Source organism: Aplidium turbinatum, chromosome 9 (genome assembly GCF_918807975.1).
Source record: "Aplidium turbinatum chromosome 9, kaAplTurb1.1, whole genome shotgun sequence".
Classification (NCBI taxonomy): Eukaryota; Metazoa; Chordata; class Ascidiacea; order Aplousobranchia; family Polyclinidae; genus Aplidium; species Aplidium turbinatum.
The window spans coordinates 19,446,308-19,589,975 of NC_137480.1; the positions used below are offsets into that span (position 1 = coordinate 19,446,308).

The 143,668-nt window shown below is 37.6% G+C and overlaps 8 protein-coding genes across 11 annotated transcripts; 5 read left to right on the top strand and 3 right to left on the bottom strand.

Moving 5' to 3' along the window:
- The first annotated feature begins 3,398 nt into the window (after positions 1–3,398).
- LOC145776761 (sialin-like) lies at positions 3,399–20,755 on the top strand. The gene is made up of 12 exons (XM_082587987.1): positions 3,399–3,431; positions 4,800–4,916; positions 8,427–8,528; positions 9,124–9,360; positions 16,377–16,551; positions 16,913–17,034; positions 17,449–17,610; positions 18,069–18,185; positions 18,567–18,690; positions 19,415–19,548; positions 20,015–20,144; positions 20,688–20,755. The coding sequence occupies exons 1-12, from the start codon at positions 3,399–3,401 to the stop codon at positions 20,753–20,755; spliced, it is 1,521 nt and encodes a 506-aa protein (XP_082444113.1).
- Positions 20,756–24,646: 3,891 nt separating this feature from the next.
- LOC145776762 (sialin-like) lies at positions 24,647–42,301 on the top strand. The gene is made up of 11 exons (XM_082587988.1): positions 24,647–24,757; positions 31,288–31,380; positions 31,848–32,084; positions 32,830–33,004; positions 34,136–34,257; positions 35,098–35,259; positions 36,008–36,124; positions 38,164–38,287; positions 39,491–39,624; positions 40,836–40,968; positions 41,170–42,301. The coding sequence occupies exons 1-11, from the start codon at positions 24,647–24,649 to the stop codon at positions 41,220–41,222; spliced, it is 1,461 nt and encodes a 486-aa protein (XP_082444114.1). The 3' UTR covers positions 41,223–42,301.
- A 4,359-nt stretch (positions 42,302–46,660) lies between these two features.
- LOC145777228 (sialin-like) lies at positions 46,661–60,764 on the top strand. 2 transcript variants are annotated; one of them, XM_082588554.1, is made up of 12 exons: positions 46,661–46,832; positions 47,025–47,147; positions 47,957–48,052; positions 48,703–48,939; positions 49,296–49,470; positions 50,410–50,531; positions 51,512–51,673; positions 55,197–55,313; positions 55,935–56,058; positions 57,070–57,203; positions 58,098–58,227; positions 58,990–60,764. In XM_082588554.1, the coding sequence occupies exons 1-12, from the start codon at positions 46,809–46,811 to the stop codon at positions 59,022–59,024; spliced, it is 1,479 nt and encodes a 492-aa protein (XP_082444680.1). In that variant the 5' UTR covers positions 46,661–46,808; the 3' UTR covers positions 59,025–60,764. The 2 variants fall into 2 exon arrangements, with proteins under 2 accessions (XP_082444680.1, XP_082444681.1); XM_082588555.1 differs by lacking the exon at positions 47,025–47,147 and adding an exon at positions 47,197–47,293 and having other exon boundaries at positions 46,795–46,832.
- Positions 60,765–61,021: 257 nt separating this feature from the next.
- Positions 61,022–64,053, bottom strand: LOC145777229 (uncharacterized). Its single transcript, XM_082588556.1, has 4 exons — positions 63,604–64,053; positions 62,951–63,158; positions 62,367–62,466; positions 61,022–61,936 (listed from the first exon to the last, which is right to left on the bottom strand). The coding sequence occupies exons 1-4, from the start codon at positions 64,037–64,039 to the stop codon at positions 61,847–61,849; spliced, it is 834 nt and encodes a 277-aa protein (XP_082444682.1). The 5' UTR covers positions 64,040–64,053; the 3' UTR covers positions 61,022–61,846.
- Positions 64,054–73,657: 9,604 nt separating this feature from the next.
- Positions 73,658–82,847, bottom strand: LOC145777116 (GDP-fucose protein O-fucosyltransferase 4-like). Of its 2 annotated transcripts, XM_082588409.1 has the most exons (9): positions 82,513–82,847; positions 81,922–82,045; positions 78,403–78,575; positions 77,591–77,775; positions 77,085–77,287; positions 76,523–76,678; positions 75,976–76,187; positions 75,639–75,769; positions 73,658–74,080 (listed from the first exon to the last, which is right to left on the bottom strand). In XM_082588409.1, the coding sequence occupies exons 1-9, from the start codon at positions 82,543–82,545 to the stop codon at positions 73,921–73,923; spliced, it is 1,377 nt and encodes a 458-aa protein (XP_082444535.1). In that variant the 5' UTR covers positions 82,546–82,847; the 3' UTR covers positions 73,658–73,920. The 2 variants fall into 2 exon arrangements, with proteins under 2 accessions (XP_082444535.1, XP_082444536.1); XM_082588410.1 differs by lacking the exon at positions 82,513–82,847 and having other exon boundaries at positions 78,372–78,575; positions 81,922–82,039.
- Positions 82,848–96,816: 13,969 nt separating this feature from the next.
- On the top strand, positions 96,817–105,010 carry LOC145777079 (ATP synthase lipid-binding protein, mitochondrial-like). The gene is made up of 4 exons (XM_082588367.1): positions 96,817–96,925; positions 100,667–100,732; positions 101,202–101,347; positions 104,741–105,010. Exons 1-4 carry the CDS (start codon positions 96,818–96,820, stop codon positions 104,853–104,855), a joined length of 435 nt encoding a protein of 144 aa, XP_082444493.1. The 5' UTR covers position 96,817; the 3' UTR covers positions 104,856–105,010.
- Positions 105,011–110,556: 5,546 nt separating this feature from the next.
- On the bottom strand, positions 110,557–113,170 carry LOC145777250 (histone deacetylase complex subunit SAP30L-like). Its single transcript, XM_082588584.1, has 2 exons — positions 112,982–113,170; positions 110,557–112,757 (listed from the first exon to the last, which is right to left on the bottom strand). Exons 1-2 carry the CDS (start codon positions 113,101–113,103, stop codon positions 112,499–112,501), a joined length of 381 nt encoding a protein of 126 aa, XP_082444710.1. The 5' UTR covers positions 113,104–113,170; the 3' UTR covers positions 110,557–112,498.
- Positions 113,171–126,461: 13,291 nt separating this feature from the next.
- Positions 126,462–137,311, top strand: LOC145777369 (uncharacterized). 2 transcript variants are annotated; one of them, XM_082588735.1, is made up of 8 exons: positions 126,462–127,318; positions 130,106–130,207; positions 130,554–130,610; positions 130,841–130,963; positions 131,276–131,395; positions 133,104–133,212; positions 135,190–135,244; positions 136,629–137,311. In XM_082588735.1, exons 1-8 carry the CDS (start codon positions 127,205–127,207, stop codon positions 136,654–136,656), a joined length of 708 nt encoding a protein of 235 aa, XP_082444861.1. In that variant the 5' UTR covers positions 126,462–127,204; the 3' UTR covers positions 136,657–137,311. The 2 variants fall into 2 exon arrangements, with proteins under 2 accessions (XP_082444861.1, XP_082444862.1); XM_082588736.1 differs by having other exon boundaries at positions 133,107–133,212.
- Positions 137,312–143,668: the final 6,357 nt, after the last annotated feature.

A 143,668-nucleotide genomic window follows, 5' to 3' on the forward strand; every position in this document is an offset into this window, starting at 1 on the left:
TCTGGAGTCTGTTCCTCGGCACCGCATTTACACGAACAGGAAGATGCCATTTTCCATTGGTACATGGTTGAGCAGAAAAGCTGGACGCCCCCACGAAGACGGTTGACGACGACGATTAAATGACCAATTCAAGGATTATTGTCAAAAATTGTTCTTTTAAAAATATGAATTGAAGCTGTTTTTCAGTAGCCAACTTCCCAAGTGTTGGCAGTTGGCTTAGCCTATCTCCAAATCCAGATTAAGAAAGTTGTTACAATACGTTAATGCTAGAAATTTTGCTGGATTTTATTTTGAGTCCTTTTTTTACAAGTCTAGTTTTGCACAACCGCTGAAGTTTATCACGAGTATCAACAGCGATTATACTTTGTCCTTAAATGAGCAAATTCACTATATTTAAACGATATGAAGTGTCTCATAGAAAACCTACAGTATGTCACACCAGTGTCCTGATAAATATTTTATTGCCGAAATTTTGCTGAAATGATTCGTGTGTTCAAAAGAATATACATCTCCGTAATTTTGATTGCTATTTAAATTCCAGATTCAGTCCTAAGCTAAAACCAGATCTGTTGAAGTTGAGAGTAATCAACGGTTGTATAAAAAATAAGAACGGTGTAATTAACCTAACCTAAACCATTTCCTTACCGGTACATAAAATTGCAATAGAAAGCATTTTTCAATAGACCTACTCTACTGTACTGTATACTGGTGTATAGTCAATGTTACAAATCTACAAAAACCAAACACATTTACTTAATTAGAGAAATAAAACATAGTAACTTTAGCGGGTTTAGCATACTTTATTTCACACAAAATATAACATAATTAAATAAAATAAACTCAAACGTTTTCGACACGTACGTGTGTCCTTATCATTTACTTAATTGTGGTTTAAAAATATTACGCGGTTTATAAAGAAAATTTGTAATTTTTTTTGCAGCATTGATGCAATCCCAAAGTAGGCCTAAGTCAAATTCATGTCCTAAAAGTAAACTTACTCCGGGTTCAGATTTAAAATCTTTGTCATACGCTATCAATCTTAGACTTGGAGAAATAGCCTCGAAAACATCATGTTTATAAGCGATAAAAATTGTCTATGAGAAACAGTAAATTTGTTAAAAGTTTAAGAATTTTCATTTTCGTCTGAACATTGGTGATACACTCTCTTCGAAAGATTCTTATATTTTGGTCCATGGGCTAGTAAACGTATTGGCCTGGAAGATAGCGATCGTAATATATTTATCTGACTATTTGTGATTAGAAAGCTTTATAGTCTTCGAGCTTACAAAAGTGAAATGTGTTCGAAATTAGTACCTGGCACACGTTTTGTAAATATGCTCACAATCAGAAGTACCCTTTCTACATATCCAGTTTAGTTGTTTTTGTCAGCCTTTCATGTTTCGAGTTTGCATATGGTTGTAACAACTCATCACATCCGCAACATACATGCAGCGTTTGATAAACCGGTAACCATATGTTTCCATGTTTCTAAATTTTGACCTCCTCAGCATGCAGTTAAGTAAGCCATGCATTTGCATAAGGTGGTTGGTTGGTTTTTGAATCTTTATCCTCGGACTGACAAAGCCTTGACAAGTTGTACCTGGTAGTTTCGAATACTTGTAGAGGCTCTTGACGCAGGACTGAAATTGGCAGAGTGAAGTTTTCCGATTGTTGAAATGTTGTTGCTGGAAAATTATTCCATTCACTAGATGCCGCTGAATGGAGAACAGTCCTGAAATGCGTTGCTCAAGCGCATACCCCGAGAGTCGAACCAGCGCCGCGTGATCTTGAGCCGGCGCGTAAACACTGAGCTAACGAAGCGGAATTGTGGTAGTTATTTAGTAACTTATTGTGGTAACTCGTTTATGACAAAGTAGGGACTTTGAGTGACCCAGTGACAAAGTAAATTGGATGACACAAGAAAAAGTTCGCTTTTAAACCACTCTCTGGTGGCTTGTAGAAGTCGAAACAAGTGTTATCCTAGTAGTAGCCTAGCACATTGCGTGTGCAGAGTTATCTTCTTCACAAGTTAAGTTCTGTTTGAACAAAAGCTCATTTTTTTCATATTTTTGACCACCTTAACAAAAAAATAGGCAACCAGTCATTACAAAGGTCTATAGAAAATAATATAAATGACAAAATGTGAAAGTTAAGACCTACCGTCGGCTACTCGACAGACGTTATATGAGTAAGCTAGAAGTAGTGCTTACGATTACAACACCATTCGACTATTTTCTGAGAGGAAATGATGGAAAATAATAATCAAGACAAAGTGTAAGCAGAAGGGTAGCCAGCACAAAATGTCGGGGTGGAGGCAAATAAGTATTTTATACATGCGTGTGAGTCCGGTAACCGAAGGTCACCGAAGGCGAAGCACCCACAGAGGTGTCTGAAGGAGACCTCCCCCAGAAAATTTTAAAACAAATACCTTAAAGTGCGCATTCTGAGAGTATTTTCAGTCTAAATCAATATTAAAGTTTTGTCAAATAATGCTGTAACAGAGTGTGAAATGTTTATTTCAATTTTTTTTGGAGGAGAGCAATTGCCCCCTTTGTATCAGCTGTTAGGTAAAACCAGGGATTGAATCCCTGGATAAAACGAATTATTTTATTTGAATGACCATTTCTAGAGTTTGTTTGTTCCATGAGTTTGGTCAATAGAAAAGATAAGTCAATTCTTACATTTGATTATTATCAGAGAAGAAAATTGTCAGCTTCCATCCAGAAAACAATGCATTATAGTTTATTTGAAGGGGTCCTTATTCTTGAATGCATCCTTTGTAGGCGATTTTGCACTGCATTAAATCACAAGGTATGGGGCAGGTCTATTCATGTTAGCTGAAGGTTCCTTCAATTATTTGAACTGTTATCACGATTATGATTGTGGTAAGACCACTGCAAGTCTCATGATAATCTGCTTTCTCAAAAGAATTAAGTTGGATTTTGCCTTATTAAAAGATTGAACTCATTGATATGATTTTTTTAGTTAGGAAACCGAACCTTTGTGCGATGTTCTTTAAAATTTCAAATGACACACAGGGGCGTTACAACGTAGCTTACGGTTTGAGAATCACTGTAATGCACAAATAAAGGACAACTGATTTTTAAATTTTGTAATTTATTAATCATGCTGCAAATTCGAAAGCTTTCACGGATCTCTTGAAATCGCACCGCTTACAACCTGTTGAGAACCACTGGCCTAGTGTATTATCATGATAGGAGTATCTTTTTCGACTAATCGTCTATTGATTTAAATTAGACAAAATTTTTACAAGTCTAAAAAATTTTAATAGGCTTCTCATAACAGGAAACTGCTAACAGTTTTTGCTTTTCTATTTTCTGTAGCTTTGTGTACTTGATGAAATACTTTTAAACAGTTGTGCAATATTTACAGTCAATATGAAAAATGCAGTCAATTATGAAGTGGTAGAGGTACGCCGTACATATACCTAGGTCTACGACTTATCTCTACCGTACCGACGTGACATAGGCTCATTTCAAATAAATCACATGTCACTGACGACAAATTTTATAAGTTTGTTATGAGAATATAAAATCTGTTAAAAGTACCTTAAATTTATCTGCAAAGATCGCTTTGTAAGCATATTGCCTGTTGTAGTTGATTGTGCCGTAGGCTAGATTTAAATTTTATGCATAAAAACTCTCGGTAACATTGTAGGCTACATTGTAAATTGCAACATGAAAGTATTGAACAGTGACTTACAAACAACAAGAAAGTCGTTTGAATTAAGCAGGTTGGTAAGAATAGCTTCTTGAAAATATATACCAAAAAACTTTTAACGTATAAGATTGGGTTGAAAATTGAAATCAGGTAAGACGGAGTTTACACTGTGACCATAAACATTACACTTAAGCGCTTGAGCACCTACTTAACACCAATCAACAAAATCCCCCACTTTTCACATTAATTTAAAATTTGCATGCGTAAATCAATGTAAAAAAAGGCTAACTAGTGAGTAAACCCTGCTGTCGTAAAATGAACATGAGAGGTGACTAACGTTCTGTAAGGGGACATCCAAAGCACAGTGGCGTAGCCAGAAAAAACTTTTGGGGGGGGCCAAATATTTCATGAATTGAAGAGAACGACAAAATGTTTGATTTAAGACATCGCCACCTGATGTGCAGTGGCGCATCCTGGTGGGTCAAGCAAGGGAAGCAATAAAGCTGGTGGGGGTTAGAGCGTGCCGAAGGCACGCGTATTCTAGGGGGGTCCGGGGGCATGCTCCCCCGGAAAATTTTTGCAAAATTACACTAAAATAATGGATTATAACGCTTTCTGGAAACACTTTCAGGGTAATATTTGTATGAAACTTATTAGCAGATAAACAGCTATTAACTTATTAAAGGTAGCTCTTATCTACACTACACACAAACGGGCAAAAACTGCGGCTAAAATTAGAGAACACAAAAAACTCAGCTACACAAAAACCCTACAGAGTAAGCGATTCTGAAATTGCTTCCACAGATTAGTTAAAAGAAGCGTAAATCGCGTAAACTTTGCGCGATTTCCGATTTGCAAAATTTATTGGTGTCTTTCTGTGTGTCTAAAACACGTCCTGGGGTGTGTTAATAGCCAGATGTCTTGGAAAACAATATAAATTTATACAAATTATATTATGTTTTCAACAAAGGGTTCAACTTCGGAATCCAAACTTTGAAAATTTGGGGGGGCCATGGCCCCGTTCGCCCCCCACTGGCTACGCCTATGCCAAAGCAGGATACTTGAAGAACAAGAAAAACTCTCTTAATATTAGAAACGATGTTTTTTATTTTCTGCAGGCACAAACACCCGGATGTTACGTCAAGGTTCGTTATGTCTTGGCCTTAATGTCGTCGTTCGGAGCATTAAATTGTTATTCGTTGAGAAACGGCATCAACGTTGCCACTGTATCAATGGTAAGCATATTCGTTTCTTTACAAAGAGTAGGCCTATTTAAATTAATATCATGATGATTGAAAAGTTGATTGGTGGAACAAAATTTGAAGATTGCAAGTAGAAGGTTGCTCAATACTCATGGTAGCTCGAAGCTGCAGGTTTTCGTTTGACTCTCTTTATGGGTAACGCCAAGAACATCACACAACTAAGGCGAAAGAGAAAATTGAAAAAAGAAAACTAATCGGGAAAAAATGATGGTTTGCGAAAGAGAGTTTTTGGCGCTAAAAGCAACTACTTTCAATTCTCTATTTTCGCAAACCATCATTTTTTCCCGATTAGTTTTCTTTTTTCAATTTCTCTTTCGCCTGAGTTGTGTGATGTTCTTGGTTTTTCCCTCTTCATGAGCTCTTGTCAGAATAATAATAATGTTATGGTTTTATTTATTGTCGCTCTAAAACAGCTAAGGTCTTTTAGCGACAGGGCTCATTTTTAATTTATATCAGGTTTACGATGTTATCACATTATTACCCGACTCATTCTCACCGCGCTATGCAGGATAGAACACAATCGGTACCGTTTTTAAAGTCTTCGGTTTGACCCGACCTGGAATCGATCTCAGATCTACCAGCACCAGAGCCGAAGGCGAAACCACTCGGCCACTGAGCTGGTTTCTCGTCAAAATAATAATGTTATGGTTTTATTTATTGTCGCTTTACAACAGCTAAGGTCTTTTAGCGACAGGGCTCATGCTTAATTTTATATCAGGTTTTACAATGTTATCACATTATTACCCGATTTATTCTCACTGCGTTATGCAAGAAAGAACACAATCGGTACCGTTTTTTTTTAAAGTCTTTGGTTTGACCCGACCTGGAATCGATCTCAGATCTACCAGCACCAGAGCCGAAGACGAAACCACCCGGCCACTGAGCTGGTTCTCGTCAGAATAAAATAAGCCTAAAAGCGGTGAAGTATTTATAGCAGAAGAAAAACGAAATATAAATTTGGCTGATCAAAATAATTCAAAATTGACGAAGAAGCTTTAAAGTGCCCCTGACAGGTGGGATCCAAGTATAGTAACTTTTTAAAGCATTTCCTAGCGCAGAATTACACTTAGCAAACTTTTTAATCCCTCGTAGCTCGACTGGTTAGGGCGTAATCTAATCAAACGACTGCTCCGCAGCGCCACCACAGGCGAAACTCCATATTTCACTGCTCTGGGACGACTTTGGTGGTATTACGTCATCCTAAGTGGACGTCGTTAGCAACGGATGAAACAAACGCTTCCTAGATGTAATTGGTGGATCACAGTTTGGTCGGAGTTGGTACAAGCGGTTGCTTTTTTCGAAGATTTATTGTTTTTTGCAGTTTAATAAAACTGTACTGGATACGTTCCTACAAAACCTAAAATATACTTTAAGTGAAAAATGAAGAAATCGTACGAATCATCATTCATATTTAATTCATCATCACTATTCAAAAATAAATAAAAGTTCTCTCTCTCTCTCTCATAATGTGCCTTCAGTTGGCCATTGAATTTCTGTGTAACGGCCATCTGGATCTGGAAAATTGTTTCGGATTCGCCAAACAATGCATGAAGGCATCACAATCCGATTGTTGCTTCCGAGAGCATCACCTTGTAGTATACACTCCAACACATGCCTGTAGGCATTTTTACTTTAGCGGTATTAACAAAATCATCTTCAGTGAAGTGAACATATACGACTAGTTTTGTACGGCCCATCCCACTTTCGAACACTTGAAGAAAACTTTGATCATTTTCTTCTCAGCACCTTGTTTTGTGGGAAAGTGGAAAAAGAAAGCACTGACAATCTTTGTCACTGACAATGTCACATAAACAGCAATTTGTAGGCATTGCCTCAACCATAAATCAAAGGTGCTGTTTGTGAAATACTGTTGTTACACTGCAAATGGCTATAGCCAGATTAGGACAAATAAAAAAGTATGAAAATTGTAGCCCTATGAAACTGCAATTTCAATTGAATTGAGATGCTGTTTGATAACAGTAAACTTAACCTATTTGATCGAAACCTGATAGTAATAATAAGTTCACTTTTTCATTTCGGTAATTCTTATTTTGCGCATGCTTTAGAATAAGATCAACAGAGCCCCACACATTCACGTTTTGCAGTAGCCGTACCATACTTTACCAAGTCATCACAGAGAAAGAATGTATCCTTCCCGCTTACTGTGACGTCACAGCGGTGTTGCCGTTTTTATTTTCGCAATTGAATGAGTGCCAGATTCGCCGATGTCAACGAAAGTTTGCAAGCGTGTAACTTAGTAGCCTGTTGATATTTTTTACGATTTGCTGGTCAGAAAAGTTTGTTAGTGTCATCTTTTTGGTATCTTAGGTAAATTTAGCGAATTTATTTTCCTGTCAGAGGCACTTTAAGGCATAGGATAAACGAATTCTTTTTTGGCGGCATTAGATTATACTGGGAGCTTTTATGAAGATTGCTTCCAGTGCTGCGAGGTGGAACGAGGAACGGCTTTTAGAATTGAAAACATTTCTAGTCTAAAGTTCAAAGCACATTCTTTGTTACCCAGCATGCGTCAGGCTACCCTATTGCAGAGTCAATGGATATGTTTTTGTCATTTACAGTTTTGCAAGCTCGATTTGGTTGATGTCTTGTTGTATTATTTCCTTCTTTAAATATTTTCAGGACATGTTGTTTGTTGTAGTTCAGTTCAGTTTTTTGTTATTTCTGACCATCACAACAAATTGGGCAAGGTTGTAGAACTACACCTGCTGGATAACAAAGAATGTGCTTTGCACTTTATACTAGAGATTTTTTCCATTCTTACCAAAGGTCGTTCTTCGTTCCATCTTGCAGCACTGGAAGCAATCTTTATAAAAACTCTCAACCCAACCTTATGGCGCCAAAAAGAATTCGTTTATGCCTTAAAACTTTTTCGTTAATTTTGAATATTCTGATCAGCCAAATTTGCATTTCGTTTTTTTTCTACTATACATACTTCACCACTTCCAGGCTTATTTTATTCTGATGATAGGCTCCTGAAGAGAGTCAAACGAAAACCTGCAGCTTCGAGCTACCTTCCACTCGCAATTATAATGATCAGGCCCGGATTTATGGGGGGGGGCAGAGGGTGCAGGTGCCCCGGGCCCCCGACTTTTGAAGGGCTCCCCTACGTGGTTAATGCCCCTGTAGACGTAGAGGCGGTTTTTTGCGCCATAAGCGCGAAAAATTTTTTTGCACGGGGGCCCTCCGATCTAAAAGTGCCCCGGGCCCCCATCAGCTAAATCCGGCCCTGACAATGATCAGATTTTTTTATATCAAACAAGCAATCGGTAGTTTGGCACATTGCTCCATTAAAAGTAACGTCACTCAAAAACGAGCACTGAGACTAGCATTTAATTTCTATTAATTATTATCGAATTGCCTATTGGCTATTGTCCTTTCAATGTTTCAGCTTTCGAACCAGAAACACAACCTATAGGATTTTCTACTGAGCATTTAAGTCAATTAGGATGTTTTGCATCGCAGACAACCAGTGATACGAAAGATAATTTTAGTCTGAGAAACTGTACAGAACCTAACATCACTTGCTACAGTGGAAATGAAAGAAACATGTCTTCTGCAGACAGAGTAAGAATGTTGCATAACATAGCGTATATCTTTGCTTGTACATGTTGCTTATCTCATTAGTGCTTTGTGGCTAATCTAATTGAAACAATTTTAAGAATTTTGAAGGTTCTTGCAAGTTAAATGCAAACATTTACAAAAATATTGTATCTTATGTAAGATAATAGAAAATTTTACGCCCTTGTATAGCAGCGCTTCCCAATTCGTTTTTCACCCTTCTACCCATGAAATTGATGAAGGTAATCTCGCAACCCTTTTTTAAACTGGAGTGGTTCTGGGAAAAAAACCATAAAATACGTATGATAACAACGCAGAAAAGCAGCTCACCGGCCTTAATATGGCTAACGAATAGGTAAAAAGACAGCCTTCATCAACACAATTACACAAAATGCAAAAGCGAATAAATAAAGCACACGTTCTTAGCATTCGGCCATGCAGCCAGCAGATTATTTTTTGATATTTTATGATCAGATTTCGCTCATTATCTTCAGTATCTTCACTCTCTCAGCTACAACCATATATTGGACTATCTTATTCAAAATACAGCAATTACTAAAGAGCAGGAGAAAGTTTTTCATCAAATTTTCTTGCTCCTCAGATAGCCGGAGATTTTGATTGGACAATCCAACAGCAAACCTTATTGCTGGGATGTTATTATTACGGTTATTGTCTAACCAACATACCCGGTGGTTGGCTGGCAAAGCGGTTTGGAATTAGATTTCTTGTCGGGATAACTGGTTTGATTTCATCTGTTTTGACTATGATGATGCCTTTAGCTGCAAAGGCAAGCTTTGGATTAGTCGTAGGATTGAGAATCGTTATTGGATTTATCCAAGTAAGCTTTATATAAGAAATGTAATGAATTAATTAAGCTAAGCTTGTGATTAAGCTAAACTTGTGATAGTTTAGCTTAATTTGCACCAGTAGAACATCTCATATTATTTGAATTAGTTACATGTTGGCAAGTAAAACTTGTAGCGATTTGAAATGTTTGCATTTTTGCATTCTGGGAAATCGTAGGCAGGCCTACATTTAGGCTAAGATATTTTTTATTGAAGTTTTCGGTGATGACAACAGATGTAAACAATGAAAATGCACCGTAGTGAAATTCAATCGCTAAAAATATTATAAGTCTCTATCATGAATTCAGTAGATCCTTTGGATAATAGGTTTTAAGTTTCATGAAGTTATGAAAAACCTAACATGGAACTAATATTAAACTAGAAAGAGTTTAAGTGTTTTTCGTCCAATTCACACGTGTCAGGAAAAAATAACCAAATGCATATGGTAGGTGTTGACAAATGATTGATAACTGTATGAATTTGCTCTTGCTGATTTTTTGTCCGACGTAGGCCTATAATTGGTCTTTTTTTCCAATCGAAGGAATACAGTTGTTCCAGACGGTTGTTCGCCTTGGCAAACGTCATGTAGAAACCGTTCGGGTCTACTGAATATTACGTCATGGAAATTCCTAAAACATGAGCCAAAATTGCACCATCGTCCGTAAGACCTGTGTCAAACCGGTTTAAACCTGTTTCAGTTTGAAACCTGTTTGGACATGAAATGTTGCGTCGCGCTACTGCTGGCGTGCCTTTGAGTTATCACAAATTTTTCTGATTCATTCTCGAAGTTGTTTGTTGGAAGTCGGTCGCACATTTAACTGGTTTATTTGGTGCTTGCTAGCTGGACAAATTCTCCGTCTTTTATCCAAGTAATCTGTATCGTAGTGACAGTTTTTAGAGGTGTAAGGCGTTGCATCTCGATTTCGATAGCCGCGGGCTAATTTTACAGGAATACACTTATTGAATAGACGTTTCAAGAAGTGTTTCTTTTTCGGTCACTACATGCAGACAAACGGATCCGGGAACTTTATGTTACAATTTTCCCACGAAGAGATTATGGTTTACCGCTGTGACCATAAAAAATAAAAGACGATTTTTGTCAGTTGGTAGGTCAAGAAGAAATTAAAGCAAAAAATAAAATAAAAGACGAGTTCTTGTCAGTTGGTAGGTCAAGAAGAAATTAAAGCAAGAAAAATAAACGACGATTTTTGTTAGCTGGTAGGCCAAAAGCACTTGAAGGCATAAAAATAAACGACGTGTTTGTTGTCAGCTAGTGCAGAAGAACTAATTAGAAGTACAAGAAATAATAAAAGAAGATTTGTTGGTTGGTAGTCTACACTCTTACAGAAGCAAAGAAAAGTAAAGACATTTCTTCTCAGTTTGGTACTGAAGAAAAATAACTTTGGCATTCATTGGCAAGAAAGAAGATTAAAGACAATCCATCTGTGCTTGTAGATTCAAGTGGAAGAATCCAAGCAAGTTTTGTGGACTTTAGGACTTCATACTCGTACAGCTACGGTATCGTGCATTTAAATTCTTTTTTGTATTTTTACGGTCTTTGCAGTTAAGTTTTTTATAACTACTGTAGCCTAATAATTTTGTGTGTTTGTGTAACTTAATTTTTTTAATTGTTAATTTAGCCCCAACATTTAATATGTCTACACTCGGTGGCGACAGGGACTCGGCCGCCGTCGACTCGACTGAGTTTAAGCCTGATGATGTTCTTTGCGGTCGGGCAGGCCATTCTGGGGAGGGACCCAGTAACGATGAGGCTAAGTCAGTTCGAGAGGCCCGGCATCTTAGAAGGGATATTTTGACTGAAATTGGGGAACTTTCTGTAGCCCTAGGTTCTTTGAGTGATAAGCAGGAACTGTTAATTTTTAGATCTAAGTTATCTACTTTAGAAGAGGAATTACGGCATTTCCATGCTCTTCTGACTAAAATCTTTAACTCTGCAATCTTGGCAGAACTTCGTGATAGGGTAGATCCCGAATTTAACTCGTTAAAAAATAACTTTGAACAAAAAGAAAGTGAGTTCTCAGATATGTTGGATGCTGACATACATCCTGAGGATAGCGCCTCAAATGTAAGCACTAGGATGTCTAGGACTTCGTCTCGGATAGTGGCACAAATTAACCTGCAGCTAAGACGAGAGGAGCTCCAGATACAAGCTGAGGCCGAAGCGAGAGCTGCTGAGGCTGCCGCGAGAGCTGAGGCCATTCGAGCTGAGGCTGCCGCGAGAGCTGAGGCCGAAGCGAGAGCTGCTGAGGCTGCCGCGAGAGCTGAGGCCATTCGAGCTGAGGCTGCCGCGAGAGCTGAGGTCGAAGCGAGAGCAGCTGAGGCCGCCGCGAGAGCCGAAGCGAGAGCTGCTGAGTTCGCACTCAAAGACGCTCAGTTGAGGGCTGAACAACGTAAAGAGGTAGTTTTAGCTGAATATCGATCAGAGGTGGGCTCTCGGCGTAGCTCTAAGAAGGGCTCTTCTAGGCATTCCAGAAATAAACATCAATCGCAGTTTAATTTACATAACCTTTTCCAAACGCCCGTTCAACCTGTGAGTGGACCAGGGCAATCCACACGTTTTCCAGCTGCTTCAGGAGGTCTCGGGGCCGCGGCTAAGGGTCTTCCGAATGCTGTAGAGCCAAGGTCTGCGAATTACAACCGAACTCCTCCCCCAGAGCGTACAGGTCACGGGGCCGCCATTAGTAGTAATGCTTTGCCCCCTTCAAAGTTTTCTGCGCCGCTAGGTTTTGATCGCCCAGCTACACGTAATTTGGGTGGTTGTGAGAGGCGTATCGCGTCTCCTGATTTTAACGTGTGTGAGGATCGTGATCGGGCTGTGCATGTGACTGAGCCCACTCAGCCCCTTAAGGGATATAGCTTGTCTTCTTCCGCTAAATCGAGTTCTCAACAGCAGGATTGCTTTTTTGAATACCAAAATAGTAGGACGTTTTTCGATAAGGCGGCCTTGATTGGTTACGATGGTAATAATATGCCATTTATCTTCTTTAAAAATCGTGTTACGGCCTTAATGGCAGCTTCGCCCTTTAAGGGGACTCGTTTGACTTTGTTACAAGCAGCTTGTGTTAGGACAGCTGCGCAAACGATTGCTAATTTGATTTCTGACACCCCTGGCTTGTCAGAGGAAGACAGGATAGAAATGTCGTTAGCTCGCTTGTCCCAGCGTTTTGGGGTTCGTGGAGGTCTCTTCGCAGAACCGGAAATTAGAAAGTATCGCTATGGTAGCAAATTGACTTCGACCTCTTCCAGTGATCTGAAAGAGTTTAAAGATGAATTATCGCAGTGTTTGCTTTACGCGCAAGCTTATGGTCAGCGTGACAAATTGGAAGGACGTTTTGTTTTGGATTTGGCTAAGCGACTCCCGTTTGACGCTAAGCAGCGTTATCTTGACTTTTTAGGTGATCAGTATGGTGGCACTGATGAGCCTACTTTTCAGAGTTTGTTTGAATTTGTAGTACGGGAGGAAACGCGTAAGTCGACTGATTTTAGCATTATGCTAATGGGCGATTCTGGTGAGTCGCAGCAATTTAAAAAGTTTGGCAAAGGAAAATTGCCTTCATGTCCGGTTAGGCAGACGTCCGTAAAACCCCATGATGATGTGATGTCAGGGAGTTCGCAGTACTCGACTGTTGTTGGCGCACCGCGCGGTGGTGAAGCCAGACGTAAAAACCTACCGGCATGCATTTGTTGTTCGTCACGTGGTCAAGTTGAATATCATTTTTTGTCTAATTGTAAAGAATTTTTGCGCTTGACACCTAAAGATCGGAGAGATGTCATTGTGAAAGCTGGCAAATGCTTGAATTGTTTGCGCCAGCATATGGTTAGGGATTGCGTTCATGCAAATAACTGTCGTAAGTGTGGGCCTAACAACGATAGGAAACACTATTTTCTTCTGCATGATTTTTATGTGACGTCACGTGATTCTCTGGATTCTGTTGGGAAAGATGATGCTCGTGCCAGAGTTCCTGTGCGTAATGTTAAGATTGGAAATGTTAAAGCAGCTTTTAACCGCGTTACTGCTGCTCGTGTTTTGAATCCAATGACTGGCAAATCGAAGTTGGTGTATTGTCAGCATGATCCTGGTTCGCAGTTGACGTTTGTTTCGAGTGATTTGGTGTGTGAACTTGATCTTAAACCGTACGATAAAGCGTCGTTTAAAATGGATACCCTGGCTGGTCAGAAAGCTACTTGTGCTGACCTTGTTAAACTCAACATCCAGTCGTTAGAGACAGATGAACTGTTTTGTGATATAACTTCGGTGGTTAACCCAGCTTGGGCTGACGATGTTAAAACTTTACCCCATAAGCAGGATTTAAGTGGTTTTCGTCATTTTCATGACGTGAATATGTTTCATTTGAATGATTGTAGTACTGTAGATGTACTGATTGGCAACAATAACGCTTATTTGATGTGGGCCAAAAAAGAGCGTGTTGGTGAAAATCGTAGTAAACCACATGCTTTGCTCACTCCTCTCGGTTGGTTGGCTTGTGGTGGTAAGTCACCCTTAGATGAAAGCGTTGCTAAAGTGTGCAGAGTGCAGACGTCTTCAGAGTCGGATGTCATCTCTGGCTTTCAGCGTAAAATTGAGTCTCGTGATATGGAAATAGCAGACCTGAATAAAGTCATTCAGGATTTGACGTTGCAAAATGAAACCTGTGAATTGTCTCGCAATGATAATTTGGCTAGAGAACCTGTCGAACCGAATATTGAGTTGAAAGACGGTCGATTTGAGATACCTGTTCCGTTGAAGGAAGATATTGAACTACCTAACAATTTTGTGTTGGCGTCAGATAGAGCTGCTGCTTTAAGAAAGAAAGCTTTAAAACAACCTGAACTTCGTGATTTCCTTACTGACACCATGAAAGATCTTAAATCTAATGGTTATATTGAGCGTGCTGGTGAAGCAGGAAATGTGAAGGGTTCTGAGTGGTATTTACCATACTTTGTGACGTCACAATTAAAAAAGCGCATTGTTTACGATGGCAAGTCTGAATTTCGAGGAACTTGTGTTAATGATGTAATGTTTTCGGGTCCTGACTTGTTAAACCCTCTGGTAGATGTCTTGGCTAGATTTCGGCTTGGTAGATTTGGTCTCATGGCTGATGTGACTAAATGCTTCTTTCAAATGAAGTTACCCCAGTTGATAAAATCAGCTGAATTTCACAACGCCCTGAGACAGAGAGAGATAAACTGGGAATTTATACCTCCGTATGCTCCGGCGCAAGGTGGCGCCTGGGAGGCAATGGTTAAACAATTTAAAATTGCATTTTTTCACATTTTGGACTCTTCAATTCGTAAGCCCAAATTTATTGAACTGCTTACGTACACAGGCAGTGCCGTTCGGATCGTGAACGAACGCCCTTTGGTACCTTTGAGTGACGACCCTAGGGATTTTACTGTCATCACCCCTGCCTCACTTTTGACCCCATACTTAGACCCATACTGTGCTGTTGGGCAACCACATGATCGTGACCAATTAAGAAGGGATTATCGGTTCAATTTGTCACTTTCTCAGCAGTTTTGGAGTAAATGGATCGATTTTTACTTGCCAGGTCTTCAGGGCCGGAAAAAATGGCTAAAAATGGCCGAGAATTTGGAGCCTGGTCAACTTGTAGTGGTAGGTTCTCTCCAGGACATTGGTAAACGTGGGAAGTATCAACTTGGGAGGGTGCATGAGGTAGTTCCACAAATTAGGAAAGGGAAGCCTGTGGTTCGTAGAGCTAAAGTTGCCGTCTGCAACTATGATGAGAGTACGGGGAAAGTGAAAGTAGACTATGTGTTGAGGGATATTTCGTGCCTCGCCCCCGTAAAGAACACCTAAGTGTTAGGGTTTGAGCCTGGTTTTGTCTGCGGTGGCCGACACTTGTCTGAGCCCAGAACAGTCGGTTATTATCGCAATCATTGTAGATAGCGTCATTTTTTGCGTGTACCTACTACCTATGGTACCAATTTCATGTATCGTCGTGTTTATTCTTATTGCTGTTCATTCTTTGCATGCCCTTTGTATTTGCGTATTAACTTAAACGTGAGTGATTCAAACAATTTGTGTATCATGTGTTTTTATTCATTGGCTCACAATTGTCGTCAATTCTTTTTAGTTATGCCATGTCAGACTGTCATAACTAGGGGCCGCTATGTTCCAGACGGTTGTTCGCCTTGGCAAACGTCATGTAGAAACCGTTCGGGTCTACTGAATATTACGTCATGGAAATTCCTAAAACATGAGCCAAAATTGCACCATCGTCCGTAAGACCTGTGTCAAACCGGTTTAAACCTGTTTCAGTTTGAAACCTGTTTGGACATGAAATGTTGCGTCGCGCTACTGCTGGCGTGCCTTTGAGTTATCACAAATTTTTCTGATTCATTCTCGAAGTTGTTTGTTGGAAGTCGGTCGCACATTTAACTGGTTTATTTGGTGCTTGCTAGCTGGACAAATTCTCCGTCTTTTATCCAAGTAATCTGTATCGTAGTGACAGTTTTTAGAGGTGTAAGGCGTTGCATCTCGATTTCGATAGCCGCGGGCTAATTTTACAGGAATACACTTATTGAATAGACGTTTCAAGAAGTGTTTCTTTTTCGGTCACTACATGCAGACAAACGGATCCGGGAACTTTATGTTACAATTTTCCCACGAAGAGATTATGGTTTACCGCTGTGACCAACAGTGTTGCACGGAAAGGTATGAAATGGGTCTGTTTTCGATTCACTTATGGGTAGCTTGGACAACGTTGTTTAACCTACCTAATTTCCTTCTAAACATCTTCCAGTAATATTCAGTAATTTGTGTTGGCCTATCAAAGAAAACAAACGGATCCTTTTTTCAACCTATCAAAGAAATCAACTTTATTAACTGTTAATCGGAGTCGTTCTTTTTCACTTAGCCTATTTGGATTTCATTGCAATTTTCTCAAGTTCGCAGACCACCAAATTTAATTACTATCTAACAAAAGTTTGACATCGTTATTATCACGTTGTCAAACTTCATTTAAAGGGAGTTACATTTCCATCCTTTATGACTGGATGGGGAATATGGGCTCCACCGTTGGAAAGGAGTCGTCTTGTTGCTTCTACACTTTCAGGGGTTTTGACAGGAACTTTTCTTGTCTATCCTTTTGTTGGAATTGTAATTGATTGTCTAGGTTGGGAAGCTTCGTTTTATGTCACAGGCAAGGCGATGTTTTAGTAACAATGTGATCAGCCTCAATTGTTTTCACATATGTCGTTTTTACAATGTTACAATGACTATAGCCTATTATTCATGATACATTTCATGAGGTTGAAGTTTTGAAAAAACGACTATATTTTAAGGTAAAATTAATGACAGCGGAGTAATAATTGACAACATTTTAAAGAAGTTTTGTGTCAATGTTCTGCAGTAAATGAACTTACTCATGCTCGCGTGGTTCAGCGTTGTGATTCATTGATCACTAATAAGATACATTCTCTGTTAAAGTCAAAATTAATAATATACTTTAAAATCACTTAACAAAAGTGAGTATATAATCAATTAATTTAATTCTTTTCTAGGAGCAATTGGTGTGATCTTTTCCATCGTGTTTTTGTTGATCATACACGACTCTCCTGCTGTTCATCCACGCATATCACCACAAGAGAAAGATTACATTGAAATGAGCATCTACGGACAAAAGGTTGGTTAATGACATGAAAAAAGCTTTGCTTGTAAACTTTTTGGCTCTTTTTATTGTATCAGTATTTTGTTGACCTAAATTGAAACTTTTTACCAACTTCTTTACAGGGACGTAGCCAAAAGGGGGGGGGGGAACTGGGAGAGCAATCTCTCTCTCAAAATCGTATGTTCCCTCTCTCCCAAAAACATGTTTCCAATGCTAATACAAAGTTTTAATGATACTGAATTGTATTACTTGTTGAATGACGTTTCATAAATGTTAAGCTGCATTTAGTAGCAACCTTTTTTGTAACAAACCCTTTATTTCAAATATTAAAATATTTGCCTCGCCAACAGTTGTTTTTACCCCTTTGAAAATTTCTTTCTAGTTTCGTCACTGCTTCATTACGTAGTAAACTTTATTCTTGTTTTACAGATGCCAAAAGATAGAAGCCCAGTACCTTGGTTATCGATTGTGAAGTCTCTTCCAGTCTGGGCAACTGTTGCTTCTCATAAAGCCGAAAATTGGGCTACGATATCAATCATTACACTGATTCCAACTTACATCGCAAGTGTGCATAAGTTTGATATCAAATCGGTAGGTGACGACAAAAACACATTAAACTATGTTTGGTTAGACGTTGCTAGCTTTGTCTTTACAGTTTTTGCTATTACATTGCTTAGCATAGTAGTTTATGTTTGCCATGCAGATTGCAGATACAGAAAGAAAATATGATCACTTCATTCTGCTAGCATATCCAGGGCCGTTGAGAGGACATTGTGGGCCCAGTTCCAATGAGATCCTCGGACCACAAATCAGGACACCTTCAAGAAAGACACACTATATCTATAGAATACTCTGTGTTTTTTCAAGTTTTCAGGCCCCTTGAAAGAGTCTAGGCCCCTAAAATCATTCCTGGCCTGGGTCCAAAATACTTTCTGGGCCCCTGTCAACGCTCCTGGTTATATCACATAGCAACATGTGCTGACGATAAATAATTTACAAGCATATGCTGAAATAAGTAAAACGCATTAAATTAGACCTTTTTGTTTCAGACCGCAGTTCTATCAGCTCTACCGTTTATTCTTAGATTTGGTATGATGATCCTAGGCAGTGTCGTAACCGATTACGTCGTCAAGAAACGCTGGGTTCGCTTGATTGCAATGCGAAAGGTGACAAATTCAAACCATAGTACACATGGAAACTCCTTATTCAAACTATAAAATTGTTATGTTGTATGCTTATGTTAAGTAGCATTTGATCTATGTAGTCAAGTTCATCTTTTTTACTCATTGTTTTTCCTTCAGCAAGGTGATTTAAGGCATATTGTCTTGCTTCGAATTCAACGTAGGCCTATACTGTATATCTTTTGCTGATTAGCATTAACCTTCTGTGCCATGCATTGAGATTACCATTTCCATGAAGTTTAATGGCAGGGCTTCTTGGAAAAATTCTACATGTTTTTTAAACTTTTGTTTTAAGTTTGTACAGATTGGTTTGTACATTAAGTTTGTACAGATTACAGGTTGGTTTTTAACCTAATTTTGTTTCAGATAATGTCGTCGGTACCACTTACAGTGGCAGGTCTGGCGATGGTTTTGATGGCTTTTGTTGGAAACCAACGATGGATGGCTGTTGGACTGCTGTGCGTTTCCACAGGAATCTTAGGCTGCACAAGTAGGCTATAACAACTTTATGACAACACATAAGTTTATGTTCATTGGTTGCCTATCAGCTAAAATTTGCAAAAGCGCTTTCAAATCTAAAGGTTAAGAGTTGCTTATAAATTTGGTAGTTGGTTTGAATCTTTATTCTCGGACTGAAAAAGCCTCTGATAGGTTATTCCCCTGGAAGTTTCGCATACTTGTATAGGCTTGGAACCACTGACAGTCCCGGTTACCGTGATTGGCAGAGTGACGTTTTCGCTTGTTGTTGAAGTATTGCCGCAAAATCGAGAACAGTCCTGAAATGCGTTTCTCAGGCGCAAACCCCGAGAGCCGAAACAGTGCCGCTTAATCTTGAGGCTTCTTTGCGTATAAAGTATGGCGCTTAACGGTTAAATCTACAATTGAAACTTAATCTTAGCAGTTTTGCATAGGTTGCTTATGGTAGATGTGAACCCCTGACACAGGCCCAGGTCACCGAGACTAACAGATTGAAATTTTCGCGTCTTGTTGTCTGTGAATTATTCCATTTATTTGGTGCCGCTGAATGGAAAGCACTTTTTAAAATGCGTTGCTCCAGCGCACGCTCAAAGAGTCAAACCAGCGCTGCCTGTTTTTGAGGCATCTTTGCGCACGAAGTCGAGCGCTTAACCAACTGATCCAACCAACTGACAAAACATTGTTATTAAACTAAATGATAATAATGTATAGGCTAACCTGCTTTTACTGCTTTACAGCATCTGGCCACATTCCTTCTTTTGTTGATTTGGCACCGAGGTACAGTGGAATTATATATGCTCTTTCAAACACTATTGGATCTATTATTGGATTTGCTGCTCCCCAAGTGGCTGGGGCGCTCATTACAGACAAGGTAAGTAGTTTTCAATTGACTGGCAAAAGCACTGGTTGAGAGCGCTGTGGCATGAGTTAGTGGTGCGATACTGATGAGTCCAGCCTCATGGGCGAAACAAATGTCTGTAACTCTCAATTCTTGCTATACTCGACTGCCGAGAAACACGTAGGCCTATAGATTAACTATTCGTTACATATGTGTAATTGTGTATGTAGGTTATTATTTTGCAATTGTAGGCCTACTGATTTGGAATGAAGCGATAAAGGCTATTGCAAAGAAAAGTGGTTTAAATTTCATAAATTGTTTTTAATACTTGAGTTTTGCAATGTTTGAAGTTTATTTTTTGCCGGCTCTATCCTCAAAGCTTTATAGTACCCAACTCACAATCTTAACTCAACCAAATAATCAACCTAAAAATAAACAAAAGAAATTACCTACATACTGATTTTTCTCACCAGCATGCTTAATTTTTTATATTTTATAGAATTTGGCCTCCAGCTGGCAAAATGTGTTCTTGCTCACTGCAGGAATTTGCTTATTTGGTGCCATTGTGTATTGTGCCTTTGCCTCCGACCAAGTTCAACCGTGGGCAAAATACGACGACGTCAATTCTAGTAAGTGGAGTAGCTTAGCAATGTTATGAACTTTAGTAAGCTGTAGATAAATAAAGATTTGATAGAAAGTTTGCCTTGTTCTTTCGCAAACTAACAAAGACAGTAAACATTATCGAATTCCGCATAGCCAACTCATTTCTTGACATGCACGTAAAATGTGCATGTGAGTAGCCTACTTGTTACTGAATTTTTTATTTATTTAAGTTATGTGTCTAAAAATAAATAAATAAGCGACATCCGGTAATTGGTTTGTATGCTTCTGTCAGACCCTCAGCCCCAGAGGCTCACACGACGACGACGACGATAGTAATGTTTCTGGCATTTTGTACCTTGAAATGCGTTTATTTGAGCTCACAGTGTGAGAATGTGATAACATTACCAACGATGCTTGCTTTCATTTCTCTTCAGCAATGTGGGAACCATCACTATGCAGGATCGGCTACATTTGCACAACTAACAGTTAGGCTACTCGATGCTGCAAATATGAGATTTTTAAATTTAATTAATATCACACATAGGCCTCCATTTTTCATGACTTTTTAGAAACGGAAAAAGAAACAGAGAAGTCATTGGTTGAACAAGCGAAGCAGCAGAAAAGTCAAAGATTGTAAATCGTTGAACCAACTCTTACCAGGCGTTGTTTGCTTCAGTTATCACATGAATGAAAATGTAAATGATCATCAACGCTAAAGCAATTGGTAAAGGTTTAAATAAAGTAAACAGAAAAGCGAGGAATCCAGTCTTTGTATTTCTCGTCTAGCGTGCCTTTAAATAGTTTACTAGAAACAAAGTCTGTGTAGCCAGGCTACCGCGCTTTCAGTGGGCGCCGAACTGACGTCTTTCGAAGTCGAACCGCGTACGAGCGCTCGCGCCCAATAGCGGATTTTAGAAAAAAAAAGTTGGAAAAAGCACCAAACTTTCGTAGAGTCAAAAGTTTGCAATAGAAGATATGGAATTGAGTTGTGTAGAATAAAAATAAAATAAACGGAGTTGTGGGGACATACAGTTGACCATTTCAACAAACGTCACTTATGTTGGATGTTTTTGGGTGTTTTTTTGGCTTGCTTGCTTGAGGCGCACATCTTGTAGTTTACCGCAATCAAAAAATCAAATCGATAGGTTTCGTTTGGTCTAGCCTTCGGAACACAATTCCTTAGTCTTGTGAAATTTTCAAGCTAGTGCAGAAAAGCCAAAAGCTGATGCTAAAACAGGTCATTTAGGCCTACCATATTTTTATAGCCCAAAAAGAGGACCCGTTTCAATATCAAGTAAAATGCAAGTAAATTTTTTTGTTTGGAATATCTTTTACATCTTTTAGATAATTTTAAGCTTATGCAGCAAAAGTTACAGCAAAAAACAAGATATATTTATATGCCAGATTTGGCCTATGAATCTTTTGCAGCCCCCTTATATGGCCTGATTTGTTAGCCTACATTCTGCAACACGTTTCCAGATATTTCGAACTTTTGGGGTACCGTCTGAGTGAAATTTTTAAAAATCATATTTTAACATCTTTTGCTTTCTTTCGCAAGTGACACAATGAGTTTCAACATCACAAGGATTGGAAAAACGAAGACAATTTAACCTACCTTATAAGATTTCAGTCAGACTGGTAACAGGACTTGCTTGCAAGAACTTTTTAACAGTCTGCTTGAACGTTTTTTAATATAGTTTTTCTCATTTTTGACTGCTTCCTCAAGGCAACAAAAAGCTTTCATATTATTAGGAGTCAACAAAAAGTGAAAATATCTGATTTTTAGAAAATTTAAGTCAGACAGCAACGATCGCAAAAATTTACAAAATGTGACAAATCAGGCACCACCTCCAGGTAGCAATGCCTTAACTTTTTCAGTGAGAAAGGATCAGCTTTAACTAAATTACAAAATTGTTGGCACGAAATATGATTGAAATTATATGCTATTCAATCGTTATCCGATAACATTCTGAAAACGGACTGAGATAACTAAAAGGCTGTTTTTTTCCATGCACCATTGAAGCTGAAACGAGAATCGTACATAAAATGCGTTCTATTTGCATCAGAAAGTATCTATGCCACAATTTCTTTTTGTTTGTTTGTTTTTCGTATATATATTTTTTTTATTCTGCATTGCGGGAAAGCGGACTTGAGCGCTATGCATCGGTGTACGCCTTCCGACGTACACCTGACCCACGCTGCATTTTCTGTTTTTAAATCATATTTTTTAATGTATTTCTTCCTGATTTAGCGTACGTGGCTCACTCATTTATTTGATTTCTCAATTTTCTTATTTCATCACAAATTTCCTCATAAAATTCCTAATTCAAAGTCATAAATTTCCGATAGCCGCGAAACAATGGTGTTTGATATGTTACAATAGACGTCTATGACTGTTTACAACGCATCAACAAGATAGGCTACGCCAGTTTTTTGAATTATGTATTAATCAGGATATTACATTTGTACAGCAAATTGTTTTCGAAAGCACATACAAGCCATCGCCGAAAATTCGCACAACAATAAACTCCTGTTGAAAATATAAGCAAGAAAACTCAAAATGCCAAAAAAGGGGACATTTGAGCATTTCTGAGTGTCCTTTGAGGAATATTCATTTTTCTTGCAAAAAGAGGACAAATCCTCTAAAAAGAAGACATATCCTAGCCGGTAGCCCTAAGGTTATTTCAATCTACATTGTGAAGTAAAAGCGATTGTATATGTGTCAATCCTAAATCAAATACAGACTTACCGAAGGTAGAACACCAACTATAGTCTTGTATCGATTGGTTATCAAACAAAAGTGCACAATATCGCAAGGCAGGAGCGCTAACTGCTAACCCAGCTGTTGCTGTCTACCAAAGGCGAAACAAAGCATACTTCCTTTTTCTTAACTATCAGGCTTGATTCCAAGTATTGACTGCCTCCATTTGTTGTTTTTGTCGTTGCTAGTGTATTATTTTTTATCTTTGTCTGCCTGGATCACCTTTTCTTCAATCTTGCATGATACGTTAACGTGTAGCCCTAATCATTGTAGACCATTTTGGCATAGCGGTATACCCATGGGAAAATTTTCACATCAGTAAACAGTCGTCTACATTGAACAATTACCTCAGCAGCAGGCCAGGTAAAATATCAGCTCTTTTTAGTGTATACATACGTAGTGCATTCAGGAGTGCAGAAAGATTTTAAAACGTTTTTTTTTTTTCTTTAGGAAAACCTGACAGGCTTAGCTGCAAGTGAGAGAACCGTGCTGTCATCTCGCAGAACTTGTCAAAATATGTTGACATTAGCTTGCTGAAAAAGTTAAGCAGAATTTGTTTTTGGTCAATTTAGGGGTCATTATAATGTTGGATGCAAATATGTGAAATAACAAATCAATTAAATGTATAAAACTTCATAGTGTCCATTATTATCGGATTTTTAAGTGTAGCCTAGTCTAGTCTGCATGTTAATTGATGATTTTTCAAAACTAGAACCTCTCATCCCAGCTGTGCACTCTCATGTGTGATGCAGATTAGCTGGTAGGCCAATCAACCTAACTGCTCGTTTTCGATGTGAACCGGTTTGACAAGTGACAAGCCTATAGCCTACTTAAAAGGTGTTTACAAGAATAGAGAAAAACTAAGTTGTTTAAAACAATTTCGTGAATATAGGATAGACGTATAATTACACGTTGGTGCATTATTGATTAGATACTGAACATTTTTTGACTGATATTTGAAAATCGTTCATCAATAATATGAAATGTACAAAAGAACATGTGGTTGAGGTAGGCTACCCATAAATTTAAAGCATAGTAGGCTATTTTTAAAGTTACTTTACTGTTGTAGTCTACACCAGTGGTTCTCAAACTGTGCGTATAGTGACACCCATGTAGGCCTATGTGATTTGGAATTTTAAAGGGCGTCGTACAGTGATTCGTTTTCCAACTTAAAAAGATAAACAAGAGAGATAAACATTTTTATATAGGCTAGGCTACGTATATTCAACGTCATTTTTTTAAGACAGCATTTTTTGACCTACCCATAATTTCTCGCCTAAGTATTCAAATACATTCAACTGTTATTGCCGTAACAAACTGGTCAATGCAGATGACAAATACTAAATAATTTGCAAATGTGTAAATGGTTAATGACTTAATGGACAGGAAGTAGGCTAGCCTATGCATTTTCCACAACCTATTCTTTATCACTGCACACTAAACAATTTGTAAGTTGTATCTAACAATTCTGATTACAAATGCCTTGTTGCTTTAACAACCGGTATAGGGAAAATCTGTAAAAGCAGTTTCTTTGCAGGAAAATACACCTGGATGCTATTTGAAGACTCGATACGTTTTGGCTTTTATGACAGCCTTGGGTACTTTGAACATATATTCTTTGAGAAATGGCATCAATGTTGCCATTGTGGCAATGGTAATGTATGGGTTTATATCAAGCATTATTATTAAACTACATACATAGGTCAGGTGTCACTTGAGGTTGGTTATTAATTGAGTTCTTATATAACCTAAATCAGTGGTGTTCAAATGGCGGATCTCGATCCGGTTCCGGATCTTTTCAACTTTTTGTGTGCACCATCCAATTTCAACGGAAAAGATCGGATACCAGTGGATGACAGTGAAGCATTTTGGCTTGGTGTGCGTCAGCATCCTGCATTCAAAGACTGGTCGATTTATGCCCTCACATGTTTATTGCCATGTTCATCAGTTCAGTTATAGAGCTAATCTCTCATCCACGGTCTGTTGATGGCACTTGGAAAACCAAACTTTCCACTGATTATGCATTTGCCCGGTGTCTAAAATGCAGTTTGAACTGTGTAATCTTAAAGGAGATGAGATTTGTATCGCAGATTCAAATGTGTTTTGGTTATCACTTGTAACCTTGGAAAGGTACGGTCCAGTTATAACAAGGCTGGCTAGAAGGGTCCTTACTTGCTTCGCTTCTACGTAGGTACCTTTGTGAGTCGTTGTTTTCATCAATGAATTTTGTAAAACAAACAAGCATAGAACGAGACTTACAAATGCTCAACTTCATGAGCTTTTGAGGATATCAGTAAGTGACAGAAAGCCCGGTATCGATGCAATTGTGAGATCTAAACCAACTCATCATTTTTCTCACTGAAACAATCTTGCGGCTGTAGGGTAGCACACTTCACTTTTGATTTTTACAAATTTGTTAATATGTTGTAGGGTACATTTACATAAATAAAGCACCATAAAATTTAAAGCATGTCCAATATGTTTACTATTCGTATTTAGTGGATCATCATGTTGTCAGGTTTGGCTGTGGTGGATCATGGCAGAAATCATTTGAACACCCCTGACCTAAATGAATCCATAAGTGGTTTGTGACAGAATAAAATAGATAATGTAGGCCTAGACATTGGCTATTTCTTCAAAAAAATTGAAGTCTATCAATTGTTGGAATCGTTATTTCTGGACTGAAAAATCATTTTTTGAAACTTAATCTTGGCACAGGCAGTATAGGATACGTGTAGAAATTAAAAAAAAACTGACTTAGGCTTGGCCATTGAGATTGCCAGAGTGAACATTTCTTAATCACTTGTGTTTCCACCAAAGTTTTGTGGTAAACTACTAGCTTAGTAGGCCTACATGCAGGGCCTCTGAGAGAAATTTTCACTAGGAGTACGAAAAGTCATTCCGGGCCCCCTCTCACTCCGGGCCCCCCTCTCACTCCGGGCCCCCTTTGTCTTTGGCAAAAAGTGTGATGTTTGCTTAGGCGTATTGCACACCACACAACATTTTATTGCAGAATTGGACATCTGTGCGCAATAATGGTATCAGGCTGCAATGAAACTATTATTTTGTTTGTGCATATCATGTGATCTGACCCTCGCCAATTTCTGTATCCTGCATTGAATTCGTGTGTCAGTTGTTGATGGTGCTGTAGGATACTGCTGTTGAGAGGTGTCGTTTATGCGGCTTATTGTAGGCTACATCTTTAATGTAAAATTTTTAAATTCATTTTTTTATTTCTCTTAGATGTAGCTTATAATTATTCCTGAAGAGGACACTATGTGATGTCGAAAACGTTGGGTTTAGTAGTTTTTTCATATTTTTTTTGTGTGTGTTCAATGTTAAATCCGTTAACGTTACTGAGTGTTATATGTATCTGATACAAGCCAAGCTCTCTTTCAAGGCTCAAACATAACATCTTGTTAACCCTTTGCTTTTCAACGTTATTTTGGAAGTTAACTGCTCAAGGGGGGGCCGTTTTTGGATCAAATTCAATCAGCTGTTACGTGTTATCCGCTGGTGCTATTTCAACAGAAGTTGCACTGGTGTGAAAACAAATCATTTGTCTATAAGTTTGAAAAGTCATTATTTTAAAATTTTATATGTTAAACTTGATATTTCAATTTTTGCAAAGGTACCCAAAAACGACAATTTTGATTTATCTTGCCGCTATTTAATTACCATGCTAATCCGATTTCATGCAAAGTTCTGAATAACAAAGAGCTCAATCGACTGCACGAAGTGTGTGTGCGGTGTGCCGAATCATCGCGTTGGTAAAGATTTGCGAGCAAATCTTATTGTAAGCTACTCACTGATTCTAAAATAGTTACAATCAGAATAATATTGTTACACGAATTTGCAAAAAAACAAAACTGCGTTTGTTGTCTTACATTTTTGTCCTAAACTAATGCATTCCGAAACTCATGGCTATCTTCTAGTTTTATGGAACCAAATTTCTCATAAGTAACACCTTAGCCTGCTTGAATAGCTGTTTACATCTTCGTTTGTGTATTTTAGGTCTACAATTGAGTTTGTAGTATGAATATTTTTAGTAGAGAGAAGACAATTGAACAAGTTGTTGAAATTATCTGAAATTTCTAAGTTCAAATTAGGTGCTTTTGAAATTGTGGATTTGTGTCAAGTCGCATCACAAATATCATGCAGGCTCCATCATAAGTCATTTCGCTTACGGGTGTTTATAAACATGACTCATAAATTACATCCACAAAAAATACAGCATTTACATCAACAAAGCTAAGTTCGAAGCCCACTTTTATTGAAGATTGCGTCAATCAATTTGAAAATACATTTTTAGTCCGCCAGCGTCGAAACAATGCAACGGCGAATTGAGGAACATGCGTAAACAAAGGAAATGTGAAATAACCCACAGTCAGCAAATCTACATAAATTTAACGTTTACAAATGTTGAATCAATGTAAATAGACTGGATTGCTGACTGGGTCCTTATTGTTTGAAGCACAAAAAATACGCGTAAAGGCGACAACATCAGCAAGGCAGTGATTATGTTTCTGGCCAAAAAAAAATTAACGTTTGGCTTCAAAGATAAAAATGATTATAACGAAGCTTCAAAGTTTGTCGTAAAACATTTTGCAGAGATACAATAAACATAATCACTTTGTGCCAGATTGTGAGAAGACTTCCTAGATTCTTTCCAACCATTTGCATGATTGCAAATTATTTTCTATAACTTTATATTGCCAAATAATGGCTTCTTTGTTGAAACAACGTGGCTACAATTCTATAAAAAATTCTGAGGCCTACTACATTGAAGTAATGAAAAAAATTTTTGTGATTTTGCTGATGACGTTTTACAATATCCGAGAAGTAAAAAATAATAATGATGAATTATTTTACAAAACCGTGGTTTGCAAGCGCTTCACAAAAAATTGTTGGGGGAAAATTTACTATTAGACGTAAAACGTTTGTAAAAGAAAATTGTCGGTTTACGTATTTATAATGTTTATTGCGCTGTTATCGAATTATAAACTGCCTGTGTTGTCTACCTTTGTGGTTGCCGGCCAGCTTAGAGCAGCATGCAAACTAAGCGTTTATGGTATTTGCATCGTGTTATGATTCTCGAAAATTTCCCACAAGGTCTTTATTTTTATCGTGATATTTTCTGCCTCTTTTGTCCTAAACTTGAAGTTATTGTGCAGCACAATCCACATCGGCTTTTAGACTCATTCTTCATTGAAAATCTTTTGTGTGGTGCATCATTTCAAGTAGTGTCTTCCCCTAAACTGTTACACAAATCGTCCAGAACCAGGTTGATTATTATGTATCTTACACCCGTTGAGAGCCTGTTATTGTATGTGTAGAATTATTACTGTAGATGTCTGACTAAATTCATGCCAAAGTCGAGCAAATTCTGCTTTCGGGATCCTTGCCGTTATTTACGGTATTTTTTGTTGATAAGTTTAGGCAGCATTTTTCCAAGATAAATGAAGACATCGGTATTGTTCGTCACTTAGATTTAGTTTTCTCAGCATTGTTTATTCATTCTTTGATTCACTAGTTTGTCCCACTTTTGGTATAATCGGATCGTTTATAAATGGCGGGTCTTCACAATAGCCGGCCTCTTATACATTGGGGCAACGTATTCAGATGTTGAATCAATGAAGAAGAAAGCTGATTTGTTGTTTGTCTTATGTGACGCCTAACTTTATGCCTCGTCAACATTACAAAATATTTTGTAATGTACATTATGTACATTGTACATTTTGTTTGTACATTACAAAATATTTTGTAATGTAGATGAGGCATTATCATCTTGATTTTGCGCTCTTTGGAACAAAACACAGTGCACTGTGAAACAAAAATACAGGACATAACAACAAGTAGGCGACATAAAGCAGGGAAGGGACGCCATCGAGTTAGCTGCTATACGTGTAAATGGAGCCTATCTCACAATTTTGAGTGTATCTCACAATTACTGTTTGCAAAAACGCTATTTCTCCGGCTTCTCCAAAAAGCATTTGCAGTAATACATTTCCTCAATTGCAAGTTTTGTCAATGAGAGCATTTCCATAGAACGTTTATTTCGAAACCAGGTTTTCGTGTCTTTACCCAAGAGAAGATTTCTTATTGTAACGTTTTTTATTCGTCAATGAATATTATCTGCTTGAAACAACTGTTTTGAATAGTTTGTGGCCTCCATAGCCTACTATTTTGATCGTGGATTGCTATTCTTCTTTGTAGAGCTGATAACGCAAAAAACGTTTGCTATTATTGTTTCTAATTAACAGCTTTGTGATCACTGGCTTTTCTTTGTAGCATAAGAAATAACGCGCTTTGTATTATTGAGGTCAAACCAAACAAAGGAAAGCAAGAGGATGCTTCTCTCTGCTCGCGCATATCGATGCACGAAGCAATTATGAGCTTATGGCTTGTTATCGCAATGTAATCCATTTCACGCTTTGCTGGAAGTTAGCTAGAAATAGCAAAAATTCACTAAAATCTTGAATTTACAAGAAAACTACACAACTTTTAGCATCAAATTTAATATCATCAGATCCGCCTGGCAATTTTAGGAAAAGTCAAGAAAAACCAAGTGCATGGCGTTACTGTGCTTCAAATAATTAAAGGAAATTTGAGGGGGGGGCCAAATCTGGCCTCCCTTTGAGGAGCAAAGTGTTAAAGTATAATCAAGTTAATCATCTGACCAATCCTAACCTTTTTTCATTAACTTTTGCATTCACCACATGCCCAGCACAAGCAGAGGTGAACGAGAGAAGTCACTTTTTTTGACTCCGCCTCCGGTCCTGCTCCGAAAGTATTCTCCGGCTCCTGCTCTAACTCCGAAATTCATTTTGAAGTGAAATAAGCGTGAAACTACCTTTGTCAAATAGATTTTAAAAAACAAAAACACCCGGGCTTTTTGCATGGGGTTTTCTCAAACCTGCTTTTGCTACACTATGCCCCTCCCCCCCCAGGACAGGAGAATAACCAACTTTTATGATTTAATTTAGGGCGCTTTCAACAGAACCTTTTTGCACGTAAAGCAATAAATTACCACTTTGGGCCCCTAATTTGCTCGCAAAGCACTCGACTACCTTTCTGGGCCCTTTTGCTAGATTACGGGCCCCTCAAGACTAAAGAATAACAACTTTTATGCTTGAAATCAATCGTTTAGGATGGTTTTAACCAAACATTTTTGCGCGTAAACTATAAAACCACAATTTCGGGCCCCCCAACAAATACAGGCCTGGGCTCTCAAGGGTACGCCGTACCCTCCGTACCCCCCTCTCATAGGCCCTGCCTACATGTTCAATAATAGTAGAAGACAATAAGTGATGACAGAAAGGTTGTAGCCTGTTATTATTTTATGACTTTCTAGAAGTATGACAGCAAATCATTATTTTTCCAAATTCAGAAATTATGTATTGCAAGTATTTAAAAATTTAATCAATTTTTGTGTTTCGAAATAGCCAATATTTTAGAAAGCGACTGTAGCCAGGTCTTTAACAGCAGTAGGCTATTAAGTTACTGTGGAGTTGCAGTTTCTGCGGATAAACGACCTGCGACTTTTGTGGATGCGTGTCAAGTTGCTGAACAACTCGGTTATCCACAAATTACTTCGAATCTTTGCTACGCTTCCAGTTACAACTGCCTCCAATGAGCGATGTTTCAGTTTACTAAAGTACCGTAGCCTACCTGAAAAATTATTACCGCACGACCATGACCAAGTCACATTTGGATGATCTTGCTCAGATGTATTTAAACAAGGATATTGTACTCACTATGATGCAGTCATTGATACATTTGCCAAGCGCAGCCATCGCATTAAAGTGAATTGTCATTGCGAATTGCCGAGAATGTTAAAAAGGTATTCGAGGTCGGAAGGACTAACTTATTGTTTATGTTCTGATGTGTTTGATTCTTTTGTTGGTTCATTGATTGCAACAGTTACTTACTTCTGTGGATTCGCTCTTAATTTTGGACCCCCCTATCTGACGGTATTCTGACGGTTTCAGCAAATCTCCTCCCCCCATTCTGACGCATCATATGACGTTTTGGTATACCCCCCCTTAATTAAAGGGGCAAACAAGTATAATTTTAACCCGAGTAGAAAAAATTTGAACCAATTAACAGCTATTTTCACCAAATTTGAGCTTTTGTGTACTACCGTTGAGACTACCCCGTGTGTAGGCTACTATCCCCAGACCACCATTGGCCTCCAGCCGCCGTCAGCCGCTACGCGGTTGACTGACACATTGTGACACAATGTCTTGCCCCCCCCCTAACAAACTTTCTAAATACGCCACTGATTAAGTAATTGCAGTTTCAAAACAAGTTTGATGAATGTTTGTACTAGTCTAATGAAACTAAAATTTTGCAATGTATCAACTTTGGACTTGCACAATCATTTTTACCCATTTCATGCTATTTAGGCAAGTGGTCAACCTAATCTTAGTACAAGTACTTTCCATGTGGAATGCCTTTCTTGCAGCAACCATACCACAGAAAGTAGCATCGCGTTAAATGTGAGTAGCGTTCGATAGAATTGCCAGAATTGGTGTTTAGAAATCAAAACAAAACCCTAACCTTGATTCCTACAAAATTCATGATAGCCTACATCCAAACAGTCAGTTAAGCTAAGTTACATGTGAGCGTTTTTCATGTAATTCTAAATTGTATGTATTGAAGTGTGGCACGTTGAACAAAATTTACCATAATAAGAGAAACCATAATCAATTTAACAACAAACGCAACTTCTTAATGAGAGGAATAGCCTAGCCTCCCAATTTTAGTAAAAATATGAAATATTTGAGTGCCGTTAATATTTAGTAGTTTGATATTTAGACTTTTATCTGATTTAATGTCCAGTCTATAGCGATAGGCTGTCGTCTATTGTTTAAAAACAGCGAAGAAAAATGTGAAAACCCATAGATATTTTATGAAGTTAACGTACATCAAAACAGCCTATTCATGTTCATATAATTTTTTGCAGCAAACAAAGAAATTGAATTGGAGCCTCAACCAGCAAACGTTGCTTTTGGGCTGTTATTACTACGGGTATTGTATCACGAATTTGCCAGGTGCCTGGTTGACAAAGCGATTGGGTATCAGACTGGTTGTTGGCCTGACTAGTCTTCTATCTGCTATTCTCACAATGTTGATGCCGGTTGCTATTGTAACCAATTTCTATTTGGCAGTGGGATTACGTGTTGTTGTGGGGTTTTTACAAGTAATTATTTTACTATTTTAGGCTACATCTTCCACCACTCAGTGACTTAGCCCAATAATTTATTAAAAAAAACTATTGTTTCAAAAACCAATAATATAGTCTACGAAGAAAAGTTGTATGCAAAGAATATGAAATGTATGAGTGTTAAATAACTTATCTTTTTCAGATTAGTAGGCTATGCGAGCCTGGGCTTTTTGTAGCCAATTTCCTGGAACGATTGATTGCAAATCAAACCAGAAAAATCCTTCTTTGTTGCTTTGATGCAATGTTTGCACATGTTAAATTAACGTAACAAGGAAGCATTTTACTGCGCGGGACAATAAAACAACTTTTTAATTCACAGTGTAGATTTTAAGCATCGATTATGCTGCCAGAGGCGAAACTCAATCAATTGCACAACTTTTTAATATTTGGTATGAGGAAATGCGACATATGCGTTCATTTATCACCTATTTTGCTGGCAAAGCATGAAAATTATTCTGAATCGTCAGGGTTATTCAGAATTTTGTTGTAAGGCCTCCACTTCTCGTTGTTGTTCACATCATCAACAGCAAAATTTCACCTCCTCATGCTGGTTTTCACTGTTTTGTTTCGCGTTTTTTTAAGTCGTTTTCTTTTTGCTTTCTCAATCACAACTTCTTTTTGTGCTTTTCCTACAACACAATTTTAAAATGCTATATTGTAGTTTAAAGAATAGTAACTACAAACATTACAAACTAAATCAACTTAAATCAGAATATTTTAGGGAGTAACATTTCCAGCTGCTATGACTGGATGGGGATTGTGGGCCCCTCCACTCGAAAGAAGCCGTCTTGTTTCGGCCACATTGTCTGGAGTGGCCACTGGAATATTTATTGTCTACCCTTTTGTTGGAATAATAATTTATCGCTTTGGATGGGAAGCTTCGTTTTATGTCACAGGTCTGCAAACCTACAACCTCTTTGAATACGAGTAAAAACTTTAAAGTTTAGTTCGAAAAAGTACAGAGCATTAGCCCTAAAAGCAAAAACCAAGTTTGTCCAAACCGCTGCTCTCCGGCAGCATGATGCCCAAACTTTGAAACTTTTGTGCGGCCCTGTTCCGTATTTATCAGCGCAGAGAATTGGCTTATATTGAAAATGAAAATAATCTTCTTCAATGTCGTCATTTAAAACCTTTAAATGAACACAACTAATTTGAACGTTTAAGTAATACGATTGACAAGTCAAAAATTGAATTTGGTTGACTTGGTTAAAAAATATAAATAACGAATTACATCGCGCAACAGAAAAATTGCCTGCTGACACAAAATAACTTCTGTCATTACTTCAAAAAAAAGTGTCACGTTGAGGTTCTTATTAAAGAAAATAAGTAAATAAACGGCGGTTGGTTAATTTAACTAACTTTTCATGTTGTGATTTTGGTTTTTATTAAATGCGCCATACTTGCGCCCTTCTTAAATCAGAAACCTTAAGTTTGGCCTTGCAACGCATTTGAGTTGGTTATGGCTACGATAGGCTAGACCAGGACCTCTCAAACTATGGTTTGCGACCCCAAACCGGGTAGCAAATCACAATTTAAGGATCGCCAAACAACTTAAAAATGGGAAGTTTGTATTGGAAACTATACCCATCCAAGGGGTAGCACAAAAATATTTTCTGAAATGGGGCTGCACAATGATAACTCAGTTGGTTAGCGCGTGACTTCTGGAACGAAGAAATTTAAAGATGAAGCGGCGCTGCTTCGACTCTCAGGGTGTGCACTTGAGCAACGCACGTTAAGGACTGCTCTCCATTCAGTGGCATATAATGGATGGAATAATTCCCCGGCAACACGACTTCAACAATCGGAAACTTCACTCTGTCAATCTCGGAGACCGGGCCTGCGTCAGTGATTCAAAGCCTCTACAAGTATGCGAAACTGCCAGGATTAAGCTCTGCAAGAAACTCTCCCAGTCCGAGGATAAAGATTCAATTAATCAACAATACAAAAGTTTGAGAAGCCCTGGGACAGGTAGATAGATCTGGCCAGTTTAATCCATTTCCCAAAAGTGAGCCAACATTTTTGTTTAGGAGCAATTGGTGTGATTTACTCCATCGTTTTTTTGTCGATCATACACGACTCTCCAGCGGTTCACCCAAGCATATCACGACAAGAGAGAGATTACATTGAAATGAGCATTTACGGACAAAAGGTTAGTAAATTTTACACAAATACAAAATTATGTATTTCCAGAAACATTTCATGATGCTCATTTATACACGTTTCGGGAAGTTAACTGCATTGGCCGAACTTGGAAGGATCCAGTACTTTGCTAAAAACCACAAAGCTTTCAATAGTTGAAAATGATAATTCCTGTCATGGTAGCGTTGACAGATGAGTTCACAGGGGGCGCTTTTGAACCCGGGATGATTTAGGGGCCCGTAACCTTCCCAAGGGGCCCGAAAACTTGAAGAAATTACCGCGTATTCTTGGGGTATAGTACTTTTTCTCAGAAATGTTTTGATATAAGGCCCGAGAATTTCATTGGTACCGGGCCCAAGTTTCTTCCGGCCCTGCCTGTCATGGTAGAGTTTAAAGTCATTAGTCGTTCTTATAGGCACCGGGTCTTGCATTTTGCTTTGTTGCTATAACTCGACCAAACTTTTTAAGATTTGTTTCCATGACATTAAATTAGTTATTATTGCTTGAATATCGTTACATGCAGTGAGCGCAGATTACACCTCTGGAAAGATTATGAACCACTGACCCAGTTAAGATCCACAAAATTGAGCAGTTTAAAAATTTCTCGTGTAGTTGTTCTGTTATTATTATTAAATTATTTTATCTACCACGTGTTGCTGATGAAACTTCATTTTTGAATTGTGATGCTCAACTGCACATTTTGGGAATCGAATCACAGTGGTTTACTTTGCAGTTCAGGATATTGATTAATAAAATTTTTGGGACTGATTGATTTTAATTGTCTGTGGGAAAATATGTGTTGCATTTCTTCATCTTATTATAAAAAAGTATAAACAATCTTCCTTCACAGAATCCTCAACACAAGAATACTATTCCGTGGAGAAAAATTTTGACATCTCTTCCCGTTTTATCAACTGTGTCATCTCATCTCGGCGCCAATTGGGCAACAATAACTGTGGCTACGATGGCACCTACATTCATTGCAAACGTCTACGGCTTCGATATAAAGTCGGTATGTTGGTTTTTAAATCTTTATCCTTGGACTGACAATCCCTTGATGGGTGTAGGTAGAGGCTTTTGACGCAGGGCCGGTTTCTGAGATTGGCAGAGTGAAGTTTTCCGATTGTTGAAGTGTTGTTGCTGGGAAATTATTCCACTTACTAGGTGCCGCTGAATGAAGAGAAGTCCTGAAATGCGTTGCTCAAGCGCACACCTCTAGAGTCGAACCAGCGACGCGTGATCTTGAGCCGGGAGCGTAGCCACTAAGCTAACGGGGCGGACGAAGACATGCGACAAAGAATGAAATGGAGCATAGGTAAAGGTCCTATACTCAGATACTGAGCTTTGGGGAATGAGAAGATAAGGTTCTCATTATAATAAGTCTTTGGCACTGAGAAAAATAGGGTGGCCTGTTCGTTTCTCTCGGCTGCCTTTACTTCAGCAACTATGCCCACCCAATTTATTGCACCCTGGGTAGAAGTGAGCGGTATTTTTCAACAACCAGAAATGGAGCATACACTCTTCGAAAACCGTATTCAAAAAATAAATGTTAAGCTATCAACTAGAAAATGCAAAATAGACGTAATGTTTTCATTTACTGCATGCGTGCAAAGCGTAGAAAACTAGCTTATTAAAATTTGACGTCAAAGACGATAAGCGTTGGGACACGATTTGGAACCTCAAGATGCACTACAAGGCGTGTCAAAAAATGTCTTCAGTAGCTTGCATGTTATTTTACCTAAACTCGAAGCATTTTTAAGGTGGGGTTCTTGTCAGCGCTCCCTTTTCTGCTAAGTTTTATTTTCTTAATCCTTGGAAGCTTACTGACGGATTGGATAATTGGAAAACGATGGCTAAGGGTGATTGTTTTACGTAAGGTGAGTGGCAATTTTTCATTGGACGTAGTGCATCTAGTTATGAAAAAAAATTCTTTTAAATTTTTTAAAAATATTAAAAAAATTATAACAAATAAATTAACTACTAGTTAAGTTTTGTGTTGTTTAAGTTTTTTTGTTGAGCTTTTTGAGTGAAATATACGTCATAGATTAACGCAGTGGTTCTTAAACGTTCATCCACTGTTTGGGAATCGTAAAAAACGTTAAGGGGCCAGGAAAAAGTACTAAAATTCTTATATTGAAGAATAAACTTGGAAAAGTTTTTTCAGGATCACAATTTTAAAATTTTAGGGTTCCTAAAATTTAGTAATAGTCTTTAAAAGGGGTGCATTACCACAATTAAAATTGAAAACCACTATCTTAAAAGTCCCAAAGCAACCCCAATGCGTTGGGTCACTTCCAAATTCAAACCAATTATTTGGTTTATGAAACTTTACGTTTCAGATAAAGTTCTAGAATCTAGATCAGAGGTTCTTAAACTGGGGTCCGTGGACCCCCAAGGGGTACGCGGACTAGTTTTAGGGGGTCCATGAAGGCCCAATGAAAATCTTAGTGTATTATTTCAAAAATGGAATAAATTTTTCAAAAGAAATTAAGTTCAAACAACGCTGATGATTTCTAGTTTGGCGTTTCCAGATAATTGTTATTGCACTGTAGGGCTGTAGGCCAACCGTTTTTTGTTACGTACGTTTATTACGTCACTTTCCACATGGTTGTTTTTGCCGCTATCTGAACATTGCAAAATTCTATCACTTGCAGCTAAGCTAGACGTCAGCTAGGCTAGGTAAGATTGTGAAAGGTTTATGCTAACCCTTTTTTGGTAGAGCCATGGCTGCTGTGTCCCTTTTGCGACTACATATTTATGTGAGTCAGGATTTTCATCCTTGGTAACTATCAAAACAAAGAGTCGAAACCGGTTGGATGCAAAGGATGACATGCGTGTTGCCCTATCAAAGACGAAGCCACAACTTCACGTTCTTGTTGAAGACAAACAGCAGCATCCTTAACATTGAAAAATCGAAGATATCGAAAAATAATCTGCATTCGCTATTTCTTAAATTTAATAAAACATAAATTTTGTTACCTCAAAATTTGAGGTTAGGGTTAGATCAAATCAAATTTGAGGCTCAAATCAAATATAGTTATTACTCTCTAATAAACCCTTGACAGCCTGTTTCACCCTAAAAGGAGGATCATCAGAAAGTCCTTATTCAAATCGAAATAAATTTTGATACCAATTCATTTTAATTTTATTGCGTTATGTTCAATTCGTGCTGATTAAAAAAGTTTCTCGGACTAGGCCATAAAGGGGGTCCACGCAAACCATAAATCTTTTTAAGGGGTCTGCGTTAAAATAAGTTTAAGAACCCCTGATCTAGATGAAAGTAGGCTAAAATGAGACTTCCACATTTTTTAACAGTCTAGCAAGCTTTTGTTTTACTTGCAAAATTTTTAATCTAGTCAGGGCAAATATGAACAATCTGGAGTGCTAGAGTCATTTGCTCCAAAGACTCACTCAAAAAAGAACCTTTTTTGATTCTTTGAAAAATGTTGAGCTTTTTGTCGTATCCAGGCTTACCCCTGGTGGTTGAAGATTTCGATTAAGCAGACGTGAAGAGAAGGAAACCAATCTTTGTGTCCACCTTCTGGGGTGCTTAAGTGTCCTGCCAAAGTCACAGCCACATTACTTTGAGCGGTGTCGGACCAACGTCCTTGCGAGTGCCGTACTAGGGCTCTCATCATGCGGCTGTGCAGCCGACAGTCAAAGCCAAAGACCAAGCGGCAAACTATTTGTTTCTCTGAATAGTCCGGATAAATATTCTTTGACTGGGAGAAGAATAAACGTTTTGCTTAAATAGTTGAGTCAAAATAAAACAATGAAGTCTCAAATTAATACGACAAGAATTACCAAACAAAATTGAACCTTTGTTCGACTACGACCATGCCTTTCGCGTATATACATTATTGTGCATAGAGTGGAGTGGGCTATTTAATGCTGATCAACTTGGCGTTCTGTTCAGGTTATGTCTTGTATGCCTCTATTTGTCGTTGCATGCTCAATGATAATGTTAAGTTATGTCGGTCGTCCACCTTGGGTTGCTGTTTTTCTACTTTGCGCATCTATTGGAAGCCTGGGCCTTACCGGTACGTTACTTAACCACTTGTGCTTAAACTTAACATCATAGGTTAAACGAGAGATGAAGTACAATTTATACCTTACATGTGGCGAGGAGAAGGTTTGTCATGGCTCGAAGCTGCAAATTTTTTGTTTAACTCTCTCCAGGAGGTTGTCATCAGCAGTAGCGTTGGAAAGGGGTCCAGAGGGCAGGACCGGATTTAGCTGATGGGGGGCCCGGGGCACTTTTAGATCGGGGGGGCCCCCGTGCAAAAAAATTTTTTGCGCCTACGGCGCGAAAAACCATCTCTACGTCTGCAGTAGCATCAGTCCAGTACTGCACAGCATTTTGCAGAAACTTTAAAGGCCAATAGGAAAAAAATAACACAAAATCACATTTTTTTCCACATAGGGGGGCCCTTCAAAAGTCGGGGGGCCCGGGGCAACTGCCCCCTCTGCCCCCCCCTAAATCCGGGCCTGCCAGAGGGTACGTTTGGACCAGGCATAATTTCAGAAGCCAGTATAACCTTTCCAAGGGGCCCGGAAGTTGGGAGAAACCAAGTATTTCTTAGATATAGTGAGATGTTTTTAGAAGTATCTTGATTTGGGTCCCGAAGATGTCATTGGTACCGGGCCCAAATTATTCTCTCAACGGCCCTGATCGTCAGAATAAAGTCAACCTAAGTAGGGTAAGATATTTACAGATAAAAGGAAAGAAAAAAAGAAACTAAAGTTTTAGCTAATTAACTTTCTTTTTTGTCTTTCCATTGATCCATAAATACCTCACCACATTTAGGTTAACTTCATTTTGACGACAAGCTCCTGAAGAGAGTCAAATGAAATGTATTGCAGCTTCGAGCAATGAAAGACCCTCTCCTCGCCATTATTTAAGTTCAGTGCAACAAATCAACTCCGCTACTAACATGATTGAGAAAGTTTAACAGTGTAATAACTGTCTGTTAGGAGTAGTGTACTACATTTATCTATTTTTAAACGAGGCAATACTTTGAAAAAGATTTGAAAAAAACCTACTTTATCAAAAAGAACTTTTTAAACAAGCAAAATAATCGTCAATCTTGTTGCTTTAAGATTTTTCATAAAGTTTTTTTTTCTAAGTTTGAAGCTTCACTCAATTGTTATAAAGATATTTAAAATCTTGAACAAAAACGCACAAAAAATATGCAACATTGATGCCATAAAACACAAAAGCTTAACTTTTATATTGCCAACAGCATCTGGACACGTGTCATCATTTCTTGATATCGCTCCAAATTATGGCGGAATTCTTTATTCAATCTCAAACACAATGGCAGGAGCGATTGGATTTATTGCTCCACAGCTTGCTGGCGCTATGGTTACAGACGAAGTAAGATAAACTTGGTAGCCTATAGAATAAGTTTTGGGAACAAACAAGTCGCGCCTCTGAAGCAATTTTGCCTTTTTAATAAATTTTATTTTATTTTCTGTGCATTTGTAATCTGTTTTTGCAATGTTTTTTCTTCCCGCTTGACTGGTAAAAATAATCTCATAGGTCGAAAGCGATTTCTAGCTGAATATCACTGAACAGCTTTCTATCAGCAATTTGATTCGCTTCAACGAGCTACCGTCAACATCACCAAATTGCTTCATCGTTGGTTTGGAACAACGCTTCCTTGTTGGAAAAGCTTTGTAAATTTAGAAGAAAATGACCTTTAATTATGGTTACAAAATGTCTTTATGCACACCCTCTGTATGGTAATAGGCCACAACAAATACCAACATGCCAAACCTTGCCCAAGATCCAAAAAATGCAATAACTTTAATGAAATTGTTTTCGTCTGAGCGTTGCCTGAACAAAATGACATCTCATTACTAATAAAAACAAGACAGGCAAGACAACTAAGCAAATTCTCTCCCAAAACTATGTAATAATAAAAAAGTAATGAAATCGAGGTGTCTGTAGCCTACTTTGCAATAAATGATAAGATCGTGTGAATTGATTTTTTGGGAGTTATTTAGGATTTGTTAAAAGTATGGAATTTAAATTTGCACTTTACCAATTTGAAAAGTTGTGGCTAATTACCTCTTCCGTGTTGTGTGAACGTATAGGCCTACACTAATTTCAATTATACACTAAGCTGGAATTAAGTTTTTCCGAAACGAAAATAGGTCGCTTCTACACAAAAGTCTTCAAAATCCAATCTTTGACTATACTGCGTTTCATATCAAATTACATTAGGCCTACTTGTAAAAGATTTACTGGAAGAGTCAGACCAGGCTTCTTGAAGCAAAATGAAGAGAAAATGGAAAGAGAATGAATGGTTTCATTTTGCAGAAAAAATAAAAATAAAACTTTGAAACAGTGTGCTAATTTGAAAGTTGAATCACCTAAACAAAAGGTTAAAATTTCATTTCAAACAAAAAAATTGTTGGATTTAAAAGATTGGTTCATTTTTTTTCATTTAATTCAATTTAAATCCAACAATTTGATTTAAATCCAACATTTTTTTTGATTGGCTGATGGTTGGAGCGGTCATGGTTGGAGCAATTCAAGGTTCTGTTACTCTTCAGTATTATCGCTCTGTCCATTTTCCGCAGACGTTAGCAACGAGTTGGCAAGGAGTGTTCTGGTTGTCTGCCGGCATTTGCACAGTCAGTGGCTTGATATTTCTCTTCTTTGCTTCCGACCAAGTGCAACCATGGGCAAAAAGTAGCTGCTTCGTTCAACCAAGTGCGTAAAAGTTGTTTTTATAGTTTTTCATTAAATAGCATCCCCTGGCCTGTTGTAATAAGCTTTCGTCATTTTCAATGTTCTGAACTTTGCTATTTAATCACGCTATAAACATAGCGGGTTTTTATGGCGTTCATAAAGTGAATTATATTAAAAAATAAGTTATATTATCATTCAAATAAGTAAACTTCTATATTACAGAGGTAGCAATCATGTCTAATGAAGAAATGGATACACAGAAACCTGTGGCGTGATCTATTTGTTGATGTGCTATAAAGCTTCAAAAACTATTGTCGTGTACAATTGCTTTTTTCACGCGTTTAATCAGCCGGTGGTAGGGCTGCCATTTTTGCTTTGGGTTCGAAACCTGAAGTACTTTGCGTCACCAAAGTATTTGCAGCCTAATCAATTGGAAAATATGTATTCCATGTAATTTATTATTCACTTTCAGATATAGGTCTACACAGATCAGCAAAAAAGTAAATTAATTATTATTGTTATTGTGCAACAAATAATTCAATGATTCAATGCATTGGCTACCGGCAGACTACTTTATATTTATAATGGCCAGTACCGTTGATAGGGAGGTCCAGAGGATATTTGTGGACCTGGGATTATTTTAGGGGTCCGTAACCTTTCAAGGGGCCGAAAATTTAAAGTAACCATCTCGTATACTTTTGATGTACCGGTAGTGCATTTTTCTTAGAAGTGTTTTCACTTGGGAACTGAGGATCTCATTGGTACTGGGCCCAAATTATCCTCTCAACGGCTCTGAAGATGGCTGCGCAGTGTTCAAGTGCGCAGTTTTCTTTTAAAACGTTTGTGACTGTTTCAAATTCACAATTCTGTTTGCATAATCATTTATTTTTTGCAAAGTTTCTTTGCTTTTTGGCTAAACAGTAATAACGTAAGACACATATTAACAAGATAACAACTCGACAATGTCTTTCCAAAGCTACCAATCAGTTGAATGGGCTGAGCGAAAAAGTCGACCAGGGCTTAAGAACGTAAAAATATAAAGTAATCGTAACCTGAGTTCAAAATTTGCAGCATTCTACTTATCGTATTAAGATCAGACGTCATAACTTACAAGTTAATCTTGTTTGGTTGCAATAAAACAAAATTTTACTGTGAATTTAACAAGACTAAATCTTTCCAAGAAAACAATGCGAAAGAAGAAAATAACCTTGCTTTACTTCAATAATGTTTAGAACATGGTGAGTTGTTTTAAAAACTCGTAAACCTCTACAAGAGGTTAGCTTTTCGAAACAACATCACCTACACTTTTAATTATGCACATGGTCTTTCTGCAACCGCAGAACGTCGTGCGTTATGTATTGAGGTAACAACGAAACTAAAACGCTGAAAACGTTTTTTTAAACAGTACACTTCCGCCCTAGACACTTCACAAAAAATAGTTCAAACCAAAGCAAAGGAATCATAAAGTTTGATATATTTTTGTTTCTATTAATTCGTCGAATAACTGTAGGCCTCCCAAAACACATCGCATCTTTTCTAAACCGCAGATGAGTTGCGTTCAGCAGCCTATAGAAATAACTGAGTTAAACCTAATATTATTGTTAATATATTTTGTTATGGTAATTGATGTGTAAACAAAGATAATGACTACTACAACCGATATATTAATGAACGCAAATAGGTTCTAAAACCTTAATAGATTTAAAACGTGTGTGACCTTGTTAGCTAGTGCAATATGGTAGGCTAAGCTACACGACTGCAGTATATATACCAGCCAACAGCTAAGCTAAACTAAACACAAAACACTTTTTTTTAATCATGTTTATTGTTAAAATTCAGATAATATGAAACCAAGGAACTTTCAGAAATGATTAATTAAACTACCATTCAACGTTTTATAGGCAGAGAAAACTTTTTCTCAAACCGTAGAAAATTTCATTATCAGATCACCGCTTCAATGCGTGATGGAAATCTACAGATAAATCTGCATCAAGCATTGCAGAGTGCAAAAAACAGTGTTGTAGAACGCGTTTTCGAATATTAAATTCCCATCAGTGCAACTACGTTTATGAACGCAATAACAACGGTTAAATTTAAACTCAATACAATACATTACAAACATTATAAGGACATATTCTCAGTGTTCAATTGAATATTAATAAATCCAGAGACATCAGAAAATCACTTCCCGCATGCAATTCCAGACCGACATTACTCGCTTAAGGTGTTTTTTGTTAAAACAAACTTAATGTTCAAAGCAAAAAAGCCATCACAATGAACATCTACCGAAGTATATTAATTTACAGTACTTAGATAAGCACTGAAAATTAATAGACGGTATTGTTATTAATATCAATTCAATATGATTTCAGTGATTATAATACAATGTAATACAGTAGCGTATCCAATTAATTAGCGACGACCTTTTAAAGTACACGTTAATTTGAACAGAAATAAGAATTTAGCAAAAGTCTCAGTCATTTTAGAAAGATTTCACCACCGGTTACAGGACCATCTTTGCTTGTTTCCTTGACAATACCGTCTATTAATTTTCAGTGCTTATCTAAGTACTGTAAATTAATATACTTCGGTAGATGTTCATTGTGATGGCTTTTTTGCTTTGAACATTAAGTTTGTTTTAACAAAAAACACCTTAAGCGAGTAATGTCGGTCTGGAATTGCATGCGGGAAGTGATTTTCTGATGTCTCTGGATTTATTAATATTCAATTGAACACTGAGAATATGTCCTTATAATGTTTGTAATGTATTGTATTGAGTTTAAATTTAACCGTTGTTATTGCGTTCATAAACGTAGTTGCACTGATGAGAATTTAATATTCGAAAACGCGTTCTGCAACACTGTTTTTTGCACTCTGCAATGCTTGATGCAGATTTATCTGTAGATTTCCATCACGCATTGAAGCGGTGATCTGATAATGAAATTTTCTACGGTTTGAGAAAAAGTTTTCTCTGCCTATAAAACGTTGAATGGTAGTTTAATTAATTATTGTTGAAATTGTTTTCAAAGTTGAAGTCGCGGAGGCATTAAGACAATTTGTAGGATTTTGTTGGGACAAAGAAAAGATTAACTTTTATGAACTTAAAAATATTTCGACGCTGGAGGCTATTTAAAGACGATTATAAGCTTTTCAATACCAAATTTTTGTTGAAAGTGGTCATTGTTGACTATTTGAAGGTTGATAATGAAAGATTATACGTATCCGGTGTACAGCGAGTCCGCGCACTATTACAGACAAACCTGCAGCCAAAGATAATAATCACTTCGAAAAAGAGTCAAATTTCGAAGTATTTCACCATAAGGTTGGTTCATGCAGAGAAGATCTTATGTCAGAAAAAAACTCAGTCCACAGCAGATGACTGTTAGCGGTTCAAAAAAGTATTTAAAACAACTTTTGTAACGTATTTAGTCGCCACTTGTGCACAATTACAGCTAAATTTCTTAAAATACAACGGAACTACGCATCAAGCAAAACTGGTTCTTTTTTATTTAACTCAACGTGTACAGACGTTGAATCAATGTAAAAATGAGGGATTTAGCTGTCTGGGGCGATGCTACTCAAACAAAAAGAGCGTTTCGTTGTTTTAAAACCATTACAATTTATGGATTATTTCAGTTGTTTCCTCGCCTTGCAGCAGATTGCCTACAACAAAAATTTTAAAGCAAGACTTTACAAACCGCAACAAAAGATAAGTTTTATGAATATAAATGACTTTTCATTAAATTCGTAATGCTTTTGAAATAGTATTATTTTTGTTGCGTGAAATAATGGAATGGTGATAATAAGGCTTATTTTAATTTTTTCTTCATCAGTTCAAAATACTGTAAATGTCAGATGTTTCGCTAATGTTACGCATCATAACCGTTTCGCCTACTAGGCCGGTGATTCAGCTATTGTTTTATTGAATTCATCAAATGGACGTTGATTCAATGGACACAAACACGCTATTTAGGCTAATATACTAGTAACTTTTTCAATGCGGCCGAATGAATAAATAAATAGCAAAAGTTTTCTTACAATAAATGTTTGTTTTTTTTTTCATTGCAGGAGATAGTTTTGGTATTTACATTGATAACTTACTTTCTTTACTGTTGCAGCCATAGGCGTAGCCAGGGGGGGCGAAAGGGGCCATGGCCCCCCCCAAATTTTCCAAGTTTGGATTCTGAACTTGAGCCCTTTGTTGAAAATGTAATAAAATTTGTAGAAATTTGTAACGTTTTCCAAGACATCTGGCTATTAACACCTCCAAGGACTTGTTTTAGACACACAGAAAGACACCAATAAATTTTGCAAATCGTAAATCGCGCAAAATTTACGCGATTTACGTTTCTTTGTACTAATTTGTGAAAGCAATTTCAGAAAGGCTTACTCTGTTGGGTTTTTGTGTAGTTATTGAGTTTTTGTGTAGCTGAGTTTTTGGTGTTCTCTAATTGTAGCCGCAGTGTTTGCCCGTTGGTGTGTAAGAGCTACCTTTAATAAGTTAGGCTAATAGCTGTTTATCTGCTAATAAATTTCATACAAATATTACCCTAAAAGTGTTTCTAGAAAGCGCTATAATCCATTATTTGAGTGTAATTTTTCAAAAATTTTCCGGGGGAGCATGCCCCCGGACCCCCCTAGATTACGCGTGCCTTCGGCACGCTCTAACCCCCCACCACTTTCATTGCTTCCCTTGCTCAACCCACCAGGATACGCCACTGCACATCAAGTGGCGATGACTTAAATAAAACACTTTGTTGTTCTCTTCAGATCATCAAATATTTGGCCCTCCCCAAATTTGTTTCCTGGCTACGCCACTGGTTGCAGCTTTAGCGAATCACTAGGCATGTCTATTAAATTTATGGGCACAGGCTGCCAGATCAACTTAAGAAAACAGTTTTTTTTTGTCTGAGCGACGGCAAACATTTAAGTGAAAAGGTTTCAACAAAGCCATAAAACATTTTGTCAAGCAGAAAACCTCCATGAGAAGTATTTCCATCGTTCGTATGGTGTTTAGTTATCAAAGTGACACGGTCTATTTGCAGTGGTGTTTTAGAAGTTTATTATAGTAGGCCTATGTTAAAAATATTTGACGACATTATGCAATATTCAGGCTATCTAGCTTGCTTTAAATACCGGTAGTGCAAAAGAAACTGCAGGAACGAAGGCCATCGCAAAACTATTCTTAAAAAGAATGTAGCCTAGGTTAATTATTGAAAGATTAAATGGACTACTATAGCGGTACTGCAGTGAACTAGCGACCTGCCTACAAGTCAGTGATAAAACAAACCAACATCAAACTTCAGTTCCACGAACCTTTGCTTGCCTCTTCAAAAATCACATTCCGCGTCGAGTTTGGGTGCAGTGCTTTCAGAAGCAATACCCTACCAAGAGATCGACTTATTTTTGTATTCTATTTAAAATCACAAACAGGATCAAAAGAATTTATGGCTTGGTCAAATACAAGTTCCTGTCATGACATTTCAAACGGAAAAAGGAGCACTGGGTGTAGATTGCAGGTGTGCTGTTTTACGATCAAATGTTGAATGAAAAAAATAGTCAAATCTTTGGCTATGTCTTACTGTAGCTTACATAACACCGAGGCTATGCTGCAACCTGTGGGGCTAGGCTAGCAAATTTTAGATTTAACTCATTCATTTTGTGTTGTAGATTAGATTTACACAAAAGTTCAACGCTACAGCTAGAAAAATAGGGCAATGAGCTGTTTGTTACTCTGCCGTTTTGAGCTAAGGAAATCTAATTAGGAACATGTGACTGCGGCTCAAAGTACATTGTCGTACAATTAAGTTTGACTACAACTGGAGTTAAAAAGCAAATCACAAGAAATTTTGTCATTCATTATGTCATCTGCATTGTTAGCAGAGGTAGGTCGTGAGAAAGAATCAAGTTTAGCCAATAAAAAAACTAGCTAATAGTTTAAAAAGATAAATTATTGTTTGATGTGCCCGTACCGTAGGCCAAGACGCAGAGTAGGCTGGCCTACAGTATTTTATTTATGATTAAGAAAATTTTCCTGATCACGTTATGATTCAATTTACAAACTTTTAATCTGCCAGAAAGAAACGCCTGGATGTTACCTAAAAGCAAGATACGTTTTGGGCCTAATGACGGCTTTTGCAACTTTAAACGTATATTCGTTGCGAAACGGAATCAACATGGCGATTGTTGCTATGGTTGAGGTAAGGGAGTTTACTTTTGCTAATTTTAAACAAATCTTTCTTGCTTGAGGTAAGAAGAACAACACGCCTGGATGTTACCTAAAAGCAAGATACGTTTTGGTTCGTTGCGAAACGGAATCAACATGGCGATTGTTGCTATGGTTGAGGTAAGGGAGTTTACTTTTGCTAATTTTAAACAAATCTTTCTTGCTTGAGGTAAGAAGAACAACACGATGAACAAAAATTTTAATTTTTAAAAATTAACTAAAAAATTACTGGGTCTGAAAAAGTTGAAAAGATCAAAAAGGGGAAGATCGAAAAAGGATAGCTTGAAGTAGGCCTAGTATTTATTGGTCAGCATAGATCCGTAACTAATGTGAAAAGTTAATCTTTTTTTGTTTCACTGCAGTGTGCAACGGTTGAGATAAATCACAGCACCCTCACTAGGTTAGCTCAAGTAGCCTATTGCTAGACTAGCCTGCATGGGTTGGCTTCTCTTGTGACATACAAAAACAAACATTTGAAACTATCTACATTAAATGATAAAAAAAAAACTAAACGAGTCCAGCAACGTGTCAAAAGTAAGTCTCGGTTAAGGCTTAATCAGTTTTTAAGTGTAGCCTACCTCTTTTATGAATATCATTAATTTCAGCGGAAGCGTTTTCATAAATTAAAAATCTTATTTTGGCAATGTTGAACGTGTTTGAGTTTAAGAGCAAGGTTACCATAAAAAGAATGCTGTTTTAGAAAGCGCTTGGTTGTTTATTGCTAAACGTGGATTACAGTCGTCCCAACCTTATGCTTATATTCATGAGTTTGTTTTTCCCCAGGGTCCTGATAAACTCGACATTCACAATATCAGTTCGGCTTATCGATGTGAGGGGTGTTTCAATAACTATACACAAGAGGAAACTATGCTGAAAAACGTAATGGAGGTCTTTGAAGCTTGTATCGTAGCCAGTAAATGCCTTTAATTTGGGATTTACGATTACAAAAGTAACCTTGTCGTATACGAAATAATGCGTGGGCACTGGGAAGTTGAACAAAAGAAGACACAGAAAATTGCACATTATTTACAAGTCGTTCAACATTCCATTCAACTATGGCCAATTTTTTATGAAATATTTGACAATGTTTTTTCTAGTGAAGACAAATTTTCTTATTAACCAGATTTAAAGGGTAACTATTGTAAGTTAGGAAATTTGTATTCGAAACATCATGACGCCATTTAAAATATTGCATGCCTATTATTTACTTTGTTTGTAAGGAATATATGTGGAGAGAAAGTGTCACTTTACAAAAAGAATGCTTAACTTTTAGACGTTTAAAGTTTCCTACATCCGTGTTGGCTAGCTGCGGAATAAAAACTAATGCATTCTATTGGATTAAAATAATATTGCGCTCACTTGGAAAACAACTAGGCTGTATTGTTAACGAAAGTATAGTGTAATTAGCGAGCAATAAAAAAGCAGTTGTGAATGCACACTTAGCCTACAGTGCTGTTTACAGTAGATAGTGTGCTTACACTTCGCAATTAACTGCATTGTAAATGATATTTTATTGATTTTGTTTCAAGCGTACAAGTAAATTCAAATGGACGGTTGCTCAGCAAGCAACTCTCTTGGGTTCGTATTACATTGGTTACTGCATCACGAACCTACCTGGGGCATGGATGGCTAAACAATTCGGGATTCGCCGTGTCTTGGGCTTCTCAAGCCTGTTTTCATCACTTCTTACTTTGTGGATACCAAGTGCAGCAAAAACCAGCTTTGAGTTAGTCGTACTTGTACGCACTTTTGTCGGTTTCATGCAGGTAATCTTTGCCCATTTCACAAGCCATACCTTTTTGGCTAGGCAGTTTTATTTACAGGCAGCTTGTGAACGTTGGCCGTAGTCTTTTCTAGTATTTTACTTGCAAAAAATTGCTGAGTGATTGCCAGTTATCTTGAGTAGATTTGATTGGCCATAACCCATAACATTAATTTTAAATGACTGTCAATGTTCCATGAGTGCAAAATTTATATTTAGTTTCACCAAACCTGCTTTCTGTGACACTGATTATTATGGATCTTACCTAAAAAGATTTTCTTTTTACGTTAAAAATATGTTAAAAATGAAAAGTGTTATTAGCTGGTTGGATAATTACCATAAAACACTCAAGTTTTGCAGGGCGTTACGTTTCCTGTTGCTATAACCGGATGGGGAATATGGGCTCCACCTTTGGAAAGAAGTCGCCTCATAGCAGCGACGTATTCAGGCGTGTCTACAGGAGTTTTTATCGTGTATCCCTTTGCTGGATTGGTTATCAGCAGTGTTGGATGGGAGGCTTTATTTTACGCGACAGGTTAATAGGCTACCCTTTTTGTAATAATAGTTTTGTGAACATGCAAAGCGCAGTAAAGCTATAATGCTAGCTGTCAATCATCTCCCAGCAAAAACCGTCATAGTTGTTACACATGTACAAGTCAAAATATTTTTTAAAAATCGCTAGCCATGAAGCTTGTGCAGAACATTTGTTCTTCCTCCCGGCCCCGCAAACGCCACACCCGGCTATGTTAATTCGAAAGCTTACAAAGTGTTGAGAGATTGTACAGCTTTTGAAAAGAAGAAATGTTAACGCATCATCGTATCACGTAGTGTAACTTACATCAATGTAATGTACTCGCCTGCGCCTTTATACATCTGCATTGGCACTGTCTACTTTTTGAACCACTGATGAGCCACGCATATTTGCGATGGATGCAGCGCTACATAAAAAACACACATTATTGCTAGCTTATTATGACTATCACAAATACGTAGGCAAAGACTTAGAAGACCGACATCTAAAAGTGCTGTAGTTGAATCTTGTACAGTTGGCTAAAAAAAATTTTACCACGTTTTTTTAGATTAACATGAGCAAGAATACAAGCAAAATATTAACAGTTTAAATAGGCTAGTAGGCCTAGACAAAAACACTGACTTGTGGGTAGCCAACGTACTGTAGTGCATGGTTTAAATTCACTAATACTAGTACTGGGCTTTGCCGGTACCAGAAGAAGGAATATACGTAAGATATTCATGAATGTCAACAAAGGATTTTAGCAAACACAAAAGATCAATGCTTAACAGCACTGAGCAGCTATTTTTACTGCAAACTTGTTTGGGACAAGTTCACAAAACCTAGCGACTCCAATAAGCTTGTACGAAACAGTTAAATCCTGTTATGGCAACTTTGCTGATATTTATTTACTCAAACCGCGCTTAAAATTCACAATTAACCTATACACAGCTAATATCTTAGGTGCTGCTGGTTGTCTATATTCAGTGTTGTGGCTGGTACTGATCCATGATTCTCCCGCGGTCCATCCAAGAATATCAAAGCAGGAACGAGAATACATTGAAACAAGCATTTTTGGACAAAAAGTAAGACACTACAAACGCAACATTTTTTTATGCGATAATCACGATTATTTAATATCGCTTGCTTCTAACTAACAGCCATAACAAAAATGCGGTGTGCCTACAGTACCAAGCATTTCGTCTTGCACGAAAAGTATTAACCAGTTATTGCGAAACACACTCTTCGCATAGTATCAACTGCGTTTTGGTATTTTACAAGTGGATTGACCTTTTCGTCGTTCTGCACTAATGAAAAATTGTTGTTTGTTTAAATTTTGATACCCAATACATTGACTAAATGAAAATTGTTTTGGAAAAACAACCAAGCTGGATAAACAAACTAAAACGAGCTGGTCTGGAAAAATTCCATTTTGAAAGATCATCAATAAGATGGATGGGATGAACTTGGATTTATTGTAGCAGTGTTGCTTCAGTTTCTTTATGTCTGAAATGATAAACATTAAAAGACCTCGGAAAACTGTGAGACCAAACACGACTTAAAAAGTACTTTATTGTATGGAAGTAAACAAAGTGGTCTCACACCTCGTACAGAGTTAAGCCTATTAATTTTTTCTTTGAGTTGCTTTGTACATATTGTTTTTAACCTTTTCTGTTTACGCGATAATCTTATGCCACGTTATTTTGCAAGTCAACCTAAGCCATCGGATAGTTCAACCAGATGGCTCAGTTGGAAATGCCAAAAAGAATGCTAAAAGCATACCATGTAAAATACTTCAACTTTTGGCTTGTTCGGTTCAGCTACGTCCTGTGAGGACAGCCCAGCGGCATGTACTGGATTGTATATATTAATGGCAACACATTTTAAGCAAAAAATTTCACTTCGCTAATCTTGATTAGTCTCAAGCCTATGTCATTGACTCAAAACCTAGCCTAGTCAGCACATCACTAGAACAATTTACTATGGATATGACGTTTCAATATTGCCTGGGTTACTGAATCTTCATGTTCTATTCCAAATTAATTAACTGGCAAAACTTTAACAGGATCCTGAAGAAAATCATCCTATTCCTTGGTTGGCGATGATAACTTCCCTTCCAGTGTGGGCGACTGTTAGTGCTCATCTCAGCGCTAACTGGACAACGACCACGCTAACGATATTAGTTCCAACCTATATCTCAAACGTTCATGGCTTTGACATAAAATCGGTAATTATTTTGAATGGGTGCCAATTGGCTATAGATATAGTGAATTCTGGCATTCGATATGTAACATTATTTGATGTGTGTTTATTGTCATTATTTAATGTGATAGCTTACAAGGGAAGAGGCCGCAAACCGTTTTACATCCACATAATGGATCAGACGGTTTGAGCGTCCTTTATAAAATGAAACTAAAGTTTAGCTTCGTTCTAAAAGCATCCAGGATCTCTCAGTCTCAGTGTAGCCTGGAAAAAACATCGGTACACTGCAAATGCAGTGGTCGGCAATGTAAAAGAACAAACTCACTGCCTTAGAAGCTCTAACAACAATCAACACGATAATGTGTTTTATCATGTGTTGATTGGTGTCAGCCTTTTCATTCAACAACCCAGCAGGGGCTCCAGACAACTGTGGTGGGGTTATTCAATGGTATAATACAAAACACCGTATTATATCGCACGCTTCGAGACTTTTGGAAGCCGTTGAAACGATTGCGAACGTTAATCATTGTAAAGCTGACGAATTTTGCTAAGTGGACAGCTGCCTATTCCCAGCTCAGAACTTTTCAATTATTCGTGGTATTTCTGGATGTGATAAGAAAAGTAGAGTATTTATGAAATTAATTTATTTCTTTATATGATCTTTTTCTTCTAATTAATTGCACATCCTTTTTTGTAAATTTTGTATACGGTATTCAATTATATTTTTTAAGCCAAAACAATTAAGTGGATTATTATCAGTAAACAGGCTCATAAACAAATTTGAAAGAATGCGAAAATGTAACAAGAATAGTGTAGTTCAACGGTCGCAGAATAGTGTTACCAAAAGTATACGTTATCTAGCCTATGTAGTAGGGTGGCTCATTTTCCTTGATGTTCTTTAAAATTTTTGTCAGTTTGGAATAATGTTCCATTTTGCTCACTGATATTTGTAAACCAAAAATTTTTGTTGGGTTTTGATCTTTGACCCTGGTTCACCCAAGGAGAAATTCTGAATTTTTCTGAAAAATTAGTAAACTTCGCAGTGGTTTAGCAGTATCTGAAGAGAGGATTTCTCAAAATTTGACAACGTCATTTTGACATCACTTCCTCTGTTAACTTCCACGTGGAACATCTTCACCCTACTCAAAGTCTGAGAGTCACTAATAGTGCATGCTTTTAGTGTCATTTTAATTGATTTTACAGCCTTTTCGCAGTCAGTGAATCTATAACATAGACCAACAAAAAAATTTTGGCACAAAAGATGAGAGTCGTTTTAGAGTATTTCAGGGCCCCTGATTCCGAAAATGCACTTAGTTTTTTCGAATTGGGTCTAGTTTTCAAGATATTCGACAATGAAAGGTTTTGAAATCGTTTTTCAAAGGCTTTCAATTAGCAAATTACTTATTTTTAGCCCTGTTTACCATTATGATGTCATAATTGCACTTGTCTAGTTCAATTGGTTCATATTGCACGAAAGTTCAAAACGCAAGCAAAGGTTGAAATGAACTGTGTTTAACATAAGGGAGACATAAATACTCAATGAAAACAGTTGTGAATCAGTAGGCCTACATCACAAGAAAAATATCCCGAAAGTCATGTGTTTATGAATGCAGCTTTATATTGAAAAGATAGGCCTACTGAAATGGATACTTGTACAAATGAAGTTTTATTCTAAGCCTTTGCTAAGGCCAAGTTTTTGCTGCAAGAAGTTTTTTTCTGGTCTATAGGCTAAATAAATGGCATATAGGCTAATAAAATATGCCTTTGACAAGTAGGATGCTGTACAAACAACCCAGATATATTTTGCTGCATGAGGCAACGCAGAGGACCAACACATTCTGCGATAGATACAGCGCTATACAAAAACAAGCATTATTATTATCATTATTACTTTGACATGAAGCTGGGTGATCAAGATAAGTCTTGGGTTCCTCCTAAAGTATGCAAACATTGCACTCAAACCCGTTTCTTGGCTCAAGGCTAAGAAGTTCAGAGTGCCATGGCATAAAGAGAACCGTGGAATCACCATGAAAATTGATACTTCTGCACGGTGAGGATGTTCGAAGGAAGTTGGAACATCATGTTTACATGGAGTGTGCAAGACAGTCATTGCATGGATGTTGCTATTTCTGTTTTTTGTTTGCCCTCTCTAGTTTCAAGTGGTGATTTGCTTGAAACAATAGAAAAACGGGCATGACTGAGAGTAACCTCAATACCTTCAGTAATGTTTTGGAGCAAGGTCAAGTTTTTTTCTCAAAACCATTTCTACCACCTACTGTAGTAGTTAAAGATTTAGTTAACAAAAGTGGTAGCTGCAATCTTGGCTCCTCATCTCGATCAACATGGCATTCTTGACTCCAAGGCCAAGATGACGTTCTTCCGCAGCAAGGATAAAACTCTAAGCAGCTACTTTACTGAAGAACATAACTTTGTATTCTGTAATTATATAAATGGCCTTCGTACCTTGATGGGTGTTGCTCAGTAGGCCAATCATATTAAAGAGTTGCGTTTGTTCATCGATAGCTTTGTTTTGCTTATTTGTCTAATGTTAAGCAAAACAATGTATGCATTTTGTTTGTACTTAGTAGCTTACTTAGTAAGTTTGAGACTGTTGAAATCAACAAATATATTAATGCAAAACGCAAGTTATATATTCTACATCTTGTATCCTCAGGCTTACTTCATGTCGTATTTTGATTGGTACTAGGCTAGTAAACGTTAAGTAGCTGTTTGTTTGGGTTGTAATCAACGTGATTGGTTCCAAATAGCGTTTTTATACAACTCAGAAATGTGCCTGGGATTACTTCCAGTTTTGTCTATGTAGTAAACGACACGACGTTAAATCTATAGGGGCTCAAAATTGGGAAAAAAATGTTTTTGCTGTAACTCAAAAACTAAAGCCAATTCGAGAAAACTTAGTGCATTTTCAGAATCAGGGGCCTCGAAATACCTTCAAATGACTCTCACATGTCTTTATATAAAAAAAAGTTTTGTTGGCCTATGAAAATCGATAAACATCGTCAAATGATTCAAGAAACTGAAAGCAGTAGATATTTACTACGTGAAGAGTGCACAAAGAAAATCATGTCTGAAATGTGGTAGAATTCGACATTTTGAGAGTAATACATGTGTCAGTGTTCATGGAGTTGCTAATTAAACCACTTTGCTTGCTACAAGTTTGTGTTACTGCCTCTTATTGTGTCCATTAAGATGCTAGAGTGCATTAGAAGATAGCGGGTGAGCAGTTTCAGGGATAAGCGAAAATTCGATATTTTGAAAAAATTCAAACCAGGTGAACCAGGGTCAAACGTTAATATTTTTTTGTGAAATTTGGTGTAGGAGATACATTTACCAAAAGGAACAATATTCCAAACTGACGAAAAATTTAAAAGAAAAAAAAAATTTTTTCGAGATTTTGCGCCAGCCTACTATGTAGCCTATGCTGTTAAATTGGCAGTAGCAATATGCATGAATGTGCACTTCAAATTAAGAGTTTCACAATGTGAACAGTGTGACCGGGTAGACTACTTAAGCTTTTTATGTTTTAGGTTGGGTTTTACGCAGCAGCTCCTTTCATTTTGAGCTTCTTTTTTATGGTTTTTGGAAGTTTTTCGACAGATTTCATCTTGAAAAAACAATGTCTCAGTCGCATTTTCATGAGAAAGGTACCAAGGCCAGATGATCGTTTTATTGATTATTTGTTTAGTTTATTTTCTGCCATCACAATTGCTACAATTATTGCAACACCAGAAAAACGTTGGAAATATCGGAATTCTGAGAAAACGGCTTAAGTTTTCAATTTTTGTGTAATTTTCAACAATCGTCTGCCATGTCTGCAAGATAACTGAAGCATCGAAAAAAATAAAGACTAAAACCTAAGGCTATAGGCCTAAAAAATCAGTAGGCCTTGCCTCTTTGCGTTAAAATTTCTTTTAGTTTGTATCCTAAAGCTTCTATCAATGAATGATTCTTGCAAACGGTTATAGGCAAATTGTTCGTAAGCAATTGTTCGTAAAACAATTGTTCGTAAACTGTTTTTTCTAAAATGAAATCCGTAAAACAATTCTTCGTAAAGCATTTCTTCGTATACATCAAATTTTAATTGCATGCACGAAAAAATGCTTTAGGAAGAATTGTTTTACGAAGAATTAATTTTGCGAACAATTGTTTTACGAACAATTGCTTACGAACAATTGCTTACGAACAATTTGTCGGACACCCTTGCAAACGGACTCTAATTTATGAAGAAGTTGCGTGTTTTTTTCGCATTCTAATTTGTTTTTCAGTTAATGTCTTCAATGCCTCTTACAATCGTGGCGTGTTCGTTTTTGGTCTTAGCCAATGTTGACGATTTATCTTGGTGGGCTGTTGTTGGCTTGGGTTTGTGCATGGCAAGCTTGGGTCTTGCAAGTAAGTGACCTCAGAAATGCGTAAAAACGTCTTATACATTCTTTTCAAGCCGCTTACTACCGCAGACTATCGAGTTAACATAGGCTAATTTGAAATTGGAGCCCAATAACAATGTTGCAAATAAAAACATTTTGATAGAAAATTGGACCCAAAGCTTCGTTAATCGTTATGTTGATCTAATCATCTTGTGCAATAGATTGAGTTTCGCTTTTAGCAGCATGATCGTTGCTTAACCTATTTCATAATGTAGATATTAACGACCAGTTTTAGCCTGATGCTGCGAGTTTGCTGTGGTAGTAGCGAAGTGCACTATCTTTCGGAACACAGTTCCCTAGTCATGTGCTATGACGAATGGTGTTGAAGTCAGTTGTTGAATCAACAACCGTGCCGAAAGGGAAGAACTACGTCACCAAATCTATTAATCCATTGAAAAAATTTCCCAGCAATAACGCCTAACAACACAGAAACTCGACAGCAGCCTAAAGCCAAACAAAAGGAACGACTCACTGACTTCAACACTGTTTGTCATAGCACATGACTAGGGAACTGTGTTCCGAAAGCTAGTGCAATTCGCTATTACCACAGCAAACTCGCAGCATCAGGCTACAACAGGTCGTCAATGCACTGTGAAGTAATGATCTTGCGTCGCATTAAAGTTGGTAGCATAAAATAAATTTGGGTTTGCTGAAATATGATGTCTTGGTTTTCTTCGAAGCCCACTAACTGTACGATAGGCTACAGTCTACTTAAGACTGTTGTAACGCAAAAGTTGTAGGCTAACTTATTTGAAACCAATGCGGTTTGCTGTCTGAATTTGAAGTTGAAGTAGACTGCTAAAGGACTACATCGCTTCCAGTCCAGTAGCTTATGTGTTAATTAAGACTTGCTACTCTGCATATTAGCCTACAGTCATACATAGTAGGCTACCTAGGTGTGATAAACAAACTAGTAGTTTATGCCTATCTGAATCGAAATTCAAAGAGTGCTTGGACATGTGCTTACTTTTTTCAGCGTCTGGACATGTTTGTTCTTTCGTGGATATTACGCCATGCTACGGAGGAATAATTTATTCGTGTTCAAACACACTGGTCGCAGTCATGGGCTTTGTTTCCCCACAAGTAGCAGGAGCTTTCATTACTGATATAGTAAGATGGTTTATGAGACTATCTGTGCGCTCAGAAGATCTTGTTTTATTTCTAAAGTTGGATTTTCAGCAAAATAAGACTCACCTGATGCTTATTTTGAGTCAAACAACATTTTTATAGGCTACGATTCTAGATCTAAACAATTTTGAATGCAGGTCTACTGTCTGATTGATTGTTTTTGCAATGTGGAGCTATTAGCCTAGTATCATTAACCTTCGTCAGGCGGCATAGGTAGGCTACAATTGTAGCTACCCTCATATAGCCTCGCTACGTTGCATGAAAATCAGCGTCGGTAAGCTATAGGAGTTTATTGGTTCGAAGATTTCAATAGGCCTACACTACACAGACATATCCTATTGTGAATGTTGGCAGTTGCTATGTCCGCAGAGACCAGAAGCGGAAACAACGTAAAACTAGGAAAAGCTGTGTGATTTGTGTCCAACCTACTGTAATTGCGACGAATATTCACATGCAAAGACAACGTGTGTTATTTGTGAAAATGAGTAAACAAGCTTCCTAACATCGTTGAAATTGTAAATAAGGTGTTTTATATTCTTTTGTTATTACAAAAAATTATTACCGTACTTCAAAAATTATGTAGTTTTTTTCTTCCTTTAAATCCATAATGCCGCCTATTAAGGGTGTAAAACAACTTGGCCTCTTATCCAGAGAGCGTGTCTGTGTTTTTTCTTCTTCTGAAATTTGGCCTACGCGATCTAACTTAAAAGTGTAGAGCTGTCAGGAAGTTTCAGGTCAAAACATCTTCCAGCAAAAAAGTTATCACAATTTAAAAACGCAAAAGTTACATTTGTAGCCTGCGTAGGCTATGCCGCCGGACGAAGGTTAAGTCCTCCAATATTGCTGTGTAATTGCGTTAACATTTTGTTTTATTAGAAATCAGCTGACAACTGGCAAACTTTATTTTGGATATCTGCGGTGATATGCATAGTGGGTGCAGCTGTTTTCGCTGGGTTTGCTTCAGATCAAGTTCAACCTTGGGCACAACCAGATCGCGGCAAGAAACGTAGGTTTCGAGTTAGGCCTATACTGGCGCTAAGTAGCCTACTGCATGAAAATTGTAGCTACCAAACACTGGTGTTGAAACAATTTAAAGTCGATAGAGCAGCCCAATGTTGGTGTTTTCACATTGATAGCCTAGTCATTGTTTTGCTTGGTCGGCCTATAAACTATTCAGCAAGCTAAGCTCAGCTTGTTGAATTGTTTTAACTTATTGGAAGTGAAGTTGGACTAACTGTGGCTTCTGTACAAATAATTGTTTATAGCAAAAAAGTGTCTTCAAAGGTGAGCACAAAACCTAAAGGTTGTGGTAAGGAAATCTAGCATTTCCTCAAAAGGAACGAACAAGCTTAAATGTCGTCTTAAAAAAGTGGAAAAAAATGTTAAATATTGATTTCCGCAGGTAGCCTATTGTAACAAGAACATATCATTGAAATTATTTTGGAAAAATACGCGGTAGCTTGTTTCACATATATCTTTCTTTCGCAAGAAATGTTTTAAAATAATATTGTTGGAGGTTTTACATAAGTTAGTCGATCACTGCACCAAACTGCGGATATGCGTTGGTTTCAGCACATTGCACGACAGCAGTTTCAGCCCCGCTGTGTAGGCCTAGCCAGCTAGCCTACATTAGAAAATGTAGAGTGTCAAGCAAGAACAACATTTGTACACTTCCACAAATTTTTGTGGTCTGACCTGACGGGGTATTTTGCTTGGTTTTAAAAACAAGGGCGCCCTCGCTGGTGAATGACGCAACAAGTGTTTTCAGGTTTGGCGGCGCTGTTGGAAAATGAATCAGCTTGACGAAGTTGTAGCGGGAAATGAGAATACTCGGCAAGTTTGGTCGAAATGCCTTCCGGCGACGTCGCATTCCCCATTCTAGTTTATCTTGTTTGGCAATGGGTGTTGTTGTGATCTAAGGCGGCCTTCAAATATTTGGTACAGCCAAAGTCCTTGCATCTTTTGGTATTGTACTTGAGTCATTTAGGTAATTTTGTGTCACTAACTTTGAGTCATCAAGATTAACTTTCTTTTCCTTGTTGGGTGAAATACTCCATTGTTTATGGCCATGAGCAACGTGTATAAGGAAAAAAGACCATGATAAAACTAGTGACAGAACGACCTCCGGGCCGCAAAATTTTTTTCCCACGAGATTTCTGTCCCATTTACATATTTTGGTAAAAGTTTGTATTAAAACCGTGTGAATGCAACATTTTCTCGTTGGCACGGTTGGTCCAGTGGTTTCATCCTCTGCCTAGTGATCGTGAGAACGAGGGTTCGGCGCCCGTCGAAGTTAAACTTTTTTTTTCTTTAAATTAATTTTTGCGTACACAAAAGCTTTTCAAAAAAAGTAGGGTTTGGGGAAGCTTATATTTTATTATCATTGCAGAATTTCATTGGCAAATAGTTATTTCGCAATCTGAATCGACCAATCTCTCAAAACACTTTCGGAAAATCTTACTTTTAGAGTGACTAGAATCAATAAGACAGAAATCTCGTGGGAAAAAATTCGCCTCCGGGCTGGAGGTGATAGTGGCTCCGGCCCGGAAGTGTATGTGCAAGCTGTGTGGCTGTGGTCAAGTTCATGACTTTGGACATTTTTTTTTGTATCATTGTGGTAGCGTACTGCGCAATACAAGAATAGGCTGCACTGGTTGCCTGTAACGTTGGTCAACCCGTAGCGACCAAAAAAAATCAAATTGCCATAATTCTTTTTCAAAAAAGGTGTAACCCAGCATCACCGACACAAAATATTTAACAGTACAATGTGTTGCAAATTTGCAACATTGAGCTAAAGGGTCACTTAAAAGTATTGTTTTGTTTTCTTCACAAACATTCTACTATCCCAAAGTCATGTACTTCCCAGTATCTTTGTTGTGCATACGCAACATAGGGCGCTACGGGAAATGTAAAGTTGAAAAAGGAATCAAGGAAGTCATTCAAATATCTTCAATATCTTGAAGTACAATACCGTACTATATCGGGTGGAATTTTCTGGCCGAACACCCTGCCTCTGGCGAAAATGTTGCTTCCGTTGCATCACTAGATAAAACTATATTGTTGAAAAAAATCACGAAGTTATGTCATATACAAACTGTGCAATTAGTTTTTTAGTCATTGTTCCATCTACTGTATTGATCGTAGTTGTTCATTTTGTTATTATCAGAGCTGAATTTATTGCAACCCAACGCTCAGCAAAGTAGACTGAAGTTGGCCGGTGTTGTGGTTCAAATGATTGAAATTATGTTCCAGGTTATATAGATTAAATACTGTAAGTTTACTGTTTATTATCCAACAAGTGAAAATTTGAATGTAGTTGTGCTGTGGGAGCCGTGTTATTTCTTCAATTTATTTTTCATGAAGCACGTTTTGCTGATGATGCGCATGGTTACGCTTTGCTGTTTAGTGGCATTTAATCAATGTAAAGAATATCATCGCTTGTGCACATTGCCTCCTTCTCATTTTCGTCATTATTCAAACATTGTGTCATAAAAATTAGGCCGATATAGATACTGATCCTGGTGCTGCTTTATTGTCATTACAAACTGACTCTTTAAGAAAACCTTTATACGGTAACCTAGTCTATATGAACGCAAAGAGCACATCGAACAACTGTATTCATTGACACTCAGCTGTCTGTTATTTCTTCTATTTTAGTGAATTATTTATTCCATCTTTTTGAGTTGAAATAAAGCTGTAGCCTACTGCAATTTATCTTGGTTATGTATTGCAATGAAAAAGTAAGAAGTTTGGCGATAAAACTACTAATGAAACTAATTACGACTGAAGAAAGTGAAATACTAGGTCAACCACTTCCACGTAACAAAAATCTCTATACATAAACGCTGAGCTGAAATCAGTTTCAAAACTAAGTTGTAGAAGCACATCAATTGTTAGATGTCCTTTCACTACAGGGCACTACACGTTTGTAGAATTTCAGAACAAAACCAGAGAAAAAAGCATGATCATGTTGGTGTAACTCGGTGTACACAACTATGAATAAACGAAATTTTCATTGACACGGTTTGCAAGTTGAATGGATATCTAAGAAACACCTTTTAAGACACAAGAAACTTGTCTTGTCTCCTAGGTTACCAGTAGTTATATATTCCGGCACCGTCTGAATTACTATCATTAATACTTATCAAATCGACAAACTTGAAAAGATAAGCTATACAGTAGCACGCAATTAGTCATACAAATGTCTGTTTCCATATTCGATAAGTCACTGAGTAGGTCTACCTTTAAGACTTGTTCTATTTGCACAATTTTTTTTCTTCTGCAACCAGGACATTATCGTAGACCAGCCATGCATTACTGCGGCAAAAAATCTTCACTGACAAGTTAAATTAACTTGGCCTTCGAAAAAGTGCTACCGAATTTTGAAGTCAATATAACCATGAAAAAAAGGGAACAATGTACCATGAACAACCCAGAACCCTGACTGCCGTTCTTAAACATGATAAGAAATTGAAACCTTCAAGTGCAGTTATTTCAGTTTTCAGTTTCGATACATTGTATAAATTCCTTTCTCTATTGCACAGTGATACCGCAGGGTTGAAACCATACGATAGGCACTGTCTCCTTAGTGTTACCTCACATCATGCTAGTGAGTACACCACCTATTACTTTTTAAAATATCCGACTCTTCTCAGATAGCGGATCAAGATGGGAACAGACACAAGGGTTATGCTTGCTCGAAGGGGAAGGATAAGCTGAAAAAAAAAGTTTATATTTATGTTAAACACACAGAAAAAGCCACTGCGCTTAAACTGAACACTATAAATTACTAGGCGCATGCTCACAAAGGCCATCTGAAAATATTTCATATTAGCACATAAACGGATCCCTGCCTTAGCAGTCACGTTTGTAAATAAAGGACGCCCTTTTGTTTGCAATTAGATTCATCGTCACTTTGTTTCCATTGATTAAAACTGTCATTAGGGAACAATCCAACGAAAACGAAAAACGCCATACTCGAGTGATGCCCTTTTTAAATCTCCACATCTCCATGATTAACAATGTGAAAACAACTGCTGTTTCGTGTGTAAACATAAACGACCTATTGAAACATTTCTAGTTTTTCATGAGAACACTTTTGTTCTATATTTTTGTCTGTCAAAACCAATAATTGAGCCACCGTACCTTATGGATAGCATAAGCAACAACCATAGTACTTGCACCACCAGCAATAGCAGATGTTTCAATTCCCATTTTGGCAAACATGCCAACTATGTCAATGCCACTGAAAATGAAAAAAGAATGAAATTCATACAGCAATGATAAAAAGAATTCCTAAAGTGAAGTATGTCGGCTGCGGCTGCGTAGCCGAGTGGTGAGAACGTCTGCGCGACGTTCGAAAGCACGTGGGTTCGACACTGCTCCAGAGCACGCGGCTGTGTCTCGGCAAAGACACTTAATGGCAAGCCAAAATATGGGGAGCAGCTGACTCAAAGGCTATATGTCACTTCGCTGCTTCCTTCGTCTGTTGTATCGCATCTGTGATCGCAGTATGTTATCGCAATGGGCGCAAATAAAAGCATGATTATTATTAAGTAATTTTATCACATAATAGATAATATCGCAGTAAATGATGTCAAAAATGTCACAAAGTTAAGCAAAAACCAAAGAAAATAAAGTCACAAAGTTGCAAATGAGTTCAAGATTTAAGTTGTTCATAAAAAAAAATTAAATCACCCAAAATATGCAAGCAAAATTATCTACTATACCTGGAAACAAGCAAATAGCATATTCCAACAGACACCAATGAAATGGCAATGTGAAATGCAACAGCAAAACTGCCATAAACCGCAAATAATTTTTTTAACTGGGCAGTTTTTGACTTGGGAATCTCTTCATCCTCTGCTGAGGAATCAGAAGTCTTGGGTTCGTTTCCTTGCTTGGGTTGATTGTTTATGGTGCTGTACTGCCGCTTACCTGAACAAATTTAAGTAAATAAAACCGGTCAACCATTACTATATAATAATACTATGTATCACGAAGCCTATATAACAGCGATGCTTGAGGTGTGTTTATTCAAATAGAATGTTACTCTTTTTGAGTGTACAATCAATTAGACCTTTAAAAAGATTCCTGGTTCTTTAGGGCAAAGCAAACTCGTGATGTTGCTTTGATAAATAAAAACATTTATATAGCTTTCTATTCATTACTGCAACCAACAAACCCATAAGATGTACTTTTATGCTTATCATATATAATATTACAAATTAATCTTAACAGACGTTAAGGTATATTTTAACCATTCATTTACGTAAACTGCAATGTTTCACAAGTGGGCACAATGCTGATTTGTACAGCAAAAAAAAGTAACAACTTATTGTAAAATCGTAATACTGTACTGAGAAACATAACAATTATTTACCCATAAAATCAAACGAGCAAAAGTAGGAGTCTGGTTTTTCAGGAAAGCAAACATTGGTCATTGTGATTGGACGTTGTGATTGTGATCGTGCACCATTTGCAAAAAGGAAGTCGTCAGAGAAACGGTGTGAAATATCAGATAAATTTGTACTGGTGGTCCGGTCAGAATAAGGGTAAGATTTAAATAATTGAACAAAACTTGAATCAACTTCTATTGGTCCTACATCAGCAAACGTTTTCCTTTCTATTTCATCATTTTGTACCAAGCCTTGAGTACTAGTAGAATGACTGTTTGATGCAAGCATTGGACCATTTGTTTTCAAATATTGAACTGCTTTAAAAGGATGTAAATTGTGGCAAGATGTTAATCGAATAAAGTGATTACATTTTGCCAACAAAGCAGCCTTTGGTTGGAGTGATTTTACATAAAAGATCATAGCTTGCAATAGACAAATTCTATAAATGAAAAGTAACAATAATTAGCCATGTGCAAGTCATTGTAATGTGGTCCATATTCTGCAACACTCAAATGCCACATGACCTCAATGACACGAGACTTGGTCATTGCCAGGTTAACAACAATACAGTAAAAAATAAACAAGTGAATTAATAAATACTGAAATATAAATACCGTATTTCAAAGTAAATGTAAAGTTTATGAGGTAAGCTTGCACACCAACATCCGAGCCACTATTAGGAGTTAAAAGCAATGACTGAATTTTGGCAGACATTTCAACACAAGAAATAACACGTCATTCCTAAGGTCTCGAGTCATGCTGGTCTTATGGCATATTGATCACATCATTTGGATCGTTATAATGTTGTGTATGGATTAGCCTATTTATGTTACTTCAAAATTGAAAAAAATATTTCAGTATCCTCAGGTTTAAAGAATTAGTTCTCATCCAGCAAAATCATTAAAAGTTTTTGATTTTCAAATTTCGTATGCTTTTTGTATCTTGCCATTACAACACAAAAATTTTCCTTCCATTTTTCATATTTACCTCATCTAAAACATCATTTAAAAATAGTCTGCATGTTGAAGGTTGGCGGTATTTACCAAACTTGTATAATATACAACTGATTGACTTGTATTCAGATACTGCTTTAAATTGTAATCTTACCAACAAGATTACCGGAAATTACAGTTAGACATGCATTTTTTAACAAAAAAAAAGGATACACCACATGGCACTGAGAAAAATGAACTTTTAATCTAAGCACAAGATCTTCATGTTATTTCATTTTCAATGAGCCTAAATGTAACAAAAACACTGTTGTGAAGAAAGGGGCGTTCTTCCCGGCTATCAGCACAAGGCTGAGCACTCACTAGTACAGCCTTTCTTCACAATGTCCTCTGCCCTGGCGCCTGCTGGTTTTGTTGGCTCTTTCTTTGTTTCCACAAAGATAAGAGTTAAACTGACTGGTAAAGCGGTAGTCGAATAAATTTGTGGTAGAATACGGTGCGATACTGATGAGCCCAGCCTCATGGGCGAAACACGTGTCTATCGCTGTCAATTCTTGCTACAAATCGGCTGCCGAGAAACAAAAACACTGTTGTTTGTTTCTATGGGTTATCAAAGCACTTCCAAACCAATTGGAAATGAGCCTTTTTACAGAGCCATGGAGCTTTTAGATCTTTTGTAATTTTTCTTTATACCGTATTCTACTAAACTTTGCCATTTTTCAAACAGCATCATACCCTTCAATACCACATCATTTTACATTATTACATATATCTAACCTGGTTCGTTTTATTGGCTGCCATATATTCGTGTTAAGTTTAGTGGTTCAACTTTAAAAAAATAAAGTAGATTTAAAACTGATACTCTGAATGCTATCTTGGGTGTGAGTTTATGTTTATCAAGTGGGAACTGTGTACAACTTTTGCAGTGTGTGTATTGTATATAATATGTATACATAACTTGCATATTTCAAACATGCACTGCTCTTGTTTTTGGAAAATAAACCATTGCTTGATTAATCTTCTCCAAGTTCTGATACTAAATAAAGCGATAGTCTTAGTCGGCTCAAATTCCACATTATAACTTGGGTAGAGAGGTTACTTTTTTCCAACCATAAACAGAAATAGCTCAGCATTAATACGACTTTGTATTGTTGCTGAACTTTTGTCAGTTTATAATTCCACATTAATAGAACATTAACCTATTATCAATATTTTGTTCTTCTTTTCAGGCTTTATTCTCACTTCAAGTGGGGTCGCTGGTGCAGATTACAGTCCTTCACATCACTCTGTCAGCAGCATCTTTCTCATTCACTCCCACTATCAATCAATTAATCAAGTTTATTTCGGCATAGCTCCACATTTATTTTCAATGTACACATCAGGAGATATAACAAATAGCTTTTTTTTTAAATAGAAACTACACCATGAAGGCACCGAAAAAATCATGCAGTTATCTAAGTCAAGGTGCTCCCACAATATTTCCATACTATTTCCATATCTTTTGTTACACAATCTCTCCATTTTCTTTTCAGCCTTCCTCGCTTTCTTTTACGAACTTTCAATTGTCTCATTCTTCTTCCTACATAGCCTAATCTTCATAGATCTCCTTACAAAGTGACTCAACCATTTAAGGTGTGTTTCTCTCAGCTTGTCTTCTAGCTCTCCAACTTGCATAATTTGTTCTCTGATGATTTCATTTCTTACCCTGTCCTTGTTTGTCAACCTCACAATATTTTGTTAATTTTTCAAATTCATTTGATTGCAATATCAAAGCAAGTTTCCAAAAAATCAACACGAGGTCCGTAAGTGGCCTGGAAACACAATTGATCGTAGCCACATATTTTTGACTCTGATCCTGTTTACCAGTAAGACTCCAATCCATGAATTGTAGAATGCAACCAAACCAATAAATTAAAACAGTCAGGTTTAGCAATCAGCAAAATTTGAGCTTTCCTCGCCCAAAAGGCGGCTTCGTCAGCAGGGTCCCACGAATTACCCATAAGCCCCATAAGTACCCATAAGTACCCATAAGCACCATAAGTCGCGTCAAATTACCCATAAGCCCCATAAGTCGCGTTGAATTACCCATAAGCTCCATAAGTCGTGTCGAATTACCCATAAGCACCATAAGTCGCGTCGAATTACCTATAAGCCCCGTAAGTCGCGTCGAATTACCCATAAGCCCCATAAGTCGCGTCGAATTACCCATAGGCACCATAAGTAGCATTGAATTACCTAGAAGTAACGTCAAATTACCCATAAGCCTGTAGTGTAGAGTGTAGTCTATAGCCGTCTAGAAGCCTAGTAGTCGGCTGCATAGCCGAGTGGTGAGGAGCACTGGCTGGGCGTTCCAAAATATAGTTTGACACCGCTCAAGAGCAGGACACTTGAAGGCATGCCTAAAGGTGGACACGAAGATTGGCTTCCTTGCCTTCCCGTCCGCTTATGTGTAATCTGCAGGTTGCTGCAGCAGATGGAGTGTTTTGTCTGATAAAACACTTTAACATTGGACAATTTTTCCTATGAACCAGGTGACTGCAGCATAGCAATCGTTCTCGCACTCAGCTAGAGAGACCTAATTCTTGCTTTGAATTTGATAATTAAAGAAAAAAAGAATAATGGCAAGGGTGGGAATCAAATTCATGTCACCAAATTCAATAGCCCTTTGGCTAAACCACTCCGCCACGCAAGTGCTTGTGAAATCTTCGCCTAATTTGGTTTATATCGGTAATGTTTCGAGAACGTTCACAATATTATCAGTTTAGTTTGTTTTTATTTCTGACCATCACAACGAAAAAAACAATATACGACAAACTTAGCAGAGGTCTATAAAAGGTAACAGCGCCAAAACGCGGACGTTATAACATGCATGATACCAAAGCAGGACAATCAGTTTAAAATGACACGATCGCAAGTCGCAACAGCGACTTGCAGGTTAGGCCTACATATACGCTAACATGAAAGCGTAAGTAATTCCACGTTGCATATGGGTAATTCGACGCGACTTATGGGTAATTCGACGCGAGTCAAATTACCCATAAGCCCCATAAGTCGCGTCAAATTACCCATAAGCCCCATAAGTCGCGTCGAATTACCCATAAGCCCCATAAGTCGCGTCGAATTACCCATAAGCCCCATAAGTCGTGTCGAATTACCCATAAGCTCCGTAAGTCGCGTCGAATTACCCATAAGCCCCATAAGTCACATCGAATTACTTACGCCTTCATGTCAGCGTAGCCTATATGTAATCTGCAGGTTGCGACTTGCGATCATTTTAAACTGATTGTCCTGCTTTGGTATCATGCATGTTATAACGTCCGCGTTTTGTCGCTTCTACCTTTTATAGATCTCTGCTAAGTTTGTCGTATATTGTTTCTTCGTTGTGATGGTCAGAAATAAAAACAAACTAAACTGATAATATTGTGAACGTTCTCGAAACATTACCGACATAAACCAAATTAAGCGAAGATTTCACAAGCGCTTGCGTGGCGGAGTGGTTTAGCCAAAGGGCAATTGAATTTGGTGACATGGGTTTGATTCCCACCCTTGCCATTGTTCTTTTTTTTCTTTAATTATTAAGTTTAAAGCAAGAATTAAGTCTCTCTAGCTGAGTGTGAGAACGATTGCTATGCTGCAGTCACCTGGTTCATAGGAAAAATTGTCCAATGTTAAAGTGTTTTATCAGACAAAACACTCCATCTGCTGCAGCAACCTGCAGATTACACATAAGCGGACGGGAAGGCAAGGAAGCCAATCTTCGTGTCCACCTTTAGGCATGCCTTCCAGTGTCCTGCTCTTGAGCGATGTCAAACTATATTTTGGAACGCCCAGCCAGTGCTCCTCACCACTCGGCTATGCAGCCGACTACTAGGGTTCTAGACGGCTATAGACTACACTCTACACTACAGGCTTATGGGTAATTCGACGTTACTTCTAGGTAATTCGATGCTACTTATGGTGCCTAGATGGGTAATTCGACGCGACTTATGGGGCTTATGGGTAATTCGACACGACTTATGGGGCTTATGGGTAATTCGACGCGACTTATGGGGCTTATGGGTAATTCGACGTGACTTATGGGTACTTATGGGTAATTCGTGGGACCGCGTCAGCATTCTTATTTAAATAAAATCAATGGTTAAATTTTATTTAGATAATACTGACTGACCCGCCTTTGTGGCGGTAAAAGTTCCAGTTACAAATTTTATCAGTTTCCGATCCTGGCTGTTTTTATTTACTGATTTTATTAGTTTGGTTTGGTTGCATTCTGCAGTACAGTACACCCAACACCCATACGATTCGGAAAAAGTAAACAAGTTTTGTCTACCCAGAGTTGCCAGATTCTCAGTTATGAAGTTGCTAGCCAGTGGTTTGCAACCTTTTTTTAGTCATAGACCCTTTTTAGTAAACTTTCAAGCCTGCATACTCCATCATCATCATCTAAATTCTGTTTTGTCCGCACTAGTGGGGTTCACCTATTTTTTTTCTATGCAGCTATTGCCTTCACTCCTATTTGATTGCGGTAGATATTCTCCATCTCGTTCGGTTCATCGCATCGCCTTCCTTTAGTCCAACTTTGTCTGCCTCATTCTTCATCTGTCCCTTCCATGTTCTTTTTGCACGTCCCATTTCCCCTTCTCATCTACTTTCAAAGCGTTCAAAGTCAATGCTTTTCAAAGAAAACTTCCTTCTTCCCTCCTCACAATCTTACTCCGTTTGCCATGGCATGTCGGCAGCCGTGGCCGAGTGGTTAGCGCGTTGGGCTCGCAGTCGAGAGCCTGCATGTTCGACTCCAGCCACCCGCACTTGCTGTTGTTTCTCTGGGCAAGAAACTTAACGATAATTGCTTCTACCTAGTGATCGATTTCGAGTAATGGGTAGTACCAAATTTAAGTCATAAGTAGAGTCAGGGCCGGATTTAGCTGATGGGGGGGCCCGGGGCACTTTTAGATCGGGGGGCCCCCATGCAAAAATTTTTTTCAACCCTACGGCGCGAAAAACCATCTCTACGTCTACAGTAGCATCAGTCCAGTACTGCACAGCATTTTGCAGAAACTTTAAAGGCCAAAAGGAAAAAAATAACACAAAATCACATTTTAACCACATAGGGGGGCCCTTCAAAAGTCGGGGGGCCCGGGGCAACTGCCCCCTCTGCCCCCCCTAAATCCGGGCCTGAGTAGAGTAGACAACCAGAAACTGACATTGCAGTCGGCTGCAGCGTGGGTCAGGTGTATGTCGGAAGGCGTACACCGATGCATAGCGCTCAAGTCCGCTTTCCCGCAATGCAGGATAAAGATAAACAAACAAACAAGTTGTTCAATAGACTAATAGTCTCTCTCATCTCAAGCATATTCAATTTTGGAAACCTAACAACAATAAAACCGATGCAAATGATCAGAGCTCACTTTGATTTGTTTCAGAAAACGTTAAACACTTATTTCCGGAAGAGCAAAGTATTTCTATTGAGGTCAATTTTTGGATTTCATAACTCTTGACTGATAATGTGGCCAGGTGACAGAATCCGACATTCATAAAGAGTCCCTATCTCTGCATGCAGCAAATTGCATGTCAACATGGATTTTCTATTGCCCGCCCAGTTTCGAGTCCATGCCTAGATGTTTGTTTTGGTTGTCTGCCACATTTTTGGCTATTGGTGAGTCCAAATTTTGGTCTTTTATTGATTGTGGCCTAACAGTTTTAGAACTTTTGATTTTTCTATTGCTCCAATTGAACGTAGCTTCGTCAGTCAAAATGTTCTCCATTTTATGTGGTCAAGTAGCCTTTTGTTGATTGTGCTTCTCATCATGTAATATTGGAAAGATTTTGAGTTTTTTTATTGTTGTTGACGTTCAAGATAGGCTAAGCTACGTATTCTGGACTGGTAAGTAGGCTACGACTAACTTTAAAGTAACTTCTACTTCAGTTTGATTGCGAGTCTATTGGAAAGCTTTTTGCAAATACTTTTTAGCCTAAGTCGATTTGATGTTGTAGCCTACCGTACTGCAGTTTCTCCATTGTTGGTCACGGCTAGTTCGGATTCATATACAAATAGCCTACCTGACTTAGGCTATTACGTTACAAATCATTTACAATTAGGCTACCGATAAGCTAAAACGTAGTCGTCACACAGTTCAAACGAGCTTGAAAATGCAAAACATTCAAACAACATACGAAAAATATCTCCAAAATAGTAGGCTCGCTGCAGTTCTGTTGGGGACAGAAAATGTAACAAAAATTCTCATGGTAGCCTATGCTCATACATTTGCAACGCCCACGTTGTGTGTTCAAGACTAAGTAATAAACCAGCCCAACAGCATTGCACAAGTCAAGTCACTGTTGTTTATTTCTTTTACCGCTTTCTGTGAGATAATAATTGCACATTCTAAGTAGACTGCAGTTTTTACAGGCTACAACTCAAACAACTAGCAACTGATTTAAAGAAATATGTGGCAAATTCTAAATGTAGGAGGTAGGCAAAAGCAGTAGGGCAAACATAAAGTGTGCATTTTTGAACAATAAACCATTAAGCTACGGGGCCACAAACAGGGGCGGCGGATGCTCCCCCTGCCCTCAATTTTTCTGCAGATGGAGGGGCAGGGGGGGCAATGGTGCCCTTTTGAAGTCATGTAAGCTACTGCACATTTTGCAATATGGGAACGTTCAAATATTACGTAGGCTAACGCTTTTTTTCCGAATTTTTGACCCCCCCTCCCCCATGTAACGCCAACGTAACGCTTTTTTCAATCCCCCCATCCCCCATGTAACGCTTTTTCACTACGAATTTAGCACAAAAAACTACCATTTCGTACTCGAAAGCGTTACGAAACGTTTTGCTTGAACCCCCTCCCCCCCGATGTGACGCTAACGTAACGCTTTACATAAACCCCCCCCCCCTCGAAGGCGTTACGTAATATTTGAACGTTCCCTATAACAATTTCTGCTATTCGCTTTTAGCCTAATTACCTTATAATCTTTCATTTTTGCCTCAAAATAATATATACGGCACAAAATTTTGCAACACAGTAGGCTACAAGCTTTAAAACTCGTTTTTTTTTCAGCAGCCATCGTGGCCTACCGGGAGCTCCTTCTCGGCGGCCAAATCTGCGTGCTTGGAGGCCAAAATACAAATTAATGATAGCATAAGTAAATAGAATTAAACTTGCAACAATGCTAAAATGATCACTTGGCGTTGTTGAAGTCTGGGCCTGGGCGACGTCCTACAATAGAATCGTTGTACCACGCAATAACTGCTTAATCGGGATTGTAATCCGGTATTGCGGGACCATCTAAGGACACTCGCATGATTGTCTCCAATGTGGCTGATTTTAAAGAAGTTTGCCACTCCCCTAGAATTCTTTTTAGCTACGAAAAACAACGTCATCGTCAACATGAGTTGACGATGACGGCAAGGTAATAAAACAAGTATTTCAATGATGTGAAGGACATTACTAAAAGAAGCATAATTTTTGGAAAATATGATCAAAAAATGTTTTCCCCTCGGATGTCAACTAACCTAGTTCTCCTTTTTAACAACGATTCAATGTCCGACAACATCGAATCGACATAAAAGCGACAATATTGCCAGCAGATGTAAATTAGCACTTCGGATTAAGACTTTGTTAAAATAAACGTCGGGAATTACAAACAAGACTTACAGCGCTGGTGATCGCAGATGGATATATTCCATCAATAACAAATATTCTCGCACAATGCAACAGTGGCGATTATGACGCGCTGACCTAATTTTGCGTCACTCTTTGATACTACATATTTTCGACAGTTAATCCACAATCATTCTATTGCGAAATTAAATAATTGGCTAGAAGAGACCGGCGGCTAAACTTGGCCGATTGAGGAGGTATAGCTCCGATGGTTATTCAAGCACTACTTAGCGACCATGGCCACAGGCTGCTTTAAGGCTTGACAGTAGGTTACATCATTATAACATAGCATGATGCCCTTCTTTGTATACCGGACACTTGTAGGTTATCATTACTCAATACATAGTGAGCTGATAGATTAGCATTGTCGCTATATCTTATCTTAAAACTTGAAAAAAAATTGGCCTTTTAGTAAACAAAAGTGCCCTTTTTTCGTAATCTTGCCCCCCCAGTCAAAAATCGTTCCGGCGCCCCTGGCCACAAAATAGGTACGGTACACAAATAGCGACTAAAACAAGATAAAAGTTGCCAAATATTTTTGGGAGCAAGTCCCGAAACCCCATGCCAGTTTGGTTGCTTCTTCAGAACTGTGCTTTCCCACTGTCAGGTTTTTCTGCACATTTTTGCTATTTTGAAACTATCCAGAGCGCGTATTTGTAATCTGTAGGTCGCTGCAGCAGATGGGTCAATTGTTTTGACCGGTAGACAGCATAAAATAGGGCATTTTCCCTATGAATCAGCTGACTGCAGTCATTGTGACCCATCGAGCACTAAGCCAGAGAGTTGATTCTTGCTTTGAAGTTTGTTTGCTAATTACAGAAGAAAAAATGGTAATGGTAAGGTGGGAATCGAACTCACGTTATCGAAATAACTTCTTTTCTAACCCTCAAACCGCTAGGCCATGGTGACGACAGCAAAATGTTCACTTAATCTACTTTCTATGAGAACTGTTTCAGGAAGAACGCTAACAATATCATGTGCATGAGTTATATGACTGCATGCAGCTAAATTAATCTTGTCTTCTGATAGGTTAATAAACCTCATTTACTGCAGGACCTGCAGATTACAAACACGCATCCGGTGCTCCTCTCCTCAATTTTTTCTAGACCCGCTACTGCGGAGAAGGTATTAACTGTGAAATGTGAATTCTACAATAATTTACAATAGCTAAAAAAACACAGGAAATGGACTTAAATCAAAGTAGGCTTACGCAAGCCTTTTCGAAGTGGATTTGGCATCACTTTAGTGATTTTTCAACCTTATGGTCATCTGAAGAATCTTGTTATACAAAGCAATGAAGCGTCAACAAAGCGTCCTTCGTGTTTTGCATTTCTATGCCAATGTAGTTAAGAAAAAATTATACTTCTGGCATTTCTGAAAAAATCGTAGAACATCTTGAATCTCATGTTACTGAATCACACAACTAGTTCAGTGAACAGAAAAGTTATAATTGCGAGTAGAAGGTTGCACAATTGCACATAGCTCAAAGCTGCAGGCTAATCGCAATTTTGAAGTTTTGCATCACCAATCAACGCTTTATCGTTACGACAGTTACACCAACCTCATAGAAGTTGTACCAAGTCTACGTGATTAAAGCTTATACCTCACACAAGCTCTCTCTGCCTTCCATCATACACGAGGGATCAACTACGATGGGTTGACACAATTGTATGCACCGGCAACACTGCGTTTATAGTTCTGTATGTGGCAAAGATCCTTGGCCGGAGTTGTAGCGCATCTCGATATAATTCCATAAACTCTCCGGGTCTGAAACTTGATCACGGAGCATGTCAACTAAGCCTACAGCCTGGTCCAAGCTCTGCCAATAATCTTCTACCCAACGGTGAAGTCTGTAAATTTTGTGGTATTTAGTTGGGGGCCAATGCCATCAGTTACACAGATAGCAAAAACTAAAAATGTTTTGAGTCAAAATTTCAGAACTAGCCAGTGAAAATGATGATAAATTCTCTTAAAAAAACAAGATGTAGCCGACTAATCTTATGCAAGTTCTTCAGGTAAATATTGCTAAACTAGAGTTAAAATCAAACTGTTTGTATGTTAAATACGTTTTGTCACAGTAAAACGTCAAGTGCAGCCAAGAGTCAGGGCCTCTGAGAGAAATTTTCACTAGGGGTACAAAGAATTTTTCCGGGCCCCCCTATCACTCCGGCCCCCCTTTGTCTTGGGCAAAACGCGTAATGTTTGCTTAGGCGTATTACACACCATAGCCTACAACATGTTACTGCAGAATTGGACATCTGTGCGCAACAATAGTAGCATATCAGGCTACAATAAAACTATTATTTAGTGTTTTGTGTTGTGCATATCATGTGATCTGTCCCTCGCCAATTTGTGTAGCCTGACCTGCATTGAATTTGTGTGTCAGTATTGTTGTTGATGGTGCTGTTGAGAGGTGTCGCTTGTACAGCTTTAATGTAAAATTTTTAAGTCCATTTATTTGTTTCTCTTAGATGTAACCTATGATTATAATATTCCTGATAAGGACACTATGTGGTGATGAAAACGTTGGATTTAGTAGTTTTTTTCTTGTTATTTTTTGTGTGTTCAATAAAAAATGTTAAATCCGTTAACGTTACTGAGTGTTATATGTATCTGGTACAACAAGTCATGCTCTCTACCAAGGCTCAAACACAACATCTTGTTAAAACCTAATCAAATTAATCATCTGACCAATAACCTTTCATTAACTTTAACTAGCAGAGGTGAACGAAGTCACTTTTTTTTGACTGCGGCTCCGCTCCTGCTCCAACTCCTAAATTCATTTTGAAGCGAAAAAGCGTGAAACTACCTTTATCAAATAGTTTTTAAAAAGCACAAAACCCCCCAAAAACACCCGTTTTTTTTGCCCAGTTTTTTTTTCAAACCTGCTTTTGCTACACTATGCTCCCTTACTCCGAACAGGAGAATAACCAACTTTTATAAATTAATTTTGGGTGCTTTAAAAAAAAATTTTTTTGAACGTAAAGCATAAATCACCACTTTGGGCCCCTAATGTGCTTGCAATGCACTCAATTACCTTTCCGGGCCCTTTTTCTACATTACGGGCCCCCAGGGATAAATAATAACAATTTTTATGCTTGAATTTAGTCGTTTAGGATGGTTTTAACCAAACATTTTTGCGCGTAAACTATAAAATCAGAATTTCGGGCCCCCAAATAACACAGGCCTGGGCCCTCAAGGGTACGCTGTACCCTCCGTATCCCCCTCTCGTAGGCCTTGCCAAGAGTGCAACCAAATCTGTAACATGGGTTCATTGGGTTAAGTAAGCTATAAGCGTAACAAAAAAAGGTTCATTTTTACCACAATTTAATCAAACCCATAAGCAAACAAACAACACTAAGTTTCTTTTGTTTGCCCAGCTGCCTCCTTAGCGCGAGAGGAACTTACTGATCATTTGGAGGAATATCGGATATGGTTCCAACAGATGGTGAAGGAGGCGGACAGGACAAATGTTCTGGAGGAACTATTCTTGATTTTATTGTTCCACCTTCTTTCAGTGTTTGACGCATTTCGTGCATCTGTATAAAAATTAAAAGATATACAAAGTGCACCACACTACAGTAGATTATATCACTGTGTAGCAAATCCAAATAGTTTTCTAAAATGAAATATCCCGATCTTAAAAATCCCATATTCCTCAATTTGACCGATCATAAAACGTTATCCGCTAAAAAGCTTACATTGCTGCGTTGAGTACAAGCATAACCTTCTTTGGTTCACCTACCTGCTCACAAACGTAGCACTCGTAGCCGCCAATAAAATTATCTTGGTCATGACCATCGACAGACCAGCTCCGGGTCAACAATGCATTCCGAAGCAATGAATTTTGGATTGGCTTGTCGGTTTTGTATTCCAGTAACTCTAAGTACGCTGTGTCGTTGTTGTCCAAGTAGTTGAGATATTTAGCCAAGCTCGACGGAGAACTGAAATCATTCACTGACAAGAAAAATAACTTAAAACCACGGCCGACTATAGTGGGTTGTGTTAAACTTTAATTTTTCTCGGAAACACTTCGGCTCTAGAAAGCTACAGTAGTCGCCGTTGAATTTCTACTCAAATATTAGTATTGGTCCATCCAACAGATAAAAATTTCTTCTTTCAAGAAGTTGTATGACTCGATATAGTCTACGTGGGCTATAATAATCACACAGATCAAACGTATTCTTTCCGAAAAAAAAAAAAATGTTGTAGGTACTGGGCATATCATACACTAATTCACTTCCGTGCATTACATCATTGCTCAATCTGTTAGACAATAACTTATGTCCTACCCATTATGACCGAATCATTTCTCGGTGCCCAATCTCTAGCAGTCGGTGAACCAAGATAGACAGGAACAGACCCAAGATGAAAAGGCCTGGTGAATTTCTCTGTGATGTAGTCGTCGCAAATGGCGTTTTCAAAAGCAAGATGAAACTTGTATTTGGCTGATGAGAAAAGCAACCGCAGATTAAACAATAAATATAGCAAATGATTAACCTAAACTTCATCAAACAATCGAATATAAATTTTCGTTTCACTAATTTTAAGGTATAGGTCTATTTAAGATCATAGAATCGCAAAATGACATGCTGGCCTCGTAATCGTATGCAACATCCAAAGACAAATTGCTAATTAGCTGTTGCTTTGAATAACATAAAGTTGGTTGTAAAGATCTCAATTGTCACAATAGCCTAAAGTTGTAATTTTTTACCCAATGACAAACGTGGAACTAGAAATAGTTGGAAGTCAAACACCTTGTCTACTTCGTCAAACAAGTAAAACTTTTTAGGCGCGTTTTGATTTTATGATGCTGATTGGTGCTCTATCAGCTTTACCATATCAACAACTCACCCAAAATATCGTACAGTTTTTCGTCGTGCATTTTTCCTGTGTCCATCATTGAGAGGTCATCGAAGTCCTTGTTGTGCATGCAGCCCCCGTACGAGTCCACGCTGATATCTTTCATCAAGTGTGACACGTAATGATCTCTGTCGGACGGCACGTCGCAATGAGACTGCAGGTACACAGCAGCTGCAAGACCCTCTCTCCGATGCCTGTTGATGTTCGAAAATCACTCAATGTCTTTTTGAAGATAAATCAACGAAAAGTATTCAAAATGTATATTTTTTTAGCTAGAAAAGTTATTCAAAATGACATCGGTACATTCAATATATACAAATTCAAACATTTTTTATGTAATTAAACCAAAGAAATATACTGCACTGTAGCCTATATGAAAGTAAATATTAATATTTTCACCACAGCAATCGCATTTGAAGAATAATATTTAGAATTTAACAGAAATTATGCAATTCTGATAAAGTAGCTACAAATCTTAAAAGCTGAACATTTTTCACCTATTCTTTTCTTGAATAGAAACCAGCTTTCTAGATTGAAAGAACTCTGCGCTAGGAAAATGTTGTGTGGTGAGAGGAAAGTCGGATATTCGTTTAAAAGTTGCAGAGAAATTGAATGTGCTGAGCGCCTCACCGTGGCAAAGCATTTGGTTATTTTGTGGTGACTCTTCATGTAATAGTGCCCACTGTAATGCAATATCAACTAAACCTTAACAGCAATTTCTGTTGCGGTCGGGTCAGAAATAAAACATGAAACTTGAACTGCCACCAATAAATAAAACTTTGGAAATAATAAAATTTATGCAGCTACAGTAGTCTACATTATTAATTCAAAAAGTACTTTAGGCCTGGGGCAGAAAAACATAAAAATGTAAGTAACTACTCTACTACAGTAAAACATAAACACCCAAACTGCAGAAAGTAAGTTCGTCAAGTTCAGAATATATTTCGTAAAAAAACTGTTCCCGTGATGAATGCTTTAAATACAATCACTTGTGCTCCAGTACAAATTAAAACTAAATCATACAATTAATAGCAGTGAAAACAGACATAGCATAGTTTTTGGATTGTTTGCTGAATTTAGGTATATATTCAAGATTTCTGTATTTTTACTAGAATCATTTGACCTCAAATATTTTCTTCAATTTTAAAACATATGATAGCAGTTTGAAACACCCAAAGTATTTTCATTTAAGTACACCAACGCAGTTTCTCTATTTTCTTAGTTATTTTTTGTAAAATTATGCTTGGTGCAATGAATATAACCATCAAATGCGTTTACAATTCTCAATATAATATCAGCAATACAATACCAAATGATTTTTCTTCCTAGGTAAGGGAGCCTCATAAGCCCGGAAGTCTGTTCCGTATATGAGCACTGTGAGTAATCGGTCAGTAGTGTCATGAAGAATCTTACGATCTTGTGTGGTTAAGCAAGTTAAACCACTCTTTGGACATGTCACATGATATATCCCGTCTTCCTTGCCTAAAATATTTCAATTTGAGCTGTATTGTCATGTATTTCAATACATAGTTGTCTTTGATAAATGTCTTTATTTAATACTAACAGTGACGTGCGGTGAGGTTCCTAGACGGTGAGGCACTATTTTTTTCAAGTCACGTTTACAATAATTTTTCTTTAACAACAACAAAAACGATATCATACTAATCAAAAAAATAATAATTAGCAGCATAATTTCACATTTATTTAAAAATAAAATCCATGCGCCTATCCTTTTGGACAAAAACATTTGTGACTTTTTTGTAGAAATCGTCTTTATTTTGTCGCAATTTCTGAAGCCTCTTCATCTTAATGGAAATTATTGCTAGTGATGAAAGACGCTCTTGTTCAGTTCGATTTCTGTTGTATGTTTTGATCCTGTTCAACGCAGAAAATGATCTTTCCACCGACGCTGTTGTAGCGGGTATAGTGAGCACTACCTGTAGCAACTTTGTCACCTCAGGAACTGTCTGAATTAGATCGTTCTGGTATAAAAAACTGAGAAGCTGTGCAGGAGTTTTACAATTTTTTCTGACTGTTTGTGAGCTGTATAGTCCCACAAGATCAGCTTTCAGTTTTACAAAGTCGAAGAATTTTGCATAACTTTTTGACAGGCTATGCAATTTAGTGTCATCAAACGTTAGAGCCATTTCGGAAAATTTAGAACAATCTACCAAACCCAGGAAGGCCAGCTCACTAAAATTGTCAAACCTCGATTTCAGTTGAACAATGATATTGTCCAAAATATTGTAAAACATTTGTTTTCGTTTATTTTTAATCGACGCGCGGTTTTCGATATCAATGTCGGCAAATCTCAGCTCAAGTGTTGTGCAATTCTGCTCAAACCGTTCATAAAAACTTTCAAACTCTTGTCTCTGTCGTTTCACATAGCCAACTGTGTCGCGTATTTGCTCACAACAGAAAGAAATGTCCATTATTTTGTTTTGAAGCACTCTGAACAAAGCATCAATCTTATTAAAAATTCCCTCATAAGCCATAATCAAAAAGACGGTCAGCGGTTTTGAGAGCCATCGCTCGTATCCAGCTGACTTAATTACTGAATCATTGTCCCACCTCCCATCACCGTCGCCAATAATACGAAAAACTTTAAGCAGATCAGCGTGATACATGCTTACTGTTTGCAACAATCTGGAATGTGAACTCCATCTCGTAGGTGATGCCCTTGGCAGACGCCGCTTTACAACATCATCCAATAAGCGAGTGCGATTTACGAATTTACTAAAAAATGCACTTAACCCTTCCAGTGTTGAAAAAAATGTTTTGCATTCGGGCATGCATTTTGCTGAATGTAACAGCACCAGGTTCAGTTTATGTGCATAACATTGCGTAAACATAGCTTCGGGCACCTCTTCCTTTATCCGGGCTTGCACCCCGTTCAAACCTGATGACATCACAGATGCTCCGTCATAAGTCTGCGCTACCAGCTTTTCCACGCAATTAAACTTTTGCAAAGTTCCTAAGCTATATTCAGCTATTGCAGAGGCTCGTCTATCATCACTCACATCATCAAACCCCAGCAAAGCTTCCTTTATTTCATATGAGGTCTCACTGACATAGCGAAAAATGACGGAGATCTGTGCTTTTTGCGTGACATCTGTCGTCTCGTCGACTTCTACAGCAACAAACGAGGCTTCATTGATGTCCTTTCTAATATCAGTTCGTATAACTTCAGCCACTGCTTCAATAAGGTCATTCTGTATTCTATTGGATAAACCAGAAAACACTGTAGATGTCTCCAAATGTCGAGAAAGTCTTTCATCATTTTCAGCAAAAGCATACATTAATTCAACATAATTTCCACGATTAGAAGAGTTTGCGCTCTCATTGTTACCACGAAAGGCTAACTCCTGCTTAGCTAAGAAACATGTTCCATTAATAAGAACCTTCAAAATCTCTCGGTTTTCTCTAACTTGAGAATTGTGAACGCTGATCCTTAGTTTCTGCTGCTCATTTAATGCCAAATCAATTCTTGAGATTCCAAAAGTCTTTAAAGCAATTTGATTTTGAATGTGAGTTTTTGATTTCTCATGTTTGCAAAGGCTTCTCTGTAAATTTTTTAAGTCGCAAAACCCTTCTTTAGTCCAAACATTATCACTGGATGTTGAAAACAAGAGACAGGGAAAGCAGAATAGACGATTTTTTAAAGCACAGCCACACAGTCACTCCTTTTTTGAGTACCAATCTCTTTGAAAGTAGCGAGTTAATTTTTTTTGTCCAGTCGTCTGATGCAAACCTTTTAAATCTGGAACAGGTCTTCCTTTATTTATGACTTCAACTTTAGATTGGAAGTTTAGTTTTGAAAAATCTCTCAGCTTAGATACTAAGTCTTCCTCCATTTTAGTTAAAATTTGTATGAAACTATCCTTTACACTGCAAGAAGTCACATACACATAGCCTACTATGCAGGCATTCCAGCTTGACGAAAAAGGTTTCATAGCTGTGACGTCACATTTGAGGCAAGCCTCAAATCACAGCTAAATCGTTCATGATGATTTGTAGGCGACTTTGCGAAAGAAAAAGGCACGCATAATGCAGTGTATGGAAGTTTTCTGATCTGAAGTGAGGCACAGCTTGGCGCGGCCTCTCCTCGCGTATTTCAACGATTTTGACTACGTGAACGCTCGATATGAATATCGCCACAGAAACAGAAAAAATTAAAGCACAGTTTGGGTGGAGAAACGTAAAATTTGTGGGAAAAGGGGCACAACTAAAACAATTCACACAAATTAAAGCACCTAAAAACGTGCAATATTTACTACTTTTTAACAAATAATATTTATTCTGTGATAACCATTTCTTTGATATAACTTTTGCTTTGCCAGATGTTGGCAGGTGAGGCACTGCCTCACCTGACTGCACGTCCCTGAATACTAAGCAATGACAACACAAAACACTATAACCAGTTTGTTTAAATTTTCATTGGTCAGATCAATCTCATACTAAAACTCTGGCAATTACTGCGTGGCAGCCACAATTAAACTAAATTGCACTACCTGTAAGCTAAGTAGAATAAACATAGCAAAGATAAAACAAAAATTTGCTTGGTTAACTAAATATAACATGTAATCAGAACCTACACAACAAAACAGCTGCAAATAAGCATAAAATTGGTATTGCAGATTGCGAAATCCTTTGAAAACTTATATGATAAGTGAAGAATAATAAAATATCTTTATGACCTTGCATAGTAAAGTAATGCTTGAAGTTGTAACATACTGATCCCCAGCTAATCAACGCCCAAGTTAATCAACTAGTGTTTTCTACAACTCAATGTACCAAGATAATTTAACATGTCATCGAAAATACTAACCAGATTCTGTGACATGAGGGAACAGCTTCTCTTGCCACCACAAAATAATTGGTGTGTCTTCAGAAAGCTTTTTTTGTGTCATCTTTGTCAAACATGCCTCACATAGAATCAGAAAAACCAGCAGCTGTAAACAATTGCATTGCGTATGAAGTTTAATCCACTCCCAACAAAATTTATACAACTTTTGTCAAACAATAATTGATTCAGTTTTGAAAAAATAAAATTTATAAACTATATAATAATATACACTATGAAACTATTAAATTCATAAAAGAAACTTACTATCAAACTTTGAATTCACAAACAGTATTATAACCTACTAAATATATTTTGATGTTGATGTTTACATTTCTTGAAAACATTGACACACAAGTTCAGCTCAGGTTATGTATTTGTAAAAAAAATAAAATTATACAAAACACAACAAACACAAATAATTCACACAACAAGGATGGCAGTGAAAGACGAAAAGGTTACCAAAGTCACCTGCCACAAGTATATACGTTTTTACTATAAAAGATTTCAATGTCAAGTGCCGGTACCTTTGCTATCACCACAAATTGAAGGCAAAAATACATACAAATATATTACCAAAGACAACTTGTACAAGGTTTTAGGCAGCATGCTTTGTGGAAGTGTTTTATCTTGAGGCAAACAGAAGTCAAATTACAATTGTCTATCTACTACATAAGAGTGTCAAATGACAACAGTATAAAGTTATACACAACACATTAATCATTGAAATAAAAAGGAAAATACCATAAGCTTAATGTAACTGGATGGACTGTTTTTTAAAAAAGTAAACAATTATCAAAACAACAACACTACAACAATGACAATAGTCAAATACCGTACCTAAATCTAAGCATTTGGGAATCATACTATTTGCTTGGAAAAAAATTAGCCTTATATAAAACATAGCTGTATGGTGCTGTTACCAGAGGTGGGCAGTACAGTACTGAGTACAATTGTACCGCAGTACTTTTTGTGTACCGGTACTGCGGTACTTTTTGAATTTTGTACCAGTTGCATATTAAATACCCAGTACTTTTTGGTCAAAATACCCGCCGTTACCCGGTACTTTTTTTCAACAATGTTAACTTTGTAACGATTTAATCCATGAACGAAAATGGCGTGAAGAGAAATCGCGAAGAAAAATCATCTCTTTCAAAATCCTTTCAAAATCCAAAAAAAACATTTCAAAATCCCAATATTTTTAGTCATAAAATATCTCACTTAACAGTTTAATTTTTAATGAATCATTTAGGTCTTAGGAAGATAAACTTTTCGTTTTAACAATTCTTTTTAACAAAACTTTTCATTTTTAACAATTTCTCTAAAATATTCTTTTATCTTAGAAATGGTACCTTTTTAACAGATTTTTATCAAAGTTACAACTTTCTACTTGACAAAGTATAAAATTACTTGAGTAACGTTACTTTGGCATAAAACTAAACAAGTGAAAGTAGAAAGTAACGAAAAATAAAACTACTTAAAAAGTACTAGTTACTGAACATTGCTACTTAACATAAAAGTAAAAAGGAATTATAGTGTCACTAATCACTGTCTTTTATTTTTTGCAAGTTGCTTTTATGTTTATGCTAATTTTATGCAAATTGCAAGCCAGTCCATTTTAGATGCATACCAGTTTTTTTGTTTTAATGCTACTTAAGTAACACTACTTTCATTACTTTACACCTCTGTTGTTGAATGGCCTTTACTTCCAATAGCTTTCTATACGGCATGTTGGGTTGGGTGCAACCTAGTTCGTACCCTGAACAGTTTGTATCCTCAGTTCGTACCCTGAAAGGATCGAGAGAAAAAATAAAAAAGCTGAAGTCGCTGATCGCAGTTTAATAGCACAAAGCCGAAGTCGCTGATCGAAGTTTCCGCAAACAACTCGAGGGTTAGGGTTAGCAGAAACTGCGGAAAAATATTTGTGGAAACTGCAATCAGCGAGGGTTAGGGTTAGAGAGCATAGATTACTCGATGGTTAGTGTTAGGGTAAGTGAAAACTGCGGTTAGCGGAAACTGCAAAAAAATGTTTGCGGAAACTGCGATCAGCGAGGGTTAGCGGAAACTGTGGAAAAATGTTTGCGGAAACTGCGATCAGCGAGGGTTAGGGTTAGAGCATATAAATTGATGATATTCGCCCTTCGTTTCCGAAGATGGCCATGATCCAAGATCATGACTTGCGCGTGATTTTGTTTAAAGTGAGGAAGGGCTGCGCGGGACTCCAACCTCACTCTCTTGTCTCAGGTTTCAGGGTCCAATGGCAAGACATGGTCAAGACGATTGGGTGAAGCATGAGATGCAGCAGGATGACCATAACGTCTACGTGTCACGTCATGCTCTTGGGCACGTCCTGCAACTGTGATACTGGATGGTGCCTTCCTGTCCGTTGAGCTATGTCCAGTGATGAGCTTCTTCCGCACAGTCTGCCACACATCCAGGTTTGAATAAGGTGACAAGCCGGAGTGGTGTTATTTGACCCATAGCTGGGGCCCTGACAGGTGCTACTGCTACGGGCCAGAGCAGACCTGGGAGTAATGGAAAACTAAGGGGTAACTCCATATTCCCCATAACTCCAGAGTTCCCACACTGGAGCCTTTCCCACCGGTTGCAGTTTTTAACGTCATGCCCAGGACAAGCATATAGATTACTCTAAGGTTAAGGTAAGGGTTAGCGGAAACTGCGGTTAGCGGAAACTACGGAAAAATGTTTGCAAAAACTGCGATCAGCGAGGGTTAGGGCTAGAGCATAGATTAGTCTATGGTTAGAATTAAAGTTAGCGGAAAGCCGGGCGGAAAGTGCAGAAAAATGTTTGCGGAAACTGCGATCAGCGAGGGTTAGCGTTAGGGTTAGCGGAAACTGCGATCAGCAACTTCGGCTTTATGCTATCTTTCTCTCGATCTTTTCAGGTGGAAAATTTTAAAACGTTTGCGAAAACTGCAATCAGCGACTTTCGCGTTTTTAAATTTTTTCTCTTGATCTTTTCAGGTACGAACTGTTCAGGGTACGAACTAGGTTGCATCCTGTTGGGTTGGCCCTTAACTATAAGTCTATAAGCTAACAAAATATGCCTACCTTAAATTTATGCATTTATACTTCGGAGCAAAATCAAGAGACTTTATTTTCCGATCTGTTCCATTCAGCTTTGCGTGCCTACCAAAGGCCTGGTTGAGCAGTGAGCAGTCTTTGTGTAGAATATGAACACTGTCATGGCGCGTTGCTGTTACCGTACTTGTTAATATACGTAATTGGGAAGGAGATGAATCGCATTTGTGTTTTTAAATGTAAGATTATTTCAATCACAATCACAAAAAAAATTCATCATTCTAAGTCTTGTAACTTGTATTTAAAAAAGTACCGTACCGGTACCGCAGTACTTTTTGAAAATAGTACCGGTACCGCAGTAGGGTGAAAACAAATGAAATCAACACAAACTTTTGCATTTTAAAACCTTGACGACACCGATTGTGATGAAAATCACATCATTAGTAAAAATGTATAAAAAAATCATTTTCCCAAAATTTTGTTTTTCTACGTCGAGTACTTTTCGAGATAGAGTGATTTGAAATTTTAGTCATTTTCACCACTTGATGGTGCCATTTTTCACATTTTTACCCATATCTCGGCCAATTTTCATTGTAGAGACATGGTTGATAGCTCATTTGAAAGGTAATTTTAAGCTCTATCAATCTATCTAAAAATAATGAAACTTTATTTAATAATGAAAGAGGAATGTTGTGTTCTTGGTTGTAAACTTCCGACGAGCATAGCAAAAATATATATTTTCAAAATCAAATTTTTTTTTTTTTTTTAATTTGATTCTTCTTCTACAGCCATGCAAAATATTGTGTTGTGTTTTGACCAATCTGTGTGTTTTTTAATAATTTTATTTTCCTTAGTCAAATTTTTATTTTCTGTTTGTGATTACTCAATTTTTTATACGTATCTGCAGGATAGCTTACATGGGAATTAGTAACAAGCTAAATGCTGAGATAACTTAATTATAAATAAGTACAGCTTTGATGAAGAGGAGGTCTTCATACAGTGTGTCTTTAATATAATTAAGCAAGAAGAGACCGGGAGTTATACAGAGGCAGATGATTTAAATTATTTCTATATTTTTGCAATGCTGCAACATTTTGAAAAATACAAATTCAGCTTGAGGAATGAAGTTGGCTACTGTAGCAGTTTGTATTGCGTGTGTCAGGAAATCTTTAAATAATATTATACAACATAGCTTTTTGTAGGTTCTAAAGATGAAATCGAATAGCCAAGATATAATGATAAAAATTCATGATTAAGCAATGACATTGTCGATCGTTACATTCAGAGGTTAACTATAAGCAAATATAAATAATTTTAGTGGACATAACTCACTACTACACTACTAATAAAATATACAAACAGTAAAAGCTGGTCACTTTATTTGAACAAGTCAAAAATATACAATATATAATACATTATACATACAGTAGAACTCGGTTAATCCGGATTCGATTTGACCGGCGATTCCATCCGGATTAGGCGAAGATCCGGATTAACCGATGACGGTTCTATCAAGCCTGACGTTACCTAGATAGAAAGGTATCGGTAAAAATCACCGAAATTGAACGCATTAGTGTGGTCATCTGCCAATTCCGAGACGCGCGATCACCACATTAGCGATAGAATTCTTTTGAAATGCAGTATGCATGTAAAACGAAAGTATTTGTAGACTCTGCGTCTAACGCAAGAACACACTGGCAAAAGCTATATCTTCAGACATGCGTGTCGGAATAATCTGTAGTCACTCAAAACTTTTGAAAACAGTTACAGAAGACGAGTTTCTTTGGAAAACTTACAAAAAATCAAACAAAGTCTTCTATTGGAAAAACATCACCGACATACCGCCGAAAATTCCACCGACATCTTTTCAAGTTACAGTACGAGTTTGAGCATTTGCACACAAATTTTGCGTTAGGAGGGATTACTGTTCATGAAAAGAAGAAATCCGCAATAATTTATTGCGTCACATTAACGGAACAATAGATAAGAAATTTCTCGCAATAAGCCACGTTACGTTTTAGCATAAAATGGCAAAACTGTCGGGAAAATCCGGATAAAGCGATAGAGAAAGCGCAACTTTTGTCCGGAATAGGCGAAGATCCGGATTAAACAATCCGGATAATCCGAAGCCGTTTCTCAAGAAAAAGATTACAAATCATTTGTACTTCCAGTTTCATCCGGATTAGGCGAAGATCCGGATTAACCGAATCCGGATTAACCGAGTTCTACTGTACATTACATCAATGTTCCCTCCAAGGTTTTAATAATATTAATTTCTGTTACAGGGGAAATCCACTCAAAGCTAACTGTAGTTTATAAAATACCAAAAAATCCACACTTTACAAACATGCCAATAAAACTTATGCAACTTTATTTGATTGGAAGGATTCATCAAAGCAATTTTGGTGATTAGGAGGTCTGCTTACGTCATTGGGTGGGCATGGCTCTATACTTTGCATGCAAAATTATAACATTATCGCGAAAACGAAAGTTCTAGCACAAATTCCAAGCAGCAGCTATTTCATAGCAATGCATTAACTTTCATTTTAAACCACGAAAATCGAGTACCAGTATGCCAAAAGTATGAACACTGAATCTTTGTTATCATGATCGTACTGTTAATTTGCATGCAAAGTAGAATGTACCGGTACTGTATAGGGCTATGCCCACCAAATGATGTAGACACACCTCCTAATCAACAGAATTGATATGCTAATTGATTTCAAATGAAAGTTCTAAGTTGCACAAAACCTTAAAAACTTTCAGATGTAGTCCTAGAAAATTGCTTAAAATACATTTTTACATAAATAACTGACTTTGCTGGGAACACTGCATTACACGTTAGTTCACTGATCAGGGTCTGCTACTATTCGGTGAGTCCGATTCGGTGAGTTCCTAACCTCTAACCCTAACTCCTAACCCCTAACCCTAAAACGGCAATGATAATTAAGCTATGGTACCCGATAATAATAAAAAAAAATTGAAAAAATCCCCCATTAAGGGATCGAACTCACCGAATCGGACTCACCGAAACGAGCCATTCCGCACTGATCAAGTTGCAATTGAAGTTTTAAAGCTAGCATCTGTTCGGCATGCAACAACTCGTTGTCGGTGAGGGAATACGTCCTTCCAGAGCTTGAAGTAGTTTGAGGATCCACTGATGAAAGTAGAGAATTGCGTGGCACTATCAGAACATCATCTCTTCTTGGCAATGAATATGATGATACAGGACCATGTGGATGCAGAAATTTTAGTTCAAGCTCGTCATTACTCATGAACTTCTTCTAAACATATGCTAGCCACCAATTCTTGTCATACACACATGTAACATATGAGGTAATTTCTTCCCATTGTAAAATTTTTGACCTGTGTTTGTTGTTGATTGTTACGGTGGAAAAATTGGATGACGAATATTCTTTGACTATCAGCTTCTCAGTAGATTTTGTCAGTGGTTCAACGAAATGTAATTTTTGTGTACCTGGAATCGGGTTTGCATAAGAAAACCTTTCTTCAAGATCCGATGCATGTCGTTTAATTTCTTTATCCTCAACATACAAACATTTCACTTATTGTTAAGCTCTTTTCTGCCCAAACAAAAAGTTGCGTTGGTGTTTGAATGTGGTCAATGGTCATCAGACACTCTTTGTAGGCTGGCTTTGGCAGCCAAGTGTTTTATGGTACCTCCTACTCCATCACAGCGGTCTTTTCTATGTGATGGTAAAATAGATTGCCTTTTTTTACAAGAAACTTAAAAAATTGCAAATATTTGAATAGATGACGTTGAAAGGTGTGAACAGTTACAGCATTGTGTTGAAGAGTATCAGAAATTATGGCCAAACAAATGTGTTTCAGAGAAGTAGATGGATCTTCAGCAGTAGGGAAATTGTGGTAAATTACAATGGGTGAATGGTAGCCTGCATATTTGTCCATGTCCAATGATAACTTTGAGCAGCATCTTGCACAAAAAAAGAGTAATTTTCAGCAAACAAACCCAAAATTATAACAGAGCCATCAATTTGATGTTTCATTCGATTCAAACTTGCAGATTGTTGCTTAGCTATAAAATCATGTCTTTGAAGGATCAATAGTTTTTCCAACAGGCTCTCTACAAATTTGTCTAAGGGTCTATTAAAGTTTCCAAATGTGTGCGGTCAACAGTTCAGTTGTTTTTATTTATTTAATTTAACAGACGCCCATGCTTTGTATTATATATGATTGAATCAACGAGCAGGTTTTCTTCAAATATTTCCGTGATCATACGTTTTAGGTCATTGATATGACTACATTTATCGCATAGGCTAGTCCAAGAAAACATTTTGGTTGAGCACTGAGCAGGGTTGCAAGCTAGGCGGGCAAGTAGGTGTTTGTAGCTAACTGTTGTAAAGAAATGATTTAAATTAACTTTTGAAGCATTGTTTGCATGATGGAAAGAACACAACCGTATTTAATGTGCTGCCAAACATCATGGCTATCGATTTTATGCTGGCTTAACCAGCGCAAACTATGCAATAGCCAATAGGTAATAGTCTATATTTTTACATCTGACTGATAGTTTTGTAGTAGAAAGCAAACATTGTTTCAGTAGATCAAGATTCTAGAAGGCACACTGCATTGTATATGACAACCTGAAATCCACATACCATGCATGCACCTTGCCTAGTGTCCTTTCAAGATAGCTACAGTACAAACAAGATAGGCTATACAATGCATCCTAATAGGCTACAATGTCATGCAGAGCAAACTATGGTGAATTGTTAGAGCAAGGAAAATGAATTGATTAAAAAACATACAGAATGGTCAAAACACAACACAATATTTTGCATGGCTGTAAAAGAAGAATCAAATTTAAAAAAAACAAAAAACTTTTTGATTTTGAAAATTATATATTTTTGCTATGCTCGTCGGAAGTTTACAACCAAGAACACAACATTCCTCTTTCATTATTACATAAAGTTTCATTATTTTTGGATAGATGGATAGAGCTTAAAATGATCTTTCAAATGAGGTATCAACCGTGTGTCTACGATAAAAATTGGCTAAGATATGGGTAAAAATGTGAAAAATGGCGCCATCAAGTGGTGAAAATGACAAAATTTCAAATCCCTCTATCTCGAAAAGTACTCGACGTAGAAAGACGAAATTTTGGAAAAATGATTTTTGTTACAGGGCTTCAAATCATGTAATCTTCATTAAAATCTGAGAGATTCGGGTTTCGGTGCTGTGTTGATTTCATTTGTTTTTACCCAGTATTATTTTTGACCAGTACCGAGTACTGGTACCGCGGTACTTTTAAATTGTACCGTGCCCATATCTGGCTGTTATAACGTTTCAAGTAGCCTGTTCACTGTTCTACTGTAACTTTGTATACAAAGCTATACGGTATTATCTTGATCGGCAAGCTTCATGCCTATTATAGCATAGAGTGATTTATTTTAACATTTGCGTTTTGTTGCTTCTACCTTTTTCTCAACCTATGCTATGTTGACGAGTATTGTTTCTTGTTGTGATTGTCAAAAATAAAACCAACTGAACTGATACTGATTGTCAAACAGGGATGCCAGCGACAAATTTCCAATAAACTTAGATTGGGTGCTAAAAAAAACCCAAATGAGGCAAAAAAAACCCAGGTCCAGAAAATATGTAGTAAAGCGGTTAAAAAAACCTGGGTGTGCTTTTATCACCATTTTAAATCATTACACAGAAGCCTCAGAAAGCTACAAATAGTAACACGTATATAATTATCAGAGATGTACGTATGCGCCGCAAATTCTACGCCGCATACATGCGGCGTAGACTTTTTGTTTGCGCTAACGCTTGCGGCCACATTTTTTTGGATAGTTTGCGCTTGAGGATGCGCCGTAAAGTTTTCGCGGTTTTTTAGCGCATAGCGTCAACGCATACTTTTTAATGTCTTAGTTGTTGTTTGCAATTTATTTTTTTTGTCAAACTGCGAAATGTTGACGTCTTGCAATTGCCCATTGTTCTAGTGTTGTGTCACAGTGTCATCTATTGTTCAGTCAGCTGGAGTTTGTTTGTATATCGCACTACTGCCTTTGACGCTAGAGTCCCACGTGGAGACTGAAGTCTTGCAGAAAAAAAGAAAGAATTAGTTAAAACAACTTAGGCCTACCCATAAATTACTTAGTAAATTACGGGTCAGAACAGGAATGTAATGTAGCCTAAGCTAGCAAGTAGGTAGGTTGGTAATGTCGCTCCATGTAAAATGTAAACAATGACTTGGCTTCGTAGTGTAAAGTTTTTTTAGTCAAGCAGTGTTGAAGGCGTTTGTAAGCAATTGTGAGCACTTTAATTTATATTAGTTAAGTCTTGCATTTTGGGGCAAATCAGAAACTTCTCAGGCAATGAGCAGTGCAGCCTATGTATCTAAACAAACTCAAATATTTGGTCTCCGACCGTGATTGCTTGCATGATGTTGTACTCTGTATGTTATATGTAGTACATTACTTTGCCTTTGCCGGTCATTCTTGTTGTAGGCTATGTAGCGTAGTAATGTGTTGGCCTACATACAGTAGGCTATCAAGCTAAGGTAATTTTTATTTGACAATTTATACATTCTGTTGCGTAAGTATGTAATTATATATGTTTTGTAACTTGATGAGCAGTTTAGCAAAACATGCATCCAGGGGCCAATTGTGAGAGGCTTTTGAGTAGCCTACTGCTAATAACACTAGTGATGCTAACTATCCCTGAATGATAATAACAAAGAGTTGTGCAGTTCAGAATCTAAACTTGCTTGTGTCTGGCAGTTTTGTCTTCCATTAACCCACTTTTTAAAAATCTTATCAAAAAAAAGCATAGAGCTTACTGAGAGAATTATGGCATTACAAGCAACATTAGTCTTATTCAAACGGAATCATTTTAAAAATAGTGTTTTTTATAATGGATTTTTAGGGAGCGACAGTTAGTATATTACTAGGAGCGACAGTTAGTATAATACTAGAATTTTCTTGATAGGCATATGGTACAGTTTCTTACACTACACTATTGTATTCAGGGAATAACTTACGGTAATACTAATCTCCAAGTGAAATGGAGCATGATAATACAAATCCATGGCCCTACAATCATGGAAAAGTATTTTAAGCTCTCTTCTTCGAAAGGCAAAAACTTATATTTTCAATGCCAGATGTGCCTTTCGGCCAAAAAGATAATTTCTTGTAACGAGAAATCGCGAAGTGGCTTGAAAAGTGTGTTGTTTCAAGTGGTTTATACCGTGTGAATGTTTGGCACCTAGCAAACAAAATGAGTTTGCGCTAGAGTATGCGCTAACGCTGACGCCGCCAACTTTTTTTACAAGTTGCGTTGACGCATGCGGCGTATAGTTTTTCGAACGTTTGCGGTTGCGCTGACGGCGTCAATATTTTTTGTATGCGCGTACATCACTGATAATTATACAATATAGGCTACATGCTTATGTTGGTATGGTACCAGTAGTTATGATGTAATATAACTATATACAAAAACAAGAGCTTGGTAGGCCTATATGGGCTCACAGCAAAGATTTTGGTTCAAAATTACCTTTATGGTAAAGCGTCTAGCTAGCAAGGTTCAGTGTGTGTTTAACCAAAATTTCTAAAACTGACTAGATGTATGAGTGTATAGGCTAGCCATTAAGGTTAGTTTTGACTTTTGAAGTAAACTTTTTGCTGTGTGAGTTGTAGACTGCGGCTGAAGAGAATCATCATGCCTGCTTACTGCTTACAGTTTGGTGTACAACTACGGTAACTTGGTTCTTAGCAATAAACCCTGCTTAGCCTTTTTCATTTGAACATGATGTTGAAAAGAATAACTCAAATTCACAATACATAAATGTTCAGTAAGACAAATAGTTGTACTAGGCTACTCCAATTTTTAATCATCCATATTTTCATAAAGTTTGATCATTTCTTCAGCATCCTGCACCTCACTGACTGCAGTAGCTGATGCAAAAAACATTACCGGTACCTTATCATTTTTGTGTTGCAGTGTGGACCATTTATCAAAGATCTCAGTGCCTTAACACCATGCAAGCTCTGTACAAAGTTAAAAACCAAAAAAACCTAGATTTACCTAAATTTGAAAAAAAAAACTTAAAACCCAGATGTGGTCAAAAAAACCCAGATCTAGGTGGAAAAACCAAGCTCTGGCATCCTTGTTGTCAAACCTTAGGCTTAAGTGAAGTGAAGTCCCTGAAAGCTCATCAGTATCGTGAAAGGGAAATTCCCAAAAAAATCAATGTCTTCTGATCCTCTGTTGGTAAAGCGGTTAGAACGAAAAAAGTGGTTTTGCGACGGTCCGAGTTGTATATCCTCCACTCCACTGCAGTAAAACCAGAGATGGTAAAACTGAGCGAGGAGTTGGAAGTAGCTTATCGTTTTCTTTTTGATTTTCCATGAATTTTGACTTCACATTAAAAATGCTTTTCCAAACAAAGTTTCCCCCTTCCGCCATAGTCAATTGTTTAATGCGCCTGACTTTGTGCACGAAAAAACTCAAAACTGCGCCTGTTTGGCTTTCAAGAATGTGCGTTACGTTGTATGTTTCAGAAGGTAATCTCCCAACTTCCTAGATATAAAACTTCCCTGATGTAAAATTATTGGACTAAATTGCATAGGAGACCTACGTTTCCACTTTTCCCGATCGGTAAAAACACATGAAGAGTGTAAGATATTTTCTCTTCACTGCCTAAGTTTTTGAAGTTCACGTGTTTACGAGTGACAATATATTAATAAATGCCCTTCTTTGATGGCATATTAGCTTTCTCCTGGCGATTGATCAACCGGCATTGATATACTGGAAAGTTTCTTAGTTTAAAACAATATAGAAAAAACACTTTATTTTGAAAAATATTTTGGTAATTTCATATGCCCTTACAAAACACGGTGGCTCCAAGTTTATTGTGACGTAACAATTTACTGAAATCATCGCCCCTTGGGATTGCCTACAGAAACAACATTCCATGATTTCATCGAAAATATTGTTTTGGATTTGTTGATTTTTATTGTAACTTGGGAATTTCAAAACATGTAAAAATTTATCTTAAATAAGCGCACTTGTGCCTGAAATATTATCAAACAATTTGTAGCCAAGTGTGGGCAAGAGTTCTGTTCAATTGTGAACTGGGTTTTGTGACAGCGCTTTTGTCAGCCAGTTCGGACTTATTTAGTAAGTCGAGATTTGTAGAATTCGGACAAGCAGCTTTAAAGAGATTGCTTCATGTGAGTACAAATTGATTGTTGATTTGTAAATTTAGTTTTTGCTATGTGTTAATTGTCTGACGTATCTAATCAATCATTCAATCAATCAAGTTTATTTCGGTATAGCTCCACATTCATTTTCAATGTGCACATCAGTAGATATAACAATCGCTTTTTGATATGGAAACTACACCATGGAGGCACCGAAAAAACCATGCGGTTATCTAAGTCAAGGTGCCCCCCTACATGTAGGTTGCTATAGTTCGTTCGTTGGTTGCTATACAACTCCATACGTATCTAAGCTGAACATATCTATCACTATCAGTTTTGTACGTGCTGTGTTCACTTGTAAAAAGGCTTACTGAATAACACAGTTTTTATTGCGCACAATCTACGTATTTTCGACGTATCGTAACACGTTATTTTCATTTGTTATAGTTAAATTATAACCGCATTGGAATCCTGTGTAAAAAATTTCAGACTGTAGCTGTTGCCGAAATTCCCGGCTTACTTGGCGAAAATTGGTATGGACATTTTAATTAGCCTATGTGAATTTTATTGCTGATTTAATGTTGTTCACAGTGCACATTATCTGCTTCATAAAGCACTAAGATCGATGCATATTCATGATGGATGTAGCAATGTAAAAACTCACATTAATCAATATTGCCTTGTAGTTTTAGGCAAATGCGTGATTTGCGCTTTTATGTTATTTCAGAAAACGACTTTTCTAGCCACTGTTCCTGTCCTGGTCACTCGGAATTGTGGTTTGAGAGACTGTTGACATAAACGTCAAGTATCGTTGTAATTTCGTTCCAATTCAATAAACCATTTCCATCTATATTCGACAACAGTCGGATTGCCTTTGCGTCGAGCCTAGTGATATAGGATAATATCACAAGGAGCATAGATAGTCAAATACAGTACGGTGGTCTACAATAAAGTAAAAAAAATGTGGCAAAAGATGACCGAAACTGGGCTATCAAAGTTTACTTCACAATGCTGCTCAAAGCGAAACTCAGTCTATTGGTAACCAAAGTTTATTTGTAGTTGGATACAAAATGCGTTTATGTAGCCACAGTCTCTCTTAGAAGGGAATATTTTTCCAAATAAAGTTCTGAATAACCATTTTCATATCACGTGCGACAGGACGAGTAGCTAATCCGGTTATCTGGCTTTGGATAGCCTTTTCTGCAATTGGCGTTGAAAAACTTATGTCTTATAGGCTACCGTATAGGTTGCCTAGTTGCTGAGTTGTAAAAAAAATGTAAATGAGAAAAAAATTATAAAGTGCTCTGCCGTTTCATTTTGCATTTCATTTTTTAATTTCAGTGTTCAGATCAGTTATTCATTTTCATTGTAGCTTAGACATGATAAGCAGTTATTTTTTTGCTACTTGATAAGAGCTAACGTGTGTATGGCCGAAAACGTTTGTAGCTTATAGTTTATGTTCAATTTTAATGGAATATGTTAAATGCTGTGTGGTTGCTTGGTTGTATATGTCTGTGGTTGAAGAAAGTGACCTCTTTACCAAAATTGTATTAAAAGAAATATTTATGTTACAACAGCTGTAAACCTATGCGTTTTTTTGTATAATTTTTTAATAATGGTAGGTCTATATGTTTTCTGTGTCTATGACCGGCCGTAAGTAGGCTATAAGTAGCCCACTGCAGTGCAGAACGACCATTTGTTTCTTTATACCAGAGACAGTGGCGGTTCCAGGGAGGGGCGACCTCAACTATAAAACACAGAAAAGAAACTTTAAATTATCATGGTGCATTTGCAAGGTCGGATGAACTTTGAGCTACATCACCGTGGTTTGATGAAATCGCTCTCCCTGAAGCTACTTGCTGGATCCGTCCCTGACCAGAGAGGGGTAGGCTACTTGCAACATGCAGGCCAGCGATACCTAAACACTAGTCTAATATCCCTAATGTAGGCTACCATGTTTTTAACTAACAAATTTAAATTTATGATTTTTGCAGAAACCTACATACTTATTAAAATTTTGACAATTTAGGATGGCCAAAAAGACAACTGAATCGCTTGGTTTGGTTGCAAGCTCAAGAAAGTGATTCTTTTCAAAACTTTTCTATAAATTATCATCAAAATTTCATCACTAATACTTTTAACCACCTGCCTGCTGGCATCTTACATTATTTTTAAAAAGTCGAAAAATAATTTTAACATTTTATTTCTTGGAAAATTTTCAATTTCAAATCGCCGTATTGTCGTTTCTACAACTTTTCTGACTCTGTTTTGAACTCAGATGTTAACCCCCTTCAAAAATGTGTTATTTTTGCCTGCTCCATTTTCAACCGGCATTTTCCGGTTGTGTAGGCCAATCAAAGGTGAGGTCATGCATAACTACGCATGCGCAGATAATGTGGTCAAAGACTGGAAGTTGTTTTGTTAACTGTTGATTGAGCTTCAGCCCTGCTGCTGGCCTTCAGGCCATGTTTGTTGTGCTGAGGAGCTCAGTTTATTATGTTTGTATACCATCGCAGTAAAGAAGGCCCATGATTCGTTGGTTAAATGAAGAAGAAAGAGTTTGTAAGGATATCTGCAATGTACTGAAAACTAGTTTGGCAGTGTCGTTGCTGTTGATACTTCATCATTTCTTAAAAAAGCCTTAATTCTTGATGTGCTATTTTCCAATAAAAATCACACTCGTATTTTATTATTTCAGCTGTAAATACCTAAAAAAAACTATGTATTGTACACGAATTATATCTGCTTCCCCAACATTGGTAAGAGACTGATTATGGGAGTTTTATTTAGCACAAGCTTGCATCTAAGTGGATGCCTTTATGTTTTGTAAAAGTTATCTAGATGGTAATTCGGTCTATTTCTGTAGGTGCAACCTATTTTGTCCCTTGAACACTTCGTACTCTGAAAAGATCGAGAAAGAAATGCAACAGAGCCGAAGTCGCTGATTGGAGTTGCCGCAAACATTTCTAAATTTCTCTCGATATTTTCAGGGGATGAAATGGGTTGCAGGCCTCGAAATACGATTTTGTTGACAGCAGACAAGCGTGTGCGGTCTGAGCAGCTATCTCGGCGGACACACCAGTTTAACGTCAATCGTCATGCTTTATTACTTTATCTTGTAAACTATATCTATGGTTTAGAAGACTTTTTTAAATTTCAGCGAAGTTACTCTGAAAAGGGTGCAACCTAGTTCGTACCCTGAAAAGATGGAGAAAAAAAATTAAAAAAAGCCGAAGTCGCTGATCGCAGTTTAATAGCACAAAGCCGAAGTCGCTGATCGGAGTTTCCCCAAACAATTTGAAACAAACTCGAGGGTTAGGGTTAGCGGAAACTGCGGAAAAATGTTTGCGGAAACTGCGGAAAAATGTTTGCGGAAACTGCGATCAGCGAGGGTTAGGGTTAAAGCATAGATTACTCTATGGTTAGAGTTAGGGTAAGCGGAAACTGCTATTAGCGGAAACTGCGAAAAAATGTTTGTGGAAACTGCGATCAGCGAGGGTTAGAGCATAGATTACTCTATGGTTAGGGTAAAGGTTAGCGGAAACTGTGGAAAAACGTTTGTGGAAACTGCGGAAAAATGTTTGCGGAAACTGCGATCAGCGAGGGTTAGGGTTAGAGCATAGATATCTATGGTTAGAGCATAGATTACTCTATGGTTAGAATTAGGGTAAGGGTTAACGGAAACTGCGGAAAAAATTTTGCGGATCACAGGCCTCGAAATTCACGGCGGACACGGCGGTCATGTCCGCCGTCACAGCATGTGATGTCCGCGGCAAGTACCATCTAGATCGGTCATATTTGTCCGCCGAGAAATAGCGATACAAATTGTCATTGCATAACACGAACAATTGTTGCAAATATATATATAATTTCCTGCGCATTCTAGCGCGCAACTAGAAAATGTGAATACTGTATCCCTTAGCTTCCATTCAAGCAGGAAAACTTTCGATTTTTACGTTGCTTCAACGATTGGTGACAATGAAGCAGCTTAACAAAGGTGTTAAATTCTTCGCTAAGAACCGATGGGAGTACCGGTACTTTTACACTAATCCCACGCAACCTAGTTCAAGTCTTATGTCACAATGTCTGGCTTTGATCTCCGAGCAATGTTGATAAAGCAAGGTTGGTTACAAAATTAGATTGCACGAGTAGGGTATTATAGCAAGATGCAGCAAAATTTGTTAAGTTTTGGTATTACAATAAGAAAGAAAAGACCCAGGGAAAATTCACTTTCGCTCACATGACACGCAAAAATAAACCTAAAGAAAAAAGCCTAGTGAAACTTTGCACAGCAGAAAATAGTGGCATTAGCGTAGAAGTTTTCCGACTAGTGCCCAGAGCATTGTGATGCAAAAAGCCACGCGACCTCGTTTGGTGGAAGTTAACCAGTTATACGGCGAATTAAGCAGCCACACGGCGCTTTGACTCTTCAAGCGCACGTCGTTGGTCTGATGAAAGCCTTTCAGACTGACTTCGCTGGATTTTAAAAAAGCCTTCTAAACCGTAGCTTTAGTAGCTTCTAAACTAAACCGTAGTTCTCAAATGGCGAAGAATTATCAAGATTATGTGATTAAGCATGACAATCGACGCTAAAACTGGTGTGTCCGCCGCGAGACTTAATTTGTCCGCCGAGATAGCTGCTCAGACCGGACACGTTTGTCCGCCGTCAACAAAAACGAATTTCGAGGCCTGGGATCAGCGATGGTTAGGGTTAGAGCATAGATTACTCTATGGTTAGAGTTAGCGGAATCTGCGGAAACTGCGATCCGCGGACTTCGGTTTTGAGCTATTTTTTCTCTCGATCTTTTCAGGGGGGAAATTTTAAAATGATTGCGGAAACTGCGATCAGCGACTTCGGCTTTTTTTAATTTTTTTTCTCGATCTTTTCAAGGTACGAACTGACGGTCCGAACTGTTCATGGTACGAACTTGGTTGCATCCCTCTGAAAAGCTTTTTCAGACCAACGACCTGCGCTTGAAGAGACAAACGTTTCACTAGGCTTTTTTCCTTGGGTTTGTTTTTGCGTGTCATGTGAGCGAAAGTGATGAAGAGCAAGTAGGTTCATTATCTTCAATCTCTCTCATAGAATTTTACCGGTACTGCAGAAGTATCGTGCATTACCGGTACTGCAGAAGTACCGTCCATTACTGCAGAAGTTTTTCGACTCATGTCCAAGGCATTATGACACAAGAAGCCACACGACCTCATTTGGTGAAAGTTAATCAGATATGTGGTGTATTGGGCAGCTACTGTACAGGGCGCTTTGACTCTTGGGTGCAACCTAGTTCGTACCCTGAAAAGATAGAGAGAAAAAATTAAAAAAAGCCGAAGTCGCTGATTGCAATTTCCGCAAACATTTAAAAATTCCCCTCTGAAAAGATCAAAAGAAAAAATAGCACAAAGACGAAGTCGTTAATCGGAGTTTCTGTTTTTCCGCAAACACTTTAAAGTTTCTGGTAATGTTCCTAACAGTTTGCCGAAGTTGCTGCTTGCAGTTTCAGCAAACATTTTTAAAGAGTTAGGGTTAGGAAAAGATCGAGAAGAAAATTTTAAAAATAGCTGAAGTCGCTGATCGGAGTTTCCGCAAACAAACAAACTGAAAAGATCGAGAGAAAAAAATAGAACAAAGCTGAAGTCGCTGATCGCAGTTTTCGTTTTTTCCGCAGTTTTCGCAAACATTTTAAAATTTCTGGTAATGACCCTAAGAGTTTGCTGAAGTCGCTGATCGCAGTTTTTGCAAACATTTTAAAAGGGGTTAGGGTTAGGAAACGATCAAGAGAAAAAGATCGAGAGAAAAAAATAGAACCGTTTTTCCGCAGTTTTCGCACACATTTTAAAATTTCCAGTAAATGCAGTAATGATTCTAAGAGTTTGCCGAAGTCGCTGATTGCAGTTTCTGTAAACGTTTTAAAAGGGTTAGGTTTGATCAAAGTTTCCGCAAACATTTTAAAATTCCCGGTAATGATCCTAAGAGTTTTTGTTTGTTTGCGGAAACTGCGATCAGCAACTTCGTTTTTTTTTTAAATATTTCTCTCAATCTTTTCAGGGTACAAACTGACGGTACAAACTGTTCAGGGTATGAACTAGGTTGCATCCTTGACTCTTCAAGCGCACTTCCTTGGTCTGATAAAAGCCTTTCAGAGTGATTTATTTCACTGACTAAGTGACATGCCAAGCTTCGGCTTGCTCGGTTAGTCGGTTTCATTATTGCCAACTTCAGCGGCTTCTTGCTGAAATGTTGCTCTTGTGTCAAAATGTGTCACTTGCTCAACTGCCATTTGTTCAGTTCACAACTGTTGACTTGTAGGAGATCGTATACAATTACAATACACAGCCATTTGTGTATTGCTTTAAAATGTTAAGACCATTGATTGATGTTGTAGGCTCTTGTAGTACTGGAATAATTCAAAAGCATGTTTAAATTGGCAAAATAACATAATAAAAGAATGATCTTGATAGTTTTTATTACCTGCAGAAAGTTATACAATTATAATCTTTAGATTCGTAGCCTTCGAGCGATGAGGCCAGCTACCTGTGCAGCGTTGCGACCAGAACTAAATTCTAATGTATGTTGAAGCTAATAAAACTACTTATATTGTTTATACAGTTACATGTGTAAGTTTCACTTTGTGGTAACAATTTTAATATTTATTTATTTTCCTTCATTGTAACATGAATGTTTTTGGGCAGTCAATTTCTTGTAGCGCATTTTTTGGGAATGTGCATTAATGCAATAAATAATTCAATGATTGTCTAACCAGCCACATACTAGTGATATTGCAAGTGTTTGTTACTGTAACATTATTGCTTCATTTACTACTGTATACGTTCTTGTGCTTGGCACTGAGCATGAGGATATCTCATAATGCCACGCAAAAGTTAGTAAAGATTAGAAGTCTTATGCCGAAAATTTTATCTTTTTGTGTTGTGTCTGAAACTTAGTTTGTTGTTTCATATCATACCTCCAACGGTTCCATTTGTAGTAAAGATTGTTTTGCAATGAAGAAGTTTTATGTAATTGGCATTGTCTTGCAGACACGGAGTTTACAAACGACAGCTGTTCAAAGAGATATCGACACAGCTGCCAAGTTCATTGGTGCAGGCGCCGCCACTGTAGGTGTTGCTGGATCCGGAGCTGGAATTGGAACAGTGTTTGGTAGTTTAATTATTGGTTATGCACGGTACGTATTGAGTCTGTTGCTATGAAGTTGCAAATAATTAACCCATTGAACGAACCAGCAGTAGTTCATTCATTGGGTTTATTATTCTCCAACTGTTTATGTTTGACTTCAAAATGATATTAAAATGAATTAAGTTTAGCCTGAATTTCCATGGCACTTTGATTGGTGACAACCCGGTTGCCAAAACAAGAGTTAAATTTGTAAACGATAATTTTGCCTGTGTTTGTGTTCTTTTTTATTCCTTCCAAAAACTCCGGCACATTCATCATATTTAAGGCAATAGGCATGTTTTTGTGATAACTTAGGTTGTAGGAGGCGGAATATAATACAGTAAAACTCGGTTAATCCAGATTCGATTTGACCGGTGATTCCATCCGGATTAACCGATGACGGTTCTATCAAGCCTGGCGTTATTTAGATAGAAGGGTATCGGTAAAAATCACCGAAATTGAACGCATTAGTGTGGTCATTTGCCGCGCGATCACCACATTAGCGACACCACATTCTTTTGAAATGCAGTATGTATGTAAAATGAATGTTATTTGTAGACTCTGCGTCTAACGCAAGAACACACTGGCAAAAGTTACATCTTCAGACATGCGTGCCGGAATAATTTGTAGTCACTGAAAACTTTTGAAAACAGTTACAGAAGACGAGTTTCTATGGAAAACTTGTAAACAAAAAAATCACGGTCAAAGTTTTAGCATAAATGGCAAAACTGTCGGGCAAATCCGGATAAAGCGATAAAGAAAGCGCATCTTTTGTCTGGAATAGGTGAAGATCGGGAATAAATAATCCGGATAATCCAAAGCTGTTTCTCAAGAAAAAGATTACAAATCATTTGTACTTCCAGTTTTATCCGGATTAGGCGAAGATCCGGATTAACCGAGTTCTACTGTATATACATTTCAACGGAATCGACGCTTGATTGTTTATAATGAGATATTGATAGTGACACTTTCTTGCAGTGTGATTTCCCATGGTCGGGGAATAAGACGTTAAATCCAGTGGCGTATCCTGGTTGGTTGAGCAAGGGAAGCAATGAAACTCGTGGGGGAATAGAGCGTGCCGAAGGCACGTGTTTTCTAGGGGGGTCCGGGGGCATGCTCCCCCGGAAAATTTTTGCAAAATTACACTCAAATAATGAATTATACTGCTTTCTGGAAACACTTTTAGGGCAATTTTTGTATGAAATTTATTAGCAGATAAACAGCTATTAACTTATTAAAGGTAGCTCTTACACACGAACGGGCAAGGGGCAAAAATGCGACTATAATTAGAGAACACCAAAAACTCAGCTACAAAGTCAAGTCTAGCTTAGACCTCACATATCCTGTCTTATTCCAAAGTCTATCCAGCCAGGATAACAGTGTAAAGCCAACATTTGGCTCAAACTTTTGCTTACAAGGCCGATATTATAACCATAACAGTGCCCTAGATTTTCTCATTACATAGCTCACTGGCACAACATCCAACAGAGCAGAGTTGCCAGACTATGAAAAAGTCTTAAAGCCAAAATAATACAAAGAAAAGGCCAAAACAAGAAAAACATTAGACAAAAAAGGCCAAATGGATATATTTACCTGTTTCTATCAAAAATAATAAAATTTACATATATATTTTATAACTTGTAGTGGATTTTAATAAATTCTAGCAAAAATAATTCTGAAAGTAGCCCAAAAATAGCAAGTTAGCCTATAAAAGTAGCGAATGAGTTTTGATCCGCCACATTACGAGTATTAAATAAGTATAGAACATGCATTGAACAATGTTGAATATGGTTTCATCTGGTAAGGTTACAATATTAGAGAAATATTGATTATTATGCATTTTGAAAAAAACTAATTCGCGGAATTTGGCTAATCTGGCAACCCCGCGACTGGAAGCAATTTTTAAATCGCTTCCAGCGATTAGTTAAAAGAAACGTAAATTGCGAAAACTTTGCGCTGCTTTTTTCCTTTCTTTCAAACTTGTTTCTTCTTATTGCAAAAACGAGAGCAATGGATGCAATACGAATCTTCGCTTCCGTTGGCTTCCAACTTTTTTAAAATTAAAACCGAGTTCAAAATCATACGGGGGGGCATGAGTTAAAAAACCGTTCTAAATCAATCAATCAATCAATGTTTTATTTGTCAGTATTTAGGTAAAGAAATTACGAAATCGTTTTACTGAAAAATATCAGCTTCTCTTTTTTCAATTTTGACAGGGGAAGCAATGCTTCCCTTGCTTCCATTGAGGATACGCCCCTGGTTAAATCGTATCTACAGGTAGATAACTCCCAAACTGTTTTTAATGGGAGCCAATGCAGGCAGACTTCGGTTTTAATTAGGAAACTTTCGTTCATGTAAATCCAAGCCTTAAAGCAGCTGGCGGCCATGGCCGCTTAAGTAGTGCTTGAATGACCGCCGGTGCTACCTCCTTAGTCGGCCAAGTTTGGCCGCCTGTTTCTTCTAGCCAATTATTTAATGTCGCAATAGAATGATCGTGGATTAACTGTCGAAAATATGTAGTATCAAAGAGTGACGCAGAATTAGGTCAACGCGTCATAATCACCACTGTTGCATTGTGCGGGAACATTTCATATTGTATATATGGAATATATCCAGCTGCGATCACCAGCGCTGTAAGTCTTGTTTGTAATAATTCCCGACGTTTATTTTAACAAGGTGGTAATCCGAAGTGCTAATTTACATCTGCTGCTGGCAATATTGTCGTTATCTAGATTCAATGTTGTTGTTAAAAAGGAGAACAAGGTTAGCTGACATACGAGGGGTCTTCATAGTTGAGAAATCTTCCCGCTATGTGTTAGTAACTTCACACCCTCAATGGTGACATCATAATGGTATAAATGGTCAGGTTTTATGAAAGGCGGTATGTTGAAACAATTTACTGAGCTGCGAGCAGTTGAAACGGTTTAGTGTCGTTAAATAGTCCCGCAATACCGGATTACGGGTCTGCTACTATTCGGCTAGTCCGATTCGGCTGGTTCGATAGATTTACGGAAGGATTTTGTTGGATTACAGAAGGATTATAGTTGGATTTTCAAAAATTTGGCGAATAGGGAACTAGCCGAGAAAGACTGTACCCGAATAGGGAACTAGCCGAATCAGACTGGCCGAAACAGGCCATTCCGCCGGATTACAATTCCGATAAAGCAGTTATTGCGTGGTACAACGATTCCATTGCGGGACGTCGCCCAGACTTTTAATTACGCTAAGTGATCATTTTAGCATTGTTGCAAGTTTAATTCTATTTACTTGCTCTATCGTTATTTTGTATTTTGGCTTCCAAGCACGCAGATTTGGCGCCGAGAAGGAGCTCTCGGTAGGCCACGATGGCTGCCGTTAAAACACACGAGGTTTAAGGCCTGTAAATCTTGTTTTTTTTTTACAGAAACCCATCATTGAAGCAACAGCTTTTCTCCTACGCCATTCTTGGATTTGCTTTGTCAGAAGCTATGGGGCTTTTCTGTCTCATGGTGGCTTTCTTGATCTTGTTCGCATTGTAGACACATTAGCTTCTGGTCGCTATTCATATTGGCACAACCAGTTGCCAAGTACGAAGATCCGGTCACAGCTACGGCAAAATACAATTCTTATTTTGTGTTCATTATTTTAGAAACTTTGATTGTCGGCCAAATACACTTATTCAAACACGTTTAACTTTGCTAGTGCATTGTGAAAGGTGTCGCAGAACAGCACCATATAACGTGCCAAAAATGAGTTCCTTCCAGTGTGGCGGCGCTGTTTGTACTGTAGTTTTTAATTGTTTAAACATGGTTTGTTGATAAACATGTGATTTCGGACAAACTTTATGCAGCCGCAAAGGTCTGACGAGACAGATGAAAAGGTAAATTAGAAAAGTGTTCCGCGATGTTGATTGAAGCAGAAAAGTTGTTTATAGCGAAAACGGAATGAAACTACGTAAAATTTGGAAATACAGTTGAAGGCCTTATTCGTCTGAGCCGACGATCCATCCCTATGTGTTACCTTATAATTTACGATGGTTGATAGCAGGCGCGGATCTAGGAGTTTTTTTCGGGAGGGGGGCAGAAAATTTGAAAATCAATTAAAATGAAAGGAAAAAATAAAACAGTTGAACAATGATACTACGATATGCTATAACAGCGTGGTCCAACTACTTTTAACTTACGGGCACTTTACAAAAACGTGACAACATGCGGGCCATTTCCAATAAAATGATAGTGAGTGCGTAATCAAAATTGTTAAAGTTGTTAAAAATCGAAATTGTTAAAATTAATAACAAATTGAAATTTATTTCAAAGCTCTATCAGTGAGATGCCTGTGGTCGAGGTTTCTCTGATACTATCGTTCATAGGCGCCTAAGCCGTGGGGGCCAGGCCCCCACGCATATTTCTGTGTGGGGGCAACTTTTTATGCTGCATTGATACATAAAACAATAGATGAACTAGCGATCGGCAGCAGGAAAACATTTTTAAATGCAAACCGCAACAGCTTCGCGATAAATAATCACTAGAGCGAGTAGCGATGCTACAATCCCACCCCAGACAAAAAAATCTGTCATTTTTACATTGATTTAACGTCTGCAGACGTTGAACCAATGTAAAAATGACTGATTTTGCTGCCTGAGACCAGGGATATCTAGAGAAGGGGATATGAAGGCTCGCAGCGATTGCCTTATTCTCATGACACTACCAGGGCGGTAGTTTGTAGTGCTTTAAACATGTGGTTCTTTCTTAAATCGTAGAAAGTTTTGTAGTGCAGCTGGTACAATGAGCTACAGAATACAGTTAGTAACTGTTATGTAGACCATATTTAAAGAATACTTGTTTACAAAGACAGTTGAAAAGTTACCAGTAAGCTGTTTTTTTTAACAAAGCCTTTGCAGTAGGCTAGATGTAAAGCAAGTATGGGTAGTTGAATTAACAAGCAACCATGAGCATGCTGTGAATATCCAGGTCTGATGCTAATAGCGCAATGCAAGTCATCATAACAAGATTTATTAAACTACTATCGGTGCCAATTGTCATTTTACGATAAACACAGATTATTTACGATAAACAAAAGCCCTTCTATTGTCAGACGGAATAAAAGCCTTCGTATCCCCTACTTTAGATATCCCTGCCTGAGACATAGCAAAAATCTACCACTTTGCGTCGTTTCAATGTCATCAAATGTTGAATGCACCCAAAAACAACATAATTTGCTAGTTGACGCAGCGTGCGTTTAGCTGCGCTTGCAAACAGACTCGATGTCGCTTTCGAAAGTCGAAACCTCTGCAGAGAATTGTCGCGGCAGTGAATCGCTTGCTGTGAAAATGAACTTGAAGTCTCGGCCCGAGGTTACCACTAACCACCGGCGGCGAGCTATAAAAGAGGGCGCCATGCCACTAACCAACGTAACAAGGGCTGGTACAAACCGCATTACGCACACGCGGCATAATCAACGCAACAACGGACTCGCGCAAACTGCATGGCGCACACACGACCGTTGCCATAGAAACCCGATCAAAGGCGGGGAATATGCGCATTTTTTGTTTCATCTACAACACGGAAACGGGCGTATTACAGCGAATTGAAACTTGAAAGCTGGTCAGCCATAAGTTGCGATATTGTAGTGAAAAGGGAGCAATGTCAAGTCGAAAAATTTAATCAAACAAAAAAAAAACTTAATCAAACGTCTCTCCGTAACTATTTTTCAAGGGCTGTTTACGGATGTCAGCAACTTTTAAATTTATTCAAGGTGACGTGCTGTTGAATTGATGTAAACATGAATGATTTTACTTTCAACAGGTAGCCTATATTTTCAAGCGTATGATCAAGTTAGTATTTTCATTCCATTTACAGTACACCTTTTCGTGTCTTGTTTCATGCTAATAAATCTAGTTCGTTGGTAAACTTTATATTGTGCTTAGCTTAAAGAGTCGCAGTCCATCAACCGCTAGCCAACGCAGACGCATAGCATGTGTTTTAGTCGAGTTTTGTTTATAATAATTAACGGTAGGTCGAACGTAGCGATAACTTCGAGTGTGGCAATAAAAGCAATCCTAGTGTGACGACATACTGTAATTACGTCATCCATCTGCGTGACATTTCGCTGAATTTACGTTGCTGCTGATGAAACACGCTTTCGCCCCCACGTCCAAAAAAATAGTTAGGCGCCTATGCTATCGTTTCTACATCAATTTCAATGTTAGTGGTAGCAAGTCGGAGACTATCTTCCAGTGTTTCGTCTATCGTTCGATTTCTGTTTTTAGACTTGACTTGCTGAATTCTAGAAAATGTACTCTCACACATGTATGTGCTTCCAAACATTGAGTGCATTTTTAATGCAAAAATTTTCAGTTTGGGAAATCTATCCTTGCTGACTAATTTCCAGAAGCACTCTGAGGTTTCATTTTGCCCCTGCAAATTTAGGTGTAACACATTCATGTGCATTGTCATGTCTGTAAGGAAAGCAAGATTGCACAGGAAGTTTAGGTACATATCAGCCTTTAACACTGTATCAGCCTTTCCATCAGTGCGGCTACCTGGGCGGACCACCAATGGAGCTCGGAGTGGAAGAAGAACTCCTCAAGACTCCAAAGTTTCATCTCCGATACCAGCCACCACCCAACCGGAATGCATTTGCCAAGGAAGGCCTGGGTGCGGCTCAACCGCCTGCGTACAGGCGTCGGACTATTTCGCTTCAACATGCACAAATGGGGGATGGCTCCATCCGCGATCTGTGAGTGTGGCATGGAGGAACAAACAGTAGACCACACCATCTGTAACTGCGCCAAATGGTGTGCGTGGTCTGCGTGAATTGGATGACGAATCAATTCAATGGCTGCTCGACACCTGCCCAAACATCTAGACCGCGTCGCCGCCACTGCCCAAGGGTGGTAAAAGGCAGAGCCCCTCGACCCTTGAAGTGGCGAAGAACAAGGTTCAAACGAAGAAGAAGCCTTTAAGAAGCCCAGTTGTACTGACGAGACCTGATAGGTTGAAACAATATAGGCCCTGCTGTCTACAACTTTGAATTAAATTTTTGACACTTTTTGTCCAACTGCTATACTTGTTCTAATTAAAATTACTTTTTGTAACATAAATACAAATTAAATCAATACTGTGAAAGCTCGCGGGCCGCAAAAATTCTATCCGCGGGCCGCATGCGGCCCGCGGGCCTGTAGTTGGACCACGCTGTGCTATAAAATCGATATTAAAGCAGTTATTTTTAACAATTGTGAAAAAACAACTTTTGCTTGAATAAAATTTGCTGTAAACTTGAAATCTGGAGCCCTGTATGCAGTGTCCATGACCAATTGGATGTTTGCAGGCATACAGTATGCGGTAATTGATTGAAATAGACCGATCCATCGCCTAGCAAAGCTCAGCCAAGGAGAGCAAGCTATCTTTGCTAGCCCACTATCTAGCATTGCTTTTATGCAGTTGCTTTCACATAACTCACATTTATGCTGTGATTTTTTAGAAGTAGAATTTTCTTCTGCGGTACTTGCAGGTTTGACAGCAAATACCTATTTGAGATGTCTTAAAAAACTTAAAATCGGAAACCTGCTGCAAATAGTGCTTTCTAACACACAGTTTAACTGGGTTGTTAGAGCCATGCAGTGTTATCAATGCATTGAATAGTTGGTACGGTACTGCTATTTTGCATTCATAGTTTAGTTGATCATCTTTTTATAGAAGAAGTTATATAGCCTGGATGGTGTGCTGTGCTGCAACTGCTACGTTGTTTGTTTGAGCTATTACAATTCACTGGAGTGAAATATTAATCTATAGGCCAAATCTTTTAAATGAAACCAATTTCTTAGCCTGCAAAGAGTCAAAAGTGGCTGATTTTCCAAAGACAATTTCAAACATTTTTCTTTACATTCTTTGTATTTAATGGCACTTGTGGCATTTTGCGTCAAAAATCAAACAGGGTTTTAAATTGCACGTGACTTAAATCAGTATAATATGCAAACAATTCACTAACAGGAGAATTTAAAATGGATCTTACACTAAAAAATGACCCTTGCAATTGTAGCAAAAGAAGAGATTGCAATTCATGTTGCATTTTTAGAGCACAAAGTTTGATTTTCAGTTATCAGCTTGCATGATTCTGCAATGAATAGCATAGCCTGTAAACTATGGTTGTTTAAATTCAATGGTTGCATAAGATAAAAAAAAAAATGAACTGAAACATATAATACCAATAGCCTTGTAGCCTGCTGTAAGCTACCAGTAATTAATTCATACTAATCAAGAAATAAACCATGGACCAAACCATTGCAAAATTACTAAATGAGATGTCATGGATAATTATAACCTACTAGGCTATTGTTTTGTGCTTCTGAAATACTTTTTTGCTTCTTTTTGACATGGTCATCTTATTAACTGCTCAATGCATCATTATGCAAGCTGAATAACTGAAAATCAAGCTTTGAAAGAAGAAATTTGTGCTCTAAAAATGCAACATGAATCGCAATCTCTTCTTTTGCTACAATTGCAAGGGTCATTTTTTAGTGCAAGATCCATTTTAAATTCTCCTGTTTGTGATTTGTTTGCATTATTATAGCCTACTGGTTTAAGTCACGTGCAATTTAAAACCCTGTTTGATTTTAGACGCAAAATACCACAAGTGCCATTCAATACAAAAAATGCAAAAATAAATGTTTGAAATTGTCTTTGGAAAATCAGCCACTTTTGACTCTTTGCAGGCTAAGAAATTGGTTTCATTTAAAAGATTTGACCTATAGATTAATTTTTCACTCCAGTGAATTGTAACAACTCAAACAAACAACGTAGCAGTTGCAGCACAGCACACCATCCAGGCTATATAACTTCTTCTATAAAAAGATGATCAACTATTCAATGCATTGATAACACTGCATGGCTATAACAACCCAGTTAACTGTGTGTTAGAAAGCACTATTTGCAGCAGGTTTCCGATTTTAAGTTTTTTAAGACATCTCAAATAGGTATTTGCTGTCAAACCTGCAAGTACCGCAGAAGAAAATTCTACTTCTAAAAAATCACAGCATAAATGTGAAAGAAACTGCATAAAAGCAATGCTAGATAGTGGGCTAGCAAAGATAGCTTGCTCTCATTCGCTCTGATTGGCTGAGCGTTGCTAGGCGATGGATCGGTCTATTATAATAAAGACTAAAAACTATAAAACAGCCATTCAAGGTTTCAACTGACGTCATTTGGTACAGCGTTGGTTTCAGCTCTAACAAATGTTGCTATTGAAATGTATTTGGAGTTGTACGAAAGAAAATAACGGAGTCTGATCGATGGATAATTTCAACCATAATAATAACAAAAATTATCCCCCCGCGGGATAAGTTAAGACTGCCATGGGGCTAATATCACCTGTTTAGAAGCATATGAAACAATTTGATGCGGAAACATACATTTACAAAAATTCCTCACAAAAATTTTGGGGGGTCCTGGGCCCCCCCATAAATCCCCGCCTGGTTGATAGTAAAACAACATCAAGCAAGTTTTCGCAATCCACTATTTCCAACGGCCAAGTCACCAACTACTCGTATAGTTTTTGGATATAACGGTTCGGCTATGTCTTTGTTTTGCTGCTGCTAACACTGCTTTGTAAAGTGCTGAGAGAAACTCATATTTGCGATGGATGGCTACAGCTCTGCGGTAACCTTGACAGGGGGAACTTTTGGACCCAGGATAAGTTAGGACCCCCTGAATGTCATTCCGTTGGAAATGGCGATCTGATCGATATCGGGAAGTTCCACTGTATGAAGTGCGGCAAGTTTATGTTTACCGTACTACTTTCGTATTGCATGAAATACATGATAAACGGAAACGGTTGATGTTGTGTATGGGCTTCTGCTGGCCCATTTAAAGTTACAAAAAATAAACTTTCAGCAATTCGTATCGTAATTCGTATGAGCAAGCATCCTCAACATTTTAGTGCGCATGGTGCAACACTGCAACAGAAACTTTTTCTTTATTCTCTTCATCACCGGTTTAAGCAGGTTGGTTGTGTTGTTGCTAGCGGGTTGCAAGACGGCGCGGAACCTTTGAGGCTTTGAAAATATCTAGTGACAGTCAACGGTACAAAAAAATCCTATATGAAGCACGATAAGTTATGTTTTATCATAAACCGTATACAAAAAAGTACACATGTTTAGTTGAAAAACATACACGAAGTGTAAACTAATTATGAGCAGAAATAGACGTTATCTGGGAAAACTCGACGCATGCAAATGGCATGGTACTGTACTCCATGCACTGGCCAACAAAACGAAGCAGCTTTGGCCCAAATTTCCTGCTAAATAACGCAGAACGAAAAGATTACATAGATGCAACTAGAGTCTAGAGGTGCTCAAATCTTCATCCGCGCTCATCAAACGTATTGACACAAGCTGTATGTCTTTCTCATTCACACACAGCAACCATAATACAACTGGTTTAGCAATGTTAGAAACATTTTGTATCATAATTCTTTTTTAAATCACAGCCCTTTTCTTAGATTTGTTAGGCCTGGGGAACCCTAACATTCTAATCATGCCAATGTGAAAATTTTGCACATTATTTTTAAATAAATAAGTAGCCTACTTCAACTTTTTTTATTTACTCCAGAATAAAAACCACAACATTTAATTAGACCAGCAAGTGCAAAGATACTGCAGTACAACAAAGTCAACGCTGTACGGCGTACGCTTTACATGGGGTAGGCCATCTGTAAAAATTGATCACCAAATTTATGAAACTTAATACTGGGTTAGACTTAGTGAACAGTGATTGTTATACTATTTCTTTTAAAAGCACTTAAAACAGATTTCTAGCAATCTTTTTTTTTTGTAATGATTTACAATGTAAACAATAAAGAGACAGCAGACAACTGCTCTATTTCACAACCTTGTATGTCCTTCCCAGTTGCAATTGAACTTCAGTACTTTGCATCAACGTAATAATGTGTTCCACCAATCCAATGGACATGCAACTATAGCATTTTACAAAGATTTTCTTTCTGGCTTTGCTGGTCCCTTGCAGAATTCAACCCACAGAGTTAGTTTCAGATTTTCCAGCTGACCATATTGATGCAGGCCTATATTTTTGCAAATCTTATTTTGAACCCATTGACAATAGAACTTTGGTGATTATTCACTCAGAACCAATTATACCTTGGAAGCAAACAAGTTAAAGTCCCGGTATCAGTTCCTTGCATCATTTTTATTCTTTGTTTCTTTGCTTGCATTATCATCACTGTGGTTATTATTGTTGTTTGAATTGATAGATCCTATTTCTTTGGTATCTACACGATTTCGATTCATTTTTACCATATAAATAAAAAATGCTACTGCTTCTTTTTCATTGACAGGCATAGCATGGAAGTGTCTGTTCACACTTTCCACCAACTGCACCTTACTAAGTCCTTGTCTTGTCTGCAATTTGTAATATCTTTTGTAGCGTCTATAAATAAAAACAGTTATAATGAATTTAATAGTTAAAAACAAAAAACTACCAAGCACATAACTTACATCTATTAAATTGTAGAATGAGAAAAATGTTGGCTGAAAGAAAATGCAGTATGGTAATTGAAACAGATCAGAAATTAATAGCTCAATAACATGGTGTCAGAAAGCTTTCTCTGCAATTAAGAAACTTTCACGTAAATCAACCATCATTTGACCCACCTCAGTGTGTTCATCTGCAACTGATCTAATGCAACATCTGGGTAGTCATGTTGACTTTCACGTTCACCGCTGTCTTTACGTTTGCGCTTTTTGGCATGGCTCGCTTGATCATTGTTTGTCATTTTAATGCAAAAATACTGTAAACAAAACCCTATTTAAACAATTAAGAAAGTAGTTTGCTTCGGCTGGGTTTCTATGAACAAAACACAAATAAAAAACGTAATTATTATTAAAAAAATCATATGCTCTCCATAAAATTATAGTTTTGAACAAAAACTGACAAGAATTATTATTAACTTTTGCGTTATATCCATAATTACCTGACTCCTATCACAGAAAAAGGTTTAAGGTACCTAGCCTACTTTCAAAAAAATTCATAATCCCTGAAAAAGTTGTGGTACTAATCAAAAAACTGACCAACCATCGAAACTATTTTCGTTACAAAATACATCATAAAATTCCAACATAGTTAAATCAACTGTTAGGTCATGTGCTGTTAGGCCTATTTATTTATACGGAAAACCTTTGATTGTGGCACAGACCTTGGATAAGTTGCAAAATGTAGAGATAAATGTATGAATGCAACCTAATTCGTACCCTGAACAATTTGTACCCTTATTTTGGGATGCAACCTAGTTCGTACCCTGAACAGTTTGTACCCTCAGTTTGTACCCTGAAAAGATCGAGAATTTTTTTTTAAAAAAGCGGAAGTCACTGATTGCAGTTTCCGACATTTTAAAATTTTCCCCATGAGAAGATCGAGAGAAAGATAGCACAAAGCTGAAGTCGCTGATCGCAGTTTCCGCTAACCCTACCCTAACGAGTCCTCGCTCAACACATTTTTCCGCAGTTTCTGCTAACCCTAACCATAGACTAATCTATGCTCTAACCCTAACCTTCGCTGACCGCAGTTTTCGCAAACATTTTTCCGCAGTTTCCACTAACCTTTACCCTAACCATAGAGTAATCTATGCTCTCTAACCCTAACCATGGATCACTAAATCGTGATCCATGCCCTAACCCTCGCTGATCGCAGTTTAGCAAAACATTTTTCCACAGTTTCCACTAACCGCTTACCCTAACACGGCCTTAACTTTAACAATCGAGTAATCTATGCTCTCTAACCCTCGCTGATTGCAGCTTCCGCAAACATTTTTCCGCAGTTTCCGCTAACCTTTAGGCCTACCCTAACCATAGAGTAATCTATGCTCTAGTCTAACCCTAACCCTCGCTGATCGCAGTTTCTGCAAATATTTTTCGGCAGTTTCCACTAACCCTCGAGTTTGTTTGCGGAAACTCCGATCAGCGTGTTCGGCTTTGTGCTATTAAACTGCGATCAGCAACTTCGGCTTTTTTTAATTTTTTCTCCCGATCTTTTCAGGGTACGAACTAGGTTGCACCCCTTATTTTGTACCCAGAAAAAGTCGAGAAAAAAAGTTGAAAAAAAAACAAAATAGCACACGGATCGGAGTTTCCGCTTAACCCTAAACCCTAAGTTTAAAATTTTTGCGAAAACTCCGATTTGCGACTTCGGCTTTGTTGCGGTCAGCGACTTCGGCATTGTGCTATTTTTTCTCTTGATCTTTGCAGGGTACGAATTAAGTTGCACCTCAAATGTATAACTATGCAGACTTTACAAAAAATCTGTACAACATAACTTGTCATCATTTAAGTACAGAAAAAAACAATTTGGACTATATGAAGATTCAGGTTTGTTCTTTCTGCTGTGGCTAACTTCTAAAAATTTTACCTTTTATTTTCATCTTTTGGTGCCATTCAAAATTTAGAAACACACCTTGATAATATTATTAAAGATCTTTTTCTGAACTCACAGCTACTGTACCACAATAGCAAGTATACGTAAACTTGTTCTGCAATCTGTATCATTTATGTTATGAATTATAGAAAATTACCACATTTTTTCTATTCTACTGACTACCGAGTCTACCGTCTTTGATTGTTTGATATTTATGCAGATATGCTTGACTTGTTCTGTTACTTTGAAGCAACTGAAGCAGAACAAAGTGGTATACGGCAAGAGTGTGAATCGGCATTCGGGGACGATATATTTCTGTGCAAAGTTTCTATATTCAGCTTGATAAGTGATAGACTTTGTTTTTTTTCTTGGTGTTTGGCGACTTGCATTGCTTCAAAACAAAATTCTTCACGTTCTCATAGCTCAGTTGGTTGAGCACTCGACCCGCAGGGATTCTTAACCGGGGGTAAATTTACCCCCTGGGAGTAAATTTCACCTACCGAGGGGTAAATTTAATAAATCATAAATTAAGGGTTTCAGAAAAAATTAGATCTGTGGAGTAGAAGAGTTCAAACAAAAATTTACGCAAATTTTCTAACATTTGATGATTGGAAAGTCAGTAGAAGTCGCAACGAGATTTCTGACCTCGAAGTTGAAATAGGCTATGCCAGCACCTTGCAGCCTTAAAAAAGAACATTGACGGTTAATTCGAAGGTAAAAGTTTTAGCAGTACTGTTCTTTTGATAACTCATTCCTTCGAAGCCAAGTTAGAAAGTATTGCTGACGATGATCTTTGCAAAGATGAATTGATTGATCTTCAATGTTCAACAACGCTTTGTTCCAAATTCTTATCGTGCAATGGTGACTTTTCCAAGTTTTAGTGTGGATTAGTCGAATAGTTTCCTACGCTGACTAAGCGTGCATTTGAAGTTAGCCTATTATACCTTTTCCAACTACTTATCTGTGTGAAGAAGGGTTCTCTTCATTGTTGACTATTAAAACAAAACATCGATTTCGCTTAGTTCCCAAAGACGACATGCGAGTAGCTCTTTCAACGACTGTTCCAAGACATTATTTTTCACTGGACTCCGTCAAGAACAGCCGTGTCTTCGGCAAATAAACAGCTTGTTTTTGATATTTGCCAAGGTAAATCCAGACAAAAAAGAATGTTTTGCATTTCTTCGCATGGTTGACTGGACACGATGACATCACAAGGGGCCACCAAAACGGTGGGGGTAAATTTTCCTTTTTTTATTCGGCATGGGGTAAACGAGACAAAAAAGCTTAAGAACCCCTGCTATAGAGAAAGAAATCACAAGATCAAGCAGCCTAGTTCGGCTTACGGGTGCGCACTTGATTAACGCATCCAAAGACTGCTCTCCGTCTATCTGCACCAAATGGATAGAATAATTCACAGACTGTGATAATACACTGCGAAAGACTTAGACTGTGGTAATACAATCAATTAAGTTTGTTTTCTGCATAGCTTCATGTAGCCTACCAGTGTAGTAGCCTACATTGTAAAAAAATTATTTATCAAACAAATAGCTTTTAGAGCTTCGGTACCGTAGAGAGTTTGTCTTGTTGAACCATAGGCATACGAAGCCGAGCAACGTGATCAAGTTTAACATCTTCAAGTTTATTACATTTACATAAACATAAAACTACGCAACAAATTAAGTATCGAACGTTTTCGACATCACAAGATGTCCTCTTCAGGAATAGTATACATACAGCTTAACTACATCTGAAAAAAAATTACAATGGTTAACTAAATCTATAAACAGAAAAAGACAAAAACTGCACAGTACTTCTGACTAGCTCAAACTCAACGATATAGGCTCCACGAGAATCAAAGGTAACTGCATCAAAAGGTGTTAAACAGATCACATGATATGGTAGAAAGGCAAGGTGCGAAAAACTAATTTTAAAATACAGAGAGCAAGAAAGACGAGCCGCAAGCATACAATTGTCTATTCAAAAGTGGATTGTGACGTTTTATGTAGGCTACAAGGCTTCCAAGATCTTAGTTTGATACTCAGACCTGCCTCTGGACATGATCTCAAACTGCTTGATAGAAACGTTATTTTGGCATTCTGTACATGAAAAAATGTGATCTTTAATTGCGCTTTTCTGTATAGAATTCAAATTCAGGTGTTCCCCAGCTCTAGTCGATAAATGTCTTGTTGACATACCGATGTATGTCAGGCTTGCATCACGCAAACAACTGAATTTATAAACGACATTAGAACATAGAGCAAAGGGCTTAGGCGACTTCAGCTGAAAATATTTGCCTACTTTGAACGTTCTATATACAGGGTAAATGTCACAATCAAATTTCTTTTTGACAATTTTAGCTAGATTTTTTGAAAATCTTACCGAATCTTTTCCCAAGAACGGTATATCAAAAAGTTTGAGAATCTTCTATCAAGCAGTTTGAGATCATGTCCAGAGGCAGGTCTGAGTATCAAACTAAGATCTTGGAAGCCTTGTACATAAAACGTCACAATCCACTTTTGAACAGACAATTGCATGCTTGCGGCTCGTCTTTCTTGCTCTCTGTATTTTCTTGCTCTCTGTACGAAACCGAAAGATAAACCCGAAGAAGACGATTTTAGCAACTTTTTTGATATACCATTCTTGGGAAAAGATTCGGTAAGATTTTCAAAAAATCTAGCTAAAATTGTCAAAAAGAAATTTGATTGTGACATTTACCCTGTATATAGAACGTTCAAAGTAGGCAGATATTTTCAGCTGAAGTCGCCTACGCCCTTTGATGTTCTAATGTCGTTTATAAATTTAGTTGTTTGCGTGATGCAAGCCTAACATACATCGGTATGTCAACAAGACATTTATCGACTAGAGCTGGGGAACACCTGAATTTGAATTCTATACAGAAAAGCGCAATTAAAGATCACATTTTTTCATGTACAGAATGCCAAAATAACGTTTCTATCAAGCAGTTTGAGATCATGTCCAGAGGCAGGTCTGAGTATCAAACTAAGATCTTGGAAGTCTTGTAGCCTACATAAAACGTCACAATCCACTTTTGAACAGACAATTGTATGCTTGCGGTTCGTCTTTCTTGCTCTCTGTATTTTAAAATTAGTTTTTCGCACGTTGCCTTTCTACCATATCATGTGATCTGTTTAACACCTTTTGATGCAGTTAACTTTGATTCTCGAAGACCAGCTCAGTGGCCGAGTGGTTTCGCCTTCGGCTCTGGTGCTGCTAGATCTGAGATCGATTCCAGGTCGGGTCAAACCGAAGACTTTAAAAACGGTACCGATTATGTTCTATCCTGCATAGCGCAGTGAGAATGAGTCGGGTGATAATGTGATAACATCGTAAACCTGATATAAATTAAAAATGAGCCCTGTCGCTAAAAGACCTTAGCTGTTGTAGAGCGACAATAAATAAAACCATAACATTATTATTATTATTTGATTCTCGTGGAGCCTATATCGTTGAGTTTGAGCTAGTCAGAAGTACTGTGCAGTTTTTGTCTTTTTCTGTTTATAGATTTAGTTAACCATTGTAATTTTTTTTCAGATGTAGTTAAGCTGTAGCCTATGTATATTATTCCTGAAGAGGACATCTTGTGATGTCGAAAACGTTCGATACTTAATTTGTTGCGTAGTTTTATGTTTATGTAAATGTAATAAACTTGAAGATGTTAAACTTGATCACGTTGCTCGGCTTCGTATGCCTATGGTTCAAATAGCTTTTATTCATGTGGAAGCTACACCGTTGAGACATCGAAAAAAAAATTATGCGGTTATCTACCGTAAGTCAAGGTGCCCCACAACTTTAAATAAAATTCCAAACACACACTGGACAGAATCACCGAGAAAACAAAACACACAAAAACAGCCGCTCTCACGCTCCACCAACCCTCAAATTGACAGAGCACGGAAAATAGCTTTTGATAAAAGCAAAGAGTGAAAAATCATTGTTAGGCTAAACATTTATTAATTGAAAGATTTTTCGTTTGTAATTGAAACTTGTAAGTAGGCTACATTTGGAAGCAGTCGCTATTTGAAAATTTCAGAACAATGTAGCCTAATAGTAAAGTGATTAAAATTTTTGGTCGTGTAATGTAATTGGACTGAAACTATAGGCCTACTTAATTGATCCAACTCTGCTGTATAGGCTACCGGTACACCAAATTTTAGTAGTTGCACCGACAAAAGAACAGATAGGCTATAGGTTTTCTACAGGGGCTAGTTCTAACTTCAAACACCAGACGGTACGTAAACCTTAGAAAAAAGCTTCTGTTAAAGTTTCAGCTTAAACTTAGCGATAAAATTTGCTGATGGAATAAATTTTGTGATGAAGTGGAAGATTTCTATGATAGAATGGAATGGAAGAAAATCTCAGGATAAAAGATGGAAAAAAACGCCTTCTATTCCATCCCAAACCCTGATTCTACAAAGATTAAACTTCTAAATAAGCTTTCACATTCTCAATCCTGAAAAAGATTTTTCGTACAATCAATCAATCGATCCACATAGAAGTTGAATTCAAAATGAAATCAAGACAAAACAAACTGTTTTACTGAACACTTGTAGCTCCGAGAAGTTGGAAAATTGTTGATGTTCATTCGCCTATCGATCACACAAACAATTTTTTTTTGAAACTAGCAGTGATGTACGCGCATACAAAAAATATTGACGCCGTCAGTGCAAACGTTCGAAAAACTATACGCCGCATGCGTCAACGCAACTTGTAAAAAAAGTTGGCGGCGTCAGCGCATACCGTACGCTAGCGTAAACTAATTTTGTTTGCTAGGTGCCAAACATTCACACGGTATAAACCACTCGAAACAAACAAGTTTTATTTTGAATTTCCATGAAGAAACACAAGCATCTGAAAAGTGTTCATCTGACATTTTGCTACGTTTTGGTTTCAATATGTCTTTGCCCATTGAAAACATTCTTTCAACCGCAGCACTGGAAGGTATTGGCGTGTTGTAGCGAAAAAAAATATTTTGGAAATCTTTTGTTGGAAAAGTGCCCACGGTTAATGGTCTTTTGTGTGGTCTCTCTTCCAAGTAGGGCCATGGATTTGTATATCATGCTCCATTTCACTTGGAGATTAGTATTAGCCTACCGTAAGTTATTCCCTGAATACAATAGTGTAGTGTAAGAAACTGTAGCATATGCCTATCAAGAAAATTCTAGTATTATACTAACTGTCGCTCCTAGTAATATACTAATTGCCGCTCCCTAAAAATCCATTATAAAAAACACTATTTTTAAAATGATTCCGTTTGAATAAGACTAATGTTGCTTTTAATGCCATAATTCTCTCAGTAAGCTCTATGCTTTTTTCTGATAAGATTTTTAAAAAGTCGGTTAATGGAAGACAAAGCTGCCAGACACAAGCAAGTTTAGATTCTGAACTGCACAACTCTTTGTTATTATCATTCAGGGATAGTTAGCATCACTAGTGTTATTAGCAGTAGGCTACTCAAAAGCCTCTCACAATTCACCCCTGGATGCATGTTTTGCTAAACTGCTCATCAAGTTACAAAACATATATAATTACATACTTACGCAACAGAATGTATAAATTGTCAAGTAAAAATTACCTTAGCTTGATAGCCTACTGCATGTAGGCCTACACATTACTACGCTACATAGCCTACAACAAGAATAACCGGCAAAGGCAAAGTAATGTAGCCTACTACATATAACATACAGAGTACAACATCATGCAAGCAATCACGGTCGGAGACCAAATATTTGAGTTTGTTTAGATACATAGGCTGCACTGCTCATTGCTTGAGAAGTTTCTGATTTGCCCCAAAATGCAAGACTTAACTAATATAAATTAAAGTGCTCACAATTGCTTACAAACGCCTTCAACACTACTTGACTAAAAAAACTTCACACTACGTAGCCAAGTCATTGTTTACATTTTACATGGATCGACATTACCAACCTACCTACTTGCTTGCTTACATTACATTCCTGTTCTGACCAGTGGCGGATTCAGAACGTAATTTATGGGTGGGCCTAAGAAGTATCTTGGTGAGCCTTCACCAACAATGCCACGGCGGGCCAGCATACAAAAACTTAGTATTACCGCCACCGGAGCTTCTACACAAGGCCACCGCCACCGGAGCTTCTAGGTTTCGAGCTATAAAAGTTGATTATGTCATCATAATCAGAACTGTCAATGAGTTGTCTTTCAAAAGACAAAAGTGTCAAGTTGTTAAGGCGTCCCGCAGGGCTGTTGCAACAAAGAACGTGGCCCCCTCCGAACATAAGTCCGGGGCCCCTTCCAACGCAGAAACTGTAATGTGGTATTTATTTTACACAACATGCAGGGTTCATATTATGTATACACAGTAGAGGGCACAGTTCCGCTAATTAGCGAAGCTAACGCTTTGGTTAGCGGATTAGCATTTTCGCTAATATTGAGAAATTGTAGCGGACTCGTTAGCGAAAGTAAATTTATTGGAAATCCGCTGATTTCTTTGTTGAAAACTAACTTTTACATTAGCTGCGCCCACAACTGTGTATAGCCTAGGTCTCCAGTGACAGTGTGGACATATGTTCCATAATTACGCAAAGCGCTTCTTTTGAGCCTTGTTCTGCGCAAATTGTAATGGGTCATAGTCCAGGGATCTGGCAATCTTGTTTTCGATGGTAATTGCAAGAGCAGAAAGCCTGTCATCTGCCATGTTTAAGCGCAGGATATTCTTGATCAGTTTCATTCTGCTGAAGGTCCTTTCAACACTGGCGACAGTAACTGGTGTGGTCGGTCAGAAGAATTCTGGTGCAAATGCAAAGATTCGGATATATCTCCTGAAAGCTGTTCTTGTACGTTCAAAAAAATACTTGCCATGACAAGTCCTCTTTCTTTCTCGATGACATAAATAAACCGATTTAATTCCATTATTAGTTCGTTGGCATCAATGTCTCCCATTTTTCTTTTAAATTTTTTGCAGTGATTGTCCAGTTCCATTGTCCGCCTTGTTAGGTCAGTGGTTACGTGCCGCTCAAGACCACGCGGGTGTGCTCTCGGGGTGTGCGCTTGAGCAACGCATTTCAGGACTGCTCTCCATTCAGCGGCACCTAGTGAATGGAATAATTTCCTGGCAACAACACTTCAATAATCGGAAACTTTACTCTGCCAATCTTGGTAACCGGCCCTGCGTCAAGAGCCTCTACAAGTGTGCGAAACTACCAGGAATAACCAATCAAGGTTTTGTCAGTCCGAAGATAAAAATTCAAAACCAACCAACCCAACCATTTTCTCTGAGACACTTCTTCAGGCTACCAGCGTTGTACAGAAATTCAAACAACTTGTACCACTCCACGAGTTGGTCAAAGCACGAAGAAACGAAGACATGGCCTGATCAGTAAGAACAAGAAAAAATTGCGATTTGAATTTTTCTTTAGCAGAAAGACGACTCGCGAATCATCAGCAGATTCGTAACCAAACATTCTCTTTCTACGTCGTACCGTGTTTTTTGAAAACACCTGCTCACTACCAATAAGCTCTGCTATTTCGCGTGCATTTGTGACCACGTGGATATATCCTGTATTTCGATAGTCTTCCAAAAACTTCGGCGGAGGGCCCTTCTTCCTTGCGGGGCCCCCTCCGATCGGAGGGTTCGGAGGACGGTTACTACGCCTCTGGCGTCCAAGCGCGTTTGGATCGTGTTTGTTGCGGAGAAAAGTCTCTCAACGCTGCAGGACGTGGAAGGCAGTGTTATGATGGTCCTTAAAACACTGTTCATGTCCGGGAAAATGTCAGCAGGGCAGCTGTCCAGTACTTCCATTAATGTAGGAAAGTTTTCCCGATCCATTTTCCGTCTAATGTGTTGAATGAATACAGCATGTTCAGCATCTGCGATCTCAATGCAATACAGTGCACACGGATCATTTAGAATGTTATTTTGCCAAAAGTGGCAGATCTAGGTGCGAAAGAGGCCGCTGCTCTCATTGATCCATACGTGCCGTCCATAAAGCGGCAGTTTAACTCCGTTATCTGCCTGTCAAAAATACAGTTCCACAGCGCCCTTAAATCCTCATTGCTCTTGACAGTCGACGTTTTTCCCAGCGTTGTGGTGACAACAGACTTGTGAAACTTCAAAGGCAGCTTGCGTTCACGAGAAGCAACCACGTCCCAATTAGTTAGGCTATCTCATGTTTTATCATCATTTTTTCTGTCAGTTTGAGCACGTCACCAAAGTTAATCTTCGAATCCTCGCGAAAAGTTGCATATGTAGCTTTCAGTGTTTCAATTAGTGATATACAGTCTGTCACACAAACATATACAGTCTGTCACACACACGGTGTGAACCATCAAAGACGACAGTAGCGAAAGGCTAACTTTTTTTCTGGGAAACATCGCTTTGTGTAAATTGTTTTTGGGCTGTTAAAGTGGTATCATGGTGTGAAATAGTGATGCAACAGACAATTCAGTGTCACTTGGTTGTTCTAGTGTTAAGCATTAATATGTTTTTTTCATGAATCTGATTTTGGGTGGGCCCACTGTCAATCTGGGTGGGCCTGTACCAATCAGGCCCACCCGGTAGATCCGCCCCTGGTTCTGACCCGTAATTTACTAATTTCTCAGTAGGCCTAAGTTGTTTTAACTAATTCTTTCTTTTTTTCTACAAGACTTCAGTCTCCACGTGGGACTCTAGCGTCAAAGGCAGTAGTGCGATATACAAACAAACTCCAGCTGACTGAACAATAGATGACAATGTGACACAACACTAGAACAATGGGCAATTGCAAGATGTCAACATTTCGCAGTTTGACAAAAAAAATTGCAAACAACAACTAAGACATTAAAAAGTATGCGTTGACGCTATGCGCTAAAAAACCGCGCAAACTTTACGGCGCAGCCTCAAGCGCAAACTATCCAAAAAAATGTGGCAGCAAGCGTTAGCCCAAACAAAAAGTCTACGCCGCAAGTATGCGGCGTAGAATTTGCGGCGCATACGTACATCTCTGGAAACTAGACAACTTTTTTTTGTATTATTTCTTGAAAATTAAAAACAATTAGTAGCCTACCGTATGCATTACAGCCTATCTTATTACATTACAACAAAATTGTGTAAAAGGATTTCAAAATAGGCATATATCCAGCCAGTGGAAATCAGGTAGCTTAACAGGCTGTAGCATTGTGAGCTGTGACGTAGTGGATTCTTCCACGACATAAACTTCAAAATTGGAAAACATCCCAAAATCTTTAGACACGTTGGTGATGTAGATGTAGTAGGCTAGGGTAGTAGACTACTCTGCGAAATAACCTTTATTCCTGGTTCTAATGAAGTTGGTATTCCAGTGACAAAATTACCAGTGCGAAGAACGAGACTTTTAAACTCTAGTTTAAATAGTTAAGCAAAAATACTGTTTATTAGCCTATAGAAAGTGTCTTTGAATTCCATCCAGTATTGTTAGGCTTACCATACGTCCCGTTTTAGGCGGGACAGTCCCGCTTTTTAACGTCTTGTCCCGGCGTCCCGACCGGTCAGCCAAACGTCCCGCTTGGGCGTTCAGCCAGCCAGCATAATACACGAACATTACCAATTAGCATGTTCTCGTTACTGTTGTTGCTGTGTAGCGTACCGGTAGCCTACTTGCTGAAGGTGAATGCGTGATTTTGGGCAAATAATGGGCAAAATAATGCAAAGGCAAAAGGGAAAAATAATCTTTTCTTCAAAGTGAAAGAAAAGATCGAGAGAGATCTGACAGGGATCGGACGTGCAGCTCATATTGTTCACAACTGCCTCCAACATGCTGTGGATACTCTCCCTGTACACTACAGTATGTGTCGAAAGTCTTGTGAAAATCTATAAATTTTTTCACATTTACACCGTTCGAGTTACTGAGCTGAAATTCTTTTGCGACTTTGTAGATATTGAGTATCAGCGTATCTTGCAACATGGCAATACAAGATTTCTCTTTTTGCTACCAGCTTTGCAAAGAATACTTGAAATGTTTGAGGGATTAAAAAGTTACTTCAACTCCCAAGAAGGTTGTCCTACTCCCATCAAAAAATGCTTCGAAGAACCAACACAAGAGCTCTATTTGAAATTTGTTCATGGGCAGTTGAAATACTTCAACGAGACTATTCTAAAGTTAGAAAAGGAAAACGCTAGTGCCGTAGATGTGCCACATGTTCTTTAAGAACTAAAGCTAAATTTACTTGAAAAGAAAGAAAACAACTTCATCCCATCTGCAGCATTGACTTTCTCAGGCAAGCTAGAAGAAGCAGGCGAAGTAGGGTAAACGTAAACTTGTTTTACAAGGAAGCCAGAGATTTTTACGATAAATGCTTATCGTATCTGGATCTTTATGATGGTTCTTATAAAGATGTGCTTCCTCATCTTTGGATCGACCTAAACAAAGAAATATCCTGGGGGCGTGTGTGTGAGTCTGCGGAAAAGATCAACATGATGTTTGGGAAGCAGGTGATCAACAACGACTCTCTTTTTGACGAACAAGTACTAGTGAAACGGCACATGTCTGAACGTTGTAAGGAAGAGAGCTGACAAAATGCGCCTTAAAAATGGAACAAAAGTGAACAAAAGTGGGTCGAGATATTCACAGAATTTGAAAAAAAATGCATACGCGTTTCAAACTTTCAAAAGCTGGTAGAGTTCATATTTTGTTTACCAGGAACATCCGCACCCGTTGAAAGAATTTTTCCATCATGAAGAGCATGTGGTCTGAGTGCAGAAGCAGGATGCTGGAGCAGAACGTGAAAGCCGTTATCACATATAAAATCAACACTGATTGGTCCTGCTGAGACTTTTACGAGAATGTAAAATTGAACAATGTCTTTTTGAAGAAGGTGTTATCTACAGAAAAGTGATTGGGCGAATAAGTAAATTCGCAAATGCTTGTACGCAATGTTGGGTAAATTTAGTGCAATTGGGAGTTAGCCTACTTATCGACTTGAAAACAGCAGGCTATTTTATTATTCTTTCTTCCTTTTGCTTTACAGAAAAAGTCTAAATTCGAATTATTTTGTATCGTTAACGTCAATTCCTTTCTATTTTTCAAACTGAAACCGATATTTAGACAGAGAAGATACGCATGAACTCTTGATGACAATACGGTCAATGAAGACAGCCGGGAAGGCTTTAAATGTAGGCCTATGTAATAACATCGGAAAGTGTAAAGTTAAAAAATCACAGCTAAGTGGTCTTGGTCTTTGGAGGCGTCCCGTTTTGAAGTCACAAAAATATGGTAAGCCTAAGTATTGTGATAATTTGCTATGCGTGAACATAAAAGACTATTGCATCAAACGTGTAATTTTCCACTTGAAGAGATTGGTTTATGGCTTTTTGGCTTTCCTGTCGTGTTTGTTGAAGCTCAGTTCTTAGAATTGGTAGGCTAAGGCTACCACTGAAAATATGTTATATGTTTACAATGTAGATAGTAGTTTCGCCTTTATTTTTATGCCTGTCTGGATGTCTGTACGCGTCGTATAGACGTAATCGTTCACGAACAGTTTATTGATACACACAATTTACTGCTTGGCTAACAAACCAAGACGTTTCTATTTGCCTTCTTAAAAGAATTAATCAACAAGTCATGAAAAAGGTTTCACAAGGCCTATAGGCCTGCCTTAACGCTGAAACAACGAAAGAAAGACGCTTATCGCTTCAAACATCACAATTTATGTAGAATCTATACACTTTCTTGTCCTCGAAGAGGATAAAAAGTATTTATGACTTCTGATGAAATGGCATGTTTGAATAAAACAGACAGGGATTGTTTTCGAGTTATTACAGCAAAAGTGACCGACAAAATTTGTTGTTGTCGTTTACAATGTCCTTTTAGAGCAAGGCTATTTCTTAAACTCTAAAGGAAAAAGAAAAATAGGATAGCCTATCTAGTTCAAGTAACTGAACTTTTTCTGTTTAGTATATGATGACAAAAGTCAGCACACTTTTAAGATTCTTAAAAGTGTGAAACGCAAATCGATCCACGTCAAAAGAAACAAGGGTACCAAAGAGAGTATTTTTGTTTAGACATAAGCTAAGCTACCGTAGGATATGGGCTTCAGATCAACCTCGTTCAAGACAAGATATCTGAGGTGTCGATACTGAGAAGGAACAAAGTTTAACAAAAGAACATCAACGAGATAAAAGTATAGTTTGTTACTTTGTTTTATAAAAAATATTAAAGTGAATTACGGTACTGACAAACACATCAATCAAGAAGGAAAAGGTATTTGGTGAACACCCGAAAAAAAAAATTTAAGAAAAAAGAATTCAGAAAAAAAAATAAAAAAAAAAATTTAGTAAGAAAAAAGAACAAATTAAACAAAGAAATTTTTCAGAAAAAAGAATTGAAAGACATTCTGTATGAGAAATATTTATAAATAAATGCAATTCAGTAATATGCGAAAACTTTTCAAGTTATAAACGTTTTTGTTTCTAACAGCTTATTTGACTTGATTCTCTTGAATCATTTTAATATCATACCATGGCTAATACTCCACCAGCTTACACTGTTGCACAGTGGAATGATCCGAGAGTGATCGACTATCAACCCAGTGTCCAGTTTAGAAAGCACTTGAAGGTGTACTTGAGACTTGGGGTAAGTGCAACCAACGTTATGCTAGGACTGTTTGTAACATTTTTGGGGGGGGGGTTAAATCAAACAAAGTAGGACTTTTAAGCAGGGGCAGATTCAGCAATGAGCCTTAGGTGCAGAGTGTGATTTCAACAAAACACAATGATATATAGATCTAACCTTTCAAACACACCGTAAATGCAGTTAATGTTCTGTGTTTTATGGAGGCAATTGGCCCCTCCTGGATCCACCACTGCTTTCATGAAAGGCTCAAGGCCAATTAATATTTCTAATTTGCACAGCCACCAAACGTTGTATCGTAATTGTTCGTTATTAAACAACGGCTTTTTGTTCGACAGCAAAGCAATCTATACAACTCTTATGTCGTCAGTCAAGTAGGCTATATCAATGATTTCAACCGGTGTTCCGCGAATGATCGCCAGGTGTTCCGCAAGAAATTTATCAGTTTGACTACTGTATAGTGTTCGAAGAAAATCACAACCAAAAGAGTTACACGTTTGTCTTCTGCAATTTCTGCCCTAATATCAACTTTGTGCTCACCCTAACAGGCTCAGATATCGCCCTGAGAAAAAATGACAGTGGCTATATTGTTGTAGTGTTGTTTATTTTATTGCATCGTTATATAATATTGTTTGGTGTTTTGCAAGATTATTTTAATGCATAAAGTGTTCCGTTAAACAAAAAAGGTTGAAAACGACTCTGTTTAAATAACTTGAATACATCATATTTTTAAGTGTTTAACTTATATGGAAAAGCTGATGTTTAAAGTATTTGTTTTTGTACGTGCAGTAAAATATGTCACATCATCACAAAGTAGCCTACCGAACAATTTTTTTAAGGCAGCAGTCAATGTGTGGACCCCCTGTCAATGCTACTGGGGGCAATAGCGTTCCCCGCTATGAAAATCGCGTTGTCACTGTGAGTCGTCACGTCGTAGATACGGGAAAAAATTAACAGATATGTGGGTGACACATTTGACCTAATAGTACACATCTGTCATTTTACATTTGTCTTAATGTTATAATCACAAGGTAACGCATAGTTGGCAACTTGGGCCAAACTATTCATCTAAAAAAAATTCAGCAATCCACGTTTCAAGAAACCTTTGAACATAAATAAACATTTATGAGTTGATTAAATGTCTTCTACTGTCATTGTTGAAAGTAACTGTTATAATAAAAAACCCTTGTGAAGAATGTGTAACGCAAGCATTAGGTTATCTATTTTTGAAAGTATTGCGTTCGGCATTACCATCCAGGCAAAGAAATAGGGTTCAAACATTTGTCAAGGCAAAGTCTGGAAACATTTTGAGCGTATTCCAAAATGTCTTGTTCATCTACGGTAGTTCCAGTATAAACATTTGTTGCAGTTTTTTAAACTTTGAAATAATGTTCTTTTTTTCGAATCAGTGTTGCTTCAACTCGTGATTGAAATTTAAACTTACTGTGAAGTGGTACCACTACCAGTTTGAACAAGCAGCCTATTTAGAAAATCTAATGCAATAAAGGTCTCGCTTTGATCTGTAGCGTAGAATTGGTTTGGTTTGGTTTTTGAATCTTTATTCTCGGACTGACAAAGCCTTGATAGTTTATTTCTTGTAGTTTCGCATACTTGTAGAGGCTTTTGACACAGGGCCTATTACCGAGATTGACAGAGTGAAATTTTCCGATTGTTGAAGTGTTGTTGCCGGGGAATTATTCCATTCACTAGGTGCTGCTGCATGGAGTGCAGACCTTAACGTGGGTAGGCACTTTAACGTATTACACTTCTCGAAAAGGCAACCGCAACCATGCGTGACATACGACATCGCTGATGTTTGGTAGCGCTATCATGCGTGACATGACTCAACACGGTAGCCACTTTAACAAGTCGAAATTCTGCCACTGAAATTGACTAGAATGAAACCGCCAACCAATCATAAGCTACGGTTTAGTGACGTAAAAAATGGCGAAAAGAAGATCATAGAAAGCAAATTAAGTGATGGATTTTTTGTCAGCTGGTTGGCTTAGGGGTTAGGGTTAGGGCTAGAAAGTAGTCATTTCATTGACGCGTGTTCGATTCTCACCACTGCTATTGCTCTTTTTCTTCTGTAATTACCAAATAAAGTTCAAAACAAGCATTAACTCTCTGGATGAGTGCTAGAAGGGTCACAATTGGACGGTAGCCTCTTATAACACGTTCTGATTGGTTGGCGGTTGCATTGTAGTCAATTTCAGTGGCAGAATTTCGACTTGTTAAAGTGGCTACCACTCAACACGTGGTTATCTGGTCGTCTTTATCGAAAGATTTTGATACAAAAAAATTTAACTGAATGCATCGCCACAACCAGCGTTTCCTAATGGGTTAGGGCAAAGGAGTAGTAATTTCGATTGCATGGGTTCGATTCCCATCCTCTGCTAATACTATTTTTTCTTCTGCAACTGAACTGAGTGCAAGAAGGATCGTAGTGACTGCAATCAATGGAGTTTATGAGAAAAATTGTGACTAAAACACCAGTAATGTCATATACGTTACGCATGGATTGCGTTATGAATTCGAAGAGTGTACTACGTTAAAGTGCCTACCTCTTAACGTGAATGCGTGCTCAAGCGCACACCCCGAGAGCCGAACCATCGCCGCGTGATCTTGAACCGGGCGCGTAACCACTGAGCTAACAGGGCAGAATTATTGGCTTATTAAGCGTACGGTTGGCTACATCTGTGGTTAGAATAATGATGTTACATGATTTTGTCCTAAATCCAACATTAATTTGATGAATTTTAGTTGAATCAATAACATGATTTGTTTCAGAAAGCTCAAGTTTCCTTTGCGATTCTTGCAACTACTGTTGCTATCATTAAAATCGTACATGGATTCCCAGACAAGGCAGTGCCTATTTTTTGTGCAGGATTTGTAAGTACACTAATCTTTATCCTAGTAAAGCAGTCCCCCGCTTATTAAGCTTAGCCTACGGTTAAGAGGCCCACGGTTAATAGGCCATTTCAAACAGTGACTAAGGCTTACACGTTTAGCTCTTGCTGTCAAAAATGACACGTTATGCTACTTTTGAAAATTGAAATCCCTTACTTGTCAGACTGTTTTCTCCATTCTTGAAACATCTATTTGGTCATCGGATTTCTGCAAAAATGTGATAATCTACGTCAGTTACAGCAATACAAAAGGTGGTAGCAGTGGCTGAAGGTATTGTTGAATAATAATTAATCTTACAATAATACATAAATAAACATCTTTTGTTCAGTTTCTAACGTCTGGAATTCTTGGAATTGTTTCTGGAAAAAGCGGCAAGTATTGTCCGGTAGGCCACGTTTACAATCAGCATTGAATTTTGTTTTCTACTGTGGATAATGTTTACATTTTGCTCACAGTTTGAGAAACCTAGGCTATGCTTCTAAAAGTACCTCTGTAAATTTGTGATGACATCGACTTGTAAAAACAGATGAACAAACTATGAACCTAAATACCTAATCATTTTTGAAAGCCTGTCCGAACAAAGTCTGCATTATCTTTACTGTGTATTTATTTCAGGTCGTTGCTTCCATGGTTATGGCAATATTTTCCTCTGTCGTCGCTGCCAATTTGATTTTATTGTCATTTTTTCGCTTGCTTACTACCACCAATGATTTTTCTCCAAATTACAACCTCGACAATGTATGTTTTATTTTGGGATTTATTCTAGATGTTTTATCAAAAAAAAGCAATGATTTCTTATGTCAGGCCATATAGTGTCATGTGCAAACAAAATAAGCAAACATAAAAACATCTAAACAACATGATGTACGTTGTTCTGGAGCAAACTAAGCTCAACTATCACAAGATCTATAAGGTGATAATATGCTTTTATTCCGAAGACCGTATATCAGGTTATTTAACTAAATGCCTATATAGCCTCGTTCAATTTATATAAAAACATCTACTTGTATTGGCGACTTGATCGAAGTTTTCCTTACACTACTTACTTAGTTTACAGAGTACACAGTTTGGGAGTCACTTTTGTTGGCAACAGCTTTCGGTGAATTTTTCATCTCGATCTTGCATGCCATATATTGCTGCGTGGGAACATGTTGTGAAACAAAAAGTAGAGTAAGTAACAACAAAACCATTTTTTTATGAAAATAATAACTTTTGTTTCAAAGTGTGCATCCGCGCAAAGAACAAAAAGTATCTTAAACTTGCTCCTTTAAAGGAGAAAAGTTTTTTTTTATTCTTCCTAGTAGTTTTCTGACATTGATTTTGCAAACCCCTTAAGGGTCTCCGTTACATCCCTAGGTGGTCCGTGGAAGGTTTAAAAGACGTCATGCATTGATTCCAAAAAAAATTACACTCTGAAATTATAAATTTGATAGAAACTTCAGGGATGTGCACGCTCGATACTTCCTTGATAAGGTCCTTTTGAAAACTACTGCTCCAAAGCTTTTCTTGCGCAGCCCACTAAACGTGTAATGAAGTACAACCATGGCGATCTATACTACTGGCCTTCCCAACGTGGCAACAGCCAAATAATGTGGGGGCAGTGCCGGTCTTAGGGTATTTCGGGCCCTGTGCGGAATATGCTTTGCTGGCCCCAATGAGGCAATGACAATGATCCAATTCAGTAGCGTAACAAGGAATTTTAAAAGGGGAGGGGGGTGGTTTGACGGTCGGCGGGCGAAGCCTAACGGCTACACCCAGCGGCGGGGGGCCTCCCCTTGAAAATTGTAAAAAATTACTTTGAATTTGGGCATTCTGAGAGCATGTTCAACAAAAAATTGGGTATGAATATTCCTGTAAAATGGTGCTGTCCGGTGGCATAGCAAAAAGATAAGATCATGCTTTCTTAGGCATTTTTCGGAAATAAAGCTATGTCTTTATGTTGAGTCTGGATGCAACCTATTTCGTCCCCTGAAAAATTCGTACCCCGATTTCGTACCCTGAAATCGGAGTAACAAAATCAAATTTTGACCTATTTCGTCCCCTAAAAAGATCGAGAGAAATTTTGAAATGTTTGCGGCAACTCCGATCAGCTACTTCGGCTCTGTTGTTTTTTTCGATCTTTTTAGGGTACGAAATGTTTAGGGGACGAAATAGGTTGCACCCGTTGAGTCTCTATGTTTTCTTGTTGCTAATTCCTTTGTTGAATTCGCTTGTTGAATTTTTCCATTGGAAATGACAAAATTACTGCATTTTCTGAGTAAATTGCGGGCCCCCTAATTTGCGGGTTCTGTGCGATCGCACGGTTTGCACACCCCAAAGACCGGCACTGGTGGGGGCCTATACGAAAATTTAATTTACTAATTGAGATAAGTGTTACAACATATAATCAGCAATTTTCATTGGTCAAGTAAAGTTTTTTAGCCTAAAAATTGTAAATACAGTGCCAAAACGTAATTAAAATGTAATATTATTAAATGTGGCAAGAAAGCAGGACAATAGCTACATGTTAAGAATACCATGAGAATCAAGATATCAACAGAATCAAAGTACACAAAATCAAGAGTGACCCAACTTTCAAAACACTCAATATGTTAAAAAAATCGTTTTCTAATCCAGAAGTATTTGTTTGTTAGTAGTAATTCATGCACAGACGCTTTTTTGTGTGCCTAATACCTGTTAGTTAAAACTGAATATAGGCCCCCACATTATTTGGCTGTTGCCACGTTGGGAAGGCCAGTAGTATAGATCGCCATGAGTACAACACTAATGTTGTTACATGCATTATCCTTGGAAATAAATTGGGTCAGTCATGTTTATGAATTAAATTACGTTGAATTTAATTGTTAAATGACGTTACCTCGATGGTTTGCATTGACAGCAGCAGCCCGCTCATGAGGCTACCTTGGATCCTTCTTATGGGAATCCCATGATGGCCACTGCTAATCTCAATGATGCAAGCCAATGTCGGTTCACAGGATATTTAGATGGTAACAATTTTAATAGTTTAACGCGTTTCTTTTTTTAAAACCTTTTTTTGGGGAGTTTGAAGTTTAAGTTTAACTTCCTGAAAGGGCTTAGATTTCCTTATAAAAGCTTTTTTGAGATAGGTTTTTTTGACCGATTACTTGCAATCGATTGAATTGTTTTTGGAATAAGAAAAAAGGAAGGCAAAAAAATCTAATTTTATGTCCATTTTCAAGCAGAACGTTAAATGCCTTGCCAAGATGCAAAAGTGCTTATACATAGGCGTAGGAGCAAAGGATGTAGGGGCTTAAACCGCACTCCCAAACGTTCCAATTAGTCAAAAATTTGGGCAAGAACTTTCAGCATGTTTCAAAAACTTCATTAAGATTATACTTGTTTTTGATATTTTGCTCAAAAAAATGATTATGCAAATGTCAAATAAAGTGCAACCGCACTCCTAAACTATTTAATTACTCAAAAGTTTGGCACTACTTGTTAAAAATTTGGGCAAGAACTTTCAGCATGTTTCAAAAATTTCATTAAGATTGAACCTATTTTTGATTTTTGCTCAAATAATCAAAATTATACCAGACCATCAGGCCCGGATTAAGGTCAAATAGGGCCCCTGTGCTAATGAATTTCATGGGGGCCCTTACCAGCTTACGTGGAGCGTAATGGAAGTAAGCTGGTTTCGCTTGCAGAGGAAACTGAGCCTTGCTTAGGTAAGTTAGATAACTTTGAAATCGCACGTGATCGATGATTAAATAAGCATGTGCAAATTAAGTCAACAATGTTTACGTTATAATGGATGCAAAATCACACACATTAAATCAACGAAACCGTGCAAGGGAAAACATTGTAGCAAGGGACCACTGTTAGTACTGCACACTACGGTAGGCACTTTAACAAGCAGATTTCTAATAAACCACGAACCAATCAGAAGCTATACGCTGTTCATAACGTTATCAAGGTTGCGTTTGGGAAGAATAAAAGAAAAACGCAAATTCTAGCTAAATTAAATCATAGCTTTGCCATCGGTTGACTTGGTGCGTTGGGTGTGGGCGGTGGTAGTCATTACATTGACGTGGGTTTGACTCCCACCTCTGCTATAGCTCTTTTTTCTTCTGTAATTACCAAACAAAGTTCAAAGTAATAATTAATTCTCTGGCTGAATGCTGGTTGCTGGAATGGTCACAATTGGACAGATAACGTAGCATCTCGTTGGTTCGTGGTTGGATTGGACAGAAGTCCATGGATTGGATACCTGCATGTTAAAGTGCCTTCCGCACACTACACTGCAAATTGCAATGAAAGGTTATTCTGAATTTCTTTTCTAAACTGCTTTTTCATTCACTAGTAACTACCAATAGGATTTAGAAAACTAACATGAAATTCAGTCGAACGACCTTTTTCTGGCTTTTTTTCTGGCTATTGATAAATGTGTTACTTTTTTTAGACAGAGGGGTCCTACTTTTCTTAATTTTTTTTCTTGAAAATTTTTTTCAGGAAAAATTGTTATTTTATTTTATTTATTTCATTTCTAGGAAAAGTGGGGCCCTCTGTCTGCGGGGCCCCTGTGCTTTAGCACACCCTAGCACAATGGTTAATCCAGGCCTGCAGACCATTGGGAGCAGCAAAAATCGCAAAAAATATTTGGGAGGATTTCATTACATTTGGGCTAGAATTTTCATCGCACCCTCAAAAACTAACTTTCCCCTACGCCTATGTGCTTATACGACAAATGTCAAACTAGCGATCGTTCTAGTGTCTGACAAGAGATGCTTTTAACACTTGGCCATCTCTGCACTTACCCAATCTTACTTCAAACTATTCAAAAGTTAAATTTGAAATTAAAAAAAAAACTTAATTTGTCACTGTTCACGTGTGCATTGGTTACGTTTCTGAGACACTCTCCTTTTCCAGAAAGACAGTTTTCTTTTACTTGTTCTGCTAAGACAATTGTACAAATCATTGCTTAGATTTCCTCTTTGTGTTAACAGACTACTCAACAAGTGTCAATATGATTACAGACAGCCCAGACCAAGCGCTCATAAGGTTGGTCCTCATTCTGTTGTAGTTATTTTATACTTCTGCAAAGTTAGCCTACAACGAGAGATATCCCTGCCTACAACTAGTGGATTCTCTTTAACCATGTAGGCTACTTGACTAATTGTCAATGCGAACAAACATAACAGTAGTTTCACCTGCTTAGCATTAACCTACAATTTTACCTTGTTATTATTTTCTCATTTTTGGTGGAGGATGTGCCGACCAACTGTAGCCTACCGAGCAGCTTTAGATAAGTCAATAAACGCAATGTATAACCAAACTTTTTGCCATTCAGTATGCTTATTGACTATTATTGTTAATTATCCGGTATTAGACGTATTTTAGTGCTAAAAAATGACATAACTCAGTACAAAACAGACACTTTAGCTTAAAATTATTTCAACTCTACAAACAAGAATTTTGTAATAGAGTGTTTGTTTGTTTGTTTGTGTTTCCTATCTTTATCCTGCATTGGGGGAAAGCGGACTTGAGCGCTATGCATCGGTGTACGCCAGTGGTTCTTAACCTGGGCGCTACCGCCCCCTAGTGGGCGCTGTTAACTTTTAGAGGGGCGGAAATATTCAGGGGGCGTTATAGGGGGCGCTACATTCAGAAGGTGTAACGATATTTTCCTCACTGCAAATTTGCTTTAGTAGTTCTGCTGGGGGTACGAGAATCCACCGAGGATGAGGAGCTATATACAGTATAGAGATTGTGTTTAACAAGGGAAGTAGTGATTCTCTCTCAGAGCATTCTATGTTGGCCTATACAGCACAATGCACAACACCATCCGACAAGCGTGGACGTCGGATGGTGTTGTGCATGGCCTTTGTTGTTGATAATGGGCATTGTTTCCCTTTCCTTGTAGTAAGTAAATGGCATTTTGTGGTCAGCTTTTGGCAGGGACAGCGGGCAGGCAGTGCAAGCAAACCATAAGGACTGGTCATAATAATAGTCAGTCAATAATGGTTATTAGTGTAACTCTTACTAACTACTAAAAAATCAGCAGAGATGTGCCTTAAGACTTTTAAGTTAAGAGCCTTAAGGCACATCTGTGCTGATTTTTTAGTATTAAAACTAACATCGGCTTAAACTAGTTTTTTCTTACTAACTAATAACTAATTACTACTGGCTGTAGGCTAGCCTTATAGTCTTGGAAGAAAATGTCATTAGTAGGCTACAGCCCTTATATTATGGTGGGCGCCAGACTATGGAAATCTCTGAAAAGGGGCGCTGGGGAAAAAAAGGTTAAGAACCACTGGTGTACGCCTTCCGACGTACACATGACCCACGCTGCAGCCGACGGCAATGTCTGTTTCCTGTTGTCTACTCTACTTGTGACTTAACTTTGGTTTTTATTGATGTCAGTATTTGCACAAACACTTTGCAGCCTTGAAGCTGAAGATCAGGAAGAGTAACTGTGATCATCTGAACATGGAAGCATGTGATGTCGTACTTGATGATGTCATTTGTACATAACGTCATACCTGTACTTATTTTTAGTCGGCTAGACAACAGACATACCTTTTCACATTGTTTCAAAGTCGTTCACCAGAGGAAAAAAGACAACTTTTGCTGGCTGAATTGCTTTATGTTGTAGGCTACTGAAAAGAAAGTAACGTTTTGTTAAACTTAAATAAAAATATTTTTTTGTAAATGCAGTTTAAACTTTTAAGATTTTTTGCTGAATGGCAAACACATAAATTTAGGGGACTTCACAGACCATAAACAAATTAATGGATTTCTAATCATGAAGCATGAACTTTAAAAAATGAACTAGCCTATAGTTCAAAATTCGGAAGAATGTAATCTTTTTTGATATGCACTTCCGTGAGAACATAACCTTCATGCCACATCATGTATAAACCTATTTATTCTTACACAACTTATTTTGCAGTGCGCTATAAATTACAACGTCACTTAAGTTAGATCTAAGAAATACGTTACTCTGTCGATCGCTATAGTCTAGAATAGATTTGTGTCCATACGTTTTTATTATATGTTTTCTCATTTTCTGTCGAAGTGCATATAAACATACTGTAAGCTTAATTTTGTTGAAATTAAACAGTTTGCGGAAAATGTAAGTCTCATTTTGCAGCTCGACATAGAATTTCATGACTCTACTGTAGGAATAGACAACCACGATAGGCAGATTGAAGTATCTTGAAGTAGGTTATGAAGTTTCATCTTTGCTCTCTCTATTAAATTGTATTGTACTTAGGTTATCAGTTACTTTTCTCCTGCATTAGAGGCATGTCTTGTGCATTAATGGTTATTGTTGCTGCTGATGGAATACACATCGGTTCTGCTAGAAAGTATAGTAGCTCGGCCTATAGAGCGTATGCAAGCTAAGATTAAAAGTTTATTTTTTAAAAACTTGAGCCAGTTTATAGCACTAAAATATGAAGACAGTGTAGTTTTCGAAACGTTTGCGGAACATGAGTTTTGTATTTACATTTTTGGCTCTTTATTTTTTGATGAACCAGTTTATTCACCTAATTAATAAAGCTGCAAACAATTGGAGATGGCGCCGGGGCCTAATTAGGTACCATTTAAAAATTATGGTATTATTTTGACCAATTAATTTGTCTCTTAGGAGCCCCGGTGATCCATCGCTACAGGTTACATAGCCAAATTTGAAATCTAATTAAAACTTTATTCCAAAATAAATACTTTGATGAACCTTAAAGAATCAGAACATTATTATAGGCCTGCTTTGAAAGAACTTGAATTTCTATGTTCAGTTTATTGCCAATTTTGAGTCATTTTATAGTCAGAATCCAAATAGTCTATATATACACGATAGGGCATCAGTAAAGAGAAAATTAATATAACGTATTCAGTTCACCTGCTTTTTAAAGCTGGGTAAGTTTCCAACCACGCTCAGTAATTCATTTATATAGGCTATATATAAATTTTTTATTTTTTTTATTTAAGACTATAGAGAAGTTTGTTGAAGCATCTACAATATGTAGGTCAGTTTTGGTCATGCAACTGTAAACAATACTGAAAACACAATCTTCTAATTACAAAAAAGTAATTTATGATTCAGACATAAGTCTACCTCATTGCAGCCTAAATAACAAAACTAGTGTTCGAAATCTTCTAATCATCCACAAAACAAAGTCTGCTGTTGGGAAATAACTGGTGTTTCTGTAACAAAATCGAGTTACTTCTTTACCATGATGCATTGAAAACGTGACCAGTTCATAAACGAAATTTAATTATGCCGATGTTGTTGTGTAGCCAAAGAGAAATCTTAACTTTCTAGGAAAAGCTGAAATCTCGGCATCTGGGCTGAACACCACACTTTGAAATACGCAGTTCTCCCTTAAATCACTAAAAGATAAAATTATTTCATCAGCGCATAATCAGCTGGTATTATCATCATTCTTGCACGCCGTAAAAGGTGATTAGTGATGAAGGAAAAACTAATTAGCGCTGTGTGTTGAATAGCCACATTGCACGTACCACGTCAGTGTTGCCATAACACAAGACTGAATTAATGAAAAAGGCAAATTTATTGACGCTGGGGACTTATTGTTTCCTAGTGGTAAGACAAGAACATAACAACTTCAACTAATCAATCTTGAACATTCTAGAAGAAAATATTGATGCCACAGTTGCTTTTGCTGTTGACGTTGAACAAAAGCAATCTCGACTTTGGTACTGTAGACCTATATACCACAAAAATTGACACAGTTGCTGCCCGAACCGTGCTAGAATGCAATGAAATATAGTGTAATAGTATTTAATGGTTAAAAGTGGTCTCACAAGTACAAAAAGTTTACTGCACGTTTTTCGTGTAAACGCATAAACTTTGCACAGTGCAAACTTTCTGCACTACAACAACGCCTTAAAAATATCCGCTAGTTGACGCTAATGGTTCAAAGCAACCAAAATCACTTTTGATACTAACCACTTCAGTACCAAGTCTGATCAACGGATTTTATTGTTTTTGGTGGGTCATGGTATGATTCTAGTCAGATCGTACGGAAGAGCATAAGCATAGAACCGATTGTGTTCTTTCTTAGGCAAACGTAAAGATAAACCGGAGTAAGAAAGTCATGAAGAAAAATTTATCTTTCTCTTTTAAATGAACAATCATAATTTTCTATACAAAAGTAATTTTCTCACAGGCTCCAAAGATGACATCTTTGGGCCCAGAACGGCATAACCAGAAACATTTAAAAATAAAAGAACATGTCTCAAGAAAGAGAAAAATATTTCGATAAAAGTAACTTTATCGAGGAAAAGAGTAATTTTTCGCTAAAAAGCAGATATTGTTACTAAAACAAAATAAACCGGATGCAAACGTGGGTTCTTACGAATATTTAGGGTTTTTTAAGTCCCATGGACTCAATCTAAAGATTTTACAATTAACCTGGGCCCGAGTGCAAAAGTACCCCTTGGGTTCCCCTGCCAACGCTATTGATCTTTCTAATATGTGGAACCAGTAGCCTATAATGTGCAGTATACGCAATTTTGCATTGCCTTTTTGTTCACCCTAACTTGTAGTCTAATCGAGATATTGCATCTTATACATAGAGACAACTTAGCCTTCTTACTGCATTAGCATATACAAAGCATTGCTTGCTGCTGCTAATTAAGATCTAAAAAGCAAAATAGAAGTTCCACCACAAACCGTTTGCTAAAACAGCACCAACTTAATATAAAAATGAAAAATGTCAGTATAAAAATGTAATTAGCTTCAACTGACATAACATAAATCATATCCGGCTTTGCACCTGGAACGCTTTTACCCTTGCATGCATGCAGGTGGCAAACGCATAACCAAAAACACAACTTAGTAAAGGATAGTTTAGCTGTTAATTGCGGTCATTTAGATTAACCGGAATATTTATTTTTAGTACCATGCAGGAAAATCTATTTATAGGAGCAAAGTTATGCAGGGACCATCAAAGAACAATAGTAGCCTCATGCAAACATGCAGAATATGAAGTCTTGCAGCAGAATCTAAGAACGTGTCTATTCATTGTTACCTTGCTAAATCCCTGAGGCATAAATACGGGCACTTATTTATGGAATGTATCGCTTTTTTGTTTATTTCACAATAAACTGACGATATTGGACAAGTTGTTACTCATATTAGAGAGCTTAAGTGTCATAACATGTTCCAGAACGAGCAAAAATCGCTGGTCATCGATCATAGAGGATTATGCTCTTCTACACATCTGTTAATTTGTTTTACTTGATATTGCGATGTTTTTGAGAAAAGCCGTTGGTCAGGTGGTCAAAGGGCAACTTTGTTTGGTCGATAAAGAAATCTTATTTTATTTTAGCAACAAATTACATAACGACAATAAAATGGTGGGTTTTTACACAGTTTATCTTTTCAATTCCAATTGTTGCCAACAGCATCGTTATGCTAGGATGTACAATAATTATCCTAACTAACAATTATGGTTAAGAAGACCGTAACCGTGGGCAAGAAGTCTTAAGAAGACCGTATAAAACGCGCTTTATTAAATTTAACTTCGAGCAACAAAAATATGCAGCAAGGCACATGTTACGTTTAAATTTAAAGCAGCTTTGTGCCACAGCCAATGCCTTTCAAACTCTTTGATGTTTGAATGATAAGGACTTTTCTGGTTCGAAACTGGGCTTGTTGCAATAGTCTTCTAAGAAATTCTTGCTGACAAGATTAGAAAATCTTTTCAAAATATGAGAAGCACCTACAAGGGACGTAATTAACCCGAAACAGCTTTAACTGGCTTCAAGTATGAATCATATTTAAAGTTTGTGGAAACGGTTGCTGATTGGTTAATTTGCAAGAAAAGAATCTTCATAAAAAACAACAGGAAGAAAAATATACACAAAAACTTGCTTTCATAACAAATCTATTAATTGTGATTCTAGTTGAAAGGACAAAAACACATAACAATCGTATTTTTCATGATATAGGCTTATAAACAAATATTTTAAACTTTATAAAAATGATTTTTTAATTTAAAATAAGAAAACATTGTGAGCCATTCTTCTTTACCTTCTACTCAAATATTTATATTCAAAACTATAGTTATAAACAAAATAAGAAACTTAAGAAGTAATTAACCATAATTGAAACAGGGTGAATGTTTCACAATAAGCCTGTTATGCTTATCTATTTTCTGAAGTCTATGTACATAGTCCAGGCAACAAATCAGTCGTTTTTTACATTGATTCAACGTCTGCAGACGTTGAATCAATGTAAAAAAGACTGATATGTTGTTTAGCCCAGCATCATCATTGACATATACGTCAAAACTTGTGAACTTTACACTTTGAGAAATAGCTTTGATTAATAGCATTATTTTGACACTTTCTGTGATAATTAATCAATTTGCTTTGGCGTTTACATCTACGTCAAGCTGTTGTATTTTAAATCAGTATAAAATTGTAGAATTGCTAGACTTTAAATCAAATAGTCATGGCCAATGTTAAACAAGCAACATCGGATAATATCTTGAAAAGTCAATTTCATTCCTACAAGAAGCCAAACATTTAAGCCTGAAAACTACTTGAAATTTATACATTCTATGCTACGAGTGGGGTGGTAGTGGGATGACTCAGAGGATAAGGTGCTGGCTCTTCAATCATGCAAACCTGGTTCGACACCCGGTTTCAAGCTGGTTGTTGATAAACACCGCTCATTTCCACCCCGGGTAGTTATAATACAAATACACTATAATAAATTGGGTTGGCATAGTTGCTGAAAGAAAAGCGGCCGAGAGAAAAGAACTGGCTACCCTACCATGATGAGAACCTTACCTTCTCAATTCCCGAAGCTCAGTAACTGAGTATGAGACTTTTACTTTACTATGCTACGAGTACATGCAGAAATTATAATTGGCAATAATGTCGATTTGTGGGCATTGACTTTAAAATGGCATCACGTTGTCTGCGGCAGGCGCAATTTTCAAATGAATGTATTCAATGTGATTTAATGACTGGTTCTTTAAAACGAATAAGCATATCTAGTAACCATTGAATTGGTATCTACTAAAAACGGCATTTTTAGCGACATCGAAGAAAAACATGGCCACAAAAATTTTTTTTTTTCAAAAAATAAATTTTCACATTTGCAGGTAAACCATCGTATTTTGTAATGGACTTTCCCTTGCTTCGTTTGAAAGTGGCCTTTATTTTGATCTGAACATGTGTTTGTCCTCGACAATCGACAAGTGGAAGTGTTCAAAGCAGTAAGAAAGTATTTGAGAAACATTTTTTACAATCATTGTGTCTTGTTTTAAGGGTTGATTTACAAATGCTTTTATTTGATTTAAATTCCTAATTTGTTACAGATCGTTCTAACGCCATTACGCATCTTGTCAAAAAATGTCTGAAAATGCTCGTATTTTGAAACTTATTTTTCAAAGGTTGTTTAATGCACCATGCAAATGACCCAATGTTAAAACTGAATTTAATACAATAATGGCAAAATGAAAACCAGAACTGATATGTTTGGGTGTTGTGCTACATGCAAATACGCTAAGCAAAAAATCTGATACGAAAAGTGCTTAAACTCAACAGAAAATACAATGTTGTACGATGTGGACATGGGAAAATTGAAATTTGACGCAAAAATCGATCATCTTTAATTAGAAGGTTTTGAATTGGTCACAGAAATGGCAAGTTTTGTAAAAATTGTGCGTTGTCTGTTTTTACTGCTGTAGGTTGAACTGTTTATGCTGTTACAAAGTACAGCCAAGCTTATTCAAATTTTACAAGTGCAGATTCAAACGACCTTTTTTACCAGCCTAAAAACAGGTTGTTTAAATCTACACCTCTGAAATTAGCTAATCCTAATAAACAACGATCATGCTGCTAAAAGCGAAACTCGATCTATTATTCAAACTTATTCAAGAAAAATTCATGCAATTGCGAAGTCAAGATTAATTAATTTCAAGTAGGACAGCCTATACTACAAAACACCAGATCAATTTGTGGAGAATATGAGAGATCAAAAACAAATTTAACAAACAATTTTAATTCCAGTGAAGAGTATTTAATCCGTCTATCGCCTTCATGGTAAATTTCATCATCGCTCATCGGCAGAGACCAAAAAGAGCAAATAATCGCTCAATTCCCTTTAATGTTATTTAGGCTACCTGTCATTCTGGGGACGATGTATTTTTTTAACAACAAATGTCAAAAAACGTAAATACGGCAGGTGAAGATGTTTTTGAAATAGCCCATGCTTTCAAGTGAAACAAGCATATCGATGTAAAAGTGATGTTCAACTTTATCACGTTGGTGATGGTTTACCTAGCTGAATTTCTACAGCAGCCTAATTGCGTCACGTACAAATTAAAAAAAAAATAGACTATGTCAAAGACGAAGTATGTATGCAGTTCCAAGATTTTTTGTCATTGAATTAGTCTCGTGTTTATGCGGCATTAACACAACTTTATAGAAAAAATGCTTAGG

What these genes read in the sequence shown, in the direction of transcription:
- LOC145776761 (XM_082587987.1), top strand. Translation starts at nt 3,399, where the DNA reads ATGAAAAATGCAGTCAATTATGAAGTGGTAGAG. An exon ending in ACGTTGCCACTGTATCAATG is followed by an intron (nt 4,917 to 8,426) that starts GTAAGCATATTC and finishes TTTGCATCGCAG; the next exon opens with ACAACCAGTGATACGAAAGA. An exon ending in ACATGTCTTCTGCAGACAGA is followed by an intron (nt 8,529 to 9,123) that starts GTAAGAATGTTG and finishes CTTGCTCCTCAG; the next exon opens with ATAGCCGGAGATTTTGATTG.
- LOC145776762 (XM_082587988.1), top strand. Translation starts at nt 24,647, where the DNA reads ATGGCGGATCTCGATCCGGTTCCGGATCTTTTCAACTTTTTGTGTGCA. An exon ending in TGAGCATTTACGGACAAAAG is followed by an intron (nt 34,258 to 35,097) that starts GTTAGTAAATTT and finishes CTTCCTTCACAG; the next exon opens with AATCCTCAACACAAGAATAC. An exon ending in GGGTGATTGTTTTACGTAAG is followed by an intron (nt 36,125 to 38,163) that starts GTGAGTGGCAAT and finishes CGTTCTGTTCAG; the next exon opens with GTTATGTCTTGTATGCCTCT.
- LOC145777228 (XM_082588554.1), top strand. Translation starts at nt 46,809, where the DNA reads ATGTCATCTGCATTGTTAGCAGAG. An exon ending in GGCAAGCTTGGGTCTTGCAA is followed by an intron (nt 56,059 to 57,069) that starts GTAAGTGACCTC and finishes TACTTTTTTCAG; the next exon opens with CGTCTGGACATGTTTGTTCT. An exon ending in GAGCTTTCATTACTGATATA is followed by an intron (nt 57,204 to 58,097) that starts GTAAGATGGTTT and finishes TTGTTTTATTAG; the next exon opens with AAATCAGCTGACAACTGGCA.
- LOC145777229 (XM_082588556.1), bottom strand. Translation starts at nt 64,039, where the DNA reads ATGATCTTTTATGTAAAATCACTCCAACCAAAGGCTGCTTTGTTGGCA. An exon ending in TTGCTCGTTTGATTTTATGG is followed by an intron (nt 63,159 to 63,603) that starts GTAAATAATTGT and finishes AAATTTGTTCAG; the next exon opens with GTAAGCGGCAGTACAGCACC. An exon ending in TGCTATTTGCTTGTTTCCAG is followed by an intron (nt 62,467 to 62,950) that starts GTATAGTAGATA and finishes TTTCATTTTCAG; the next exon opens with TGGCATTGACATAGTTGGCA.
- LOC145777116 (XM_082588409.1), bottom strand. Translation starts at nt 82,545, where the DNA reads ATGCTGCCTAAAACCTTGTACAAGTTGTCTTTG. An exon ending in CTAGGAAGAAAAATCATTTG is followed by an intron (nt 77,776 to 78,402) that starts GTATTGTATTGC and finishes ATTGCATTACAG; the next exon opens with TGGGCACTATTACATGAAGA. An exon ending in TCTATTCAAGAAAAGAATAG is followed by an intron (nt 77,288 to 77,590) that starts GTGAAAAATGTT and finishes GAACATCAACAG; the next exon opens with GCATCGGAGAGAGGGTCTTG.
- LOC145777079 (XM_082588367.1), top strand. Translation starts at nt 96,818, where the DNA reads ATGTGCTATTTTCCAATAAAAATCACACTCGTATTTTATTATTTCAGC. An exon ending in TATCTGCTTCCCCAACATTG is followed by an intron (nt 96,926 to 100,666) that starts GTAAGAGACTGA and finishes TATAATCTTTAG; the next exon opens with ATTCGTAGCCTTCGAGCGAT. An exon ending in TTAATTATTGGTTATGCACG is followed by an intron (nt 101,348 to 104,740) that starts GTACGTATTGAG and finishes TTTTTTTTACAG; the next exon opens with AAACCCATCATTGAAGCAAC.
- LOC145777250 (XM_082588584.1), bottom strand. Translation starts at nt 113,103, where the DNA reads ATGACAAACAATGATCAAGCGAGCCATGCCAAAAAGCGCAAACGTAAA. An exon ending in TTGCAGATGAACACACTGAG is followed by an intron (nt 112,758 to 112,981) that starts GTGGGTCAAATG and finishes TTTTATTTATAG; the next exon opens with ACGCTACAAAAGATATTACA.
- LOC145777369 (XM_082588735.1), top strand. Translation starts at nt 127,205, where the DNA reads ATGGCTAATACTCCACCAGCTTACACTGTTGCACAGTGGAATGATCCG. An exon ending in AGGTGTACTTGAGACTTGGG is followed by an intron (nt 127,319 to 130,105) that starts GTAAGTGCAACC and finishes GATTTGTTTCAG; the next exon opens with AAAGCTCAAGTTTCCTTTGC. An exon ending in GTTGTGAAACAAAAAGTAGA is followed by an intron (nt 131,396 to 133,103) that starts GTAAGTAACAAC and finishes TTGCATTGACAG; the next exon opens with CAGCAGCCCGCTCATGAGGC.